The sequence below is a fragment of the Saccopteryx leptura genome, chromosome 2, assembly GCF_036850995.1.
Source record: "Saccopteryx leptura isolate mSacLep1 chromosome 2, mSacLep1_pri_phased_curated, whole genome shotgun sequence".
Classification (NCBI taxonomy): Eukaryota; Metazoa; Chordata; class Mammalia; order Chiroptera; family Emballonuridae; genus Saccopteryx; species Saccopteryx leptura.
The window spans coordinates 273200562-273342028 of NC_089504.1; the positions used below are offsets into that span (position 1 = coordinate 273200562).

The 141467-nt window shown below is 49.1% G+C and overlaps 4 protein-coding genes across 6 annotated transcripts in view; 1 reads left to right on the top strand and 3 right to left on the bottom strand.

The window, feature by feature from the left end:
• Window positions 1-2157, bottom strand: part of HSD11B1 (hydroxysteroid 11-beta dehydrogenase 1) — a 22992-nt gene extending 20835 nt beyond the window's left edge. The window contains exons 1-3 of the mRNA XM_066361832.1: window positions 1916-2157; window positions 1003-1133; window positions 135-246 (exon numbers count right to left, since the gene is read on the bottom strand). Coding sequence (XP_066217929.1) covers window positions 135-246; window positions 1003-1133; window positions 1916-2003 — 331 coding nt within the window. The 5' untranslated portion in view covers window positions 2004-2157. The remainder of the gene's footprint in view (window positions 1-134; window positions 247-1002; window positions 1134-1915) is intronic.
• Window positions 2158-24502: 22345 nt separating this feature from the next.
• On the bottom strand, window positions 24503-25600 carry G0S2 (G0/G1 switch 2). The gene is made up of 2 exons (XM_066366063.1): window positions 25445-25600; window positions 24503-25308 (listed from the first exon to the last, which is right to left on the bottom strand). Exon 2 carries the CDS (start codon window positions 25259-25261, stop codon window positions 24950-24952), a length of 312 nt encoding a protein of 103 aa, XP_066222160.1. The 5' UTR covers window positions 25262-25308; window positions 25445-25600; the 3' UTR covers window positions 24503-24949.
• Window positions 25601-39485: 13885 nt separating this feature from the next.
• Window positions 39486-81439, top strand: LAMB3 (laminin subunit beta 3). Of its 2 annotated transcripts, none has more exons than XM_066361833.1 (24): window positions 39486-39760; window positions 44337-44783; window positions 46143-46206; window positions 46962-47116; window positions 57771-57885; window positions 58386-58459; window positions 60525-60716; window positions 62320-62383; window positions 62715-62911; window positions 64720-64840; window positions 65537-65725; window positions 66954-67109; window positions 67471-67667; window positions 67982-68093; window positions 68841-69219; window positions 70391-70551; window positions 70667-70887; window positions 71157-71354; window positions 71685-71829; window positions 75593-75800; window positions 76176-76317; window positions 76686-76862; window positions 78084-78237; window positions 80917-81439. In XM_066361833.1, exons 3-24 carry the CDS (start codon window positions 46179-46181, stop codon window positions 81051-81053), a joined length of 3522 nt encoding a protein of 1173 aa, XP_066217930.1. In that variant the 5' UTR covers window positions 39486-39760; window positions 44337-44783; window positions 46143-46178; the 3' UTR covers window positions 81054-81439. The 2 variants fall into 2 exon arrangements, with proteins under 2 accessions (XP_066217930.1, XP_066217931.1); XM_066361834.1 differs by lacking the exon at window positions 39486-39760 and adding an exon at window positions 43976-43996.
• An 897-nt stretch (window positions 81440-82336) lies between these two features.
• CAMK1G (calcium/calmodulin dependent protein kinase IG) lies at window positions 82337-112523 on the bottom strand. Of its 2 annotated transcripts, XM_066361835.1 has the most exons (14): window positions 112471-112512; window positions 109498-109617; window positions 101747-101867; window positions 96921-97049; window positions 93482-93556; window positions 90792-90930; window positions 90054-90177; window positions 88657-88732; window positions 87266-87378; window positions 86425-86503; window positions 84691-84778; window positions 84036-84460; window positions 83357-83483; window positions 82337-83185 (listed from the first exon to the last, which is right to left on the bottom strand). In XM_066361835.1, the coding sequence occupies exons 2-13, from the start codon at window positions 109532-109534 to the stop codon at window positions 83393-83395; spliced, it is 1497 nt and encodes a 498-aa protein (XP_066217932.1). In that variant the 5' UTR covers window positions 109535-109617; window positions 112471-112512; the 3' UTR covers window positions 82337-83185; window positions 83357-83392. The 2 variants fall into 2 exon arrangements, with proteins under 2 accessions (XP_066217932.1, XP_066217933.1); XM_066361836.1 differs by lacking the exon at window positions 109498-109617 and having other exon boundaries at window positions 112471-112523.
• Window positions 112524-141467: the final 28944 nt, after the last annotated feature.

Genomic DNA, 141467 nt, shown 5'->3' on the forward strand with positions numbered 1-141467 from the left:
TAAGAGAAACCATCTGGGGTTGATACCTTTGCTTTCCCCCTCCCCTCTTCCTTCCCAAAGCTCCTCAGCAAAGTCCCATTGAGCGAAGACCCATGGAGCAAGTCCCGAAGAGGAGAGAGGAGAAGCAGCCTCACCCATGATCTTTCCAGCTTCGACAACGAATTGCTCTGCGAAGGTCATGTTCTCCATGGTGCCAGCAATGTAGTGGGCTGAGGCTGCTCCATACTCCAGGCAGTGGGATACTATCTGCAAGGGCACAGTGACCTGGGTGGCATCATTGGCAGCAGACCTTTGGGGGCAGTCTCTGAAGTAATGGGGATTTATATGAGAAGTTGCTCACAGTACTGGTTTGATTAGAAATGGTGGTGGGTTTATGTATATGAGTGTGAATTTAGTGTACATGTGTGTTTGTGTGTGTTGCTAAATGTAGCCTGACACAATCTTTCTCCTCTGTGTGAAATATTTTCCGGAAGTACTTCAGGTAGGGTCTAAATGGATAACTCATCACGGTGCTTAGGTTCAAGTCCATGGTATGCATGTGTGAGTTTCCGGGAATTGGTATTTCTGAATGATGTTAGTTTCTGTGTGGGGACCCTTTGGTTTGTGAACATTTTTATATCCTTGTGTTTATGAGTCTGAGCATATGCAAGGTGATGTGCCTGAGAATTTACATAGATATAAGAATATGAATTCATGTGTAGGTCTTAGAATTTTTGTATCTGAGCACGTATCTATATATCAGTGACTTTGTAACTGTGTATGCACAGGCAGGTCTTTGTGTCTATATATATGTAATGGGAATGAATGCTGAAATGCATATTTTCATATTATTGTGGGTGTTTGGGTGTTAGAGCCTCTGTGTGTGAGCATAAACCTGTAAGTTTGTGTGTGTGTGTGTGTGCGTCTGCGTATGGATGTGCCAGGCTCTTTGTGTTGGCTCCTATATGTAAGAATACATCTGGCTGTGTACGTATAGACATGTTTGTGGGCAAAGACCCTCACCTTCTTTAAATCTTCTTCTGACCTTGCTGTCACCATCACATGGGCTCCCATCTTTGCCAGATGATAGGCCATCTCTTTTCCAATCCCCTTGCTGGCACCTGTGACAATCACTTTTTTTCCTTGGAGCATCTCTGGGAAACCCAAAAGGAAGTGAGGAGCATACCCAACATGACAGCAACAGCCCTCCTCCTGCTCTGGATGTGGGCAGCCTTATCTCAGTGTCTTCACATTATAAATGCAATTCATCTCAAACTGCATAAATCAGTGGAGGGAAGTTCAAGTCTCTCATAAATATGCTCTGAAATGGGGGTTTGGCTTGTTGCTCAAAACTAAGCCTTCCTATGGTCTTTCCTTAAAACAAAACAAGCCCCCCCCCAGCCTAAAAAACAACTCCATAGACAGAGGTTTCAGCTGGAACACTAGAGTTGCAGAAGTCTCTGGACTCATCTAGTTTTGCTCAATTGAAATAAAATGCAAAACATTATCAAAACACATAACGCTCACAGAGATTCCAGGGATTTCCCTCACTTCTATTTAGTCATCAACTCCAGACCACTTTCTTGCCTCTCATTCATCCGTCTCTCCATGGAGCCCACCTATCCGGCTGAGCTGGGAATTTTGGAATTACCTTCACTTTTGTAGGGGATCTAAAATTGCTGTTCATTAAGGTTGTCAAATACAACATGTACTATTTCACAATCATTTGGCTACATCATTACTCTTCCTCACACTCCTATTACCCAGAGCCTGTGGCTGGAGGGCACAGAAATACTCTGCCACCTCAGGGTCCTTGTTGTTTTGTAACTTTGTGGATCAGGAAATCATCATGATTTTCAGACACTCCCGCCACCCCTGTTTCTTTTTTAAAAAAATCTTTTCCTCCAAAATTAGACATCGTTACATTGGTACTTACCTGGTCTGAATTCCTCATTTGCAGAATAATAGTAGCAGGCCAAGAAGACCCCAAGAATGGGGAGGAGATAGTTTTTCATAAAAGCCATCAGACAGGGAGCTGGCACGAAGAGCCCTGTAGGACACACAGAGAGGACCTACACAACCTTCTACAACCTCCTAGGCAAGTAGCAATGTCCGAATTGTGACATCAAGGATGGGAGGCTGGAGTAATCTCAAGCAGTGTTAGCCAATTTCCCTGTAAGAGCAGCAATTGGCTAGGGAGGGATCCTATTTGTCTAGGTAGCCTGGTACTGGTAGATTTCACAGTTAACACTATTTATTCCTTTTCACTGAGCAAGAAGAGATTTACAGATGACCAAACTCATGACTGTACAGGACTGGATTTCTGGGCATCACTATCCTGAGCTCATTTTCTTTTTAACAGCATTTATACCAGGAACCAACAGCTTTACAAAAGTGTTTGTCAAAGAGAGAGAGAAAGCATGTGTGAGGCTTCTGGGAAATGTGAGTAATAGCAAAGAGAGCCAAATTCAAGCCATATCTCAGCCCCACCTTCTAGTCACAAACAATTTAAAATATATAATAGCACAAAACAAAAGTAAGCTAAGAAAATATGTGCATGCTTGAAAAATAAGATAGCAGACAAGCCCAGTAAACCCCACAGTCAGGTTCAATGAACTTGTATTACAACATCAAAGGGAATGCAAGCCAGCCAGAGCCCAGATGGGAAGAAACCCAAGACTGGTTGAAGACTCTCAGGAAAGTGCAACGAATGTACAGATATTACTTCAATAGCAAAACAGAAGAAATAATGAGTGCAAAAGAAAAAAGACACAAAGCTATTAAACTGGGTCTTATAAATGTTATAGAGAAACTAGAATCATGGAGAAGTTGCTAGAAGAGGCCCTGGCTGGATAGCTCGGTTGGTTAGAATTTTGTCCCAAAGCACAAAGGTTGCTGGTTCAATCCCCGGTCAGGGCACATACAGGAACAGATTGATTTTTTTTGTCTTTCTAAAATCAATTAAAAAAAGAAGAAGAAAAAGAAGTTGCTAGAAGAGGAGACCTAGTGCAGGAGAAAAAGCACCAGCACCACTGAAGCACCGCTGGCCTGCAAAGTCCACATCCAGCTAAAACGGATCTGGTAACAATAACAGGGCCATAGAAGAGAAAACCCCAGTCATTTAGAATTTAAAGCAGAAATATAGAAATAGCCACCTTGGTATGTCTGTAGTAAGAATTCATTAAGGAACAATACTCAAAGAATGAATTTAAGATATATTATTGTTAATTTTTTCAACTAAAAACCAACTAACCAAACCACAAAAATTACTCTATCAAAGAGCAAATTGAGAAATCTGCAAGTTACCAACAGAGCCGAGAAGACCATTTTAAATATGATGATGAGAATGGGTACCAGAGCTTTGGAGGAGGAATATGGGTTAAGGGTAGGGATTGGGGGATTCTAACAAAATTAAGACAAATCGAGTTATGATATGACCTCAAGTTCAGTATCTGAAAATACGTATTGAATTATCACTTCAGAGTGAGGAAAAAAAAAAGTAAGACCCAGAGGAGATAAAAAAAATTGTCAATACAGACCCGCAGCTATGAATTTCACTTTCAGAAGACAATGGAGATTTGAAAACAGTTGAGGACTGGATAGAGCTCAAGGTCCATGGAGGACAAAATAGAGAAAAAATCAAGTTCAAGTAGTGGCCCTGGCCAGTTGGCTCAATGGGTAGAGCATTGACTCGGCTACCAGATGTCCCAGGTTCCATCTCTGGTCAGGACACAATGAGAAGCGACCATCTGCTTCTCACCCCCTCCCTCTCTCCCTTTTCTTTCTCTCCCCCTATCGCAGCCAGTGGCTTGATTGGTTTGAGCATCAGCCCTAGGCACTGAGGATAGCTCAGTTGGTCCAAGTGTCAGCCTCAGGCACTGAAGATAGCTCTGTTGATTTGAGCATCGGCCCAAGATGGGGGTTGCTGGGTAGATCTTGGTCAGGGCGCATGCGAGAGTCTGTCTCATTATCTCCCCTTCTCTCACTTAAAGAAGAAAAAAAAAAGAAAGTTCAAGTGGAAAATTATACTACATACTGTCAGAACTGCAAAAGATAAATATATAGTTTTATAAATGACTTTATGCTAACAAGATATGTTACAGAATACCCCATTTTCATCTCTAGAGGAAAGAAAATTTGTTTTATTTTCTTAACACTATACTATTAAAGATAATATTATAGGAAACAAAACATTTCTTGAGAATACGACATGGCTGAAATGATAGAAAGATGGACAGACTAGGGAAATTTACTGTCTGTCAAAAAAGAAAAAAAATTAAAGTCCATTACAAAAAAACATTGTTTAAAGAAATAAAAAATAACAACACGTAAGATAAACAGCAAGGTGATAGAAATGCATTAACTACTGTTGATTATCTGAATTAAGAAATAAAGTCCAACGTTGTACTGCCTCAAAAGACATTTAAACAGACATTAAAACATAGGTACACATATACACGCACACACACAAATCAATAATTTGATGACCTAAAAGCTATATGCTAGTAAATAAGGACATAAAGAAAGCATCTAACAAAGCAAAATTCACGGAATTAAGTGGAATAATTTTGAGTCAATAAAAAGCATTAATGAGAAATGAGGACACTTTATAAGGGTATGTTGTTTTCGTAGTTCTCAAAATTTTTAGCCTCAGGCTCCCTTTACAATCTTAAAATTATTGAGGATCTCAAAGAATTTTGCATATGTAGGTTTTTGTTATTGATATGCTATATTAGAAATTAAGGCCGAGAATTTTTTTAAACTCAAGAATACATAAGCATTCCTGTAAGTATCCTGTGTGCCCCTGAAAAACTCACAAAAGAACAGTAGGGAAAAAGTCAAATAATGTCTTAGTATAATTATGAAAATAGTTTTTACCTTTTAAGTCCCCAGAAGGGTCTCAGGGGCTCAGGATTACCCATTTTGGCCATATTATGTAATAAACACGGATCCACTGTATGCCCATATTTGTATGCCTGGTTGTTTCATTTGCTTGTGAACTGGAGGGTATGGTCTACGTCAGGGGTCCCCAAACTAGGGACCGCGGGCTGCATGCGGCCCCCTGAGGCCATTTATCCGGCCCCCTGCCGCACTTCCGGAAGGGGCACCTCTTTCATTGGTGGTCAGTGAAAGGAGCATAGTTCCCATTGAAATACTGGTCAGTTTGTTGATTTAAATTTACTTGTTCTTTATTTTAAATATTGGACTTGTTCCTGTTTTGTTTTTTTACTTTAAAATAAGATATGTGCAGTGTGCATAGGGATTTGTTCATAGTTTTTTTTATAGTCCGGCCCTCCAACGGTCTGAGGGACAGTGAACTGGCCCCCTGTGTAAAAAGTTTGGGGACCCCTGGTCTACATCTTTGTCATCTCTGCCTCTGTCCATCGCCCTCTAGCCTAGCTTCAAAGTAGCCATTCAGTGAACCTTGGCTGCCTGAGTGTTTCTAAGGTTTTGCAGCAACCAGATGATGGCTGCTTTCCTGGAGCCGGATTTAAAAGCAAGGAAATCGCTGGGATTCAGTGTTCTGGTCAGAACCGATCAACCTCACTCCCTAATCCTCTTCTAGAAGGTCTCAAACAATTAAAAAAAATACAAAAGAAAATACAACCATTTCACCTAGCACTTCTTTCAAGTCAAATTTTCCCCAATCAAGTCAAGTTCCTGTCATTGCCACAGAAACGAAGCCAGCTGTTTGCTCCACTCCTCCGTGTGGGCCCCCCGTAAAAATTAACTTATTGAGGGTAACTGGTTACTAACATTATATACATCTCTGTACCCTATTGTGTGCTCACCACTGGAAGTCTAATTTCTTTCCATTATCGTGTATTTGAGCCTTATTACTCACTTCTCTTGTCTCGAATTTTCCCCTCTGAGAACCGCCAGTTAGAATGCCCATCATCAGAAAGATAAATGACAAGTGTTGGAGAAGGAAAAGTGCAGAAAAAGGACCCTCAAGCACTGCTAGTGGGAATGTAAATTAGTGCAGCCTTAAACAGTATGGAGGCTCCTTAAAAAATTGAGAGTAGAGCGACCGTATGACCCAGTACCCCCTCTTCTGCGCGCCACCTCTCCTTTGTGATGCATCGATCATCTGCCTGTAGAGTAGGCTTTCCATGAAATACCATGAGCACAACCTCGCAGTTTGTGCTCAGAAACCTAGAGAGTAGGTGCCCTCAGCTGGAGGTGCACATCAGAGCCAGACGACTAAAAGGGGTCAAGAGACAGCAACAAGGTGAGGAGACCACAGGGTTTGACTGGGAAAGTGGCTCTGAGGGATGGGCCAGAGCTGAGAGGACTAATAGGAGAGTGAACGTGTGAGAAGGAGCGGCAAGAGGGAAATTGGTATAAATTTGGCATAAAATATGGATCCTGAGAGGAACACCTGTCTTCCTTCCCTCTCTCCCTCCCTCCTTCCCTCCCTCCTTCCCTCCCTCCCTTCCTTTTTTTCCTTCCTTCCTTTTTTTCTGTTTTATGGGATAGGAGGGGAGATAGTGAGGCAGACTCCTGCATGTACCCCACCGGAATCCACCCGGCAACCCCATCTAGGACTGATGCTCGAGTACCGAGCTATTTTTCGTACCTGAGGCTGACGTGCTTGGACCAACGGAGCTATCCTCAGCACCTGGGGCCCTACTTGAATTAAATGAGCCAAGTAGCTGTGGGAGGGAAAGAGAGAGAAGGGTGGGTGGAGAAGCAGATGGTTGCTTCTTCTGTGTTCCCTGACCAGGAATCGAAACTGGAACATCTGCCTGCTGGGCCAACGCTCTATCCATTGAACCACCAGCCAGGGCCACACCTGTCATTTCTGAGGCCACAGCAGCTGTAGCACTTTTCAGGACTATTTGTTAGCTTTGCTAAGAAAGTGGCCTCTTCTTTTTTTAAATGAATCTTGCCAGATGAACAATGGGCAGACCCCAGAGTAAAAGGTGGGTGACCCCTCTTTGCTAGGAGGTCCTGCCTTCCCTGCGAAAATTACACCCACACATTGAGACAGGAAAGGATCTTGCATAAAATACTCTTCTTCTCTTCGCCCTTCCCAGCCCAATCCAGTTACTCAGGTCTGACTTTTTAGGAATTTGTAAATCTGTGCCATGGCCACCAAAACCTGTTCTCAGCTGTGTAAACACCTATCGTTTCTTCTAATAACATGGATTCTTTCTCCCTTGTCCCCTCCTCCTTTTCTTCCCTCTCCTCTGGGGAAGAAGTTCTCATTTGTCACCCCTTCTGCATGACCCTACTCCTAATGGACAGATTTACTCATATTTCCTAACTAATGGAACCTTAGATGGCGAAAATCGAACCAGAGATGGGATGATTGTCCTGTCCCCACCTGTCATATATAGTCTGCGGTGGGGAGCTATTTGCCTGGGAGAGCTAGGAGCCTCTTGGGATAGAACAAATACCCTAACAAGGCACGAAGCTACCCTGCTCCTCAGTGGGGGCGGAGCAGAGGCAGCTCCCAGCATGTCCTGCGGTTTTCCAGGTTTTCATCTGGCCTCACCCTGATGGACTTGCATCAGAGCATGGAGGAGAGCGCAGAGCCCGCCCACTATAACAGGAATTCACTGGCTGGAACTTGGACGAACCATTAGTAGCGTGGAGCAGAGGGCGAGCGCACCCGGCTGAGAGCGCTGACTCCAGCAAAGCCCGCACAGCTCTGCCATCCAGTGTGGTATCTTGGGTTCTGCCCAGCTTTGAGGAAGCACAGCAAGGTGGCTCAGCAGCCTCAGCTTGGTGCGTCCCTTAGGGTTCAAGTGACTTCAGCACGAAAGCGGAGCCACTTCCCTTGGGTGGGAAGTAGGGCTGCCAGATTTAGCAGATAGAAATACAGGACCCCCAGGTAAATCGGAATTGCAGGTAAACATGAATACAGTTTTAGGATATATGTAATCTCAACTGGTACCTGGAATATACTTATACTAAAACAAGTATTCATTATCTGTTTGAAATTTAGGTTTAACTGGGTAGCTTATGGTTTACCTGACAGTCCCAGAAGTGGCACAGAGTTTTGGGAACCCTGGGAAAGTGCTCCTGAGGTGTGACAAAACATCCTTGACCATGGCTCCTTCCCCACAGTGGAGCTGAGCAGCCTGGCCACAGACAGCCACCAAAAGGACTCTGGGCAGGAAAGCAGGGAAAGGCTACACGCTACGCACATGCCCGAGTGGAGATTTCATCTATTAACATTTATTTCATACTTACTGTGAGTCAGGGACTATGAATGGAAAAACAAACAAAATGCTCTCCAACCCTTGTGGGTTTTTTTCAGTTTACAGGCTATAAATGGAAAAAGTCCTAATAGCCCAGGGCTTAGTTTAAGACTAAACTCTTCCCCACACCCTTTTTAAGACTAAGCTCTTCCCCACACCCTTTTTAAGACTAAGCTCTTCCCCACATCCTTTTAAGACTAAACTCTTTCCCAGACCCTTGGCTGTTGTGTGGTGGGGGGTGGTGTACTCTTATGAGGATTCCCGTTTATACCTTAGATATGTGACTTTGTATTAGAAACTTCCTTGCTTTACAAATGGATTTGTTCTCTGCACTATATAATAAGCTGGCTGGGGGTTTTGGCCCTTTTTTCCTGCATGACATCAGCCTACAGGAGGCCTTCTGATCCCATCCTTTTTCTTTCTGTACTTACTTCTTAATCTGCCACTGCTCTCCCTCAGGATCTGGACAATTATGAGTCGCGCTGGTTCACGGCAAACCCCTAGAAGATGACAGACAGGGAAACAAATGGGATGTATAAAGTGTTAGCAGTGCAATGGTGGATGTCTCTGTGGGGGCGTAATGAAGGAAACAGCCCACCGCACGCGGGGATGGGCAAGCAGGAAAGACTTCAGGGGCGAGTTTAACCTGCTGTATTGAGCAAGAGCAGGGCTCCAGGCAAATGAGGAAGGATAAGAGGTTAGGTTCCAGGATTGTGTTGGGGAGAGGGAAGGGTTGGTTTCTAGAACATTCCATGCAGAGGAAGCCATGTGGGAAGATGGCAGGAGGAGTGAAAGAGAATGGCCTATTTGGGAAACGGTGAAGACTTCCATTTGGTAGGATCACTGAATTTTAAGAAGTGGGGTTCCATGGTGAGAAGTGAGCCAGGAGAAGTGAGCAGGGACCACATCTCTGAGGACCTTGAATATCCACTGCTGAAGTAGTAGGTCGGCCATTACTTCCAGTCACGGAGCCTCTGCACCCTGTGGTCTCCTCGTCCCCTCCCAGAACTCTGTCGGCTCGCTGGCCTTTCATAGGCCCTCACTGCCTTACGTGGAACATTCCGGATGCCCTGCATGCCTCAGGCTCACCGGCCCAGCCCTATTCCCCCCACCAACACTTCCCTCTCCCTGAGGGCCATGCTGGCAGTGGCCTTGTCCCCTGGGGCTCGTGGCCTCCTGGAGCTATGCCCAGCAATGTTAGTGGGCTCTCCCAAACCCAGTTTCAATTTTCTACCATGTCTTCCACTTTTTGGTTCTCTTTACACTTTCCGGACTTCTCAGGGGCCCTTGCTCACCCTGCCTCTGTCCTTGCCCCAAAGAATCTTCTTCCCTAGGATTCTGTCCATTGATCTTTTCTGGGCTTTCTGCTGATTTCTCTGATTGCTTCTTTATAGGCTCATCTTCCCTTTCAGATGGTGTGAATGTTGGCATTGGCCTTGATTCTGTCCTCTCTCTGTCTTCTCTAGGGTTTCCCCTGGCTCTGATGGCTTCTCCAATCACTGTCTTGATGTTGATGAGTCTGAAAAATACCTCCTGTGAAACATTGTCTCCTAAGCTTCAGGTAGCATCACCCATTTACTCAACCTCTCCTTTACTTTTTTTTTTTTTTTTTTTTTTAAGTGAGAGGAGGGGAGATAGAGAGCAGAATTCTACATGTGCCCTGACCGGGATCCACCTGGCAATCCCTGTCTGGGGCCGATGCTTGAATCCACCAAGCTATCTTCAGTGCTTGAGGCCGATGCTTGAACGAGTTGAGCCACTGGCGGAGAGAGGGGAAGAGAGAGAGAAGGGGGAAAGGAGGGGAGGAGAATCAGGTGGTCTCTTCTCATGTGTGCCCTGACTGGGGATCAAACTCAGGATGTCCGCCCACTGGGCTGCTTCTCTATCCATTGAGCCAACCAGCCAGGGTCAATTACTTCTTTCTAAAGCCTCCTAAACACTTCAAACTCAACATGCAGAAACTGACCTGCTTAATTTTTAAGGGCTTTTTTTGCAGTATAGTTTATATAACAGAAAATTATCTCATGGTTACTGTACAATTCAATGATTTTAAATTTGCAGTGTTGGAAAACCATCACCAAAATCCAGTTTTAGAACATTTCTGTCACCCCCAAAAGATGCCCTTACCCATTTGCAATTGTGCTCTGTTTCCATCCCAAGCTTCAGGCAACCAATCATCTACTTTTTGTCTTTCATATTAGTGAAATAGTATTTTATGTCATCTTTTGTGTCTGGCTTCTTTGTCTTTAGAATAATGTTTTGACGTTTATCCATACTGTAGCATGTATCAGTGCTTTATTCCTTTTTATTGCCAAATCATACTGCATGGCTATACCACATTTTGTTTATCTATTCACCAATTCAACAACATTTGGAATTTTCTACTTTTTGGCGATTGTAAATTGTGCTGCTATAAACATTGGTATGAAAATCTTTGTCTAGACATCGTTTTATTTTTCTTGGGTATGTATCAGTAGTGCATTGCTGAGTTGTATGGTAAATTTATATTTAACTTTTAAAGAAACTGCTGAACTGTTCTCTAGTGACCTTGTTATTTTTATTCATCATCTAGTGGCCTCTATTTCAGATGGCGAGTTCTGAAGGAGCTAATGCTGGATGCCATGGTTTGAAGAGTGAGGGTGCATAAGGCAGTGATGTTCAGTGTGGGCTCAGAGGGAATATTTCTGAGGAGCTTGAGAGGTATGTGGATCTGAAGGAGGGTTTTGATCTTTAGTATAGCAATGAGTTTTCTTTTTTCTTAATTAAAAAAACTTTTTTAGTGAGAGAAGGACAGACAGAGAGGGACTTCTGCATGCGCCCCACCCAAGAGCCACTCTGCAAACTCACTAGGGGGCGATGCTCTGTCCATCTGGAGCATTGCTCCATTGCAGCCAGAGCCATGTTTTAGTGCCTGAGGTGGAGGCCACAAAACCACCCTCAGTGCCCTGGAGCCAACTGCTTGAACCAATAGAGCCATGGCTGTGGGATGGGGAGAGAAAGAGAGAGAGAGAAGGGGGAAGGGTGGAGAAGCAGATGGTTGCTTCTCCTGTGTGCCCAGACTGGGAATCAAACCTGGGACATCCACACACTGGGTTGACACTCTACCACTGAGCCAACTGGCCAGGGTGAGTTAAGTTTTCATTCAAATGTTTTTGAGCATTTGTTTTCCCATGCCAGACACCAAGCCAGGCTGAGTGTATTTTCAGCAGGTGGGAAGGTCCCAAGAGTCCTCAGACAGAACCACTGGAGGGGCATGATTTGTGTGGTCTGGTGATAATGGCCCAAGGCTCTGGAGAAAGAGGAGAGAGGAAGTGAAGTAAAGGTAGATATGGAACCCTTATCTTCTGCATCTAAATCCAGTGAGCTCTTTAGTCTAACGTGCTTCCTTTCTTTGACTTTTGGAAGGCGGGAGGTTTGTCTTCCCATCCGTCCATCTCTACAGGATGAGGGTAGGGAAGAAGCGGTGTGCAATAGAACTAGTTGATGTCTCCTTGTCCTCAGTCTTGACTGCAGTATGCACCTCTCATTCTCATTTCTGCTTCGTCAGGCATCCTCCTGATTTTACATGTTCACACCTGTAAGTCACCTGTAAGTCCATCCCATGTTGGTTGAATTTTCCATTTTCTGTCTGATGGGAGGTGTCATGAAGTTTGAGGACGTCGAAACAGCCTAGAAAAATGACCTAATTAGGAATGGAAGAAGAATGGTCTGGGTTTAGGATGCTAAAAGTTTTAACAGGCTTCTGCCAGCAGAGGGAGCCCCAGGGTTGGGAGAGTAAGCTCAGACTGCAAGGGTTAAAAATGATCAGGATGGGGGTTCTATTTCTGGCAATGTTTTCAGCATTCCAGTGGGATTTAAGAGTTAAATTCAGATAAAAGAGATTAGAGGAGAGAAGAAGGGAGAAAGACTCACAACACATGAACATATACACAGAAATAGTTACACTCACTCAAATCACACAGAACCTCTTTCCTCACCCCTCCCTAGGCACACTCACAATTTCTGCTCTAGTCCATTGGTTCCTAAACCTTGCTGTGCCACTGAACCATCTGAAGGAGGTAAGGGCAGATTCCCAGATCCCACCAAGGCCCACTGAATCAGAACCATCAAGGATGGGACCCAGGAATCTGTACTTTTACAAAACTCCCTAGGTGATTGTGAAGTAAATTGTGAACCGGCTGGTGAACTACTCTAAATAGGTATGTAGTTCTTTAACTATAGCTTGTTGAAGACTTAATTTAATGGCTCCTAGCCTCAACATGTTGACTGGTAGATTGAATGTAATTTATAGGAATCCATCATTATGATTGAACCATTCTCTCTTTCTCTTTTTTGTAAAATAATTTTTATATTTATCAATATAACACATGAGGAGGATTTAAAAAGTCACCTGGTACAAAACACTTGATTATCATAAGTCCTTTTGCCTCTTTTTTCCATGCCCTGGCCTCTTTTCAGGGTGCTGTGGGCTCTATTTCATCCAATTCTTCTTCAGTGGCTCTCTATTGTTCTTAGAATAAAGTCCAAACTCACTCCTTTAGCTTTACAAATTCATTAGTTTTAAAATCCTTTCCCAGAAACGTCCCACCACCCCTACCCACATTCCTTCTTCCTCTTTTTTTTTTTTTTTTTTCATTTTTCTGAAGCTGGAAACAGGGAGAGACAGACAGACTCCCGCATGCGCCCGACCGGGATCCACCCGGCACGCCCACCAGGGGCGATGCTCTGCCCATCAGGGGTCGATGCTCTGCCCATCCTGGGCATCGCCATGTTGCGACCAGAGCCACTCTAGCGCCTGAGGCAGAGGCCACAGAGCCATCCCCAGCGCCCGGGCCATCTTTGCTCCAATGGAGCCTTGGCTGCGGGAGGGGAAGAGAGAGACAGAGAGGAAAGTGCGGCGGAGGGGTGGAGAAGCAAATGGGCGCTTCTCCTGTGTGCCCTGGCCGGGAATCGAACCCAGGTCCTCCGCACGCTAGGCCGACGCTCTACCGCTGAGCCAACCAGCCAGGGCCTTCTTCCTCTTTTTTAAATATAAGAGTTAACTACATATTTTTATCTTATTTATTTATTTATTTTTGTATTTTTCTGAAGTGAGAAGCAGGTAGGCAAAGAGACAGATTCCTGTATGTGCTCAACTGGGATCCACCCAGCATGCCCACTAGGAGGCAATGCTCTGTCCATCTGGGGCATTGCTCTGTTGCAACCAGAGCCATTGTAGTACCTGAGGCAGAGGTCATGGAGCCATCCTCAGCCCCCTGGCCAACTTTGCTCCAGTGGAGCATTGGCTTCAGGAGGAGAAGAGAGCAATAGAGAGAAAAGAGAGGGGGAAAGGTGGAAAAGCAGATGGACGGTTCTCTTGTTTGCCCTGACTGGGAATTGAACCTGGGATTTCCACATGCTGAGCCGATACTCTACTGAGCCAACCAGCCAGGGCCAGCCACATGTTTTTATTTTTTTAAAACAATATGCTTTTTGCCGGACCAGGCGGTGGCGCAGTGGATGGAGCATCGGACTGGGATGCGGAGGACCCAGATTCAAGACCCCGAGGTCGGCAGCTTGAGCGTGGGCTCATCTGGTTTGAGCAAAGCTCACCAGCTTGGACCCAAGGTCACTGGCTCGAGCAAGGGGTTACTCGGTCTGCTGTAGCCCCATGGTCAAGGCACATATGAGAAAACAATCAATGAACAACTAAGGTGTTGCAATGAAAAAACGATGATTGATGTTTCTCATCTCTCTCCATTCCTGTCTGTCTGTCCCTATCTATCCCTCTCTCTGTCTCTGTAAAAAACAAACAAACCCCCAAAAAACTCCAAAACAAAAAAAAATATGCTTTTGCTGCTATTTGTTGATTTCTTAATTTTAGAAATTATTTACTGATTTTCTTCTAAGAAATAAAAATATTTTTCTGTTTTGATAACACACATAGACACTTTTATCCTTTCTTCTAGATTCCTAATACCATTATTTCATCATTTTAATTAAAGCGATAGTATTTATATCATTATGACTGATTACAGCTCAGCAAAGTAATGTATTGTGATTGCATTTCTTTTCTTCTATTCTCCCCACCCTCTCTGCCAGTATTTATGATCTTGTTTTTGTTTGCTTGCTTAGTTGTTCATGTTCTCCAAAGCCTCGGACAAGCGCTAGAAAAATAAATTGCTAAAATTAATTGGGTAATCTGTTTTTGTTTTTCCTTGGGGATATCCCTCTTGGAGCCCCCCAACCTCTGGTTGGAATCTGTACTAGGAGCTGGACAGGCTGATAGCTGGGAGGTCCCTTTGCCATTCACGTGGGAACTCCAACTTCTCTCTTTCTTGGTTGACTTGTCATAAATGGTAAGGAGAGTTTTTGAGACCTTGGATGCAGGACTGCTATTTTACATTTAACATTTTTACGTGGGCATCAATCCATTTGATCATGGCCACATAAACTCTAGGGTGGCAGCTCTGCCTGCTTGTCCTTATTTTACCCTCTCCTTGATTCATGATTAGGCTGGGTAAGGATTTCTAGATTGGAGATTATTTTCTCATGGAATTGGAAGGCATTGCTATATTGCCTTTCAGTTTCCAGCTTCCAGTGTTGATCCTGAGAAGTCCAGCTGCTGCTGGAAAACTGACCCTTGTTTTGTGAACTGGTTTTCTTTTTTCTTGAACTTTTGGGATCCTTTTATTGCTGGGGCTCTAGGGTTCTAACATTTATAATGATGTACTTTGGGGAGAGTTGTTCTCATTTATTATAAATGTGTTGAGCACCCACTGGGTCCTTTCCATAGGGAAACTTTGGAGAAATTATTTGTTTAGTTAACATATTTCCTTCCATTTTCTCTGTGCTCTCTTTTTGGAATTCGTGTTAGAAGATGTCAGAGCTCCTGGATGGATCTTCTAAGTTTCCTATTGTTTTGACCTATTATTTATTTCTTTTCCATTTTGGCATGCTTTCTGAGAGATTTTATGAATTTTATCTTCCAGTGCTTCATTTTAATTTTTAAATTTTTAGTTGTATTTTTATTTTAAAAAAAAAAGCTTTTTGTTATTCCCTACTACTTTTAAAAACATTGGTTTCCTGGTCTTCTTTCATGGAGGCACTGTCTTCCCTTATTTCAAGGGTATTTTTTTTTTTTTTTTTTTTTGTATTTTTCTGAAGCTGGAAACGGGGAGAGACAGTCAGACAGACTCCCGCGTGCGCCCGACCGGGATCCACCCTGCACGCCCACCAGGGGCGATGCTCTGCCCACCAGGGGGCGATGCTCTGCCCCTCCGGGGCGTCGCTCTTTTGCGACCAGAACCACTCTAGCGCCTGGGGCAGAGGCTAAGGAGCCATCCCCAGTGCCCGGGCCATCTTTGCTCCAATGGAGCCTTGGCTGCGGGAGGGGAAGAGAGAGACAGAGAGGAAGAAGGGGGGGGGGTGGAGAAGCAAATGGGCGCTTCTCCTATGTGCCCTGGCCAGGAATCAAACCCGGGTCCCCCACACGCCAGGCCAACACTCTACCGCTGAGCCAACCAGCCAGGGCCTTCAAGGGTAATTTTGATGTTTGTCATGGCTGTTGTTAATTAACCATTTCTTCTCTCTCTTTATTATTTTAGAGTTTCCATCTTCAATGTCAGAGGCTTTCATTCCATGATTGATGATCCTTGGAGTTCATTCCTTGGCTGTTGGAAGCTTCACGTGAGAAGGGAAGGCTCGTTAACTGTTGGGCTCTACTGCAGGATAACCCAGAGGGTCCTGGACAGTTTTATTGGGTGACCCCAAATACCAGTGCCTGTAGGTTTTTTTCTTTCTTTTCATTGGATACTTTCTACACAGAGGAATCCTTAGTGTTTCTGCCTAGTGTGGGCTGGAGTAGGGTGAATAGAGAGGGATATAAGTTGAGCTTTTGATGTTCTGGGAGCTGAGCCCGGATAAGGGTCTGGGGAATCTCATCTTTCAGGATGGAGTCTTTCCCTATTCTGTTTCTAGCTTAGTGCCTAAGCCCCGCCCCCCTCTGCTGAGCCTGCTGCCTTTTTGACCAGTTTCTCCAGAAAATAGACTTACCTCCTTCAGTCGAAGGGCAAGAGAAGGGGTCTGAAGTGTTTCCTATTTTTGGCCCTTCTGTCCCTCTATGTTCTGAGATCCTGATGCCCTTATTACCCCTGAGAGTTTTCTGGACTCTGTGGCTTCTTGTTAGCTTCCTGTCACGGGGACTTGGGGGCTTCCTTTAGCAATCTCCAGTTTGCTAAGTCACGTATCCCTCATCTACTTATGTTCTAGCTTCCAAAAGAATGTTGACATCTCTCATCTGATGTTGTCTCCATTCCAGTTCTCTTTGACCATGTGGTTTTTAGCATGTAAATTCTTCTACCGTGATAAGTGCGTTTGTAAGAAATCAGAAATTAATATGTCTTTTTCAACTCCCATGTTTTATCCTAGATAGTTCTCTCAAGTAGATTATTGGGCTTGAAATGAGGTGAAGCTTGTAATAGTGACATCTTCTATTCCACCACCCTTCCAGCTACTTAAGAGTCAAGAGTGTAGAAATTAGACTTTTTATTAAATCATTTTAATGGAAGGAAAGAAGGAAAAATATTTTATTTGGTCATTCATCTAGTTTTTCCAAACATTTATTGAGCTCTAATAAATAATCCAAACTGTGCAAGATGCCAAGAATATAAAAGCTGAGTGATATTTCATATCTTCCTTCAAGGAGGTTGTAGTTAAACATAAGAAAGGTAGGCAAGTAAATGAAGTCACTATAGCTAATAATATACTATAATATGGGTATGCAGAGATGCTACCGGAGTACAGAGCAGGCCATCCACATCAGCCCAGAGTGGGGGAAAGGATTCTGGAAGGAGGAAGCCCTGGAGTTAAGTTTTTTGTTTTTTGTTTTTGTTTTTTACAGAAACAGAGAGAGAGTCAGAGAGAGGGATAGATAGGGACAGACAGATAGGAATGGAGAGAGATGAGAAGCATCAATCATCAGTTTTTTGTTCGACACCTTAGTTGTTCATTGATTGCTTTCTCATATGTGCCTTGACCATGGGCCTTCAGCAGACTGAGTAATCCCTTGCTTGAGCCAGCGACCTTGGGTCCAAGCTGGTGAGCTTTGCTCAAATCAGATGAGCCCGCACTCAAGCTGGCGACCTTGGGGTCTTGAACCTGGGTTCTCTGCATCCCCATCCGACGCACTACCCACTGCGCCACTGCCTGGTCAGGCCCTGGAGTTAAGTTTTTTTTTTTAATTTATTTTTATTTTTTTATTTTATTTTTCTGAAGCTGGAAACGGGAGAGACAGACAGACTCCCGCATGCGCCCGACCGGGATCCACCCGGCATGCCCACCAGGGGCGATGCTCTGCCCACCAGGGGGCGATGCTCTGCCCCTCCGGGGCGTCGCTCTGCCGCGACCAGAGCCACTCCAGCACCTGGGGCAGAGGCCAAGGAGCCATCCCTAGTGCCCGGGCCATCTTTGCTCCAATGGAGCCTTGGCTGCGGGAGGGGAAGAGAGAGACAGAGAGGAAGGAGGGGGTGGGGGTAGAGAAGCAAATGGGCACTTCTCCTATGTGCCCTGGCCGGGAATCGAACCCGGGTCCCCCGCATGCCAGGTCGACGCTCTACCGCTGAGCCAACCGGCCAGGGCCCTGGAGTTAAGTTTTGATGGATAAGTACAAGTTATGGAGAAGAAGTTGGGGGAAAGGTATTCTAAGCAGAGGGAGCTTCATGTGTTCAGACAAGGGGTCTAGCAATAGTATGACATGTCAGAGGAACCTCATGTAGATTGAAATGCCTGGAGCAAAGGTCCACACTGGGGAGTGGCCTGAGTAAGAGTGTAATGGTTACTGAACTATAAGTATCCACCTGAGTCCAGAGTGTGATCTTGGGTCTACCAATGAAAGGTGTGGAAGTAATAATATGCTATTCCCTCTGTGAATTTGAGCAAATTAAAAAAGTATTATCTGTAAAATGGAGATATCAGGAGGTTATATAAAGAGATGAGATATGTAAAGTGCTAGGTTAATGGTAAGAATGTAAAATATTCTAGTTGTTTTATGACAAACCTGCCTTGAACCCTTCTTCTGTAGTCTCTAGTCCCCTGACAATTATAAAAACAGATTCTGGAAAATCTTAACTGTTAAGCAAATCTTTTCCTTCTTTCTATTTTGGCCAGGCAAGGATTACTTGAGCAACTTTTAATGGAATACTTTATTTAATCAGCAGATGTAATATTTATGAGTTCTCGGGTGTCTGGAGCACCTTCCTGTAAAGTTTTAGTGGTGTTTTTGAAAGACCCCTGTGGGGGACCAGGAGAACCGAGCTCCAGTCTCCCTCCACCACTGATATATGTGACCCTGGGCAAGGCCCTTCCCTTGCCTGCGCTTTAATTATCTCACCTGGCAAATAAGAGGAATTCAATTAGATTGACTTCCAGTTTTGAAATTGGTTGCAGGGAGCTTTTAGCTGTACTGAAATCAATCTATAGAGCAACCTTGGATTTGGGGGTTTTATTTTCATATCACGCTAAAGAGGGAAGGAAAGACAGTTCCTTTTAAATCTTGGCAAGCAAGCAGAAGTGAGACTCTCTGTGCCTCCCCCACCCCCCTTCAGCTTCTGACTTTCATTTACTCACACAAAACCCAAAGAGAAATACTGGCACTAAAAAACCCACTTCAAGCGTGTCCCTTTGAATTGTTAAGCTCTGTTGGAAAAGTTGAGGGAGCAGGATTCTTAACAGCCAACTGTTGTGAAAACACATCACCATCCTCTATAGACGCTTTCCAAAGCATGAGTCTAGCTATTTTAATCCTGCCAGGACTGGACCAGTAAACCGCAACCTTCTGGATGATATTGTTATTGATGGCAAGTGAGGGTTCTGGTAAATGATCAGGGCGGGGAATGGCATTTCCTGTTCCTGTCAGGGTTTCTCTAACTGACACACAAGAAGTGCTTTTCAATTCTTTGTGAACAGGCCTTTTTAGAGCTTAGGTCAGTATCCTGAGCAGCCAGGTGGGATGGGGATTAAGGGACAGGTGAAGAGCACATGAAGAATTTTGATTGACAACTTTAGGCCTCCCTGGGTCCATTGAACAAGACTTCTTGAAATAAAACGAGCCTTTCTCAAAGTTCCAGATGTCAATATTAATAATATATAAACTGACCGATGATTGGATGTAAAATGCATCTATCAGCACTTTTAACAAGTCCCAGTATACCACCTGATGTTTGTACTCTGTCATTGGGTTAAAGCCAATTTTAAAAAATGCTTACAACCTGTAATCTTTTTTATGATTTCAAAAAAAGTGCGTACACTTTTAAAAACTATTTTTGCCACTTTTTAATTCCAACTTAACTTTCTGTCCCCAAACGGCCGGAATGCTCAGTGCCAGTAACAGACGTCTGGTTCCATCTGTGACTTACATCTTCCCTCCTACACACTTCATAACTCATTGGGCATTTCTGTTCTTTTTCTTTGACAAGCATTTGACATTGAAATCTCTCCTCAGCTCAGCCTTCTAGTTTATCCTAATAGATGCATTATTTCAGTACTTTTTTTTAAAGTATCTATGATAAACTAGGTCCCGACACAATGGTAATGCTATAATATATGAGATTTTAAAAAGACTTACCTTGAGGAGTCAACCAAATTCTTCTTCTTTTAATGGAGCTACTTTCCCCCTTTGCTTCTTTTCTTCCTCTCCTTCCTCCTCTGCCTTCCCTTCTGTTTCATCCCCTCTTCCTCTGTGGTTTCCCACTCTTTGGGGAGGGGCAGGACTTCCTGCTCAGAATTTGGTTGGTTTCTGGGAGGAGTCAGAAGATCTGATTCAGGACTGGGACCAGCTGGTCTGCCATCTGATACAAAAAGGTGAAATCTGGGCCAAGAAAGAAAGCCTTATGCTGGGTCCAAGGTTACAGCCAGGAGCCACTGGGAGAGAAGCCCCAAAAGGAAGCCAGAGTGGGCCAATCCTGGGTCGCAGGCATCAGGGTTCCCCAAAAGACAGAGGACCTCCTGAGGCAGCTCAGTATGAATGATTGGAAGTGGTCCTGGTTGCCCTGGAGACATATCCATTACTATTGTTAGCTCTAAACAAGCCATAGGAGCACTAGGCAGAACCTCTGTCTCACCTTTAGCCAGAACTTATCTCAGATTCCTGGCTTTGCCTCAAAGAGAAGTATTAACAGGAACAGGTAATGCCATTCCCCACCTCCACCATTTACCAGAACTGGGTTGGGGCATATTTTCCCTCCCTATGAGGAGAGACTCAAATGATCCAATGCTCTCTGTGAGGTTTGTGTATCTACACATCTCTGAGGTATAACGTCCTTAAGCAATAATCTATGTGATTTACAAACAATTATGTAATCCCATCAATAGGAGTGTGGATGGTGGAGGGGAGACAGGAGGCTACAATAGGATCCAGGTGGGGTAGAGGCTCCATAAGTAGAGATAACAATACCAGCCCGATCTACACCAATTAATGATGGAGCATCATACCCAATTTAGAGGAATGGTCAATGATGTGTCAGCAAAAAGGCCACTTTCTTAATCCATTTATGTATTCCTTATGCAACAAGTGTTTAATGAACACCTACTCCATGCCAGGCACTGGGCTAGGAGTATGGGTTAGAGTGGTGAGCCAAACCAGACATAGCTCTGCCCTGATGGAAGCTGTAATTGGTATGGTTCCACACCAGCCTCTCTGAGGCTTGGAGACATCAGTTTAGAGGAAGGACTGAAATTGCTTAGTGCTAATGTCTCCTTTGGAGCAGAATCATTGGAGAGGTTTTAGATAATCATCTTTCTATTTCTTAGCCAAAAAGGGATATTGGTTATTCCAATGATCCTTCTGCTTATAATATCGACAAGTATACTTATCTGTAGACTCCCAGTTCTTAGAGGATAGAAGACTTTTAGTCTTGTTTTTTTTTTCAGGAGACAGTTGTTTTATGTAGAGATTTCCAGCTTAGTTACTTTCTGAGGCTCTCTGAAGATGTCTACCCACATGTTGAATATTTTCTAAGCTGCTCATTTTGGATTTCAATTAAGTTTTTCTTATTTAACCTCCTAACTCATAGTTGGGGCCATTAGAAGAAAAAGAAATAAATAACAACAAGACAAGTCTCCTTTACTTCAACTATTAAGTCTATTCCAGAATACTCTTTGAAAGTTTCCTGAAATCTATTTTTATTTTTATTTAGTTTATACTTTTGAATCTTTGTCCAATGTATCTTTAGTTTAGACCAAAGTTGGTTTTTCCAGATGATAGTTCTTAAAATTAGTTTGTAATCCACTTTGGTTCTGGCAGGTGGATGTTGGTACTTCCGCCTACTCCAGCGCCATCTTGTCTTCCTCTGCCCCCTCTTCCCCATTGAGAACCATTGCTCTAATGTCCTAATTGGTTGATTGAATAATCAAGTATTTATTAAGAACCTACTATTTGCCTAGGACTTGCTAATTTCTATGAACACTAAAGAGGAAGATGTCCTTGACCTCAAGAATATTATATACTATGAGAGATAGACCAGATCCATAATACAACTGAAGAAAACGTTCATTACTAAATGATCCAGTATGAAACCCATATTGTATTACCTGTAAGAATTCAGAAGATGAGAAGATCAACGAGAACAGAGAAGATTTCAATAGCTCAGACTTACTTGGGTTGGGTGTTTTGAACATGTATAAGCATGAGGCATAACATTTTAAACTAAAAATACATAAGCACTTTTTGTACATTTAGGAAAATTTGTAAAAACATATATTTTGTTATACATAGGCAAACAAGAAATAGGCATTATCTTCTAAATAAAAATTTGGAGTACATGTTTTAAATTTTTTTAACTTATTCATTTAAGAGAGGGGGGAGAGAAAGACAGACAGACAGAGAAGGGGGAGGAGCAGGAAGCATCAACTCCCATATGTGCTTTGACTAGGCAAGCCAGAGACTTCAAACCGGCTGACCACAGCATTTCAGGTCGACGCTTTATCCACTGTGCCACCACAGGTCAGGCCTGGAGTACACGATTTGATATATTGTTCGGCAACAGGAAGAATATTTGTAGAATGTAAAGTTGGTTTCAGAAGCTGTGGAGATTGCCTGACCAGGCGGTGGCGCAGTGGATAGAGCGTTGGACTGGGATGTGGAAAGACCCAGGTTTGAGACCCCGAGGTCGCCAGCTTGAGTGAGGGCTCATCTGGCTTGAGCAAAAAGCTCACCAGCTTGGACCTAAGGTCACTGGCTCAAGCAAGGGATTACTCAGTCTGCTGAAGGCCTGCGGTCAAGACACATATGAGAAAGCAATCAATGAACAACTAAGGTGTTGCAACGAAAAACTGATGATTGATGGTTCTCATCTGTCCCTGTTCCTGTCTGTCTGTCCCTATCTGACTCTCTCTCTCTCTCTCTGTCCCTGTAAAAAAAAAAAAAAAAAGACGTGGAGATTGTGGGTTGGAGGACATTCAGGTGGGAAGAGTAATGTGAGCAAAGATACAAAACTCCAGAAAGAAGGTACTAGGGTTTACTCTGGGCAGCCTGAGAAGTCAAGTGAAAGGGCTAGGACAGCAGCAGATTGCAGACACACAGAGGCACGGAAGTTAGTCTGAGATACTTCTGGAGTGGAGGAGTAGCAGGATGAAAGGTATTGCAGGGCCCTGGCTAGTTGGCTCAGTGGTAGAGCATTGACCTGGTGTGTAAAAGTCCTGGATTTAATTCCCAGTCAGGGTACACAAGAGAGGTCACCATCTGCTTATCCCTATACCCGCTCCGCTTCCCCCTTCGCTCTCCTCTCTCTCTCTCTCTCTCTCTCTCTCTCTCTCTCTCGCTCTCTCTGCCCCCCCCCCCCTGCAGTCATGGCTCGATTGGTTTGAGCATATCAGCTTGTCAGCTCTGGGTTCTGAGGATGGCTTCCCTCCACCTCAGGTGCTAAAAATAGCTCCATTTGGAGCATGGACCCAAATGGGCAGAGCTTTGGCCCAGATGGGGGTTGCTGGGTGGATCTCGGTTGGGGTGCATGTCTCTGTATCTCTCCTACTCTCACTTAGAAAAGAAAGAAAGAAAGAAAGGTATTGAAGAACAGAGTCTGGCAGTGGGTTGGTTTGGGGCAAATGTCCTGGGGGGTGGTTTGAGCTGTTGAGAGCTGGAACATGGTGGTGGCTACATGGGAGGAGGAATGATTAACATAATAAGAGAGGCATTTGGGAAAACCAACTGGAAGAATAAGATTGGGTGAAGTTCTCAGATTTTTTTTTTGGTATTTAAGATGAGGCTCTATGTCTTAATATAGCACTGAGCTTTGCAATTTGGAAACGGAGAACAGCGGTGCCACTGATATTCTTCTCTTCCTTTAAATATATCTCTTTCCCCTTGATTAATCTCATGCCGTTCTGATTGTCCTTTTACTTGGGAGTGATAAGGATGCATTTCAGAGAGAGATGACATTTGATCAGGGCCAGGAACCCTGGGTAGGATATGAGCTGGCAGAAATATACAAAATGGAGCGGTGTGTGGTAGGGATTGGTGGTCCTGAGAGAATCTGATTAGAAGCAATGACAGGAGCCATTGCTGTCTGGCAAAAACTCCTAGCTACTGATGACAAGAGCCCATGCCCTTACCTACCTCTTTAAAAGCCAAAATTTTCATTGTTCAAATTTTTCTTTGCTGAGCCCTAAAGAGACACTGAATTAGTTATTGCCATACAAGCTCTGTCCCTGGAGGCAGAGGACTCAGGTTTGTGACAACCGGTCTCTTCTCCTTCTAACCTAGAGCTTCTCTTACTGTGATTTGAGTTCATAAAGAGGAAGGCTAGGTCGAACTGGACATGCATTTAGGGGTTCTTGGAAGCTTTGCCTTCTCTCTTGTCCTACTGGGGAAAGGGGCTGGTTTTCTCTATCCCCCTCTCCCCTCCCTTCACCTCTCTCCCTCTCCCTCTTTCTTTTGCTAAAATACAGTTGGGAAGAAAGAGGTATCAGCCATGGGAGCCTCTGGTGCACAGGTGTGAAATGAGAAATGGATTTTCTGCCCTAGAACTGATCACTATCTCCCATTCATGTACTGTAGCATAGAAGTTGATTTATCTTCTGATCTTAAAATGCTAAGTCTGGTAGGACTTATCGAAGTTTCTTCCCACCTCTAACGTGAAACAAAAGCAAATCCTCAACAGACATCTAAACCCGAAATATGAATATCAGAGTCCCTGGCAGTGGGGAAAGTGTTGCCTGTCCTGCAGGAAGCTGCTCTCTCCTGTGCTCACTAAGGTGTGAACCCCTCTACCAGTATGCCCACCCCCCTCTGTGCCCGCCCACCTCAGGGAACCATTCCGCGCAGGAATCAGAGACTGAGATATAGTACAAAATGTTTTTAATTTCAAAATGCAAAATGGTGGTCATTGTAAAAATATTATTATTAATAATAGTACCAATAATATATATAAAAAGCATTTATTTCTCCTCCTTCTGCCCTAGTGCAAAATGGTAGATGCACGCAGCTCAGATACTGTGTTGGACATGACATCCTTCTGCACTGCTGCACAGCAGCAAAACTCATCCCAGTCTCCTTTGGGTAGATCTGTGAGCGCGTTCGGTTCCAGAAGTCAGTGGCTTCTCCGAAGTAACTCCGAACAGCACAGGCCTCCTGCTCTCTCCTAGAGTCAGTCTCAGTCTCAGTCTCAGTCTCAGTCTCAGTCTCATTCTCTGTCTCAGTCTCAATCTCAGTCTTAGTCTCTGCCTCGCTCTTTTTCTCTCTTGCTCTCTCTTTCTCCTCTCCCCCGCCCTCTGCCGACCTCCCGGTCCTAGGAGGCGTGCTGCCGGTTGGCGAGGGCCCGGCTGCAGAGCATGGCCTCAGGTTGCTTGTCCTTCTCCAGCAGGGCCTGTGTCTGAAGGGCCTGGCGCTCCCGGGCGGCCCGCAGCTCGGCCACGGCGTCCTCCTCGTCCCGCAGGCGGCTGGCGGCCGTGAAGGGGGCGCACACCGTCTCCACCAGGCCGAGCATGGCGCCGAACAGGGCCAGCACGCCGCCCAGCACGTACAGCTTCACCAGCTTGCGGCTGGGCTTCTGCGCCACCATCTCCCTGACCAGGGGGATCAGCTCCTGCACCGTCTCCATCCCGGCTCTGGGCTCTGGGCTCTCGGGGCTCTCGGGGCTGGCGGGACCTGCGGGCGGAGCGGGCAGGAAGGGGCACCGTTAGTCACTGCGGAGTGGTCCAGCCCCCCAGCACCTGTGCTCCGGCGCCGTACCCCAGCCCCGCAGGAGGGGTCCCCCCGACCATCCCATCCCCGCCGGGCTCACCTGCACCGCGTAGTGAGCTCCTAGGAGGCAGAGCGAGCTGGAGGCAGCGGGAGCGTCCGTCGGTCCAGCCGGCTCCGCGTTCTCTCCTGGGCCGCCGCGGCTCTTCAGGTGGAGACTCCGCAGCTGACACCTTGCCCGCGTCCCGCGGCCGCTTATATCTTTTCTCCTAGACCCGCCTCCAGGGCTCCCTGGGTTGGGGCCAGCCGGCGAGCCGAGAGGGTGGGGGCGGGGGATGGGGGCGGGGGATGGGGGCGGGGGGTGAGGGAAGAAAGGGGGGAGGAGGAAAGGGGAAGAGGGGGTGGAGCGGACAGGGTCGCGGTGGGAGAGGCGGCGACGGCCACGGCCACGGCCACGAGCTGTGCACGCTGGGGCGGTGTGAGCGGGTGCCCAGGTGGCGGAGACCGCGCCAGGGTGCAGGGGGAGGGGAGGTCTGGACGTGGAAGGCCCTGCTCTGGGTGCGAGTCAGAGTGAGAACCGAACCCACAGAGATATCTATACAAATGCGACACAACTCAGTCTTGGCAGTGGGGTGGGTGCATGGCTTCTCTCGGTCGGGGCAGCCTGAGAAGGACCCCTAATAGGGACAGCTGGGGTTATACGGAAAAATGATTCTTTTATTCAGAAGGGTTGTCATCTTCCCACAGGTGTGGGATGTTAAAGGGAGAAGGCAAGGGGGAGGGGTCGAGTAAAGAACAGGACTTGTCTCCAGACTCTGCATGAGGCCGTGTGTGCTTACACCATTTCTTTCTGGCCTGACTGGTTCTATGCGCAGGTGTTTGCATTGTCAGGGTCACCTAAGCTATTCACTGAGCGTGCCCTGTTATGCACAGGTGCGTGTGTGTGATGTCAGTCTCCGTGCCTGCAGGTGCTTGTGTACATGCTTCTGTTTATCAGGGAACTGCCATTAAATCCAAGTCGTCCCCTTTCCCACTTGAGCAGTGAAGTTGGGGGTGGGAAGGAGGAGAAGATGGAAGAGGGGCTGTTGGTAAAAGCTTGTCTGCTGGTCTGGAATGTAAATATTTCATGCGGTCCTCAAAAATTATTTGCCACTTCCCTGGATCTGGGGGTACAGCAGCACTGTGCCAGCTCAGCTTGTCATAGAACAGTTTAGGGGCAGGAGAGTGAGAGTGGAGAGTTTGGGTAAGAAGGTAAAGAATGGAGATTACTCTTAGAAGGTGAAGATAGTAGAATTGATTGTGACTAGGATTTAACAACATTGCCATGAGTGTGTGTGTGTGTGTGTGTGTGTGTGTGTGTATGTGTGCAGGTGGTTCTGATTTAGCTTTGGTTCTCCATCTACCAGAGTTAGCAAGTCTGGAAAAAGAGAACCAGATAGGCCAAAGGGCTTTAAACAAGGAAAGGGAGAGGGCAGGGGGAGGAAGGGGGAAATCAGACTGGCCAGAAACTTGCAAAGGTCAGTGATGCAATCTTGCAACAGCCTGTCACAATCATTCGGGCTGAGCCCTGTGGGGAAGGATAGGGAGAGAAGTCTGAAATTTTTTATAGTAATCTTTCTTTGGAGGTCTGAGGCAATTTCCCAGACAATTCAGTTAAAAAAAAAAGGCAACAGTAACAACTACTGTTTGCCTAGGCTATTCATAATTCAGGCCAGGGAATAGGATTGGTTGGTGCAGATTTGGCAAGGTTACCTAAATAGCTTATTTAACATTCTACATTTTTGTCTGTACATAGCAGTCAAGGTGACTAGGGACCAAATAGGGATTGGATTAATTCTAAAGGATTGGGTCTCCTGCTTAGTATTCTGTTAAACTTGTCAGGCAGGAAAATTCCATAACAAAGAACCAAGCAGAGATTTATATCAGTCTTGGCACGTTCTTAGAATCTTATAATTTTGGAGAAATCTCTAATAATTGGTAGAAATGATTTGTGAGCCTTCCCAAGATCTGTGAGTGTTGCAAACATTATGGCTTTGGAAGGACATTTTTCAAGCACATTAATTTCAGGACTTTTACCTGGTTTCTGCTCTGAGTCAGCCCAGCTTCAAACCCCCAAATCTGAAATTAATGTGTCAATAAGCATTTCCAGTATTTCTGCAACTCAAAGACGCAAACTACCTGTGTTTCAAGGTCAGTAGGCTGTAATGTGTCTGGGGTTCCCCTTTCTTGTGATTTGTAGTGGTAGAGCACATCACCGCCTCGGATGAGTTCCCTTCTTTTCCTCTTTGATCATCTGACTTTGACTCCCAGGCCCCACCAGCTTGCTGGCCAGGGTGAGGCAGAGAGGGCAGCAAGTGACATGGATTGGGGTTGCCCATGGAGTTGGTGTTCCTGGTTTAGGTGGTCGCTGGGGCTGAGTGGGAGAGGAGGGGAACAGAAGGCTGAGGAATCCAGGATCACCTCCTACCTATGTGTTTCTGACACCGCTCTTCTGTCTGGGTGGGGAAGGAGAACCCAGTCTGCAGGGTCGGGGATTAGGTAGGGCTTGGGAAACTAAGCCCATGCTTTAAAGCACGGATATCACTTTAGAGCTATAAAGCTTTGTGTTGCATCATACAGGTCAGTGAGGGGTTATAGCTATGAAGGTCTGCCCAGTCTTGATGACCAACCTTTCCTTTTTGCCCAGGACTGAGAGATATCCCCAAGATGTATGACTTATAATGCTATAACTGGGACAGTTTCAGGAGGGCTGAAGAGTTTGTCAACCTATTCTTGAGGCCACCCCAGTATTGAATTCTTGCCATTCCAAACATTAAAGTACCCAGAGCCATCTGCAGAGGAAACAATAAAAAGGGGTGACATGTGGTCCAAGAAGGGAGTACAGAAGAAGATAGAACTGTTCCTACAACTGTGTCTTGGAGGTTGAAGAAGCAAGGACAGAGGTTGTTTGTGTATAAACCACAATTATTACTAGTATTATTTTCTTAACCAGCTGCTCACTGCCTACTAAAGTCCTTACCCCTCCTGGGGTTCCTTCCACAAGGCTTAGGGAGGGGATCATCCCAGGAGACATGATAAAACTAGTTGTATATCTTACACTCCAGCATTTTTCAGTCCTTGAATTACTTTCATTTCATGTGAATTTGTTTTGGAGAAAAGGTTTCTTATCACTCAAATATCAATAGATGATTATTCTATCTATTCAATACATACCTCAATTTTATCTTCCTCTGGTCTTGTACATGAGCATTCGAGAATCTAGACATTTCTGTGTGGTTATCGTGCTTTTATCACAAGCTTGACACACTGAAAACAAGATTCCCCACATTCTCCGTACTCTTACAAACGGTCACCTTCTCCATGTCTCTATTGCTAGCAGTGGCATCTTCACTTTACCTGTTCTCTGGGATTGAAGTATGGTGGCATTTTCTTGGAGAGGCCTCCCCGACCAATTCACCCTACCATTCTCGACCCAATGCCCTGTTGTGTTTTTCTCAATAGCACTTAGACCCAACTTTATATTGATATAATTGTTGGTTTGCTTTTTGTCTTCTTTTCCATGTCCTTTGGAGAATAAGTTTCTTGAGGGCCTGGACTTTGTTTAATCCTTCCCTGTGTCCCCAGGGTCAAGTATACTCCTTAGTACATAGTAAGTACTTAATAGTAACCATGGGGTTAATGAATGTCATCCTCACTGGACCATGAAGCCTGGTGGGGGAGGGACCATGGTTATTAAGTTTGCATACAGAAAGACTTTTAGTGAATGTTCAAAGATGCATTCAGGATTTCTTTGGGGGGGGGGCAGGGTTTTTTTTGTTGTTTTTCCTCTTCCGTCTAATCCATGTCAAACACTACCACCAAATAAAGCTTCATAAATTACATTTTTATTCTTAATTGTCTGTTTAAATCCTGGGGTGATTTTTTGCTCACATGCTGAATTCCTGGATTCTGCATGTTGAATTCGCTTGACTACTCTTCTTGGAATCCAGGACCTCTATGATCTGACCTTCCTGACTCATCTAACTTTATCCTTCATTCTGCTCCGACAAGACCCTTTGCTCCACAGGTGGGTTTTCATTGTTGCTGGCTCACCTTTGCTCGTTCTCTTCTTCCTCCATGAGATACTGCTCTGTCTATTCTGTCGACCTTCCTTCAGTCCATATGCTCCAAGAAGCCACCACCGCCTGTGCCAGCACACCCTGACTACTCTTTCTGTGAATTTCAGTTGCCTTCTTGGCTTGTGCTGCACAGGTTTGCACTGCACTGTGGACTGTCCTACAGCTTACCATTGTTTCCTATGGGCTTGCCCTATTTCTGTGGAAGACCAGCTCTTTGGACCTTTCATGGTGCTAACACATAATAGGGGCCCAGTCTGTAGTTACACAGACCTGAAAGTCAGTACTGGAATAGAGACTGCAAAATGATCAGTTAAGCTCTCTTGGGAGGTTATTTTGGGCACAGTGGCTTGTCCTTGGGGTTATGATTGCCCAAGACCTGGCAGCTGGCTTCATTCCCTCCACTCTGGCTTCCTCACCTTTCACTTGCACTCCCAGCTTAGTATCTGATGTGGCAGCGATTGGCTCACTGTCGGGCACCCCTCCAACCTGCTCCTGGGACACCAGGGCCTTGTTAAATCAACTGTGAGGAACTGACCCTTCATAGTCATTTAGCATTTGTCCCCCATGGCTTCTGGCCATACGGAGCCACTGGCTGCCAGTGCATGCAGGACGTGCTGGGAGCCTCGGGTAGCCATGGACACCCTGCTGCCCACATTCCGCTTCTGAATCGCAGTACTGTACTTAACTGATTGCAGTTTGCATGAGGGACTTCCCTTGAACTCAAAGCCTAGCTGGACAGGAGGGTACAGGGATCTGGAGTCAAACAGACTTGGATTTGTTTAAGTCTTGGCTTCTCTTACTAGGGTCTGACCTTGGAAAAGGGACAACTCTAGCCTCCGTTTCCCTATCTGTAAAGTGAGAATGATGATAGCACCTATGAAATGGGGAGTGGTGAGGACCGAATGAGCTGGAGCACTACAAAGGGCTTAGTGGTCTGGCAAAGATGAAGCAATCAGTATATGCTATTGATTCAATTATTATTCTGTTATTACTCAGTTGTCTTTACCTTCTGCTCCATGTCAGTGGTTCCCATGGTCCTTTATCCCAGCCTAGGACAATCACATTCCCTTGGTGACATATAGCCAGGAATAAGAAGTCCATGAACATTTGTTACAGCTAGCCATATATTCGATACTGTGTTTATAGTTATAGAAAGCAGAATACAAAGTTGTTCTTGTCCTAAAGTAGCTTGTATTCAAGTAGAGGACACAGACATTAAATAGGTATTATATTATAGTAGGATAAGCACAATAATGAAAATATGTACCAGGTAACCAAATAGAATAGAATGAGAAATATATTGATTCAATCTGGAAAGGAGGTAGTCAGAGTAGGCGTAAGAGTGGATGATGACTGAGCAGCTTAGGGTATTAAAGGGTGGGTAGTGTTTCCGAGGTAACTGTGGGATAGAGTGGAGGTTCAGGGTTGGGAGGCCTGAAGTGAGAAAGGACTGCATATGAAAAGGGGAGGATGCATGAGAAAGCATTGCATGGTTCAGGAGAAGTTAGCAAGATTGGCTGCTGTTACAGAATAAAGGACGGGTTTTGGGAAATGGCAGGAAATGAGGCAGTGTTAGGCAGGAGCCAGATATAGAACAGTTATGTAAATGATCAACTGCATATGCCATACCTAGGAACAGTTGGTGAGGGTGGTGGGAATGGAAAATACATGGCAGTGGGTAAAAGAGTGAGTGGTTGATGAAGAAATTGATGCAGTGGTCGTAGACAACTAATAGAAATAGTTTTAGTTATGAAGAGGAGCAAAGAATCACGCAACAGCTGGATAGTGATTTGGGGTCATGGGCTAGACTTTTTAAGATATTAGAGTATGTTTGTATGCTGATGGAGTACTATAATAAAGAAGGAGAAAATAATTATTCAGGGAACAGGAAGGAGTAGGAAGTTTACTCCCAATCCAACATCTATATCCTACTTCCTCCTTGCTAAAGATTCCATGTTTTTCAAGTATTCAGGGCAGTTGTTTTCTCCCCAGCTCAGAGATTAGCCTCAACCAGTGGCTCTCAAACTTTAGCATGCACCAGAATTACCTTGAGGACTCTTTATGACGATGACAGCTAGTCCGGCTGGGACTATCTGATTCAATAGGTTTGGGGTGGAGCTCAAGAATCTGCATTTCTCATAAGTTCTCAGATGATGTTGCTACTGCTATTCCCAGGGACAACCTTTGATGTTGTCTAAGCATGATGGTAATCCTTTCCTTCATAAGTAGTCTTAGGGAGGGGCATTCAGCCCAGTTCTGGCCAATGAGAGGAAGTCGCTGCTGGGATTCTAGGTAAAGTTTCTTTGGCAATAAAAGAGAAAGAACAGCCTCTCTCCTTTCACTGGATGTTGTTGTATTGAATGCAATGGCTGGAACTCTAGCAACTATCTTGGAACCATAATGTGAGCTCAATTATAACAAGTCTCCATGCTGGAGATACAGGATGAGGGAGAGGAAATAAACTTGGGTTCTTGCTGGAGCTACACAACTGAATCCCAAAAGTACAGTTTGACTCCTGGCTTTTCTATCCGCAAGTCCAGCCATGATGGATGGACTGGGAAGCACAGCCTTGGAAGTCAGCTGATCAGGAATGTTCTCAGGTTTCAATTCTTAGGGGAAAAATATTTCTTTTTCTGGCTGATTTTCTGTCTGTGTTGTCTTCAGAGGGAGTTATGGGGTCATACTCATGGCACCATATTCTTCAAACACTTTTTGTTAGGTTTTCCCTTGCCCCCAGGACCCATACTAATAAATCAGTATCTGTCGTTTGAGCACTTACTATATGCAAACACTGGGTTATGCATTAGGGGATAAAAACAGTGAGCAAGAATTGTCCCTGTCCTCAAGGAGTTTGCAATCCAGGTTTAGGGACAAATCACAAAAGAACTAAAAGGTGAATAACTTTTATGTCAATTTGAGACAGAAGGGGTTTACAAAATGAAACAGACCTGATTGCTAACAGAATTGTAATGGTAAGGTCTGCTGCTGGAGTTTGGGAAGAAGTGACAGAAAATAGCAGTGAAGCCATCACTGATCCAGGAATCTGAAATAAGTCTTGGGTTTAGGATTTATTTATTTATTTATTTTTATTTTTTTGGTATTTTTCTGAAGCTGGAAACGGGGAGAGACAGTCAGACAGACTCCCGCATGCGCCTGACGGGGATCCACCCGGCATGCCCACCAGGGGCGACGCTCTGCCCACCAGGGGGCGATGCTCTGCTCCTCCGGGGTGTCGCTCTGCCACGACCAGAGCCACTCTAGCGCCTGGGGCAGAGGCCAAGGAGCCATCCCCAGCGCCCGGGCCATCTTTGCTCCAATGGAGCCTCGGCTGCGGGAGGGGAAGAGAGAGACAGAGAGGAAGGAGGGGGGGGAGGGTGGAGAAGCAAATGGGCGCTTCTCCTATGTGCCCTGGCCGGTAATCGAACCCGGGTCCCCCGCACGCCAGGCCGACGCTCTACCGCTGAGCCAACCGGCCAGGGCCGGGTTTAGGATTTAGCCAAGGACACAAGAAGTGGAGCGGGCAGTGCATACAGAGTGGATGACTGAAGCCCAGATATGGTTAAGAGAATGGCCTAACTGGGTCAGAGCACTTGAGTGGAGGAGGCTGTGTGAGGTAGGGTCAGGAATGCAGGTTTTTCAGCAGGGCCTTGAGGGCCTGGCTGTGGACTCTGGACTTCGGTCTGCAGTTAATGGAGTGTGTACAGGTCAGAGTGCATTCTGAATACAATGTAGCAAGTGGAGCAGTAGGCCAAAGCTAACAAGACAAAGGTAATAGGTAAAGGTGCAAAGGCTTTTTACGCCTGTGCCTGCGTATGTGTGTGCGTGTGCATACCCGCCTTCAGAATAGCCCCAATTCAAGATGGGTGACCTGTTTCAGCAGCATCTGACTGGGAAAAAGGCAGAGGTGTTACTGTATCTGTGAGCTCGATATGGGTTTGTGGTGTGATTTGGCTGGGAAGGGCCTCCTGTCATCAGTCTGTGGCAGTGGGGGCAGAGTCTCCAGAACCAACGTCCTACTGGTGTGCTGTTTGTGCTGTTTTCTTCCCGAGTCCACAAAGAGGACTGCTTCACTCACACGGGCCAGCCTTCCCACGGGAGCGTCTTGACTTCTTTCCCCCATGAGAGCTTTATCCTCACGTGCTGTTTCCATCCAGGATGTTTTGTTTTATTTATTTTTTAATCGAGAGAGAGAGAGAAAGAGAGAGAGAGAGAGAGAGAGACTGACAGAAAGGGAGAGAGGTGAGAAGCATCAACTCATAGTTGCGGCACCTTAGTTGTTCACTGATTGCTTCTCATATGTGCTTTGATGAGGGTAGGGGCTCCAGCCGAGCCAGTGACCCCTTGCTTAAGCCAGTGACCTTGGGCTCAAGCGAGTGACCATGAGATCATGTCTATGATGATCCCACGCTCAAGCTGGCGACCTCTGGGTTTTGCACCTGGGTCCTCAGCATCCCAGGCTGACACTCTATCCACCACGCTACCACCTGGTCAGGCCATGCAGGTTTTTCTTGGACTCAGCACCAGCTCCACTTCCTCAGATCATTGGGCATCCTCACACAGAGCTGACTGAGCCATTAGAGGGTACAGTCCCAGAAGTTGTCTGTGAGGAAAAAAAGTATCTATCAATGCACAACCAGGGGACCAAGCATTTGTCTGGGACTGCAGGGTGTCCTGGGACGTGGAACTTTTGGAGCTTAAATGAGGAGAGTCCTGGCAAACTAGAATGGCCGGCCACCCTACAACCTGCTGGAATCATCTCTTTGAAGATGTGCCCTGGCCCGCGGTGGTTTTCTCTTAGAGACTGGGGTGGCGCACGTCTCACAGATACTTACCCTCTGGGTGGAACTTGCAGAGGTCTCATTATCTGTGTTTCTAAAGTTTTCCAGGGGGACAATCTTGTGATGTTTTAGATTTTGAAAATCTTAACCATTCACCATGGCTGTCTTTCTTACTGGTTTTATTTTTGAGGTCACATTCTACCGATTATGCTGTTGTGAGATTTCCTTTAATTCTGGGAGGCCAAATGCTGTAGTGGAAAGAGCACGGACTTTGGAAGCTTACAGATCTGCTGTGGGGTTCTGGTTTCACCGGATGCTAGCTGTGGTAGACAATGCTATGTGTTCACTATGTCCTACTTCACCTTCCTCTTCTGGACACACAGGAAGGTGCAAGCCGTTCTGACAGTAAGCAGAGTGATGCTGTCACTTCAGCGCGAAGCATGGGATAACTGGGGAGAGTTCCTTCGTGTCCTCTAACCTTGCAGCTGTGACCTTCAGGCCGTGTGTCCCGGCTGTGTAGCTAGAAGGTGGCAGAAGTCCCTGAGTGACTGTGTAGAACAGAGGACCTCTCACCTCACCGCTATCTTGCGTCTTCCTTTATGTGAGCAACAAATAACGTTTATTGTGTTAGGTGCTGAGATTTTTGTGGTTAATTTATTAATGCAGCATAGCCTAATTAGACTAAAACACTACTTCTGTGTCTTTATCACCTCAGGCTGCTATATCAGAAAACACCATAGATGGGTAGCTTAAACAACAGGCGTTTATTTCTCATGGTTCTGGAGGCTGGAAATCTAAGATCAACATGCTGGGTTCCTGGTGGGAGCCTGCTGCCTGGCTTTCTTTTTGCTTGTCCTCCGGTGTTTCTTCTTCTTCTTAGGGCACTGGGCCCATTATGGGGACTTCACCTACATGACCTTGTCTAAACCTAATTATTGTCCAAGTCCCTCTCCTAATACCATTACACTGGGGTTTCAACAAGTGAATTTTGAGAGGCATCATATTCAATCCATAACACTCTGTAACCTGTACAGCCTACTTCATGCATGAAGAGACTGTAGATACAGTGTTTAGAATGGTGCCTCATACATAGCAAGAGCTGGAAAACTATTTTATTTCCTCTGTCCTTTCAGGGCAATACATAACTATTTAGTTGTGGAGTAGAAATTAAACAAAGGAGTAAATACAACCTGCAATGCCCAGGGAAGGATACATGTAGTCTCCAGATGATGGAGGGATTAGGCCCAGCTCTGAGATGCTTGTTCAGCTCTTGGTCCTTTACTTGGAATGATCTTTGATAAAGGGACCCAGGCCCAGAGGACGTAACCATGATGTCAGGCATCCAGACACCAGGACACCTGTGTTCACTTCTTAGCATCATATTTTAGGAAGATTATTGACAGATGCGTGAATTTTTAGAGGAAGATGACCAGGTTAGAAAAAGTCTGGAAGTCATGGAATAGATGAACAACAGATTACAAGTAAGGTTGCCAGAACTTTACTTGTAATACAAGAAGTCTAGAAAAATTAGACTAGCAGATAAATAGTGAATAGTATTTTCATATAAATATGCTGCATGCAATATTTTGGGTCTGCTTATACTAACAGGTATTCTTTGTTTATCTGAGATTCAAATTTCACTGGAATCCTTATATTTTATTTGTCAATCCTAGTTACAAGGACCTATGTCTCTTGTTGGAGACAGTGCACACCTGAGATAGAGCTGGAATCTCCTGTTTATGACCACAAATGCGTATTTACTCTTGACCACAATGAGCTGATGGATGTACAAATTTCTGAGTGAGCAATGGGAAAGGTCAGAATTAGGTGACATGATCCTGGGACATTTGCCATAGGAGAGGCAAATTTGGGTGAGGATAAACCTTTTTAGCTCTCCTCAATTCCTCTTTTCTCTCAAAAATATAGGTTAGAGAGAACTGACTCTGTTCCTTCTTTTTGGTTTGCCCTACGACCTACACGCTGGAAGAAAAGGTGCTGGCAGTTCCTTTGACGTTTTCTGCCCTGCCTCAGACCAGTGTGTACATTTATTGAGAAAGTGTGCTAAGTGCTGTCTTGACAAAAGAAAGCTCACAGCCCCAAGAAGCAATCCTGGATTCTTAAAGAAGGGGACACCATATCTTACAAAATCTATAAAGATAGATTTGAAAACTTGTAGTAAATTCTCAGGCAGTCTGTGGGAGTAGTGGAGGGAACATTAATGACTTGTAGGTGGACAAAAATCATTCTCCTCCCTGAAACTTTCTACTTTATTCATAGTGATTATTCTAGTAAAATATGCTCATTCTAGAAGATGAAAGCATACAGACAAAGATAAAGAGGTGGGAAATATTAACATTGTGGGGATTTTCTCCCTGTCTTCTGAGTGTTTTTTCAGAGTTATGCAGATCTCTTGCACATTTGTTTTCTTATATCTACCCCCCCCCAGTTAAATATATCTCATAAACATTTCCTCAGGTTATTAAAGCCTCTTTATCAGTATTTTAGATCAGAAGGGAGTCAGTTTTGAATGATGTTTTAAGGGGGAGGATTTAGATTAGATTAGGATTTATCACCCTTGTCTGGTAGGATTTTTTTTTTTTTTTTACAGAGACAGAGAGTGAGTCAGAGAGAGGGATAGACAGGGACAGACAGACAGGAACGGAGAGAGATGAGAAGCATCAATCATTAGTTTTTCATTGCGCGTTGCAACACCTTAGTTGTTTGTTCATTGATTGCTTTCTCATATGTGCCTTGACCACGGGCCTTCAGCAGACCAAGTAACCCCTTGCTGGAGCCAGCGATCTTGGGTTCAAGCTGGTGGGCTTTTTGCTCAAACCAGATGAGCCTGCGCTCAAGCTGGCGACCTCGAGGTCTCGAACCTGGGTCCTCTGCATCTCAGTCTGACGCTCTATCCACTGCGCCACCGCCTGGTCAGGCTCTGGTAGGATATTGACTAGACTTTGAACTGTGTAAGCAGAGGCCCAGGAAAAGAAAGGGCCTTTTCTCAATAGTCCTTGGACTTGATGGACAACTGCCCCAAACTAAATAACAAGCCTGCTGCCCAGACCAGCTCTATCTTAATCAGGTGTTAGATTCTGGTTTTACTAACCAATGCCATGTTTACTCTTGAGGCCATAAAACACTGTTATGCTTGTCCTCCGTTTGTAAACAAACCCTGCCCTTACCCTCTATCCTTCCCTGTTCAGAAAGGCCAGAAGCATCACCCTTTTTGGGGAGCTCAGCTCAGTTTGGCTCCTGGGGAGTTTGCAGCCCTTCGGGAATGGAGTGGGACGCACCAGGCACAGGTTCTCAGGGTGGGACCTGGGGCCTCCTGGGGGCGGGGAGCGGCAGGGGAGCAGCCTCGCCCGCCCCGCACTGCTTCATAAGTGAGCTATAAAACATCTGTGTGAGGGTGATACTTGCTTTTTGTTACTAACGGTTGTAAAGACTGCTAATCACAGCCCCAAACACCTGCATGTGATGTACACGTGGGACAAACGCCCAGCAGAGAACACACACCTCTCCAGGCACTTTGCTGAGGGTTATTCGTGCATTGTTTCCTTTCATCATTATAAAGACCCATGAGGTAGATTGTTAACTATTTCCATTGGAGGCAAGTCGCTTGGGTTGTCCAAAGTCACACCTGGTGAGTACAAAACCAGACTTGAACCTTCACCTCTCACACTCTAAAGCAGTGGTTCTCAAACTTTTTGAAGTCGGAGTTCATTTAAAGTCCTACAAATAACTGTGGGCACACTTTATATAAATTTCTGAGAAATATGTTATAATAATTAAGTCAAATATTAAAGAAAAAAAAATAAAGTCCAAGCGTGCTTTTATGGTAATTAAATGAAATACATATGACAAAATTAAATTTATTCTGACATTAAAAAGCATTTTTATGTTACATTTTTTGAGTTACGCTTTTTAGAATTCGTAAAAAAGAGGGGTTAAAAAATAAAAAAACGACAAAAATGTCATCTTTTTATATATATAGATACATTCTTAGTAAGATTTAGTAAATTTGGCAGGTCCCAGTGCAAATGTGTTAAGTTTTTTTTATTCTTGTGTTTATGAGAAACATGAGCCTGATGTGTCCTAGCGATTTTTTCAATGTTTGGGCATATATTTGAAAGGCAAACTCTCATTTCCTCATCAATACATTGAAGAATTCCTCTCTTTTTACTCTTAATTGTGTAAGGGTAGAAAATCCTAATTCACATAAATAGGATGTTGAAAATTGTAGTAAAATGTTCAAAGTTTTTTAGATATTGCCACATATTCTTTTATAGAAATCTAAAAGGCTTTTGGAGACAATTCCTTATGTTTAATCATCAATCCAAAACCCCCACCATACATATCATTTTAGCTTTACACCTAACAAAGGATAGAAGAAACTTGCCTCCAGTCTTTCCGGGGAACATGGGGGGTAGTGTAAACAATTCAGCACCACAGCTTAATAGCCTTTTGCAACCTAATCAGGCAAGTGAGGTGGGGGGTTGGGCAGACTGTCAGCTTACAGCCAATTCCCCACACCTCTGTCCCCCAAAAATCTAAACTCCAAACACCCTGCTAGTTTTTTGGTCCCCAACAGGCACATATTTCTCTGGAATACCATAGGGCGCACCTGGAAATCTTCTAGGGTGCACCAGTGCGCCCTGGCGCACACTTTGAGAACCACTGCTCTAAAGTCTAGGCTTTTAACTGCTGTCCTAAACCCAGCCCCTGAGAACAGCATCCTGGAGATGGATGGAGCTTCGGAGGAGCTTGAAAAACCTACTGAATGTCCCTGCTCCTCTGCAAGCCAGTTAAATCCCGGGGTCAGGCCTGGCCTAAGGATATGATTTTATGAGTTCTGTAAGTAATTGTGAGGGGCAGTCTGGGTTGAGAACCAGGAGAATTCAACACTTTTATTTATGAATGACGAGACTGAGGCCTAGGGAGGGGCCTGCCAAGTTTATGCTTCTATAGAGTAGAGGAGTTGAAGCTAGGTCTCGGATTTAAGAGAAGCTGAAGTTCAAACAGACCCCATGTGGCACCGGCACTGCAGGGACTCGCTGACCAAGGTTACAAGGTTGGACTTGGGTCCCAAGAACCTAATTCCCGGAGGGCACTGGCTGGACAGTAGGGCACTTGCTGGGGGTGGAGGGGGGTGTGGTCACGAGCTGGCCTATCTGCCAGAGGAAGGTAGGGCAGTGACAGGGGGCAGAAATGCCAAGATATTCCTCCCTCTTCTCTGGGAAAGCAGCCAGCCATGAGCCAGCATCTCACTCCTCTAGGCTGCAGGCGGTGCCAGGCTGTGCCCCTTGGGGTGGGGGGTAGGACATTTGGGAGTGTGTCCTGGGAGAGAGAAGAGAAGGAGCTCAGGCCTCTGCAAGGTGACCCAAAAGACTGACCTCAGGGGAGGGGATCTCCCTTCCTGGGGCGAGGAGGAAGTTGTGTCATCCCGCCATCGTGTGTGATGTCGTCAGCTCACCGTGAGGTTTGTCCGGTTACCTTCTCTGGAATTTGACTTCTTCTCAGGTGCTAACATCCTCACTCAGAGTAGCTTCCTGTTGGTACGAGGGGCAAAGCCTGCTGGAAGGTTCCAGAGTCTCTGCGATGAGGGAGGTAGAGGCCAACAGGGAGATCGTCGGTATGGAAAACAGACAAAATGTGATGTTTGTTCTAGATGTTTCTACAATGTCTCCCCAGGAGCCCTCAGTCAGCATCAGTGCTCCAAAAATCAGAGCAAGGGCTCAACGAGACATTTTTAGATACTGGGTCTTGATTAGATTTGGGAAACATGAATTTCACAGTCTGGTAGTCTATGACCAAGGATTCCCAAAGATACAGTTAGGGAGTTTAGGCTATTTTAGGCTTTAAATTAGAGTTAATATGAATGCCAAAGCAAACTGGTCTGGGTTCAAATGACCACTTCCTAGCTGGGACCAAGTTATTGAAAACGTGCCTCATTTTCTCCATCTGTAAAGGAAAGATAATTAAATGTCTACCCACATAGGGATGTAGTGGGTGTTAAGTGAATTGATATATACAAAGGGCTTAGCACAGTGCCTGGCTTCCTGGAAGCACTCGGTGAAATGTTAGCTGTAGTTAATTTAGGCTGACTGCCCGAATCCTCTCAGGCCGTGTCCGCTGGGCAGACATTGAGGTTGGGTAGGTGAGATTAAGGGAGAGAGAAGGGTATGGAATAGTCACCGCCGGCAGGCCACCAGACCCCTCTGCTTACTGCTGGCCTCTGCCGGAGGCTGGTCCTGGCTCCTCAATAGCATACCAGACACGCTTTCTCTCTCTGGTCCTTGGGGAGACTCACAGGAGAGTGACTGATGGTCCGAGGGCCATGCCAGCTTGAGTCACATGGCAAACCCCAAGGCCGCTCCTGGAGCTCATCCCCTCCCGCAGACAGGGATCAATCAGCCCTGACTCACTGTATGCAGGGGAAACCTGAGCTTTACTCACCTGGCGCTCCTCCCTCCAGCACCTGAGTGTCAGCATTCACAGCCTGGGCCGGGCTCTCTTCTCCTTACGGCTTTTCTCCTTTCCTTCCTCCTTTTCCTCTTTCCTTGCTCCTTATCCTTTGACCTCTCATTGATCAGATCTTGGCTGGCCTCGCTGACAGTCTGGACAGTTTACGTCTGACGGTGGATGATGGAGACAAGCTTCCAGTGCCACTCCCGTACCCTGTCCCGTCCGAGACACCGCCAGGAACGACTGATACGCAGGCAGAGAAGGAGCCTGCCTATATCACCATGGTGACATTTTTGTAATCTAAGGGTAGCTGCCTCAAAACAAGCCCCCCCCCCCAGCTGACTGATGTATGAATTACTACTGTTAGCCCTGCCGGTACCCTCTGAGGGTGTAACTACACCTACAAGGGTATGGAGACTCAGTACCCTATATCAGTGATTTACACTTCATTGCAACTCCACTCATTCCACAAATAGCGAGCATCTAATCAGTGCTAGGCACTATTTTAGGCAGTTGCAATATAGTACTGAACAAAATGGACAAAAATCTGCCTTCTTGGACATTTCATTCTGGTGGAGGGAGACAGAGAGAAAACATGGTAAGTAGGTAAGCTACCGTATTCCCCATGTATAAGACATACCTTAATTTGGAGGCCTGAAATTTGAAAAAATAAAAAAAACATAGTACATAAAGTTATTGAACTCAAGTTTTATTCATTATAAAATTCATACAACTTCTCATCACTGTCAAAACTCCCATCCATTAGCTTGTCGTCATCTGTGTCTGATGACGAATCACTGTCTTCAACACTGAGTGCAAAAACAAGCATTGAAACAGCAGGAAATGCAAGTAAAATAGTCTACATTCAACCACTGTATAAGATGCTCCCAGCTTTTAGACCCAAATTTTTTGAAAAAAGGTGTGTCTTATACATGGGGAAATACGGTATATAGTTAGAAAGAGGTAAGTGTTGCAAAAAAAAAAAAAAAAAAAGAAAAGAAAGAAAAGCCGAAACCCCTCATCTTACCTACTATTAATGTAGGTGGGGTTGGATGTGTTGGGGTGTGGGGGACAGGGATGGGGCTAGGAGCTTGGTTGTCATTTTATTGTATTTTATTATTTTTATTTTTCAGTCGCAGATGGCATTTAATATTATATCACTTTCAGATGTATGGTATAGTGGTTAGACATTTACATAACTTACCAAATTTCATACCCACTTGACTTTGTTGTCATTTTAAAGAGGATGGTTGGAGTGGGCTATCCTCTGTAAAATGACACAGAGAAGGTTGAATTGAACAAAGACCTTACCGTGGTGAGAGAGTTAGCTTTGCCCACATGGGCAGCAGAGGGGTCGCCCCGGTGGAGAGAGCTGCTGGGGCAGCACCCTCAGACTGACGCAGCTGGATGATTCAGAAGCACAGCAAGGAGGCCCTGTGGCTGGCATGAGAGGAGACAAGGGGGTGGTGGTGCTTGTGTAGAGAAGTAATGGGGGCTGTATCATGCGGAGCCTCTATAATGGCTTTGGCTTTGATGCTGACCGCAATGGGCCACTGGTACAGGGTTCTGGGCAGGGGCGGCCATGACCTGCTGTGTCGGGACTGGACTGCAGACCAGTTGGGAGGCTCTTGCAGAAGTCTGGGGGAGAGAGGCTCAGGCCAGGAGGGTAGAAGAGGTCCTGGTTGCCTTTGGAAGGGGAGCCAGCAGAACTGCCTGATTGGTTGACGTGGGGGTGAGAGTCAGGAGTGGAGGATGACCTGGCTAGCCACTTTCCTGAGGGGGTAGGTTCAAATGAGCCAAGGCTGGGGGTGGGTGCTGAGGACGGAGGGCTCCCTCCCAAGCAGGGCAGTGGGAGGCAGGGAGAGAGGGAAGGGTACACAGAAGGAGGCTGTGGGGTTGGAGCTACTCCCCTGCCTGCCCTTGGCCCAGGCTGGGGCCAAACTCAGCCTCTGGCTCTATTTTAGGCTCTTATGTCTAAACAAATTGGGTTCTGAAGTTCAAAGCTCGTGCCTCGGGCAATGCAGTCCTTCTACTAGATCAGCTAAGGGAGTGTGCTCAGTGTTCCTAAGGAGTGAGGCCGACAGGCTGCCCTGGGTTCTGCAGAAATAACGTCCTGCACTTGGCAGGAACCTGGAGGGGGTCCAAACAGAATTGCCACTTTCCTCCTGTGAAGCCAAACCACTCCCTAAACTTGCCCCAACCTGTGATGTCTGAAACACTAAAGGCTTATTTACCAGAGCTCCTGCCTCCTAAGGGGGAGGGGGGGTGGGGGTGAAGGGGGATTTAAAGGTGAGGATCAGCGATTGCAACACCTGCTCTTGTGCTGAGTTAACTATTAATGAGTTGTTTGTCTGTCACATCCTCTTTCCTGGTGGTGGGCAGAAGATGCGCAGCTTCAGGAGGGGGAAACTCCTTGGAGGCCTTGAGTTTAGGCAGCTGAAGAGTAGAGAACAAGAGATCAGACCTGTAGCTTCAAAACCCCAGGAGTGTCAGCAGTGACCATTCTCGGGGGAACTTGATGAGGTTCTCTGTGTTCCTGTGGCCCAGCAGGCCCACGAAGGGAAGCTGCTTCTACTGCCTCGGGCCTGCTGAGATTTCACGGGAATGCTTATAGGGGTCAAGACACTAACAATGATTGGAATTCCCATTGTGCATCTAAACAACTTATTGCCCATTTGCTAATTACAGTATTTCTCTTGCCCATTGAAGTTTCTTGGACTAAATTAGAAACTGAGGGTCAATACCCAGCTGAATCTACAAAATAGTACATTTTTTCCCTCAGGGGTTCTCACACCGATTTCTTGGACTTAACCCTCCTATTGCAGAGAGAACTTCCTGCTTAGGACAGACGGGCAGCCCAGAATGGCTAGTTAAGAATCTCCTTTAAATAGAAACTTTGAGGCAATGCTGTTCCCAAACAGTGCCAGTGCAGGCTCTCCGGGGCCGAGCGATGTACTGGGTGAAGCTTCCAGCTCTCTCTAAAGCTCTGACCCTAACCTGGGGAAACGGTGTCCTCTGAGACCAGCCTCTCTATCTGGCCTGTTACTGTCATTTACTCTCAGCCCAGGGCCCGGAGCCAGGAGCCAGGAGCCAGCCCAGGGTCCCACAAAGGAATATGTGTCCCCAGGCCTGGCAAGGGGCCAGGGCAAGTTGGTCCAGTTATGCTTCAGCCTTGCCTTCTACCGCTTGTGGTCAGGTCTGTTTTCTGGCCCTCCAGGCGGGCATTCCTGCCCAGTGAGGGAGAGGCTAGGACACCAGCCCTCTTCCTAAGCTGGGGGCAGTGACTCACAGGTAGTTACCTGTCCTAGGGCTCCCTGCCAACCCCGGGAAGAGACCGGAGGGGAGGAATTTAGAGTTTATTCCTGCTTATTCCTCTTAAGCCTTCCTTGAGTGATTTGGGCCTTGACCCCTTCCTGATGAGCTGTAGCCTTTTAAGGCTCCTTCAGATGCCCCAAGGAGCGGGGATTTTCCACTGTTTTTGTCTTCTTTGGGGAAGGGGAGGACCTGGTGCTTTCCAGGGTCCTGGATGTTTTTGGGTCTTCTCACCCTCCAGCCCGGTGATGGGTCTGGGGTTTTAACAGCCTATATACAAGCCCTGACCTCTGTGTCCTCTGCTTGGTCTTTTGTGCAGGTGATCCAGGACACAAGAGGAAGCTGACCCCTACGAGCTTTGAGAAAACACCAAGTTCAGTGCCTATCACAGATGCCAGTGCCTCCGAATCCTGATCTGGAAAAACCGCAAATATTTGCCTGGTGCTTTCAGTTAGCACTGCTGGTCCCCCTCCCCCCCTGAGGTACCCACAGGCAGGTGGGCACTGCCAGGCTTGCTGCGAGGCCCCTGGGACCGACCCACTTGCCCAGTCCTGTCCTGGGGCTGTGTCAGTGCAGTGACGGCAGATGGGCGTGCCAGCCAACAGATTCCTGAGACCCGCCCTGCAGTGGGCTACGCCCAGCCAGGGAGTCTCCAGAGGTGAGGCCGTTGTTTAAAAACTGCCAGCCAGGAGCGGAGACCCCCCACATTCAAGGGGTGTTCTCAGAGAGGAGATCTGGAGAAAGAACAGTGGCAGCAGGAAGCCAGGTATGTTATCTGCCTTCACCTGCCTGGTGGGGCAGGGCGGGGAGCAGGGCTGTAGGCTGGGTGTCCGGGGCCTGCTCGCAGGGCCCATTCTTCCTCTTCCTGCGAGCTCACCTGAACGAGCCACCTGCAAAGGCGAGATTAAGTGCCTGCCTCTGTTTGAATTGCTTCCTCATATCTGATAAGTGTTTCAGCGTCTCAGAAGAAAGCAAGTTCAGATCGGGGCTGAGCACGAAGAGAAGTGAGAAGCGTGGGCTGGCGGGCCAGAGCCCTTCCAAGACCACGCGGAGTGCCTTGTTCTGGGGGTGAGGGGCGGAGACAGCACTGGCAATGAACCAGAGGATGGGTCTTCCTCTTGGGCCAGGATTAGCTGTGTGCCCTCAGGGCACCTGCCTCCTCTCTAGGTCCTTGATGCTTCTGGGAACTGATTGGAAGGAATGATTTCAGAGAATTCGGATGTATCATTTAAAGCTGCCAGGATAGCCCCAGTTCCCTCTCTGGCCCTGCCTTGCCCACTTCCGTCCCCTGACCCCAGCCAAAGGACCTGTGGCTGTCACTGGGGGCAGAGCCAGCACCCAGGCCTAGGCAGAGGTGGCGCTGCCTGAGCAGGTGCCTGCCTCTCGGACCCTCTGGGACCGTTAGAGTGTCCATCAGCACCCCGCTGTGCAGCCTCCCAGTCCCACCCTCCCTGCACAGCCCCGGCCCACCATCAGAGACATTTTGGGTTGTTTCTGGTTCAGATAAAATCCTCACTCCATTTTAAAAAGCTGCCAGGCTTCCCCATCACATTCCTGCTACCTGCTTAGTCCAGCGGTGTGGCTACCACAGCCTTACCCTCGAGATGGCCCTCGGTGGTATTAGAGATGGTGCCAATGGCAGGGGAGGGCTCGTTTCCAGACCTTCAGCCACATTGACCCAGTCACCTTTGGACCTGTGGGCTAGACCAAGCCCTGAGAAAGGTTGGCCTTCTTTCTTGGGCACTGACAAGGCCTCAGACCTCTGTGTGGCTCCTCTCCTGCAAAGGGCCCAGCTGCTTCTAGCTCTCCAGGTTGTCCTTACGACTGTTTGGGTAAGGGCAACCCATCCTCTTCCCTTCTGTTGCAGAGGAGGAAGCTGAAGTCTGGGAGGGGATGACATTTTCCAGGGCACCCTGTGAGTGACATTCCTGGTGGGACAGGAGTCCAGAGCTCTGGCATTTTTTAAGCTTTTGGCTTCAAATGCATCTGCTGCTCAGAGTTGTATTGTCCTAGGTCAAGAGCCTAGATAAAGACTTCAGAAAAATCATGAGTCCAGTAACAGAAAAGGGGCCAGTGTGCCCCGGTGGTTGGCACTGTTTTACCCAGGCTGCTTTGGTCTGCCCAGGTGAGGTCCTCTCTGGGATCACCCCATTGGCTGAAGATGAGGCCACTCCTTCTTCTGTGTTTTTGTAAGTATTTCTTCCCATCCTTCCAGGAGCTAACATAGAGGAGGGTGGTGAAAGCTATGGGTAGGAGGGCAGTTAACCAAAGTGTGTGCATTACCTGTCAGGCTTTAGTCCTAGGGTTTGAAACACTTGTCTACTGGGGACACCATGAGGTTTGTCTGCTCCTTCAGGCCTTTGGAGAAGATGAGTTCTGCCTCTCCTGAGGAGCTCGCAGGTGTCTTCCTGTTCCCACCCGAGTACCCTGCACAGTCTGTTCCCCCACCCCCCTCACTCTCAAGCTGGGTCCAGACCCATCAGGTCTTGAGTTCTTGATGTTCCAGAAAATTGTCATGGGGTACTCACAAAATCTGGGTCATCTTTGCAGCTAAAGGAGCAGAAAGAATTCAGGTATCTCCCAATGTTCCACAGTGGCCAGCAGCCAGCCCTCCTCAGGGCTGTTGACAGAGGTCACGCTGCAGGTGAGGAGACTTGTGGACCTTGTCCAGGTGGCCAAGCGTGCATCTGAAGCTTGATTCTAAAAGCCACATATGGAAGCCACATTTTAGGATCATCAGTGGATATTGGTTGCCAGTGTTTTTTCCTCCTTTTCTTTTTAACCTCATAGCCTCAGGATTACAATAATTACCGTCACCAGCGAGTGTGAGCAGGAGGAGGGGGAGCGTCTAGTCTTGTCTCTTGTCTGCTTCCCTGAGGGATGCTGGGGCGGCTGTCTAGACCGTCTTCTCTTTGGGCTGAACCCCGGCACCCTGTGATTTCAGTCTTGCCCAGCCTCCTGAGTGCTCAGCAAGCCTGCTCGCGGGGGGCCTGCTATCCGCCTGCTGGGGACCTGCTCATTGGGAGGACCCGGTTTCTCCGAGCTTCATCCACCTGTGGACTGAGCAGACCCGAGACCTACTGCACCCAGTATGGCGAGGTAGGCCCTAGCTCCACGGCCCCCAGGGCTGGAGGGAGGCTGGGCGGTGCAGGACGGGGAGCCTGCCATTGTTCACTAAACACTTAGCGCGTACTTGGTGTGGGCCCAGCCCCGGGCACCTGGGGAGGGGGTTGGGGTGCAAAAAAGTGTAAGGCTGGGTGAGAGCAAATGTACTCAGAAGCAGCTGAATTGCTCTTTTCTTGCTTCTGCTCCATAAAACTGGAGCCTTTTCTCAGCCCTTGGGCATGGGTAGGGCAGTCATTTAAGTCTTGGGGACAGGCAGTCACATGAATGTCAATCCTTATATGTGGAGTCGATGCGCCATCACTGGTGGACAACAGACAAGGCTGGTGGAGCACAGGCGCTGGGACATGTACGCTGGCAGTGTCTTGCCAGGGGGTGAACTGAGCGGAACCATGGACATGGTCACTCTATTACCATCACCTCTCTGGCCAGCACTGGGGTCTGGGTGTCAACAGGGCTAGCAGGAGAATATATGGTTGTAGGCTGGAGTTTTACACTCTTCAGTTATTATACATGAAGATCCCACTTTCTTACCTCTCAGCCTCCTTGGTCCACGTGTTTTAGCACCAAAGTGGGAAACAGTCAAACTGTTCTTAAAGGACATAGGCCAGCGAAATAAATGGGGAAGTGACTTGAGGTTAGCTCAGAGGTTCAGGAACTTGGTTCATACGTAAGAAAGTGAGCTGGGTGAACCAGGAACTCCGACGTCATTAACATTGCCTACATAGGCGGCTGATTTGTCCAAAGAGCTGTTGTGAGTGTTTTTCTAGATTTCTCCCACTGCACTGCCTCTGGAGCTTTTTTGGTAGAAACTTTGTTTCCTTTTCCCATCCACAAGTTTGGGGTCTTTCTTCGCTCCTCGTGTTCACCAAGGTCAGAATCATTCAGTGTTTTCTTGTCTCATCGCTGCTTATCTCATCGGACCCACTTTTCTGTCCCCAGAATAAAGATTTGGAGGAAAGAATGGGTGAGGGGGTGGTTTGCTTTGCAGCCTTTGGGGAAAAGAAATAGCGAGACAGAGAGAGCAAGGGAGTAAGTGAGAGAGATTGATTGTAATGAAGGAGACAGGCTATCTGTGGTTTCCTCTTTCCAGACTGCCCTTGGTGGTGATGTGTCAGGACCGTGGTGATGTATGTGATACCGTCTCTGGGCCTCCCTGTCCTTGCAGTCCCCAGTGTTCTTTTGGCAACTTTTAGTTACAGACGGACCTGAGCTGTGGCTTTGGAGGTGCTGAGCAGAGACTGCTGTGGTTTCTGCATCTCACCCACTTGGATATGTGAAACCCAGTTGACAGTGTTGGGTAAGATGGCCAGCATCAGGGGAGTTGTCCCTGTGGGCCCAGATTACTTCACAAGCATCAGGGGACCTGGCAGTATTGAGCTTCCTGGGCAATAGAGTGAGTGTAGCTGCCCCTACCCACACACTCTCAAAATCCTCGGCCACTGAGCCATGTCTAACAACTTCAGGCAGACCTCTGACTCCGTTCCTTAGGCTGACCTGCCTTCTGGGGGAGGAAGCTAGGAGGCATCAGAGGCCCCTGTGCTGGTCCACCCCTCCGCCTGCCTGGGCAGCCTCTCTCCCTCTAGGCCTGGGCCTCTGGGCTTCACCCTGACCAGTCCCTGCCTCTCTCAGATGTCCCAGGGAGCCAACTGACATCCTTGCTTTTAAGTCACCCCCCAAGAGCAGAACAGGGTGCTTGCAAAAGAGCAGTCTAGACCTCTGCAACCCTGGGGATGGATAAATCTCAGCTATTTTGGGACTCTGAAAGTTGAGAAGCCTTGGCTCTTTTTTTTCTTTTTCTGTAAGGGCGAGTGAATTCAGGGACCCTCTTGGGAAGAGCGGAAGACAGGGCATCTTGAGTGCAGGGTGTCACCCAGGTCTGCCACTTGTTCGTGGCATGGTCAGATGTTACGCCTCTCTGAGTTTCCATTTCCTCTTCCGTGAGTGAGTGTTAGATGAAAAGGTCTTCAGGTCGCTCCTTGCTCCAACTTTCCTTGCGAAGGAGCTGACTTCTGAGACCCACCCAGCTTCTCTCCTCCTGCCCGCTTCTCTGTCTCGTCTGATTTCACTTTCCTTCTCCCTTGCCTGACTAACCTAGAGCTGTGGAGGCCGGCAGTGAACGCACACTCTAATGGCACAGACACACCCTTTGTGCCGATGTGCCCTGAGCCCTCATGGTGTAGTGGGGGCTGGGTGATAAAAATTAGGAAGCCAGTTTTAATTCAGCTGAGTTCCAATTTCTGAAACTTATTAAATATTATTAGTATTATTAAATATTATAAATATTATAATATTATTAAATATTATATCAGCTATAATTTATTAAACACATATTAGGCATCCAAGACATCATACTAAGAGTTTTATATAAATTATTTCAGTTAATTTCCACAATACTCCAGGAAGTGGCTCTTGTTATCCCCATGAGCTACTGGGAGGGTGTGTGTTGGGACCCCAAACGTCTGATGGAGACATGTAGGTGTTGAATTTTCTGAGCAGTTAGAGGTGGGAGGCTGTACTGGCCAGCCCCAGCTGGAAATGGTGGTGGGTGCTACGGAGCTGCACTGCCAGTGCTGCCCCTCCCCCCTCCCTTCCCCTCGCTACAGCCCCACCCCCATTTACACTCCTCCTCAAGCCAGAGCCTCTGGTTAGTGCCTCTGTTCTATTTCCGTACAAGGGTGACATTGCGAGCCTTGAGCTCATTACAAGATCTCCCAGCACCTGCTCTCTGCCTACTGATGTGGCATGTATGCAAGTACCATGGGAATTGATGCCCATGGACATTTCTGAATGCTCGCACCCCACCCCCAGTCCGAGGGGGCCTCAGTGTGATGGCAGTTGCAGGAGCTGTTGGGACCCCTTGCAGTTCCAAAACTGTCTGTCCCAGCTCCCAATCTCAGAGTGTGTCTCCTTTTTTATGGGCCATCTTAGCCTGTTGACACATTACCTCCTCTGCCAATTCTATCGAGTGGCTAAATCCTGTTGGCCTGGAGAGCTAGCTTTGGTGGCTTTGGGGTCCATATTGCAACCCCTTCCAATGGGCACAGGACTTGGCCGGCTCTGCCTTGTGTACTCCTCCACCTGCTTTGATGCCTGCTTACCTTGACTTCCCATCGGCTGTCTGGGCTAGGGCCCAGGCAGTGTTTTACCTAAATGGCCTGAGGCTGCAGTCCTATGCTGACCCCTTGTTCTCTTTCTTCTATCTTCTAGATAAGCTCTGGGTAACCTCACTGCACCATTGTCCCCTAAAGCTCAAGCATGAATGAAATGTGATGTGTCCCCACCCTTGTTCTCTTCTTTGCTTTCCCTGCACCTCAGTTCCTCATTTGAAAAATGGGAGTAATGCCAGCAACCACTTCAATATGTTGTTGTGAGGGCCGTGTGAAAGAATGAGCCACATGACCACTGACATGATGTCTTGAAGATGCTAGAGGTTTCATCCCCTTTCCTACCCACCTCCGGGACCTGCACCTGCACACAGAGACCCCCCATCACACCCCCCATCTGTGAATCACACTTCTGAGCATTTCTTTCCTGATCAGGATACATACTGGTGTAGTGGCTGAAATCAACCCATCCATGGGCCACCCCACTGTTGGCCTCCAAGGTGACCACTGAGCTGATCCACAGTGGGCTGTTGAAGACTCTGGAGCCAGTCATGGCTAGCGAAGTCTCTGAACTAGGGGTAAAGACTCCAGTCCTGGTCCTGGTCCTGACACTCGGCATAGAAATGGGAGAGGCCATGGCTTCTCTCTAGGCCAGGGATCCCCAAACTACGGCCCCCTGAGGCCATTTATCCGGCCCCCGCCACACTTCCGGAAAGAGCACCTCTTTCATTGGTGGTCAGTGAGAGGAGCATAGTTCCCATTGAAATACTGGTCAGTTTGTTGATTTAAATTTACTTGTTCTTTATTTTAAATATTGTATTTGTTCCCATTTTGTTTTTTTACTTTAAAATAAGATATGTGCAGTGTGCATAGTGATTTGTTCATAGTTTTTTTTTTAGTCCGGCCCTCCAATGGTCTGAGGGACAGTGAACTGGCCCCCTGTGTAAAAAGTTTGGGGACCCCTGCTCTAGACCACCATTCCTCATTTATGAAATAAAAGGGTTGGGCTAGTCATCCTTTACAGCTCCTTGGAGATGGCTGGGCTGTGTGCCACCCTGAGGGTCTGAGCCGTCTTTCTCAGGTGGGTGCTGGCAGGGACCAAGCCACGCCCTTCTGTCACCTCTGGGCTGGGGCGTGCTCCTCGGGAGCCAGGGGGTGCACCTGGGAGCTTTCGAGCCCTGTATCTGCTCCTGACTGTGTTTCCTCCAGTGCTGTGTCTGTTCCCCCAAATGCTGTATTTATCCCCCACTCCTGCCCTAGGTGGGGGGAGACTTAATTATCCAGCTGCCTTAATAACAGTCTTACCTACTGCATCTCTCAGGTGAATTAGCTGTGTAAGCCAAACTCTGTCATTTCTGTATCTCAGAAGCAAGCTGAGGAGCAGTAGCCAATTCCTGTCTCCCCCACCCCCAACGCACACACACAACGTACACATCCCAACAACCACTCTCTTTCTTTAATGATCATCTGTTTTCTTGACCTTGGACATGGCCGATGTGCCCAAGGTCTCTGCCCAAAGCAGAGACATAGTCATGTAGGTCCCGAGGTCCCCATTGTCCTTGCTCTCAGAGCACTTTGAGACCATCTCTGACCAAGCTGTCTGCTCTCCCAGCAGCCCTCAGTAGGTCTGAAGTTCTCAAAGCTCTTACCTCTGGGGACTCCCTCTTTTGGACAAAGCATTGTTGAGTTTCTTGTTTAAAATGGACACACCCTTGGGAATGCCTGACCTGTGGTGGCACAGTGGATAAAGCGTCAACCTGGAAACGCTGAGGTTGCCGGTTCAAAACCCTGGGCTTGCCTGGTCAAGGCACATATGGGAGTTGATGCTTTCTGCTCCTCCCTCCTTCTCTCTCTCTCTCTCTCTTTCCCCTCTCTATAATGAATAAATAAAATCTTTAAAAAAAACCCATATCAATCTGTTATCAACTGTTTATATCTCAGCAAGGGTTTGCTTCTGAGAAAATGAGCTGTGACTTCTGCAAAGGATTCCAAGAGGGAGAGACCCAGGATGAGTAAGGTTTGAGGCGATGGAGGAAAACGGAAAAGGACATCAAGGAAAAGAGTTGCTTTCCAAGGGAGACAAAACGTGTGTTGGTAGAATGTGAGATTTTTGGGTCCCAGTTGTTTGGGCTGAGGAGCATGGCTTGTGGAGTGCAAAGGAGAGATGAGAGGAGAAGGGGGTGATGGGAAGGCCTGGACACAAACCTGGGTGGCCTCGCAGGTTTGCTGGCCTGACCTTTCACCCCATTGCTCCTAGAAGTTTCTGGGCAATCTGTTACAGCCCTACCTTGCTTTCTTTTGTTATCAGGGACTGTCGGAACCATTGTCGCTGGTAAAGCCTGCGGAGTCCAGGCATACGAATCAACTTCTGCTCTCAGGGCTAGGGGAACACCTCTTTCTCTAGGGGTCTGAGCTGGAGTTGAGGCTGCCCTACCAGGGACAGAAGAGAAAGAGTATCTGGATGACCAATTTTAGTCCTTGCAATTTCCATGGTTGCCAAGTAACCACTGTGTCCCTTGAGTGAGAACAGGACAAGAAGGTTTGGGCAGACATCCTGGAGCAGATATCCTACTTCCTGTCTTCTTAGCTCTATGGGCTTGGACACCTTTCTTAACTTCTCTGAGACTTGCTTTCCTAGTCTGTGAAATGAGGCTACCCACCATTTAATGTAATATACCTACCTCAGAGATTTTGGAAGGATGAAATATGGTAACACAGGTACGGTGCTCAGGAGAGAGCCCGGTACAGCGTAATTTCCGAATGTGTGGTATACATCGTCTCTATGATCAGCTTCAGAAAGTGACCTTTCTGAATTTAGTTTGGATGGGGATACAGGTGGTGTCGAATTAAGGCTTTGGTCAAGATGTACCTCATAGCATTGGGGCACTTCTCTCACCCAGCACCCTAGCAGGCCCCAACTTTTGACCTTTGCCAATCATTTTCATTAGCATAGAGATGGTGAGGCTTGTGGATCTCAGTTGGGTCTAATGGAAGCCTTGCTAACTAAGGGCCTTAACAGCCCTTTCTTTCCCTGCTCACTTTTCTGGGAAAAGTGTTTTCTCCAGTATGGCGCTGGCCAGTGGCTTATATTTTTCTTGCTCCCTTTGCATTCTTGTTTGGAGTGTCTAACTTCTGAGTTGATAAGCTGGATGAAATAGGGGAGAATTCTAATAGCATATTAGAGCAAGAAGCAGCTTCATTATCTCACTCCACCCCTGCATTTTACCAGTGAGGAAGCCAAAGTGGAGAGAATGTCTTTTCTTGCAGAGCACTGGATTTTTTTAGTCCTGGCTGTCTTTTTTTTTTTTTTCCCTGGCTGCTAGCCACGACCCTGACTGTAGCTCCTTACATAGACACAGGTGGCCTGTGGCCTGCTCATGGGAGGGGGCTGGGCCATGTATAACCAGAGCCTGTTTGCTGTCCCCCCCTCCCAGAATTAGCTCTGTGCTCTGCAAAGATGCAGAGCTCTGATTTGCATTGCTTTCCTTTCTCCTCCCCTCCCACTGCGCTTCAGGCTCCTGCTGGCTCTTGCTCTCTCCTTTGCCCCCCATGAGCTCTCTGGGGTGGGGGGTTGTCTTCTGGCCAAATTGAGCTGAGCTTTCTGAAGGCTCCCAGATAAGGGAAGAGGCTCAGCCTTCCCAGATGGAGAGCAAGCAGGAGCCAAGTTGGCTGGAGGCCTGGCAGACTGGACTGATAGCAACCCTGCCTCTCTGAGGTAGCACAGCCAGGGAGCGCTGGCCAGGTGACCCCGGAGAGGGGGCAGCTGCAGCTGAGAGCACCCATCAGCCGGGAAGATAGAGGCACGTGGCACACACGGGGGACGAGCCTCTCACTGAGAATCACACACACACACACACACATACATACACACATACTCTTATATACATACTACATAGAGGCATGGAAGAATGCAATAGGGAAACTGAAGCTCAAAGGGAGAGAAGAAATTAGCAGCTTCTGTTCATGTGGGCTTCACCATCAGCTGGTCTATTTCAGTCACCACCCCGCTAGCTAGTTGACAAGCAGAGCTACTTAAAATACCTGTCCCAAGCCCGCTGGCTTGGCCTGTCTCTAAGGATTGAGATAAATCCCTCCTTTAGCCATGTTACTATGATAAGCAGCACATAGTTTTAGGTGTACGAGGCCATCCGATCCCTCCATCAGCGCCTGTGCATGTGGAAGGAAGGTGGTCTGGGCACCCCCAGACTGTGAAGACTGGGGGAGGAGGCAGGATGATAAGCCCGTATCGAACCCCCAGGACATTTTTAGCTTGTTTTATTTTACAATAATGTCTACTTCCCTGAATACAACAGTTAGTATATATTCAGAGCATGAAAGTTTTAAATTATTTTAAAAAATTACAAAGACGGAGGAAAAGCTACCTATTATCCCATTACCCAGAGACATTAGGTTACACTGCATGCAGATGCTATTTCTATAAGTCAAATGGCTGAATAGCATTTTTTATTTCTTTTAAAAAATATGTATTTTTGCGATCATAATGTAAATACAAGTTTATGCCCAACTTTTATTTTCATAAAACATTATAATGTCAGCATTTTCCCCATATTTCTCTAAGCAGTAGTTTTAATTGTTACATTATATTTCATCATTTAAGAATGTCAAGGGCATTTCCAAAGTCTCAGGTTGAGCTGTTCTAGCTCCTGTGTCCCATGGCCCAAGGGAAGAAAGAGCCTTGTTTTTGGCACTCTCTTGGGCAAGGGACAGGCTGGGATCAGCTCCCAACAGAGCTGGGGAGACAGCTCTGGTGCAGGGCCACCGGAAGACAGCTGGCTCTCGTCTCTCTGTGAGACGTGTGCTGAGTGCAGGCCGAGGACGGGGAGTGGAAAAGTTTGCCCTGAGAGGCCGGGCAGAGTGGGGAGAAGGGCATGCGCTCTGCCAGGGGCCAAATCGAGTTCTGGAGGAGAGTCAGATTCCAGCAGGCGGCGTCTCTGGCCCAGGAAAGATTATTTTAATGCTCACGCATTTATTTCAGCCACTGACAGATCTGCAGTCTCTGTGTTAACTGAGCTGGGTCAACCTGAGAGGCTGGCTTTCTTCCCAGGTGCTTTATCTGCCTTAGTCTTCCCCTGACCCCCAAGTCAGCTTCAGGGTCAGAGAAAGCCTTTGGGTGAGATGAAAATTGTCCCCCTCAACCATGCTTTACATGATGTCTGTGTACCCAGCTGGTTTCTAGTGGAAATGAGAGAATGACAGAAAGGGAGGAAGGGAGGGAGAGAGAGAGAAAAATAAAAAGGAGGAGCTGGAGGGAAGTGTCCTTTTCTGGTTCTGGTGCTGACACTGCTTATCAGTCAATAGGAAAGTCATGTAACCTCTCTGAGTCTCAGCATTCCCATATGTAAAATGGGAATTGTGCTACTTACCATATAGAGATGTTGTGAGGCTTAAATAAGCTATTGTATGGAGATTCCTAATATAGAACCTGGCACACGGTATAAGAAGGAAGTGTTTAGTCATAACGTTAATGAAAATGTTGGCACTATGAGCGTTTACTAGTCACTCAACAAGATTTATTGAGGTCCTACTATGTGCCAGGTACTTTTCTAAGCACTGGTAATACAGTAGTAAAGGAAAGTAACTTCTACCTTCGTGGAGTACCCACCCATCTACCAGGGGAGGAAGACAATAAACAAACACTATAAGCAAATCACTAGACAACAAATGCACAGTACGCCAGGTGGCAATGAGTACTATGAAGAAACTGTGGCAGGAAAGGAATAGACAGGGGCAGTGAGGGGCACAGGCAGTGAGTGCTGTTTTATGCAGGGCACGTGTGCCAGCCATTACTGGAGCATTAAACATCCAAAAATTATTGTTTAGAAGAGCACTTTTGGACCTGGTGAGGACGGTTCCAAGCACCGGGCTGGTGACAATGCTCTTACTTTGCAGATTGGAGATGAGAGCTGGAAAGGGGTGGGGAGAAGAGGCTCAGAGGACCCGGGCACCTGGCACCCCTCTGCGTCCACTGCTCCCAGCTCTGTCTACTGTGCGGGGGAAAGAGGGTGTCCGGCAAGGAGTATTTATAACAAAGTCGCAGTTTGCCATGTTAATTAACACGATCCCTTTGGGGCTGCGCTGTCAGGTTAATCAGTTCAGCAGACACCAGCTTATTAGCTTATCACCTTCCCTGAGCAGGGCAGAGGGTCAGGAGCTGGAATGCCTCAGAGAAGGGGGCTTAGGGGAAAGCAGACTCATGGGCTGTGTGGTGGTACTGTTGTTTCTACCCAGAAGGACCAGCAGGTCAGGGAGCTTCTTGTCTAGTCTTGCTTCTACTTGTATGTAAATTCAGAGCCCTCTGAATGCTGTTCTTTACTCTGGGTGCAAGATTTGGAAACATGGTTACTTAGAGAAAGCAGTTTTATGTGTGTTGCAGAGAACAGCTGGGACAAGGCTATGCTGTCTCTGTGGGGTGTGTGCGTGTGCACGTGTATGTATACACATGCGCAGGAATGAAAGAACAGGGGCCATATTCTCTGCTCACGTTCTTTTCCTTAGTGATGTCTGCCTGCCTGTGGAGCCCACGGCTCCCAGCTCTGCCTCCTGTCTCATCCAGCGCATAGGCAGGTTTGGGAAGGTGTGGCTTTGGGGACCTCCCCTGTGAAACTGCTTCCTTCTCAGCTGCCCACTTTGGCCCACATCTTCATGGGGGAGAGCCATTGTCTTCAGCCCCAGGGCTGCATGCTTTCCTGGCCTTGGTATTGCCTATGATCTTACAGAGTCCTGTTTGGTTGGGGACCCCAGGTTCTCTCCTGTGGACAGGGAATGCCAGACCTGGAAAAGAGCCTCGAGTCCTGGCTACCAGTGTTGGAAGTCCTTAGAGATGTTCTGAATGTTACCAGGATGTTGGCTCCGTGATGGCAGGGTCTTTGTGTTGTTCACTGTTATAACCCCAGAGGCCAGAGCAGGGTCTAACACACAGTACATGCTAAAACTTAAATATTTGTTGAATGATTAAATGACTTTTCCAACTTCTACTCAATTCACAGAGGACAAAACTGGGCTCAGAAAGTGAGCTGACAGAGCTAGGACTGGACCCCCCAAATTCCCTCATCCTGTTTGGCTGTCCCCTCTTCTTGATCTCCAGAAATGCAATTTTCCCTAGTCTGCCATGACCGAGTGAGATGAGATATAAAACTGCAGCCTGCATTTAGCACATGATAGATAGTAAATTAATGTGTTTTTTTTTCTTGGCACCATTTTTAAGTTTCTCTCCAAGGCAATGTCGTGAACCAAAGCTTCTTCTACGACCCCATACCTCTTTCCAATCCTAACATCTATTAATTATTCACTTAGCTATGTCTTAGGAGGGACACAAAGGAATTAAACTAAGAGATGACCACTATCCTTGTTTTAAGAGGTTAATCCTTTCAAGTGTATTAAGGAAATCAATGAATCCCTATGGGGAGGATTTCCCTGGAGGGAATAATCTGGGTTTTCAGGATACAAGGGGAAAATTCTATCTGGACCCCTCCCCTGAGTGCGCTGTCTCCCTGCCCCCACAGTGGCAGATGAAATGCTGCAAGTGCGACTCCAGGTTGCCTCACAATTACAACAGTCACCGAGTGGAGAATGTCGCTTCATCTTCAGGCCCCACGCGTTGGTGGCAGTCACAGAATGGTAAAGGCCTGCCATCTATAGGGGACCAAACCTGTGGAGGCTCCCACAGGTGGGGGTGGCTGGAGGGTGCCTGGGAACTCTTTGGGCATCTCAGGCATTTCTTAGGGCTCTGGGACTTGGTGATTGACAGGCAGAACCTTCTGCTTCCAGATTTAAGGTCTTTTAGTTGTTGTAGGTATTTCACCCCACTGGCCCACAGTAAGCTTGTTGAATGAATTGAGCTGTGGGAACAGGTCTGTGTTGAACAGACAAGTTGAAACCCATTTAAAGTATCAGGAGCCTCAAGTTGCGGTAGGCAGGGAGTCTGGCCGAAAACAGACAGGATCTTGAATAGATGATATAGGGAAAAACATGCTGGTGCTGTTCCTTCCCGAGAGGGAAATTGGAGAGTCAAGGTTAGAGAGTGTCTGGCTTCCTAGGGCTGGTGTAGTCCAGAGCCTTCTTCGGGTTGGGAAGGTAGAAATTCTCTGGTCTAAAGTTCCTACCTTTTGTCCTTCCAGATGTGAACCCTGTCTCTCTGCAGCTGGACCTGGACAAGAGATTCCAGCTTCAAGACATCATGATCGATTTTAAGGTGTGCTTCCTGGGGATGGCAGTGGATAAGCGAGGGGGACCCTGGGCCATGTGGGCCAACTCATGGGGAGCACAGAGTTCTTGTCTGCCTGGGCTGGGGTGATGACACCACGTGCTGAGTGGGCCTCCCTTTACCAGGCTGACACGTACCCTGACCCTGTATCAGGGTGACGGCAGAGGCCCCACACCAGGGAGAACAGGGGCAACTCCAGACTCCTGTGCTCTGGTCATATATCCACTTGCTCTCTCTGCCTCCCCCACCCTTACCACGTCTAAGTAGTTCAGCTCTGCCAAGTACCAGTTCTGAGGGGCCTGTTACATATTACACAGCTCTGTACTCCTGCTGCACTCTTTTTTTTTTTTTTTTTTTTTTTTTTACAGAGACAGAGAGAGAGTCAGAGAGAGGGATAAATAGGGTCAGACAGGAACAGAGAGAGATGAGAAGCATCAATCATTAGTTTTTCGTTGCGATACCTTAGTTGTTCATTGATTGCTTTTTCATATGTGCCTTGACCATGGACTTCAGCAGATGGAGTAACCCCTTGCTGGAGCCAGTGACCTGGGGCTCAAGCTGGTGAGCCTTGCTCAAACCAGATGAGCCTAAACTGGCGACCTCGGGGTTTCGAACCTAGGTCCTCTGCATCCCAGTCTGATGCTTTATCCACTGCGCCACCGCCTGGTCAGGCAGCACTCTGTTTTAATAAGCTTGCTGATGAGATTGAGTTTAACAAACAGTCAAGGGCTGGCCCATCTATCCACACGAAGAAGTGCTTTTGGAGCAGGCCTTCTGGTGAGCTAACTAGTCATTCAGAGCCACCATGTCTCAGAGGACTTCTGGGTTCTGCCCTTAGACTAGCCTTCGGAGATACTCCTTTTAGAGGGAACATTTTTATTCATTTGTGACAGGTCATTTTTTTTTGTTTCAGAGAAGATTTGATTTTACACTTCTAGAGAAATAGTTAAATATTTAAGGATCAAGGTTGGTTATTAAGATTAGATGATTAGGAAGGGTGATACCCCTTTCAGGAGTTCAACTGAACTGTGAATAAAAAGCAATAGAACCTAATTTCTTGTATTTGCGAGGAAATTAGCTCAGGGCTCTTCAGGCCGAGAAAAGGTCAAAAGTATTTTGAGAAATGCCAGGATCACTGAGTAAATGCCCTACCTTAATTCTGAAGAGTAACATTCATTTGAATGGATACCATTAATTTCATTGTTTTATTATCACTCACCCATTCATGTATATGTCTACTCTTGCTGCAGACATATAACACACACTGATTATATGTTAGGTTTGGTGCCAGGTGTCAGGGATAAAAGATAAATAAAACTAAACCACTTTCCTCAAGTTACATTAGATCTGCAGGGAAGACAACAACCCAGCAGAGAGAGAGTATGATGTGTGCTGTGGTATTGCCAAGAGGTTCTGGGGAGCATGGGACGGGGGCATCTAGCTTGTTGTGTTAGCTGGGGGAGGGTCAGGGAATGCACCCAGGGGGAGACCAATCTTCCTAGATCAGTAATAGCCAGCTGAGGGGCTCTGTTCACCCTGGGCCCAGAGAAGAGTAAAGCACAAATACCAGAAGACAAGAGGCAAGAAGGGACATAATTGGAGAGGGGACAGGCGAATGGACAGAGCATCTGGAGGGGAAAATAGATGTTGGCCGTGAGAGGCAAGGATGTGGAAGGCTGCAAACTGCTGAGAGACGAGTTTTCAGATATAAATGGGGAGGGGGAAGCAGACCAAAGACTCACCCATTCATTGAACAAATGTGGACCTGGCACTTACTATGGGCTGGATGTTGGAGGCACAACTGTGAACAAGACAGACAAAGGGTTCTCAACCAACGGCTATTTGGCAGTTTCTGGAAATATTTTTGGTTGTCATGACTGTAAGTGTGCTATTGATTTCTAGTGAGTGGAGGCCAGGGATGCTGCCAACCATCCTACAATGACCAGGACAGCAGCCATCAGCACATCTTTAGGAGCCTGTTTCTGTGATTGTGTCCCCAAGGTGCTTCCCTCCCCTCAGTCATGTAGGCCACACCTTGTCTGTGCCTCTGCAGGAGCCCATGCCCAGGGCCTTGCTGATTGAGCGCTCCTCGGACTTTGGTAAGACCTGGCATGTGTACCAGTACCTGGCTGCCGACTGCACGTCTGCCTTCCCCCGCGTTCGCCAGGGCCAGCCTCAGAGCTGGCAGGATGTTCGGTGCCAGCCTTTGCCCCAGAGGCCTAATGGGCGCCTAGATGGGGGCAGGGTAAGTATAAGGGACCCCAAAAATGCAGTCATAGAGGATTCTCTGACATCTCATTGCTCATACCTTAACCCAGACACCTTATTTATTTATTTATTATTTTTTATTAAGTGAGAGGGGGGCGATAGTGAGGCCGACTCCTGCATGTGACCTGACCAGGATCCACCTGGCAACCCTATCTGGGGCTGATGCTCGAGCACTGAGCTATTTGTAGTGCTTGAGACTGATGTGCTTGGACCAACCAAGCTATCCTCAGCACCTGGGGCCACATTCGGACCAATCAAGCCACTGGCTGCAGGAGAGGAAAAGGGGGAGAGAAGCAGATGGTTACTTCTGTGTGCCCTGACTGGGAATCAAACCTGGGACATCCATATGCTGGGCTGACACTCTATCCACTGAGCCATTGGCCAGGACCTTACCCAGGCTCTTGAGAAGAGATGGGAACACCTCCAGGCAGGGCTCCTTGATGTCTTTCTTGAGTTCTCCACCCTCAAAACACCTGCAGCTTGTCTTCTTTGCTGCCCAGGGAAGGTATCTCAGACATGTGTGGGGTGTACCACATGGCCCAACCCCGCTCTCGACATAGCCTCCTCCCATGTGGCTTGCTTGCTTGTCCCCACAGTGTAGAGGGTGCCAGGACTTTGAGATGGCAACTTAGAGACAAATGTGCAAATTGCTCAAATTTAATTTAATCTCTGATTTCACCTTGGTCGTGTTTAACACAAGAATGAACATTTCCATTGAATTCATTCATCCAGCCCCATCCTTGCCCTTCAGAATATTCAGATATAAGCCATAGCTCCAGGTCACCTAAACTTAAACACGGAGCTAGAAGTGAGAACCTGCCTCTAGAAACAGCTCAGAATGCCTCTCCCAGAATCCTGCCACCTGGGGTCTAAGTCTTTCATTTTTCTGGCCCAGGCTCAGGGGAGCCCTCCAAGCTGCTCTGGTCTGCACCACCTGCTTAGAGGGTCGCTGACCTTGTGGACAGCAAACCTGTTTCCTTCGCTGTCACAGCTGTTCCTCGGTTATAGTTGCATCCAGAACTATGGTGACCACATTCTCCAGACTCCAGATCACAATACAGGCCTTTCCTCTGATTTGTGAAGGGTTGCTGGGAATGAAAAGGAATATGAGATGAAGTTACATACAAGAAATGTTTTTTTATTAAAAAGCATATTTAAAATTGAGGTCTAGGGGGTGGTGGTCACCACATCTATGTATCCCTAAATGAGTCCTTTCATTTAGGTTTTGAAAAATTAGTATTCCCTAAACCTTTATATGTATGTTATATATCTTACCATAATTTCTGACCCAAGGAAATCAGGAAAGTCTTGGGACTGTTATATTTCCAGTGGAGAGGAGGACACACACACACACACACACACACACACACACACGCACTCACACATTTGTTTAGGGCCTGGTAATCACCTTGCTCCCTGAGGACAGTAGACAAGCCTCCCAGCCATGGTGGTCTCAGTTCCAGGTTAGCAGGACCGCAGTGTAATCTGAGGAGGGCGGGCCACTGAAGGGACAGGAGACTTATTCTGAGCTGGGGGACACATTGTACCTCCTCCTCAGTGCCTCCCTCTTTTCTCTGTAGGTCCAACTTAACCTTATGGATTTAGCCTCTAGGATTCCAGCAACTCAAAGTCAAAAAATTCAAGGTCAGTCTGGCTACCCCTCAAGTCTGAGGGACTGTCGGCAGAGGACGAAACAGGGTTGGAACCCGGGTCATGGAACGTTCCTAGTCTTTTACATTTCTGACAACATGGCTGGGTTGAACACTTGCCCCACTTACCCTGAGCCCTGAGTTGGGGGGCTGTGTGCCTTTTCTGTCATGGAGGGTTGAGGCTGGGGAAGATGGCCCCCAGAATAACGGTATAATCAGAATTCCTTTCCTTAGCCACTCTGCTCTTGGACACTCTATTTGCCTCTAAGTTCCTGTCTTTATTGTCTTTTCCCAACCCCCTTCCTCCCTGTGTTTGCCCCTCTCAGAGCTGGGGCAGATCACAAACTTGAGAGTCAACTTCACCAGGCTGGCCCTTGTGCCCCAGAGGGGCTACTACCCACCCAGCGCCTACTACGCAGTGTCCCAGCTGCGTCTGCAGGGGAGCTGCTTCTGCCACGGCCACGCTGACCGCTGCGCCCCCGAGCCCGGAGCCCCTGCCGGCGGCCCCTCCACCACTGTGAAGGTGACAGTACAGGGTGGGGGGGACAGAGCGGGAGGGGCAAGACCAGAGCAACTAAGGACACCTGTGAGGCTCCCAAAAGCAGGTGTGCACTAAATTCAAGCTGTGAGTATTTAATATTTTAGCATTGCTGAAAAAAGTGTAAGTGGTAATCATTTCAAAGATCAGAGTTTTGAAGCCCTTCCTTAGACCTGCACTATGCTATTTCCAGGTATGCGTAAGCCCATGCGTGGATGCGAGGAGAGCTTAGGCGATGCTCTCAGCTCTGGCTACACACGATGATTTCCTGGAAAGCTCAACATATTGCCCAGACCTTTGTTTTTTTAAAGCTTTGAGATGATTCTAACATACTGCCAGGGTTGAGAGCGCCTAGTTTGGGGATTCTGAGGTCCCATCCAGTGGTGAGAGGTGGGGTGTGGTGAGAGAACAGAGTCTAACACAGATGCTCATATGCCCAGACCAGCTGGGTCAGTCAGATGCGTCAGCAACGGGGGTGAGAGGCAGGCTGCAGCCAGTCAGGCCACCCTGGGGATTTGGCTGTGAAACCACACTTGAGAACCACTAGTAGAGAACCCTGGGTCAAGAAGAGAAAACTCATTTCCCTGTTCTAGGGCTTCAGTCCTGTTAACATAGGGTAACGTGCTATTTGCCCTGTCCATAGAAGGGTACCAGAAATCATGTGTCATGACCTGAAAGGAAAACACGGGTGAAAGGAACATCGCTCAGCTTTATTATTTTCATTTCTGAGCAGCCAACTCTGACCCTGGGCTGCAGAGGAGGCCAGAGGGAGACCGGCTCTGGTAACAGAACATGGGATCTATTGTATTAGGGCCCAGAGACAAAGGACCAGCGCACAGGCTTGCTGATGTGCAGAACACACTGTTCTGTGGGCTGGGACAGAGGCAGAGGGCGTGCCCAGCCCCCGAGATTCTCAAATCTGGCTGCACGAGGGAATCACCACTTTAAAAAGTACTGATGCCTGGCCCTTGTCCCCGAGAGTCTAACCAAATCGGACCTGTTGGTGTTTTTAAAAAAGCTTCCCAATATGATTCTGAAGCACATTCAGGGTTGAAACCCATGAAACTAGAGGGAGCAGGAGGCCTGAGAAGGACGTGCCATTGGAGCCAGCGGGATCTTGTTGGTGGCTAGGGAGAGCAAGGTATTGCAGGCAGAAAGAAAATCAGTAAAAGCCGAATGGAGAGGAAAGCTGGGCTCGTGGAGGGGCTGCTGGGAAGCTCAGACAGGCTGTGCTGGCAGGAGGGAGTGGGAGAGGAGAATGGGACAAACATGAGGTCCGTGAATAACAGGCTGAGGGAGTGGGGCTTAATTTGGAAGACAATTAGCGCACAATAGCTATTCTATTTTTATACCTTAATGAGTCTAGTAACAATTCATCATGCAGTCTATTAGCCAAACAACCTCATCATAGATTGTTAGAATAGAAATCTCTAGAGGGCCCACAAGCTTCTAGAATCACTGTTTACTAGCAAGGGTGTCTGAGTACTTTTCGGGCGCTGCTTTGGACTGGACATCATGAGGGTGTCCAAGTGCAAGGAAGGAGTATATAAAAGCCCACCTAGAGGAGCAGCGCATGCGCACACACACAGGCACGCGCACAGGCACAGGCACGCGCACAGGCACAGGCACAGGCACAGGCACAAGCAGGGTCACGGGAGTTGAGTGAAGGCTGGAGTAGCTGGGGTCTGAGCCGGACCCTGAGCGGTGGGGGAGAGGGTCTGCAGAGAGGGGGCAGGTCCATCCTGGGCCGTTCCATGATCATCATTCCTGATGACTGGTGGCCCCTCCCCTAGGTCCACGACGTCTGTGTCTGCCAGCACAACACCGCGGGCCCCAACTGTGAACGCTGTGCGCCCTTCTACAACAATCGGCCCTGGAGACCCGCGGATGACCAGGACGCCCACGAATGCCGAAGTATGACCGAGTGGGGGTGCTCAGTGACCTCTACTGGGACACAGGGAGAATGTGTTCTTTATTATTTAAGTTGAACCTTGATTGCACCCTGCAATTTAAGCTCTTCTTGCTCTGTGGGGTTGGAGGGAGTATTTGGGTTGTAGCTTCCCCCCTCCTTCTGCTCAGCTAGCCCTGGAGAGACCAAGGCTTGGTCTATGCTTTTGTGCTACATGACTTCTTCCAGAGCCTTTCTCTTCTTCACGTGCCTTATCCTGTGTTGGACGTATCTGGTTTCCTACTTTAACTGTCCCCTAGAGTCAGGGCCTTTCTCTGCATAAATGAGGAGACAGAGTCCCCAGCCCAGAGAGAGGCAGTGACCCGGGAGGAGATCCATGGTAGCAAATGCAGGAGGGGTGGGATGGACCATTCAAAGAACTTTCTCTTTGGTTCAACATGGACATTATTTTTAGGGTTAGTCCGCACACTCTGAGTCAGAAGGCCTGAATTCTCACTCCATTCTGCTTTTTTTTTTTTTTTTTTACTGGCAGTATAACCTTAAATAAATTATACAAGTCTCCTCAGGCCTCGGTTTCCCCATTTCCCAGACCTGAGCATATTGCAGAGTTACAAGAGATGCTAATGAGTAGTAGGGGATGTGCTTTGTAGACGGCAAAGGTGCTGCTGGTCCAATGTCAGCCCTGCGAACTCCTTTTTCAGGATGTGACTGCAACGGTCACTCGGAGACATGTCACTTCGACCCAGCTGTCTTTGCCACCAGCCAGGGGGCACATGGAGGGGTGTGCGACAACTGCCGGGACCACACGGAGGGCAAGAACTGCGAGCGGTGCCAGCTTCATTATTTCCGGAACCGGCGCCCTGGTGCTCCCATTCAGGAGACCTGTATCCGTGAGTAGGGACTCCCCGGGGCACCGTCTGTCCATTTCTCCCTGTCTGTTCTAGATACAAGAGAGCACACGTCTCTGAGCACAGGTCCTTGTACATGGATACAAGCTTGAAGACGCGGTTTTGTGTCAGGACTTGTGGGCCATTGTTAGCTGTGCACTTCTAAGCAAATCTCCTGGGCCACTAATCAAGCAATCGGTCAATCATCCTAGAATCCTTATTTTGGGCATAGGAAGAAAACAGTAGATAAGATACAGTTCCCGCTGTCGAGGCACAAACACTGTTGGTAATATGATCCATACACACATGGAAAAGAGGGCGGGGCGCTTTGTCTGTATATATTGAGGTTACATGCTGTCATGGCTTGCTCAATATTTTTCTATTTTTCCTAAACATTGAGAACTCCTCCATGGCAGGGATTATATCTTGTATCCTCAGGCCCTAACACAACGACAAGCAAACAGTTGGTGCTCAAAGAAGGTTTATTGAATAAAGAATGAATGCAGTGTTATGGGCTACCCAGAGTGACCTACTAGATGCACCAGGTCCAGTGGCTCACACAGGAGAGAGCCCCCTGGACGGAAACCACCTGATGCAGGCGGGGCCAATCAGCGAAGACTTTCCAGAACAAGAGAGGCTGTGGTTGAAAGGCAGGGAAGAGGTCTGAGTGCGGTGGCTTCCCGAGAAAGCTGGGTCATCAAAAATTTGTTTATATTATTTGTTTAAGGAAAGAGTGAGAAAAGCCTGAGTTTGACTTCTGTTTCCAGAACTTTCTTGCAGTGTGACCTGAATACATTCCTTACCATCTCTGAGCCTCAGTTTCCTCATCTGTATAATAAGGATAATTATCTCCCCTTTTTGAGGTTGTCATGAAGATTACCAGAGATAACATGTAAGAGTGCCCAGCTCAGTGCTTGGTACACAGTAGTTGTTCAGTAAATAATGAGAATAGAACTTGTATAGTCCTTACCATGTGCCAAGCCCCGTGCCCTGTTCTATCTACTCATTTATTCCCCATAAGAAGCCAGTGAGGGCTGTAGAATCATCCCCATTTTACAGATGAGAAAACTGAGGTACAGAGGGATTAAGTAACTTGACTAAGGTTGTAAGGCTGTAAGCCAGTAAGTGCTGGAACAAAAATTTTAGCCAGGAAGTCTGGCTTTTGCAATGTGCTCCTAACTCTCTGCCTTTCTTCTTTATTTCTACTGCGGTGGCTGCTTTTGTCTCTCAGCCTGCGAGTGTGACCCGGATGGGGCAGTGCCAGGGGTTCCCTGCGACGCAGTGACAGGGCAGTGTGTGTGCAAGGAGCATGTGCAAGGGGAGCGCTGTGACCTGTGCAAGCCAGGATTTACAGGACTCACCTACACCAACCCGCAGGGCTGCCACCGTGAGTAGGGGGCCAGCCTGGCATGACGTGGGGCAGGCTGCATGGAGCTACCAGACACACTGCTTGCCCTGCACACTGTGCTGTGCGCCAGCTGTTGTGCCATTGCCTTCCAGCAGAGGGCAGCACAGGCCCAGTTTGGAAGGTGGGGCTGAGTGAGTCAGCCAGTGGGAGGCAGGGCAGGCTGCCAAGCCCACAGGTGCTGAAACTGGTGGGAAGCTCTGTGGCCTTATGAGTCAGCCAGATTATCTGGAGGGATTGGCCTTGCCTGGTTCTCCCAGGCTGGGACCCTCCTGGTGCTGGTTCTCTGGGGGTAAATTTCTGATGAGCTGTCCCCCAAGCTCAGCAGCCCTCCCTCTTGCAGGCTGTGACTGCAGCGCCCTGGGGTCCCGACAGGACATGCCCTGTGATGAGGAGAGCGGGCGCTGCCTGTGTCTGCCCCATGTGGTGGGCCCCAAGTGTGACCAGTGTGCTCCCTACCACTGGAAGCTGGCCAGCGGCCGGGGCTGCGAGCCGTGTGCCTGTGACCCAAACAACTCCCTCAGCCCCCAGTGCAACCAAGTACGTGGTGGGGGTGGCCCTGTGGGCCCCTGAACAGGAGGGTGGGCTGCCCACCAGCTTGTCCATCTCTCCTCCATGCTGCCCTCTGGAGCCCTTTCCAGAGTCAGGCTGGGCTGCTTCTGTCCCCAACTGCTTTGGGAAGGCCCCCCAATGTCCCTCCTGTGGCTCGTGGCTTTGGCCATGCACATTTGCCACCCCTTCTCTGGGGCCATCCTGTGCTTTGGCTTAAGAGCTTGTTTCTGAGTGGAAGTCTTGGTTTGGGAGGTTCTCTGAGGCTGGGGCTTGAGGGAGGCCCCCTCACGGCTCTCTCACAGTTCACAGGGCAGTGCCCCTGTCGGGACGGGTTCGATGGCCTGACCTGCAACGCTGCAGCCCTCCGTCAGTGTCCTGACCAGACCTATGGAGACGCGGCCATGGGGTGCAGAGGTACGTCCCCGCTGAGTGAGGGGACACAGAGGGAGGCCGTGGCAGGATGAGCACTTGGGGGGGCGCACGATGGGGCGCATGGTCTGTGGTGTGGGAGGACAGCCTCTGCACTGCGTGTGGCGTGGGGCCCTGTGGCCCCGTGGGCGCGCACACTCTGCACTGCTCCAGCCCTGGGTTAGTGACGTCCCCAATGACGGGAGGGGTGCTTTGCTCCCCACTTCCCTAAGGAAGCACTTTCCAGAGCCATGTCCAAGGCTGCGGAGGGAGGGGAGGGCATCTCTTCCTTCTGCATAGATGGGGAAAGTGAGTCCTGAGGGGAAAGGTGTAATGTCCCCAGAAAGTCAGTTTGACAAGTAGCCACAAGGGCAGACAGACCGGTCTGCTCTGCTTGGCCTTACTGACTTGCGGCAAGTCACTCCCCTTCCGCAGGCCCCAGTCTCCTCCCCTGGGGGAGAGGCACGCTGTCCCTGACCTCTCTGTGCCTCAGTTGCCTCATCTGTGAAAATGAGCACGCAGAGTTGGCTCACTGTCGTGGAGTGGTTGTGCGGGTCAGAGCCGCGTGCGTACGGTGGGCGGGAGGGCGGCCCTGGCGCGGAGCAGAAGCTGAGACGGCGCCTGTTTCCACGGCTGCCCTCACACGGCTTCATCCTGGCCCCGCGAGTCCACGCTTCTGAGTCAGACAGACCCCGAGGGCAGGCCTCCTCTTCAGACTCTCCCTGACCGCAGCCTCCTTCCTCCTCCCCACAGCCTGCGACTGTGACTTCCGGGGAACCCAAGGCCCAGGCTGCGACCAGGCCTCAGGCCGCTGCCTCTGCCGCCCTGGCTTGACCGGGTCCCGCTGTGACCAGTGCCAGCGAGGCTACTGTGACCGCTACCCGCTGTGCACGGCCTGCCATCCTTGCTTCCAGAGCTACGACGGCGACCTCCAGGCGCAGGCCCTCCACCTCCGCAGCCTCCGCAATGCCACCGCCGCCCTGTGGCCCGGGCCAGGCCCGGAGGACCCTGGCCTGGCCTCCCGGATCCAGGATGCCAAGAGGAAGGTTGAGCAGATCCAAGCAATTCTTGGCAGCACCCCAGCCACAGAGCGGGAGGTGGCCCAGGTGGCCAATGCCATATTTTCTATCAGGTAACCTCTTCCCTTGTCAATCACTTAGAAGAATTATGCCATGAGGGCTCACACAAGGGTCGCCCAGTCTTCACATTGGTAGAGCCCTTTGCAGCTTACAAAGCGTGTTCATGCACTCTCTCTCTTTTAACTGTCACAACCGTCCTGCGTGGTGGGTGTGGCGGGTGTTAGTACTTCCACTTTCAGATGAAGAAACAGGCTCAGAGAGATGACGTGACAGAGCCATGTGGCCACGGAGGGGACTCTGAGGACCAGCTGGAGCCTGAGCCCCGTGTTCTTTCAAGTGCTGGGCACTCTCTGGGAGGGAACGTCAGCTCCGAATTAGTCACCTGGCGGAGGGCATCCAACAGGCAGGGGCTCCAAAAATAACTCGTATTTGCCTTTGGAAAGGGAGCCATCCCACCCACACCTCCCTCCTACCAGCAGAGGTATCTTCTCAGTGAGATTTGGTTCTGGAAGCTTCTTTCATTAGTTTCTTTCCCCCGAGCCCTCACTGACTATCAGTGCCCAGAGACATCCAGGTGTGTGGGTGACCCAGTCTCACAGTTGAGCAGTGAGCTCACAGACATTTGGTTCAGTTGAGCAGTGAGCTCACAGACATTTGGTCGGCTAGAAATGCAGGCCCGGGAGGGCGTTCCACAGGGGTGTGGGGGGCACTGGTCCGTGCCTGGAGGTGGGGAAGGCGGGGCTTGGAGAGAGGCGGATCTCTGGCTGTGAGCCCAGGCAGGGACCCCCTTCGGGTGGACACAGCCAGCAGGCAGCAGTGTGGGAGCTCTGTGGGCAGGTGTGAACTACAGAAGATAGAAGGGGGTCTCGGGCACCTTGGCGGTACAGGTGGTGGCTCGGGTCAGCCTGTAGGGAGCCCAGGAGGAGGGTCAGAGGTGCTCCTCACGGAAGGCAGCTGTGGGCAGGTGGAGCATCCGGAGCGTCAGGTCCCACAAGTCAAGGACAGAGATTTTCCTGGGTCTGCTTGCAGATGGAGGGAGGTCAGGCTGGCCCTGGCAGCCTTGGCCCAGCAGAAGCTCCTTTAGCCTGTGGTGTCTTCATCCTGTGGCCTTTGCTAAAGGCCTCTCTGCTTTTCCTGGCCTGGTAGCATTCTCTCTAGGGGCGGGCTGGTTCTGGGCAGTCGGCCCCCTCCTATATGTTAGCAGAAGCTCTTCTCCCATCTCAGGAGGACCCTTCAGGACCTGCAGCCCACTCTGCCCCTAGAAGAGGAGACCTTGTCCCTCCCAGGAGACCTGGAGAATCTGGACAGAAGCTTCAATCGTCTCCTCATTATGTATCAGAATAAGAGGGAGCAGTTTGAAAAGATGAGCAGCGCTGACCCTTCAGGTAAGGAGTGGGACCCAGACAGCGTGTGCATCCCCGTACCACGCACACCCTCTTGCTCCTCCACCTCCGGACCTCTGGGTCCGGGGTCACTCAGTCTCCCTCTCTCTTTTCCCAGGAGCCTTCCAGATGCTGACCACAGCCTACCAGCGGTCATCTCAGGCCGCCCGGCAGGTCTCTGACAGCTCCCGTCGGCTGCTGCACATCAGGGACAGCCGCAGAGAGGCAGAGAGGCTGGAGCAGCATGTGGGAGGGGGAGGGGGAGCCGGTGGCCCCCAGCTCGCAGCCCTGAAGCTGGAAATGGCTTCCTTGCCTGATCTGACACCCACCATCAATAAGGTGAGTCATGGCACAGAGCCCCACCTCCTGGAGCCCCTTGCCCCAGCTTGTCGCACACCAGCTACTTGTTCACATTTCCTGTGAGGGCATGAGCCTACTCCACTCCCCCACCCTTCCTGACCTTTGGCCCGTCACGGTGTACTTAGTGGTTGCCAAGGAAACAAGTTTCTGGCACCCAGTTGCCATGGAGATGTCTGGTTATTTGTGTGGGATGGGAGTGGTTGTTGAAGAGCCTTGGGTACCCTCTTTGACTGCCCCTCTCTGCACAGCTCTGTGGGGGCTCCAGGCAGACAGCCTGTATCCCTGGAGCATGCCCTGGTGAACTCTGTCCCCGAGACAACGGCACAGCCTGTGGCTCCCACTGCAGAGGCGCCTTCCCCAAGGCCGGTGGGGCCTTCCGGACAGCAGGGCAGGTGGCCGAGCAGCTCCGGGGCTTCAATGCCCAGCTCCAGCAGACCAGACAGATGGTAGGTGAGGCCAAGGTGAGGTGGGCACTCATAGGAGGGGGCAGAGGGGACAGAGCCCTGGGGAAATCATTTCCCATTTTGCAGCCAGGAAAGGTAGGCCCAGAGATGTCGGCTGATTTGCCCCAGGCCACACAGCGAATGGGAAGTAGACTTTGGCACCACTGTTTTGGACTTCTATTTTATCTGATTCTACATCATTTTTATCTGGGACCAGGCTGGGTTAGTTACAGATGATTCCCAGATAGATCTTGTGCAGCTGGTAGACACCTGGGAGGTGCTGGGACGCTCTCCCGGGGTTTTGGTGATGGCTGACCTACAGCGCGTGTGCAGATCAGAGCCGCCGAGGAGGCCGCCTCGCAGGTGCAGTCAGATGCTCAGCGCCTGGAGACCCAGGTGAGCAGCAGCCGCTCCCAGATGCAGGAGGACGTCAGGCGTACGCGCCTCCTCATCCAGCAGGTCCGGGACTTCCTCTCAGGTGAGCCCTCCCCTCGGCTGTCTCCACTCCTGCTGTCCCGGCGGGACAGCCAGCTGCCTCCGTCCCTCGGCTCCATGCCTCCTGGGCCAGGCCCACCTGGCCGGCTGCGGTGGCCTGCTCTCCCATCTCCCCTCCTGCTTCCGCAGGTCCATTCTCAACAAAGCAGCCTAACACATCTTTGAAAAATGTGCCTGTGGGATCACATCCCACTTGTCTTGAAAATCCCTCACTGGCTCCCCCTTGCTCTTGGAATAAACTCCCAACTTCTTACTGTGGCCTCTGCTCACCTCCTGGCTCTGTGACCTTGTGTCTTCCTGCTTTGCTCACTGACCGTCCTTGAACGAGCCAGGCTTGTGCTGTCTCGAGACTTGCACTTTTTCTGTCTCTGCCGGAAACACTGTCTCCAAGGCTGCTGATTCCTGTCCTCCAAGTCTCAGCTTCAATATCATCTCCTGGGGGCCCTTTTGTGACCATCCTGTGTGGTCCACACCCTCCTCCTCCATTCCTCTTTGGCAGCTGACCTTCATCACACTGCTCCTGGCCTGTGGCCTAGGACAAATTCTGTTGTCCAGGAGTGTATTGTCTCCCCACTAGACCGTAAGCTCCAAGAGGGCAGGCCTGGCTGTCTGCTCTCTGTGTCACCGGCGCCTAGCATAAGGCCACACATCCAGCATTGGTTGAATGAGTAAATAAACCAGATCCCCTTCAGTGCCACCCTGAAGTGCCCTGGACAGGACTCAGGAACCCGGGCCACTTTGGGCAAGCTGCTTTTCTCTGTGCCTCATTTTTTTTGCTTCTGCAAACTGGAATGGTAGTACCTCACAAGTTTATTCTGGGGATTGAGTAACTGATGTAAAGTGTGTTTTGAAAAATTAAAGGTGCCTTAGAAATATGAGTTGATATTATTAGATTTCTAGTCCCTGCCAGGGGATTTGCTTGGCCAGGAGCCTAGTTAACAGGAGCTGCGGGCTTGATGTAATGACAGAGGGTTTTCTTGCTACTACTGAGTGCCTTTGCTCCAAACAGGCCAGAGCCCCTCCTGAGTGTTGATAAAAAGGCAGGAAGGGCCCACTGAGGTCCGCTGGCTTTTCTGAGGCCATGCTGAAGCTACCCTCCTGGTCAGCCCCAGGATAAGGGATGGGGCAGAGAGCTATCTGGGGACGCAGGGGAATGGAGCCCGGCAAACATGGACAGAGGGGCAGTGCAGTCTGGGGCTCAGACTCAGACATAAGGAAGCCTTCCCCTGGGTTAAGACAAGTGAGGCTTAAAAGCCACCCACCCTTGGCCCTGGCCGGTTGGCTCAGCGGTAGAGCGTCGGCCTGGCGTGCGGGGGACCCGGGTTCGATGCCCGGCCAGGGCACATAGGAGAAGCGCCCATTTGCTTCTCCACCCCCCACCCCCCTCCTTCCTCTCTGTCTCTCTCTTCCCCTCCCGCAGCCAAGGCTCCATTGGAGCAAAGATGGCCCGGGCGCTGGGGATGGTTCCTTGGCCTCTGCCCCAGGCGCTAGAGTGGCTCTGGTCGCGGCAGAGCGACGCCCTGGAGGGGCAGAGCATCGCCCCCTGGTGGGCAGAGCATCGCCCCTGGTGGGCCTGCTGGGTGGATCCCGGTCGGGCGCATGTGGGAGTCTGTCTGACTGTCTCTCCCCATTTCCAGCTTCAGAAAAATACAAAAATAAATAAATAAATAAATAAAAATAAAAGCCACCCACCCTGCCAGGGTGTGGCATATCTCTCCTTGGGGTGCAGGGCTCCCAGGAACAGCAGGGAGTCACCGTGCTGTGAGACCCCTTTTGTTGTCTCAGTTATACTTGTGTCTTAGGCCAAGTCCTATCACAGAGCCGGGGGCAGAGAGAAGGAGGGACCCAGTCTCCATGGCATGGTCTAGTCTGCAGCGTCCTGGTGCAGGATGTTAGCTGCACCAGGTGGCGTGGATACTAGCTGCTGGCACCCAGGATCACAGTGTGGGGGGAGGCCTGCAGAGGAAGGGCAGTTATCTTTCCTAGATCTTCAGATGGAATCGACCAAGCACCAGTACAGGTTTCCTGAGGGCTGACTGAGCGCCATGCACCATTCTAAGTGCTTCGCGTATGTTTTATTATTACATCCTGACTGCTGCCACTTTGCAGATGAGGACGGTAGGCACAGGGAGGGGGGCGACCTGCCTCAGGGCATCTAGCTTGGAGGGAGTGCGGGCAGGACTCATCTTCCTCTGCAGGTCACACTCTAGATTATTGCACTATGAGATGGACGCGTGTGTGCATGTGCACACATACAACACACAACTCACAACACACGGGTGTGTGTCGAGCCCACCCTGAGACTCGGAAGCCCGTGAAACTGAGCGAGCTAAGACCCAGCCCTCGGCACAGCCGAAGTGATGCTGGGTCCTGGAAGGCTGAGCCGGATGAGTGGGCTCGGTGCGGGCCTTTCTGGGGAGGTGCCTAGAAGGCCTGGTTTGGGGAGTGGGGCTCCAGGTTAGATGAGAGGGTGCTGGTCTTGTGGAGAGGTCCTTGTGAAAGCTCATAGTTGGGATATAAGCTTACTTCATTAAAGCCAGACACAGTCATATGGGACTCCTGCTGTGTGCTGCTTAGGTTACTCAGCAGGGATGCAGACATGAAGGAGGCGTGGCTTCCACCTTCCAGGCATGTCCTTCCATCCAACAGGGGCGGGGGCTGGGACCTGTCAGGCAGCCGGGGAGTTAACCCTCTGACTGCGGAGTAAGGCTGGGCTCAGCCCCCCCCCCCCCAGGCCCCAGAGAAGTCCAGGTCCCACGGTAAACCATCTAGGTGGGTGGGTACCCCCTTCCCTATAGACCGGTGCAGTCTGTAGATGTGAACAGGGAGGAGATGCCATCTCTGTCCTTGTGAGCTTACTTTCTGCCCCAGAGATGGTTTGTCAAACTCCCTCTATTTCGTTGTTGCATTTCATCCTTCAGCATGAGGACGGTTAGTCCCATTTCACAGATTGGGAAACAGAGCTCAGAGGGGCCACTGGACTTGGCCAGGTTGCTTAGCGAGGCCTGGGTGTGGGGCCCTTTCAGTCATTCATCACTGCACAAACGCGGAGTGCTTCCAAGTGTGGGCACTGTGCCAGGGGCCGGGGGCAGAGCTGTGGACAGAGCCCAGACCCTGCCCTTGTGGAACTCACATTCCCGCAGGACAACGGACAGGAAACAGATAATGAGATAAGGGTTGGCATGTGGGGTGATAAGCGCCGGAGAAAGATGAGCAGAGAAGGATGATAGGAGTCTTGGTGTGAGGTGGAGGCTGTGATCTTAGACCAGATGGTCTGGGTCGGCCTCTCTGAGAAGGTGACATTGAGTAAAGACCTGACCATCTTTATCTGCCTTTGCAACAATGAGCACTCTGGCCTGAGGAGCAGCATATGGGAGGGGGCTTATTGCCAAGGGAGCGGCTCCAGGCCCTGGCCGCCCTCCCTGTGGAGGGACGGATCACGCTTGTGCTCCCGGCATTGTTCAGGACCAGCTGTCTGGCATCGCCTCCTTCTCCCCAGCCCGCAGTTTCCTGTGTCACTGGCACTTAGTTGCCACAGCTGTGCCGACAATCATCCTCCGGGCAGCATTCCGGAAATCCTCAGCAAATGGGCCCCTGGGTGTGCCTGCGAGGGGCGGCACGGCCTCGGGGCTCCAGGCAGAGATGCCGCGGTGCTGCTCCCCAAGGGTGCCGCTGAGCCCGGAGAGGCCCCCCACCTTTGGGGAGGTGGCTGGGCACCCGCAGTCTGATGGACGGCCTTCTTCTAGACCCTGACACCGACGCGGCCACCATCCAGGAGGTCAGTGAGGCTGTCCTGGCCCTGTGGCTGCCCACGGACTCTGCCACGATCCTGCGGAAGATGAACGAGATCCAGGCCATTGCAGCCAGGCTCCCCAATGTGGACCTGGTGCTGTCGCAGACCAAGCAGGACATTGCCCGGGCTCGCCGGCTCCAGGCGGAGGCCGAGCAGGCCAGGTACTGAGCAGGCTCAGTGTTTTGCTCCCCGATCTGTTGCTAGAAGTGAGAAGCTGTCCACATCAGAAGGGTCAGGGGTCTGGGAGACAAGATGGGGCACTCACTGAGGTGGAGGATGGTGAAGCGATACACAGCGCTCGGGTGACCCTTGCATTCTGCTTTGGAAAGCAAGCCCACAGGGTGTCTCCAACATAACACACACAGTCATCATGTCTGTGGGCGGGGTCCTCACGTGGAAAAGCTCCCCAGTTAATACTCCCCTTGCCTTGGCTGGTTGGCTGGGAGGGACAGCCTCTTGGGCTGGCGAGAGCGTTGAGTCTCACAGGTCTACACGCCCCGTGGGCGCGTTCTCTCCCTCTCCCCTGTTGGCCATAGGAGCCGCGCGCACGCGGTGGAGGGCCAGGTGGAGGACGTGGTGGGGAACCTGCGGCAGGGCTCCGTGGCGCTGCAGGAAGCCCAGGACACCATGCAGGGCACCGGCCGCTCCCTTCGGCTTATCCAGGAGAGGGTTGTGGAGGTGACGTGTTATGGCTTCCTTCCCTCGTTTTGGGAATGAACAGAGACTCTGGCACAAGGCGAGAGGATGCCAGAAAGTGAAATGGATGGAAACTGAGCCGGGGCCCTAAAGAAGGAGGGTTACAGCCTTGAACCTGGCTTTTGAGCCTTCGGTTCTCTGGTCTCGTGGCCAGGGGCAGAAAGGAGCGGGGGTACAGTGAGCGGGAGAAGGGGGAGGCCCGGGGCCAGGGACAGACGGGGGACCGGCAGGAGCCGTGGTGATGCTCCAGTTGGAGAAAGCTGTAGCTGCCCGATGCCTTGGAGACAAAAGGGATCAGGACCGCTGCCTCTGAGACCCGCCCCAGACCCAGGTCTCCCTTCCTCACACAGGTGCAGCAGGTCCTGGGGCCAGCGGAAAGACTGGTGACAGGCATGATGGAGCAGCTGGGTGACTTCCGAGCTCGGATGGAGGCGCTCCGCCGCCAGGCTGAGCAGCAGCGGGCGCAGGCGGCCCAGGCTCAGCAGCTCGCGGAGGGCGCCAGCGGGCGGGCACTGAGTGCCCAGGAGGTACGGAGAGGTCCCGGCCAGCCTGAGGGAGCATGGCAGTGGGGGCTCCGGAGCAGGAGAGGACACAGTATAGCTGTATACCTGTGTACTTCATAGGGCTGTATGTTCCAAAGCAAGTGGAATGACAGTTATTCTAGAATAACCAGAGGGGGCTTCAGGATTCACTGAAGTCTGGCCAGACATCCAAATTCTACTTCTGGCTGGCCCGGCTGTAGCTGATTGAGAGATGTTGGAAACAATCTAGTCTAGCCCTGGCCAGTGGCTCAGCGGTAGAGCGTCGGCCTAGCGTGCGGGAGACCTGGGTTCAATTCCCGACCAGGGCACACAGGAGAAGCGCCCATTTGCTTCTCCACCCCTCCACTGTGCTTTCCTCTCTGTCTCTCTCTTCCCCTCCCGCAGCCAAGGCTCCATTGGAGCAAAGATGGCCCGGGCGCTGGGGATGGCTCTGTGGCCTCTGCCCCAGGCGCTAGAGTGGCTCTGGTCACAACATGGCGACGCCCAGGATGGGCAGAGCATCGCCCCCTGGTGGGCAGAGCGTCGCCCCATGGTGGGCGTGCCGGGTGGATCCCGGTCGGGCGCATGCGGGAGTCTGTCTGACTGTCTCTCCCTGTTTCCAGCTTCAGAAAAATGAAAAAAAAAAAACAAAAAACAAAAACAAACAAAAAAAAAGAAACAATCTAGTCTAGTCCTTCTCCTTTTACAACTCACGTGCTGACTTTGTCCAAAGCAAAGCTCTTCTACAAAGCGGGTGTCTTGACTCCTAATCCAGAGCTTGTCCCTGTCATGGCTGCCCAGTCCAGACAGACACTCTTGACTTAGCCTAACCTGAGAGCCCCATCACTGTCAGAATTAGACCAGAGAGAAGACCGAAGAGCCATTCTCCATGTCTCCAGTGCCCCAGGAAGGTTAGCACTTACAGTCCTGGTACAATGGCCATACTGCCAAGTATACTGTTAAGTGACAACTGTGTGCCTGACACTGTGCTGGAGGTGAGTGGGAAATGACAAGAACTACAGATGAAGAGATGGACATGAGGAAGAAGTTTAGGTTACAGTTTGTGACCTAAGTTTTTTTTAATAGGCAAAACCAATCCACTAGGGATGTTAGGAGGGACCTCATCCCTCAGTGTCGATTTGCTGACATCAAGTGCTCTAGCCAAAGGTCTTTAGGACTTTGGATGAGGATGATGATCGTGACAGAGACTGTTGTGCCTTTTTTCAGGGGTTTGAGAGAATGAAGCAAAAATATGCTGAGCTGAAGACCCGGCTGGGCCAGAGCCCCATGCTGGGGGAGCAGGGCAGCCGGGTCCTGAGCGTCAGGACAGAGGCAGAGGAGCTGTTCGGGGAGACCGTGGAGATGATGGACAGGATGAGAGGTGAGGGAGTGGTTCGGGCGTCTTGGAGGCTGGTCCCCACCCAGGGCTTCCAGGCTCAGTCTCGCTGGAGCTAGCCTTGCGGCAGGAGCGAGGCCGGTTGTGAGTTCCTGAGCTCCTCGTGAGTATGGGGCACAACGAGGGGGCTCTGGGGAATGCACAGATGCTCACAAGACGTGGCCTGTTTTCAAGAAGCTTGCAATCCTGATTGGTCAGTTTTCCTACTGTTTGCAAAATGCATGACTCTGTATTTGACAGTCTAAGGGGGTCTGTGACAGGAGCCCTAATAGTAAGAGGTCTGGGGGTTCAGAGACTAATCAATGTCAGAGAGAAATATTCAATGAAGGAGATGTTCAGAGAAGGTAAGATTAGACGTGGGCCAGAAGGATGTGTAGACCTGGGAGAGGCTGTGAAGAAGGGGACAGACTCCCAGACAGGCTGTGTGGGAAGGACGAGGCCTGTTCTAAGGATGGGGCAGTAGCACCCAGCAGGAGAGGTGCTGACGAGGATCAGATGGCATGGAGAGAAGCTGCTGGGGTCAGCGTGGCTGGGTCTCTGAGCCGGGCCTCCATGCTGGGACGGGAGGGAGACTCAGCCCCGGAGGCAGTCGGGAACCAGCAAGGGTTTCGGATATGGCAGAGGCTTAATGAGAGGAGCTTTTGAAAGGGTTCCGAGTGTCTCAGAAAGGGGAACAGGGGTTTCTGGGAATCAGGCTCAGTCTCTATGATGTGAAGATGATGGGGTCAGTGCCCTGGCGTGCCAGTGAATGCTTCCGAGCTTCTCTGGATTTCAGAGAAACAGACACAGGTCTGTCTGGCTAACCAGATGGATACCATGGAGACAGTTGTGCTGTTGAGTCAACAGTGAGCAGAGCTGAGGCGGTGGCCAGCCAGACCTGAGGGTGAGGTGAGAAAAACTGACCTGGATGGAGCCTAGGAGTTGGATCCATTGGTGCCAGTCTTGTCCATTGATTTATATGAAGATAAAGAATATACTTATCAAATCTGTGTACAACAGATGGTACACGAGATAAGAGAACCAGTATTCTAAGGCCGCCTCAGAAGTCTAAAAGGATGGGTTGAAACACTATGAAATTAAACAAAGAGAAAATTTATCTTCCACTCTGGCCTCATTTGGGCTTAAACTCACAAATACATCTCAGGAGAGGCTTGGCTCCTTGGTGGCTAATGTGGCGAAAACACTTTATAAGCAGAAAGCGATCAACGAAGGTGACTTGCTGCTCACCTGAAAATGACTCAAAAATTTCAAATAACTGCAAACTTGATATAAGTCAGCAGTGTCTTGTTACTGTCAAAGGGTCAATAACGATAAAGTAGCCAAAAGAAGGGAGTAGTGGCTCAGGGATGATATTAAAAATACAATGTGGAACAAAAGTTGGTTTATGGTTGTTCATATGGAAAATCATACAATAACTAATAAATAATAATATAAGAACAAACTTGTGTTTCTCACACAACTGTAGACCTCCTTTTGCCCCACCTTGTATTTAGAAAAGGATGTATCATGCACTTTCCAACCAGAGAAAGCTCAGTTTGTAGCATTGGGACAGCCATTTACCTGCCTGCAGAAATTTACCTTTAATTGCAAGATTATGGGGACGATCATGTATAGGGGTCCCTAAAGGTGAGGGACTGGGAACAGAACAGCAGTTGTTAAAATGTCAGTATTTTATCAACCCATAGGTCCATATGGGTGCCCACTGGCTGAGTGTCAGCCCAGTACCACCTCTGCTGATAGGATCTCACCTGGGGGGTCGTGTTCAGTGGTGGCTGCCACACCAAACATCAGGGGGAGCGTGACCAGGGTTGGGAGGTAGGGAAGGGCTAAGTGATCACATCAAATAAGCAATGGATAAAGGAATTAGGGGTTAATCTGGAGAAGATGAGCCTCAGACATTTGAAGAACTGCAATGTGGGAGGCAGACCAAATATACTCCTATATCCCCGGGGGATAAACCTGGGACTAGTGAGTATAAGAAGTGGTCAGATTCTGGCTTAATGAGAAGACTTTTAACAACTAGAGCTGACTAAAGTTGGTGCCTTGTGAGGCAGTGCACTCCGTACCTCTTCCTGGAAAAGAGAAGAGAGCTGGGTCCCTGCTCTCATGACTGTGGTAGAGGGGTCTCCTGCCTAGCGTGACAGGAGGGACAGGCTGGACCAGGCCACTCTGGAGTCCTTCAGATCCTTCACTCACAGTCCGGTGATGGTATGCAGGATGGACCAGAAGGGGACAATTAGATTTATCTGGAGTGGCATATTGGGGAGGGAAGTTGGGGAGGAGTTTTGGCCACACAGCTGCTCTTCAGCATGGTGCCTACTTGGGATCATTGGTGGAATGGCAGCTGCCCAGGCCCAAGAGGGGCGGGTTGCTAATCTTAGTGCCAGTGGCCTCTCCTGTTAGTCTGGGACAGCTGAAGGAGCCTAGGGCAGAGGCGAAAGGTCGGGGTCCTGGGATAACGGGCATGAGGGCTTCCTGGATCTGGCCTCCGCCATGTTTGTCTCTCTAATCGTGGGAGAGGGCTGCCTGCAAGGAGGCTTCCCCAGAGGCGATTCCTCTCGCAGGTGCTGCCTCCAGTGGGTGGGAAGAGGAGGAAGGGTTGGGAGTCTTTGGGGGATGTCTCACCAACCCCACCTCCTCTCCTGCTCTTCCACTTGCCCTCAGACATGGAATTGGAGCTGCTACAAGGGAGCCAGGCCATCATGCTCCGCTCGGCAGACTTGACGGGGCTGGAGAAGCACGTGGAGCAGATCCGAGACCACATCAACGAGCGGGTGCTCTACTACGCCACCTGCAAATGACCTCCAGCTGCCAGCACCCTCCACATCTGTCCTCTTTGCTTTGGGGGGCAGGCTGGTTCGGGATGCTTTCCAGTTCCTTTTATGCAGCCAAAAGCACCGCTTGGACCACCCCTGGTGTGCAGCTATCAGGATTACTCTGGGCCGCAGCTGAGCCTGAGCTGATTGGACAGCTGCATTGGGGGACAGAAATGGCAGTGGCAAGCCATGCCATCATGACCAGCAGCTCTCAAGGGGAGAGAGCTTGGCTGGGCAGTGTCCTCACTCTTGGCTCTCCATTGAGGCTGAATTCTGGATCAACACACAAACTTAACCCAAATGATGTACAAGGGAAAAATCCCAATAAAAATCTTTGGGAAGGAGCCTGGAGGTTCAAAGAGGGAAAATAATCTTGTCCCACTAAGTAAACCTTTATGACGTGTTTCTGTCTAGCAAGGCCCGATGGTGTGGGAAGCACAGGCCGCCCTGCTCTGCACAGTCCAGCTTGCTTGCCACCTGCACTTAGGGAGACGGGACCCTTTGTCCTGGGACATGATGGATTCCACCCTTGAAAGACCAGTGGAGCCGTTTCACCTTTGAACAATGGTCTAGTTTCACATTTACAGATGAGGAGCTAGGAATCCTGAGAAGGCAAGCAACGTGTCTAAATTCATACGGCTTGAGAAGCAGAACTAGAATCAGAACCTGTGTGTTTTGGGATCTCAAGAGAAGTTGTAAAGGATGTGTATGTATGTGTATGTGCGCGCATGTTGTGTGTGTGTGTGTGTGTGTATGGGCGGTGGATATGGAAATGGCGTGAGCATTTGTGTGCTGCATAGCCCCGGCACTGTGCTAGACATTTATCTACATGAACATGTTGATCTTTATTAATTATATTATTTAGTAACACTGTGCTGGACACATGATGCAGGTGACGCTGTTGTTCTCATCTGCATTAGGAAACCAAGGTGGCACCAGGGGTAACATAAACTCTCCCAAGGTCACAGATGTGGCAGGGCAGGGCTGAGCCTCAACTTCATGCTCATCTAACAATGGTCATTAGGAGAATGGGCCCTGGAGCTGGAGCACCTGGGCTCCAAAGGGTCGTGGTGAGGAGTGAGTGGGTCAGTCCGTGTAACTCCTGCCTAGCGGCCTGGGCACTGTGTGCTCTCCCACGCTCGCTAGGATCTACCTGGCCTGGGCTCTCCGTGCACGTTCCGCTCCATGCACACTCACAAGTCCCTGAGCTGCTTCTGACGTTGAGAAGAACCAACTGAAGCCTCATAGAGAAAAATATGTCCATTTTATTGAGCACAACACTGAGCATGAAGCTGGAGTGGGGTCGAGTGGCAAGAAAACCGGGGAGGGAAGAGAACGACGCGCCTGACTTTCAGAGAGAGAAAGAGGAGCTGAGGCAGGATTAAAATTATTGGCTGAAACGAGAACAGTCAACGTCCGGTGTTTACTTAGTCGGGTGTGCGCTTGGAGGGCCTCTGGCCAGGATACTGGCCCCTTACCGCGCTTCATCCTGGACTTCTCCCTTTCGGAGGGTGTGGCGCTGCCTCTGAGTTGGGACAGGGAGGGCGTGGCTCAGAGGGGTCCAGGGTAGGCTGGCGGGGTCTTGGCACAGTTGGAAGCTAATCCTGGAGTCAAGGATTTTGATTTGGAGAGCTCACAGGCAGGCCGCAGAATTGCCGGTCATTCATGCGGATGGGCAGGCGGCTGCATCTACGAGCCCATTCTGGCCGGGAGGAAGGAGGCCTGAGAGGCAGGAGTGAGTGGACACTGAGCAGGAGGTCTGGGTGGATGCTCCTTATGGCTTTGCTCTGAGGGTGACACAGCCTGGCCAGCCCGGTAAGCTTTTACAATAAACAGCACAGACCTGGGCAAGAGTTATGTACGCACACTGCACAGAGGCCGGCACACAGGGTGTGGGCGCGGGGCCGCAGGTCAGGGAGACCTGGGAGTCGGCGGTGCCACCCCTCCTGCCCATAGCTTCAGCAGGGCTGCGGCGCCGGGAGGCTCACGCCCGGGCCTTCCGCGAGGCTGCTTCTGACCAGAAACTTCCTGCCAGGCCTCGCTCCGCATGCTCTCCTTTCTCCTGCTGTGGGGTAGAGCCCAGGTTCAGCAGGGCAGAGAAGAGCTGAGCATCTCTCCTGCAGAGAAAAGGGGAACAGGGTGGGTGGGTGTCACCTCTGGCACCCCTCAGACCCTATCATTCAGCCTCCGAGATGGGGCTTTCCTTCTGGGACAGAACCCACCCCCCACCCCCCCCCACCCCCCCGCCAAAGGTTCCACCTTGGCCCTCCCGCCTCTAGTCCCCTCACCTGAAAATTGCAGTGACACAGTGTGGCCTCCAGGGATCACATAATGAGACAGACTCCAGTGGGCCCTGCCCGGCAGTGGGCGCTGCCGCTGGCTTTGACTGGCACCATGACCTCAGATTTGAAGTTCCTGGGAAGGAAATGAAGCAGCAGGTGTGACGTATTTGAGGCAGGAAGAAGAGCTGAGATCATTCTCTGTGCCTGTGGCGTCCTCTCAGCCCATCCTTTCTGAGGTTCAGAAAGTACAAGCACTTGCAGAAAAGACAAGACAACCAAATCCCCTTCCTCCCCGCAAAACCCCGAGGCCCTGGAACCACAAGAAATCTAAGGCTCACCATTCACATGTACCCAGTTTTCTGCAGGCATTTATAATGCCTGTGGCTTCACTAAACTTTTATAACACCTCTGTGAGGCAGGCTAAGAAGGTAAATATAATTCAATAAACCCATCTTACAGATGAGCAAAATAGAAGCAGAGACATCGACTGATGTGTCTATGGCCACACAGCTAGTGGGTGGTGAGGACATTTTCCTTGACCCCCTGATACAGAACTCTTCCCATCCTATGGAGCGGCCTCGAGTGGGAGAGATGCTTTGGTCAATGTATTCTCGCTTGTTGCCTGAGTTCTTTCAGACCCACGCTGAGCAGGGCTAAGCCTCTGTATTTGGGTGCAAATACATACTGTTTTTTGTTGCCTTTTTTGAGGAGTGTGGGCTCGGAACAGTAGGAGGACTTCCCTTTGCTCCCGATGCTCAGGCAGCTGGAGCAGCAGCCACAGGGCCCGACGCCCAGGGGGCCCTGCTGCATGGGCACCAGGCTGCTGCTGATGCGGAGGGAGCCATTGACCAGGCAGTTGAGGGACCTGCCGCCAGGGGCAGTGGGCCGGGGGCCGTGCGGGCAGGGCAGCCGGGTCAGGACGGGGAGTGCTACGCTCTGGTTCAGCACAGGGGCTTCGGTGATGGTGAGCTCGGGGGAGCTGGGTCGGGAAGCTTCTGAGGCTTTGGCGACAGGAGGCCTGTTCTCCAGCTCTGGGCGGGTGCCCGGGCTGTGCAGGTTCATGTGCAGCTTCCTCATGTGGTGCACCACGGCTGCTGCGTTGAAGGCTTGCTGAGGGGACACAAGACTAGCCTTGGCCATCCTTCTTCCCAGAGGGCCATGGGCTCAAGGTTTCCCTCTGCCCGGTGGCCTCTTGAAACCAATTTGCCCACTGCCTTCAAAGAGGGTCCAGGGAGCACCGTGCTGGGAAGCCCCAAGGAAAGCCCCTGCCCCAGACCCCGCCCCAGCCCAGCCTCCAGGGGCCCAGAACCGCCTGGTGCTTCCTGCAGAGGAAAACTTACCCTCCACTTGCTCTTGGCAAAGTTTTTCTGGATCTGAAGGCTGACTGATGGGTAGATGTCCCGGTGGAGGGCTGTGTTTCCGTTAATCCTGTGGATGCAGGGGGAACACCTGGATAGTGGGGGGCTATGGGAACTCAGCCAGGGTTGGGCATGGGACTGTCCAGGTTAAGCCAAATGGAGTGCCCAAGGAGAAAGAGGACCCACAGTAGGAAAGGCTGGAATCAGAATTCTGTCCCCCCAGGAAGGTCATCAGGGATCTATGCTTTGACAAAACCAAAACCTTGCTTTAGAGCAGGACCGGCAAACTGTGGTGTACAGGCCAAATCTACCTATTGCCTGCTTTTGTAAATAAGATCTTACTGGGACTCAGACACGCCCATTCACTCAGGCGTGGGCTATGGGTTCTTCCGTGCTACCAAGGCAGGTTGACTAGCTGCCACAGAGATGGTGTGGTCAGCAAAGCCTAAAATATTTACTATCTGCCTTTTTTATGAAAATAGTTTACCAACCCCAGTGTCAGAGGTGACTTGGGTTGTCACCATTCATTGGCTCAAAACTTTGCTGAGAACTCCTCCTGAAGCCTTCCTCGGTGAAGACACCCAATTTGGCTGCCCTTTCCTTGTCCCCTAGCCCCTCATTGACTCATCTCTAAGTGGTCCTCAGACATTTGCCATGTGCACAGCTCTTACTAGGTACTAGGGATGCAGAGAAGTAACCGACGTGGTCCTGATCACTCGGGGCTTGTAGAGTCGGTGTGGGGCCTGGCTGCGGAGTAACTCGTGCTGCTGTGTCATTGATAACGAGTGTCAGGAAGGTCTGCCTGGACTGTGGGAGCCAAGGCTTCCGGGAAGATCAGACACTATTCTGGATCTTAAAGGATGCTTTGTGCAGGGCAAGAGGCAGGACATTCCTGGTAGAATGGTAGAAATGGAATAGTCCAAGGTGTAAGGAAAGAGACTGGCATACGGGTGGGGGAAGGCAGGGACAGAGTACGGCTCTTGGGCATTGCTGGAACAGAGCAGGTATATTGGGAATCCTGGGAAACAAGGTTGGAGGTCAGGCCAGATGAGGGGAAACCTGGAAAGACAAAGCATTCTGGGCTTGCTGTTGTAGGAAATAGGGAGCCATTGTAAATTCTTGAGCAGGGGTGTGGCAAGAAAAAAGGAAGTGTTTCAAGCCTTTATTTCCCTCCTTTATAAATTGTGATTGTTCTCCAGTCACCTCACCTGGAATAGGGTTTGACCCCAGAGTAGAAGAAAATAATACTTTTAAGGACAGGGCAGAGTTGCCGACACCTGGGTGCCTCTAGACCAGTGGTTTTCAACCTGTGGGTCGCGACCCTGGCGGGGGTCGAACGACCAAAACACAGGGGTCGCCTAAAGCCATCGGAAAATACCTCCGCTGGGGTCACGACCCACAGGTTGAGAACCGCTGCTCTAGAGTAACTATATAGTATCACGTATTTCACTCCGGTGCCGATGATAGCACCTAGCAGCCTCTGCCTTCTGCACATGACCAGATGACCCAGCTGCCACCCTTGGGTCAGAACCCACTTAATTAAATGCTGTTTGCATTTCTAGCAGGAACTGATGAACACTTCTGTGCTCCTTGGGTGCCACAGCTGTAAACAGCTTCAGGCAAACAGACTCCAGGGAGACATACCATGTGAACAGGTCAGCGTGATATTTGGGGAGTCGCTGTTTAGGGCTGGAACCCACCCCATTCTTCACTCACCAGGGGTGCCTCAGGGCCTTCTCACAGGAGTACCGCTCATTCGGGTCTTTCTCCAGCAAGTGGCAAATAAAATCCTTGGCTAAGAGGAGCAATCAAAGACACAGCAGCTAAGGACCATATTTCATGACTGATGGAAATTCACTTCCGGGCTGGTGGGTGGCAGTGAATGCATCTTTTAGCTAATCTTCCAAAGAGGCAATTTTAAGAGTCTTAAAAAGAAAAAAAAAATCCAAACCACCTAACAAGAACCCGCCATAAAGCACCAAAAGGAGGCTCTACTCAGCCTCACCCACAGAGCACATACATTCTCGTCACGAGGCACCAGCGTGCCTGCATGCCACGCGGGCGTGCATTTGCACCGCCCAGGGGCCAGCACCCACACATGGGCACACATGTGAGTGCTGGCTTTTTCTAGCTCTGATCTCTATGGAACAGACCCTACGACATGCACAGATTGCCTTCCCACACACAGAGGCGTAGTGTGGCCTCGGTCTTGGTGTGTAAAAGGCAAACTTGGCCTTGGTTTTGCCACTCCTGCTGGAAGACTGCCCTCTGCCTGGCTCTGCCCACCTGGCCCCTCATCTGAACTACCTCCTCTTCTTCTATCAGGCAGACTGGGGTTCTGTCTCCAGGAAAACAAAAAGCATGGACCTTAGATGTGAATAATTTATCCGGCCTTTGAACCAGATGATGATTTCTCCACCCTCTGTGGCAGCCTGTTTTCTGAAAGATTCCTCAGGGACTTTCAAGAGCCAGGACTGTCATCCTTTGTTAAGCTCTTTTCTCTTGGCAGCCTCCACCTTGAGCCCGATATTTTGTCCTTCACAGTCACTGGCCTTACCTGACTCAGAAATGTCATCCCAGAATGGAGACTCAAACTCATAGTAGCCCTCCTTGATCTTCTCAAAAAGCTTAGACTCAGTTTCTTCATAGAAAGGAGGATACCCACACAGCCTGCAAGGGAACAGGAAAGGCCATGCTGCCTAATGACACCTTCGTCCTGGGGCTGCCTCTCCCCTCTGCCCAGTCTCCCCCGGGCACACGGGCAGGCACCAAGGGTCCCCATCAGCGGGACGGGGACCTGCCTCTGATTCAGGAACAGTGCAGGACCCATCGAGTGTGTACGCAGGAGCCAAAGCTTGGAACAGGCAGCCCCACAAGCCCCTTTGGACATTATTCCCCCAAACCCTCGCCCTTTCTTTCTTTCTTTCTTTCTTTCTTTCTTTCTTTCTTTCTTTCTTTCTTTCTTTCTTTCTTTCTTTCTTTCTTTCTGAGTTTAAAGATTTTATTTATTCATTATAGAGAGGGGAGGAGGGGGAGCAGGAAGCATCAACTCCCATATGTGCCTTGACCAGGCAAGCCCAGGGTTTTGAACCGGCGACCTCAGCATTTCCAGGTCGATGCTTTATCCACTGTGCCACCACAGGTCAGGCCCCTCGCCATTTCTTCCTGCACTGCTGACTCTTAACTGATGTATAAAATATCTTTAAGAAGGATGGTAGAATGGTCACTTGAGCGTAAGTTTCATAAGGGATTTTTTTAAGGTTGTTTTGCTCTTTATTATTTAGTACCTAAACCAGTGATTGGCACGGGATAGGCAGTCAATGAATATTTGTTGTGTGAATGTATGAATGAGAGTGGGTATTTGATATAAGCTGAGGAAATAGAGAACTGAATCTGCATGAAGTGATAAATAACTGACAGAAGATTATTTTTCTAACAGTGAGGTTTGCTGCAGGTGAGGAAGGGTGGAGAGGTGAGCAGGTTTGGAAAGGGGAGCCCGAGGGGCACTGACCAGGTTCATCCGGGCCCCAGTGTTGGGCCTTGGGCTGACATCACCAGGAGAAAAACCCGAGATGTCAACATTGTGCCCACTTGGCTTCCGAGCCTCGCCTGGCCTCTCCCCTTTCCACCTCTCCTTCTGCAGAGCGGGACCCAGCACGTGCAGCACGAGGGGGTGGGGGTGCAGGAAGCTGGACCCCGCGTGGCTGAACAGTGGGTTCTCACTGAGCTCTGCTTCTCTAACCTGGTGGAAGTGAGGACGGGTGGAGCTGTGTGCATGAGTGTGTGTGTGTGTGCACATACGTGCCTGTGTATGTGCGCGCACACAAGTGTATGTGTACATGCTTTGGCAGTGGATGCCACTTGAGGAGCTGGGATGGAGGAAGAGAGAAGAAGGGTGCACATGTTCTGAGGTTTCCCAGGAACTGAGCAATGACAGCTTCTACTCACAGTATGTAGGTGATGACGCCAATGGACCAGCAATCCACAGCCTTGCTGTAGGGTTTCTGGGCCAACACTTCCGGAGCTGCAAACCAAAGGCAGAGTCAGGGCTGCGGCCAGACGAGAGGGCCGTGGGCTGGGGGCTGAGGGCCAGGAAGAGGCCTAAAGAAGAGGACTTGCAGAAACCCTGAGATGGCGTTGCTTCTGTGACCTGAAAACGCCCCTAGGGCAGGGACTGTGCCTTTCCCATCGACTGAATCTTCCATCAGACTAGAAGGTGCCCATGACGGGGCCTGTGACTCCCTGATCAGACTGGAGAGCCCCAGGGCTATGTCTCGCCCATCAGACTGAGTACCCTCTGAAGGCAGGGCCTGTATCTCCTCACTCAGATGGGAGATCCCCAGGCTAGAGGCTATGTGTTTACCTTCAGATACGGAAATCTACAAGTTAGGGACTGTCTCTTTCCCACTAGGCCAGGATCTTCCTAAAGGTAGGTACGGAGTCTCCCCTGTAAAGTGAGGAACTCCCAGGGGGCAGGCTGTGCTACCTTCCGAGGGCAGGGCTTAGTCTGCCAGGTCAGATCGTGAGCTCCATGAGGGAATAAGTCATGCCTTCCGCTGATTGGGAACTCCGGGGCAGTGGATTTGTTGCAAACACAGGGCTTTGTGCCCAGTGGGACTAAATACTTAATGGTAAGTGACTGATCTCTCTTTTAGGGAGAGAGCTGATCCCTCTATTGAGTCAGGGTTCTACTTTGCACCATCCCGGAGAGGACTGGCTGAGAGGGAAGGGGCAGGACTGGATGCTGTGAGTCTCGGCTTTCTCCTCCCCAGATCTCAGGAATGCTCTCACCTGAGACCTTGTCTGCTCTTATTTTTGGAAGGGCTCTGGAAGCCTCCTGTTGAGATAGGAGGCCCCACCTCTGCCAGTTTCCATGAGTGTGTATTTGGAGGTCCACATCTGGGTTTCTTAGTTCAAACTCGGCTCTATGCCTCCAGGATACCAGTGATTGGGAGGGCTGAGGTTTCCTTGTGAGTGGGAAAAGGAAAAGGGCCGGTGGTCAACCACTCAGCAGTCTAATGGCGTCTGGGCCAATGGCGTTTGAGCTCTTTCCCTTCCCCTCATCCAGCTGGCCAGACAAAGGCAGGAAGTCTGTCTATAAAAATGAGAATCAAAGCACAGGCCAGAGCTGTGAGAAGGGCTCTGGGGTAGGCTGTCTTTAAGATGTAGGATTTGGGAGCAGTAGGGGTAGTGTCAGTGATTGACAGATTGAGGCCCTGAACCTCAGAAGTGAATGCTCTACTTGGCTCATCCCTGAAATTGAACCCTGCCTTCTCAGGACTGTGAATAACAGCCATGGGGAAATGTAGCCAGCTGGTCAACCTCCCTCCTGCTCTCAGACTCACCAACGTAGCCTGGGGTCCCACAGGCAGTGGACATGACACCGCTCTGTTCCATCTTGGACAGACCAAAATCTGTGATCATGATCTTAGAATTCTCCTCAGGGGTGAGGTACAGGAGGTTTTCAGGCTGCGGGAGAAGAGAAATGTCATATAGTGTAGGATAAAATCATCTGACACACACATCTCTCTCCTCCCCGCTGACATATCATGTCTCAGGAAGAGGCACCATGGGCTCCTGACTTCAAAGGCAGGCTCATCTCTCCCTCATTCCTGCCTCCTGCATCATCCTATCTGTACCTGCATCCTATTCTGTATTTTGCTATGACCTTGACTTTGCTTAGCTTTATTAACTTTAATGTTTGAGTCTTTCCCTCCCCTCATTCCCAACTACTGTAAGATTATTTTTTTGAAGGCATTAACCCTTGGTTAACTGTTTCTGACCTCTCTAAATTCTGGTATGTGCCTGGTGCAATGCTGACTCTCAAGAAGTACTTGTTACATTTGAGTTTGACTGTGGTTGGGTCCAAGAAACCTGGAGATTATCTTGGTATCCAAATAGGGTAAGGCCTAATGAAAAGTTCAGGAAAAGGCTAGGTACAAATTAACAATGGTTGTTCATTTATCCAAGATTTGTTCAATCTAAGGGCAGGAAGGGCCGTAGGAGTGAGCTAGTCCAGCCCTCTCATTCGCAGAGCTCTGACTGCCCAGAGCCCCTCCCCCACGAGGGCTCTGCCCTGGCACCTTTAAGTCTCTGTGGACGATGCCATTCTCATGGAGGTATTTCACGGCTGACAAGACCTGCTGGATCACCAGGCTGGCATCCTTCTCTGTGTAGACACCCCGTTCCAGGATCCGGTCAAAGAGCTCCCCACCAGAAACACTGTGGGCACAGGGGCAAAGGCAGGAATCCAGCTCTCATTTCAGGTCAAGGTTTGCTTTGTGGCCATAGGGACACAGCGGCAGAACAGACAGGTACCCCTGGACTGTGCCTGGAGGACTAGTCACTCCAGTGTCAGAATACCTCCTTCAGGTGTCTGGAATGATATCACTAGTTTTTCCTTTGGGCCAACCATGGACCTCTCCCTGGAAAAGTTCTTTAAATTTCACAGGAAGCCAGTAATTCCTTTCTGTGGACACATTTCTTTTTTCTTTTCTTTTCTTTCTTTCTTTCTTTCTTTCTTTCTTTCTTTCTTTCTTTCTTTCTTTCTTTCTTTCTTTCTTTCTTTCTTTCTTTTTTACAGAGACAAAGAGAGAGAGAGAGAGAGAGAGAGAGAGAGAGAGTGTCAGAGAGAGGGATAGATAGGGACAGACAGACAAAAACAAAGAGAGATGAGAAGCATCAATTATCAGTTTTTTGTTGCAACACCTTAGTTGTTCATTGATTGCTTTCTCATATGTGCCTTGACCGTGGGCCTTCAGCTGACCGAATAACCCCTTGCTCAAGCCAGTGACCTTGGGTTCAAGCTGGTAAGCTTTGCTCAAACCAGATGAGCCCGCACTCAAGCTGGCGACCTCGGGGTCTCAAACCTGGGTCCTCCGCATCCCAGTCCAATGCTCTATCCACTGCGCCACTGCCCGGTCAGGCTGGACACATTTCTTATCTGTCTTCCCTCCTGTCTAGGACACAGGAAAGAAGGAACGATGAGAGGGAGACATGAAACTGAAACAGGCAAAGAGAAGGTACAGATGAGAATTCTGCATGTATGTTGGGATTCTTTCCTTATTTTGTAAAATTGTACCACTTAGAGGTGAAATTGTGGGGTAGAGCTGTAGCGGTAGTTTAAGGCTCACATGGTATGGTATCTTAGGATTTTGGGGAGCTTTAAGATCAAGTCTGACCTCTGTCTTTTGAATACTACACTGTTTTTGCCAAGTTTTCTTGTAAGTACTAACACATATCAGTGGCAGTGAACTCATGACCTCCTAAGACAGATTGTTTTATCTTTTGTCATCTTAATATTGCTATCTACATGATGAAACCCAACTCCCTGTAGTTTCTACCAGCAGACACCAATCCCACCGTTGTTTTTCTCCCACACATAACAAAAATAACATTCTTTCCTATGAATTTTTTCAAGTATGTACAGACTGTGAAATGCTCTTCTGAGGCCTTCTCTGGGGTGAACATCCCAGGCTACTCAATGGTGAGCCAGGGTCTCCAATCTCCTTCCCACGGTCCTGTGATGTGGGATGTGGATATGCATACCATGCAGGACTAAGGGTGTAGAACTATTCCTTTTGTTTCTGTCCTGAAGCTCTAGGCTCTGCTATAGGAGTGGGAGACCCATCAGAAAGATGTTCTTTGTCCACACTATCATTTCCAGACTCGGAGCCTCCTGGGTCCTGGACTTGGTGCTCTAGGAGGTTTGGTGGTTCTGCAGTGACTTCTGACTCTTCTCACCTTCTTGCCTCCCCTTAGCCATCTGAATGACTGTGTGTTCATCCCGTTGAACTGGCTTCATTAGGTACTACAAGGCCTCTGCTCACTTGTTAGTGATGCTTTGCCTCCCACCTCAACCTTACTGCTTGCCACCCTATTCACTGGGCCTCAGGCGAGCCCAGGGGTTAACAGGCTACTGAGGCCAGAGTAAGCTCATGAAAGTTTCTGAGGACTAGCCTGTCAAAAATATTGTGTCCAGCTATACTGAGATGGCAGAGTGGTGTGTGTGTGTGTGTGTGTGTGTGTGTGTGTGTGTGAGAGAGAGAGAGAGAGAGAGAGAGAGAGAGAGAGAGAGAGAGGGGTACTTTATAAATAGAGTGTCTCTGAGCACAGTGCCGAGTCCTCGGGAGCACTGACCAACCCTACAGAGTCACTCTCAGACACAACTCTTATTGGGATATGACAATGATGGGGAGACCTCTAATGAGGCAACATTTCATCGTACACATGGACACACAATCACAGCCTGTTTTTAACTTTAGGTAACTCCCTTTTGAGAAAATCTTTCTTTATATTGAATTACAATCTATCTGTAGCTTCTAGTCCTATAGGAATTTTACCCTGGAGTGATGATAAACATTTCCAGTTTGATGAACATAACTGGTCAAAAGGGACTCCAGCCAGGGGTGGGTTCTGGAGGCCCCTGCTGGCCAGGCATTGCCCTTTCAGCTGTAGGGTTGTGGGGAGGGGCTGGGACAGGGGGATGGATGGTTTGGGGTCACAGCCACTTGCTGACTGGTAGGAAATATTCCAACAACTTAAAAAATCAACTCAACAATCAACCCTAGTTTTATCCCTTGGCCCACAGAGAACATGGCTGTATCCAGAGGCATATGGATTCTAGAAGGACCCTGGGCATTTCAAATCCTCTTGAACTAATTTTTGATTTTGTCTTTTAAGCATCATCCTTCCCTCACCACCACCCAGCCTCCTCTTGGCCTCCGAGGCCCCATGGGACGGCTGTGTAGGGCGTGGGTCCCCTTTCACTCACAGCTGCATGACCAGGTAGTAGTGAGTGGTGCTCTCATAGATGTCCTCCAAGGTCACAATGTTTTCATGCTTGATCCTGGGGGGAAGCAAGGGTCACAGTGAAAGGCATGTGATTTAGGTCCTCCAGACAAAGAATGCAGAGGCAGCCCCCTGGACTCTTACTTCTGTTAGAGACTTGTGACGGCAACGTTTAAGAAGAGAGGGTCCTCGGGGCGTCTGCCTAGTACGTGGGCAGTCGCAAAGAAATTACAGAGACAAGGTTCCCAGAGTGGTGTTCAGTCCATATTTTTGAACAGATAATTGATCATCTTGCCTTCAGGGAAATGATGAAACAAACATTTCATCATTAATTTAGTCATCTCTTTCAACTTTATCAAAAGAGAAAGTTAAAAGACCCGAGGAAGGTTACGGGAGCATTGGCCACGAGGCTCATCTACAACATGGGTAATCAGGTTTCTTTCAGAAACATGGCAGGAAGAAGCTACTACAACAGGAGGGACTTAGGTTAGCGAGGCCTCCTCGTGGGTAACCATGGAGGACACGTTGCAAAATAACTGTTCCGGGGTATCGTGAGGAAGCAGATGGTCATTTGGGGGCTCAGCTCTATGGGATGCCTTTGATCAGCGATTCTCAATCAGGGCTCCTTTGTCCTTCAGGGGACATTTGACGATATTTAGAGACTTTTTTTTTTTTTTTTTTGTATTTTTCTGAAGCTGGAAACGGGGAGAGACAGTCAGACAGACTCCCGCATGCGTCTGACCGGGATCCACCCGGCACGCCCACCAGAGGCCATGCTCTGCCCACCAGGGGGCGATGCTCTGCCCCTCCAGGGCGTCGCTCTGCCGCGACCAGAGCCACTCTAGCGCCTGGGGCAGAGGCCAAGGAGCCATCCCCAGCACCCGGGCCATCTTTGCTCCAATGGAGCCTTGGCTGCGGGAGGGGAAGAGAGAGACAGAGAGGAAGGAGGGGGTGGGGTGGAGAAGCAAATGGGCACTTCTCCTATGTGCCCTGGCCGGGAATCGAACCCGGGTCCCCGCACGCCAGGCCGACGCTCTACCGCTGAGCCAACCGGCCAGGGCCATTTAGAGACATTTTTGATTCTCATGACTGAGGCAGGGCAGATGCTACAGGCAGTTAGTTGGTAGAGGCAGGAATGCTGCTAAACATCTTACAGTGCATAGGACAGCCCCAACAACATAGAATTATCTGCTCTAAAATGTCAGTAGTCCCAAGGTTGAGAACCCTGCCCTACATGACCTTTGTCTGGGATTACTCAGAGGCTGAGGCAAGCAGGATAATCATGTTAGCTGATAGGATTGGCTTTCCAAACAGCAATTCTATGCATGGCTGTCCAGCAGGAAGATTTCTAGGAAGTTTTACTCATGTTGTGTAACACAGAGAGGTTAAGGACTGAGCCTCTAAGTCAGTTGGGTCTGAGTTCGAATCTAGCTCAGGCATTCATCAGTTGGGTAACTTTGGCTGGCTTAACTCAAACCTTCCAAGCCTCACTTTCCTTGTCTCCAAAGTACATCTCTCTCATAGGGTTATATCTGTATTAGAAGCAAAAAGCATGCCAAATACTTAATACAGTGCCTGGGGAATAGTGAACACATAATTAATAATACCTATCATCTTTAAGACAGTTCTAAAAATATAGACCCCATGCAGTGGTGACCTGATGGATTCAATTATCCATATGAGCTGACAAAGCTAACATTAATTTGTTGATGATTCACTCACTGAACAAATGTTTATTGGGCTATTTATTTATCCGTACTGTTAGGGACTGATGATATAATGCAATAATAAGGAGGACCACCACTGTCCTTGCTTTCAATGAGTCTGGAGTATCTCGGCTTTAATCTCCCTGGAGCTGAGACCTATAGCTAACATCCTACCAGACACCCTCCTGTAGAGATAGGTGGATACTTAATCTTCAGTGTGCTCCAATCAATTTCTTTCTATTTTCTCTAAGCGGACATATCCTTTTTGTTTTCTCTCCCAAGTGATGATATTACCGTCCACTTAATCACTCAGTCTGAGTCATTTTTAATGCTTTTCTCTTTACCGTCCTACCAGCCAATCCCAAACCCAATCACTTCTCTCTCTGCAATTCCTCCTAACCCCGGTCTTCTTGCCATGACGTGATCCTGCCGCTTCTTTGCTTGCATCCTCATCTCTTGCCTAGGTTACTGAGAAAATCTTGGTCTCCCATCCTCCATGCTGGCATCCCCCAATCCATCCTTCACCATGCTTGTGAGGGAGAGCTCTAAAATAGAAATCTGATTATGTCAATCATCGAATCCTTTGATGACTTTTCTTTGCCCACAGAATAAAGCCAACAGTCTTTATCGCGACAGCCAAGACCCTTTAGAATCAGGTCCCACTTGGCCACTTTCTTTTCATTTCCTGTCCCTTGACAGTGCTCACTCTGAGTTCAGGGGCTTCCAATACTAACTCTTTCCTCACCATGCTTGCAGCTCCATGATTCTATATTAAAGCATACACTATTCCTGGTCTGAACTCCTTTTTTGCCTTGCCCTTCCCGTCTCCACAAAATTCTACTCATCCGTCAAAGGTTCTTCTTCTTTGAAAATATACCTAATGATCCATAACTCATAAAAAAAACACAGGTAAGCAAAGTGAATCCCTGTCTCCTTCAAACTCTGTCCTCTGCTGATGTGGCTCCCATCTCATGAGAACAGAGTTTGTTATGAGTACCTCTGTCCCTACCCAGAAAGTGTGAGCTCCTGAGTGTAAGGAATTTTGTTGGCTTCAGTCTTGTGGTCCTGATGCCTACTATACTTTTGGCACACCAAAGGAGAGCCACAAGGGTTTGTCATATGCATCCTGCTGGAAACATTATGATTGGCTAGTGTAGCCTCCATGGTGATGCTTGGGGTGCTAACCTTACATTTGATTTGGAGCAAATTGAGGTTGATTTCCAAGTCTTAGGCTGCTTTCTTAATTATCAATTCTTCCTGGGGATAGCCCTCAATTGATTTTCGTTCCTTTGAGATAATTACCCTCTTGTCTATGTGCACAAATCAGCTCAGCTATCTGTTGGTTCACTAGATAATTTGCGAAAAAAAAAAATTCAGCCAAGACAGCTGTCTAGCTAAACTTAGTTGATTAATCAAACTGACCCATTAGCTAACTCGAAGGGAGCAATGCCTTTTGGTGTGAAAATCCAGCCCCAGTCCTTCTTGAAGGTAGTTTATGAAGGAAATGTTGTGATCCCTCAGCTGTACTCGACCAACCCTACGCAGAGGCGGATTTAACGGCGGGCGCACAGGGTGCACGCCCTGGGCCCCGACTTCTGAAGGGCCCTGCAAAACCCCAACTTTACACTTTTTTCTAATGTAAGGGGCCCAATATTTTCTTTGGCGCCCGGGGCCTCAACTGACCTTAATCTGCCTCCGACCCTAAGACCCACGCACCTTTTCAACACCGCGATCTCATTCTCCAGGCTGCTGTCCCGGAAGGCTGGAGACTTCTTGATGCACTTCAGGGCGTAGAGCTTCCCAGTCACCCTTTGCTTCACCAGGAAAACTTCTGAAAAAGCCCCTCTGAGTAGAAGACACCAGGAGGCAACAATGAGTCCCGGGGGGAGAACATTGCTGGAGTCAAAACCGAAGGGTCAATAAGGCAAAGATGTGGCTAGTAACTCATTCCATTGTCCTCGTGGGCACCCGATGAGCAGAACCTATCTGACACGCCATTGTGTCCTTTCTTGTGTCCATTCATCACGTGAGAAAGAAAAGATTTTCCTACAGACTTAGGAACTAGGAGGTGCTATTTCCTGGATCTATCATTTGGGAAGGACTCCCAGAGACTCTGCTATGGAGAGATTCCTTCTCTTGGCAAATCCATTAAAGAAAGGTCACTGCAGACAGAGTCAAATTACTTTTCTTCCCCCCAAATGCCACCGTGTGGCACACCAGAGTGGCAGTTGGAGGTAGCACCTGGGGACAGGACTCAGACACAGTGAGTGAGAAGAGACCCCTGTATGTGCCATAGATGGTAATAATCACCCTGAACCAATGACCAGAGGTAAGAGAGGAGTGCTGAGTGTCTCCTCATTCAGCAGCATCTGGAGGAGTGGAGGACAGAGCCCAGCAGCTCAGGGCAGGAGTCTGAAGACAGAAGGGATGGAACCCAATAGAGACGCAGTGTGGGATTCCAAATCCCAGGCTTCTTGGTTTGAAGGGGGGCATCAGAACAGCAGTTAGCTAGCAGTAGGTGCTGGAGCCGGACTGCCCGTGTTAGAATCCCAGCTTTTTGGGTGACAAGACAGTTAACTTCTATTTACCCAGTTTCTTTATCTGAAAAGTGTGACTATCAACAGTATCTGATTCACGTGGTTGTTTACAAGATTAAATAAGTTAACAAAAGTGCTTAAAAGTATTCCTGACATCTATTAAACCACATGTATTAGATACTATATTTATTATTGTTATCTGAATACCATTAGGGAGAAGTTCCAGTAGGAGATAAAGTTTCAGTGAGGAAACAGCTGAATCATGCTCTCCCTGCCAGGTGGGTGTTCCGAAATGAAGGCCCGCCAGCAGTCAACTTGGTGAAAGGACTTTGAGAATCCTCATCAGAAAATACTTGGTGTTTCCTGTGTCTGAGTTTCCTGTTTCCCCCAGCTGCACTGGGAACTGAGTGAATCAGAGCCTTCAGAGCTTGTCCACTCATTCACTCACTCATTCCTTTAATCAAGACCTATTGAGCACTTGCTGAGTCTTAGGCACTGCAGATAAAGGGATACGTTTCTGCACCTGAGGTGCCTGTAGACTGGTGAAGAACACAGACAAGCAAGCAATTAATATGTGAGAAATGTTACCAGACATTCAGCAAATACTTGTTGTGCTGACAGAACCTCTGTGTCAGGCTCTAGGATCAGTTTGAGTCTAGCTTAGACTCTAGCGAGAGAGACAGACACACTCAGAGAAGCAGGAGGTACTATGAGATCAAGGGCAACGGACACTTAAGACACGACCTCTGCTATGGTTGGGCAGGCTGTGCCGGCGCGATTCCGGCACTGCCATTCACCTTGGAGCCACTGTATATTTTCATCTGGTAATTACTGCATTTCCCCTCAGCAGACAGCAGGCTAGAGAAAAGGGTGATTTTTTCCCTAATGTGTACAGAGTGACCATTGGGATAGCTGAGGAGGACATAACTCATGGCTGTCTGACTTAAGAACACCCTGAACTCAGTTTAAAGGAATGAATGAGAGTCCAGTGGGCTGGGTGGGGGGGGGGGGGGCACGGACTTGAAAGTGATGTTTCAGGTGGGGCTGGGGGAAGAAGCATGAGAAAAAGCATGGAGATGCGGAACAGCAGGTAGCGCGGAGACGCCACTGTTCTCATCTATAAACGGAGAGTTGAACCACTGGCCTTTGCGATTCCTTCCAGCTGTGACATTTTACAATCTACCCTGAGTTCTTCTCTCACCTTTACCTCTACAATCACACAGGAACGATCCCCTCATTTCAAAGCTGTCGCTCACTCTGAGTCCTCTTGTGGAATGAGATTAAATTAAGGTCTTCCTGGGGTGCCCTTTACATCGGGTGTGTGTCAGTGGCACCTGTTGTGGCAATCTGAAATGATTCTGCCCCAGGCTGTGGGGGGAGGGGCAGGGACAAAGGAGAGGGATGAGAAGACTTAATTGTGCCATCTGTCAGATTGGGGAGCAGGGAGCCAGTTTTGAGCAATCAAGGTTGTTTGGGTCAGAAGGCAAGCGGGGTAGAGCCTTCAGAGCCAGGAGTCCTGGCTTGAATAGAACTCAGTTTTCATTTCCTGCTCTGAATAGCTCTCTCCGCTCTTGCAGGGAGCCTGGGTGGTACCGAGGTCAGGGCCGGGACCATGGAGAAAAATCTCTTCCTGGGCAGTGAAAGGCGGAGGCCTGGGTGACATACCTCCAACTATGGACTGGCTTTACCCAGTGTCCCTATGCTGTCCTAGGGCCCTAGAATTGTGGGTGGTGTCTGGGAAGATTTAGCAATAGCTTACCCTCTCGGGTGGGTTGTTGCAGAGGAGCTGAGAGCTAAAAAGACGAGGACTTGGCCATGGGGTTCTGGTGCATCCTGAATGGGGGAGTCTGCCCTGCCCACTGCTCCCCCTCAGCTGCACTGTGGGGCCGCCTGTCCCCCTCCTGAGCACCTAACTCCACCTCCTCAGCCCTAACTGCAGCAACAGTGACTTGACCCTGTCTTGTCCTCTCGGTTCTGCCAAATCAGTCGGGGCTGGCTATGTTAGAGCCGCCAGGAGCACTTGAAATACAGGTACAGCCTGACCAGGCGGTGGCGTAGTAGACAGAGCGTCAGACTGGGATGTGGAGGACCCAGGTTCGAGACCCCGAGGTTGTCAGCTTGAGCGTGGGCTCATCTGGTTTGAGCAAAGCTCACCAGCTTGAGCCCAAGGTCGCTGGCTTGAGCAAAGGGGTCACTCAGTCTGCTGTTGTTCCATGATCAAGGCACGTTTGAGAAAGCAATCAATGAACAACTAAAGCGCCACAATAAAAAATTGATGATTGATGCTTCTCATCTCTCTCCTTTCCTGTCTATCTGTCCCTATCTATCCCTCTCTCTGACTCTCTCTCTGTCTCTGTAAAAAAAATAAAAAAAAATACAGATACAGATTCCTGGCTGCTGAGTCTCAGCTTCCCAAATCCCAGTTTAGCAAGCCTGGGGCAGGGAATCTGAATTTTTCAAAAACAAAATAATAGGAAGTTATTATTATTTTTGAGTGTGAAAATGATGTGGATACAGAAGACAATGCCTTTATTCTTAGGAGAGGCAGGCAGAAGGATGCAGAAGCCATGTGTGATGATGCTTGCAACTAGTTTACAAATCAGTTAGCGAGTGTGCATGCATGCGTGTGTGTGTGTGTGTGTGTGTGTGTAAAACAAATGTGGCGAAGTGTTAACAATTGCTGCATTTAGGAGGTGGGTGTGTCGGTGGTCACTGTACTATTATTTCACCTCTTATTTACGTAAACATTTTCACAGTTAGAGGGCGAGCTGCCCAGGTGGCACGGCCGTCCCCTGGGTTTCGGAGCTGCTGTGGCAGATTTGCTGAGCTCCGTGATGGCCCCGTGTATCCGTCTCTGACAGTCCCACAGCACGAGTCTAAGTAGACGGTGAACGGGCTTCTGTCAAGCCAGGCTTCCTTCTCCCTCCTTCTCTTGATTTTTGGGCTGCTTAGCAAACTGTTTCATGATTCACTCATGAGTCCTGTTCCTCTCCCTTTTGCCAAAAAACCCCTCTCTAGCCACCCCCGTCTTGGCAAAGGCCCTTGATGGAGGGCCAGTGCTCTGAGGACGGGACCGCTGCCGGGATCCTGCGTGCACCGAGCCCGACCCCTGCCTGGGCAGGGGGGTCCAGAGGCCTCCTCTGCTGAGCCTGGTTCCTCTCCGTCCACAGCAGGGGTGGCCACCTCTCTGCCTGAGGTCACTGCCCCTTAGCCAAGACAGAGGGAGCTAAACTTAGCTCGAGCTGGCCAAAGGGAGAGCTTGCTTAACTGGACAACCCGCTCACTGCCCCTCATTCCCCAGGCCCCGGCCCAATTAGCCCAGACTAATTAGCTGACCAGCTGGGGTTCTGAGGCACTGGGAGCCGGTGGCTCAGTGGCTCAGAGGTGGTGCCAGCCAGCGTTGGAGGCGGTGCCCTCCCACAGGAGAGGCGGGACTCAGTGGGGAGCTCCCCGCACCTGCGCCTGGCGGGAGGTGGGGGTGTGTGTGCTGCAGTGGAATTTGATTTTCCAGCACAGCCTTTAGCCATGGGGCAGAGATGGTGGTGGGTAGGAGCTGATCCAGCTCTGGGCCACCTTCAAAGCTCGTTTCCTTCCATCTATAGTCGACGGTGGGGTTGACCTTTCACTGTCCGGTGAGGAGGCCCCCGAAAGTTCTAGGGTCACTGCCTCTCCAGAAGTGCTCATTAAGTCTCTTCCCTCCAACCAGGACAAGAACGCACAGCTGTGGAGAGGGGGAGGTAGGCGGGGCCTGGCGTGGGTCAGGAGGTGGAAGCCCGGGAAGAGTTGGTGTTCCCTGAGGCTGCAGGGTATGGAAATGACTCCTGTGTGTACTCCCCTAAAGCAGCGTCCCCTACTCTCCCCCATGAAGCCCTGCTCCACCTCCTTAGGTCCCTAGGCGCGCCAAGACAACGTCCCAATTTACTGGTCTCTGCTGGCCGGAAACAACTCCTTCCCCACCCCACCCCCACCCAGGCGACCCAGCCCCACACCGCTCCCGGCACTCACGAGCCCAGCACTTCCATGAAGATGAAGGTTTTGCGGATGTTGGTGGTCTGCTTCTTCCAGGTGCTGCAGTCATCCTCTTCCTTTCGACCCATCGCCTCCAGAGTTGAAGTTTCCGGGGACGCTTTGTTTAAGGAAGGGAAGAAAGGGTCTGTCAGCGGATTTCTCAGGTAGGATGAGATAAGGTGCAAAAAGAATTGAACAACTAGGATGAAGAGTACAACCTGGCTAACTGGCAAAGATGAGACTATTCTCTCCACTTGCTATGTAAATTACCGCAACAAATTTATTGAGTTCCCACCTCATGCCCATTGTGCCTGCCACGCTCAAGGAGTTCAGAGGCTCTTCTGCAGTGGAGACTCTACTTTGCATATATGCAGTTAAGGGCAATAACATACATGGATAGATTAACATGGGATTATCCATCCTGAGGGGACCTGCTGAGCTGAGCCATTTCCCATGTTACCAGGTGATACCCCGGGTGTTTATTCACATTGCAGGGTCAGTCCAACTTCCTTTCCTATCACCCCAGCTCTGCCCCTGCCCCAGTGCCAGCCGTCCTACTCCCATCTCTCTCTCACCTGTTCCAGATTAAATGAACGGATGCTAGACGAATGAGCATGTGTTCCTCTGTAACTCCTTCCACACATAGCACAGTGCTGGGAAAATAGTTATTCATTAAAATCTGACCCGACTCATGTCCTAGCTTTAATATCAGAGCTCTGAAGTTACCATATTCAGTGGTCAACACCTATGATATGCCAGGTGCTGGATATGTCCTGATGGACAGCACAGATGATGTCCCTGCCTCCCTGGGGAGTGAGGAGGCAGGAGGCTAGGTAGAGGGCAGAAACCTACAAAAGAGAGATGACAGTGGCTTGGACCATGGTGGCAGGGAAGGAGAGAAGTGGGTGGACCCGGGATATGTTCTGGAGGTCCAATGTTCTGTGATACTCGGTGATGTGTCTATGGTGGGGTGGGAGGAGTCTAGACTGACTCATGCTTCCGGTAGAAACATCCCGGGGTGATGGTGCCCTTTCTGAAGTCACAATTACTAGAGACAAGCATGTTCTTGGAGTGTGACTGGGTGGGTTGGAAGGATTCTGTTCCTTTAGGCACTCTGGCCAGCTACCCGAGTATAGCTGGATGGAGGGGTGCTGAGTTTCTGGGGGTGGTGGGTGAGACACATTTCTGCCAGCACCCTTCTCCCACAGACTTCTTGGACTTGACAGAGAAGGAGGAAAGTGTGTCTAACGGCTGTATGTCTTAGGTAATACCCCCCCTTACCCATTAAAAAAAAAAGCCAATATAATCCATGGGGTCTTATAATAGATTTAGAACAAAGAGAAAGTTTGTGCCTCCACAGTGTAGCATTAGGTAAAGGGCAGAGGTTAGGAGGTCAGACTGAGTTTAAATCTATCTATGCTAGTTACTAAATTGCCTTAAACAGATTGATAACTTTTGAGTCCATTAATTCATCTTCTGGTTCTGGTGAAGAGTAAACAGAAATGGTGTTTGGAGAGACTTAGCATATTGTATCATTCATATTAAACAGTTGTAACAGAGATAATATTTGGGGGATATTAAGTTGATGTTTTCTCATTCTTGGTGGTGCCCATCTGGAGGACTCATGTCATAAAATAATTTCTATAATATAGAAGGAAACCTCTTCTGCCATTAAGACGTCACTGTGAGGCTTAGACCCTGGGAATAAGAAGGATATGACACAAGTGAAGTCCTTTGCCAGAGAGGACAGGCATGGAAAGACTGATACTTTTGGCCCGAGAGGGTCCTGGGGACAAGATGCGGAGACAAATGGTGTAGTTGTCAGAAGCACACATCTTTGCTAACACCCATCCAGGAATAGATAGGGGGCTACCCAGGCCCCTGTTGGTGGGAGGATATAAGCCTAGGGGGTTCTCTGGCTGCAGCCACATCTAAGAGGGCAGAAAGTAATGATGGGGCAGGCCCAGAGGGACTGCTGAGCGATGGCATTGCATGACTGTGGAAGTTCCCCGGGGCCTGTGTGGGGCTGCAGCAGCTTGTACTAGCTCCTGACAGCTGACTGCACATGTTTCTTTTTGGATCCATGTTTAGTGGCCTCATGTTGTTAGTGTGAAATGGGGCATGGTGGGAGTATTTACACCATGGCAACAGACAAATGCTACAACCAAGGCTTCTCCTCTCTCTTCCCCCTACCGTCCGATAACCAGATGTTAAACATTTATCAGCACCCCTCTACCTCTACCCACGGCCCTGGTGAGGGCATATATTGCTGCTAGAGGGAATGTCACCTGGGGTCTAGAAAGAGATGATGACAATCAGGGAGTCTCAGGTGGAAGTAAATGGCTGGGCTGAGGCCTTCTGTGGAGGGTGTCAGCATGACATTCCACAGGCCAGATGGAGCCAGTCACACCTCAGAGGTCACCAGTCAGCTTCTTTTGAGATCCCAGACAATTGGGATTCCAGGTCCCTGGTAAGTCCCTTCTCTCCTGTACTAAAACCAGGTCACCACATACAATGCCACCTGGAGCTAGAACAGGAGCAGGAAACGCCCTTTCGAGGCTGTGTTCTCCTGAAAGACACTTTATAAAGCGCTAAATGAGACTCTTTATTAAATCTGGGATGTTATAATGAACAAGTTTAAATGCAAAGTTTCCCATTGCTGCCTAGCAGGGTGAGATCCTATAGGAAATAAAGGATCTCTTGTTTTCTTTGCACATTTTAGTATAGTGTGTACATTTGCAACCTAGCTGTTTGATTCTGAAACACACATTCCATACAGCCAAGTGTGGATCTGGTGGCTTGTGCTGTAACTCCAGGCGCATGTGTTGGTTGGCTCCCTTTTGACAGAGTGGCATCCCAGAGGGACCACGGCACTAGCCAGGGAAGCACGCGTCCTGGCCTTTGAGGACACAGTCTACAAGGTGGAGACAAACGGACCCTGACTGGCAGAGACTGCTGGAGGAAGATGAAATATTACAATAGAGGGCTATCTTTAGCCAGATACCGTGCTGCAGATTCTTAGCCCCAAATCTAGCAGCTTCCACTTATCAGAGTGGTTGGCACCTGGGCTTGGACCAAATGCTTCCTTACTGTGTAGACATATGGTAGCTGAAAAGTCTTGAAGAATGTGGGGTGAAGCGGTGGGCGTTAAAAGGAACCAAATCAATGGGGTCAGTTTGTGTCCCTTCTCTGTCTCTCCTCTTCCACAGAACAGAGCTGCCTACGCTGCTGTTCCAGGTAGGTAGCCAATCCAAGGCCTTCTTTCCAGCTCTGGCCTTCAGCTGGGCATTCATTACTCCCCCTTGTGGAGCCCCCGTGGAATGACAGCTTGCTCGCTCTCCAGGAGGCATCACCACCTCATTAGCAGATCTGTACTCACTGTTCCTTCTTTCCCATCTCTCTTAAATAGCTTAAAAACATAGTATTCTTAGCCTAAGTGAGGCTATAAGAAAACATCTTTCCCGCCCACCCCTCCTCCCATACACTCAATCCTAACAATTCAGTTCCATCTTCAGAGCTACATGGAGAAGTCGGGGGGCCAGATCTGAACCCCTGCTTGATTCCCACCCCTGCTCCACCTCAGAGAAACCTCAGGGCCCTTTCAGAGGAAAAGAAACACATTCTGAGAAGGCTGAAGCTGCAGTATGCCCTCACTTGTTTCCAAAATACTCCCACCTCTCTCTGTTTCTGGTAATAATTTCTACTGGGCTTCAAAACTTCTCTGTAGAGAAGCAGCCCCCGTAGACTTCTCTGGGATTAGAGCTGACCCCCACGCACAGCGCAGGAGACACATGGGTGCTTGCATTTGGGGAGGGGTCTGGTCCCTCCTCAACAGGGCCAGACCCTCAAGAATATTCTGGGGAAAAAAATATTCTGCAAAATAGCTCCTGGCAAAGGAAATGACCTCGTTACATGGCACTATCTTTGAGTTGTGGAGGTAACACTCCTTCATTAAGCATGCATTTATTGAGTACCTCCTGTATACCCACTGGACCAAATACAGACATTTTTATGATGAGGCTGCCCTGGAAAGTGCTTACAATCAAGTGGGAAAGACGAAACAGAGGTAGATAAATAAGTACCTAAGAACACAGACCAGTTGATGGGAGTTGGCAAATGAATGAGCTCATTGGGTCAGGGTCAAGAAGGTTCAGAGGTCGACTATAGGTTGATTGTTTACGTGTGGGTTTCCCTTTCCCTCACCAGAATGTGAGAGCTTAAAGGGCAGGGGCCAAGCGTTCCTCATCTCGGACTCTCTAGTGCCTGGTACTGAGGCTGGGACATACTGAGGGTCCAGCCCGTATTTGGGAATGAGGAGAATGAGTGATGGAGTCCTGGGAGGACGGATGGAGGGTGAGTGGATCAGGGATTGCTTTGCAGAGGAGTTGGACTTAAGATGGGTATCAAAGGGTGGGGGGATGTGGTCTTGATATGGCTCTTGAGAGCAACAGCAAGGAGCCCAGCACCCTGGGAAGGGTGGGCTGTAGGACCTCCTCTCTGAAGCTTTCACTGTGAACAGAAGTATCACTTCTTTGCCATCACTGTCACTTCTGGGACAGACAATACAGGGCCTGGGGTGGGCTCTAGGTCCAGTTCTTGGTCCCCAGAACTTCCCTAGGACACTTGAAGAAGCCTTCCCTGACCATTCAATCTAGACTCATCACCCCTTAGTCTATAATGTGAGCTTGAGCCCGCCTTCCATCACATATCTGATAATCTGAAATTCTCTTGTGTGTTTGTTTGAGGTCATATTCTCACTAACCAGTGACTCCTTATGGACCAAGACCTAGTCCAGCCCTGTCTCCCTGGGGCCTAGCTCAGCGCCTGGCTCCTGCTAGTGCTCAGTGGTATTTTTTGGACCGTCTTCCTGATCTCTTGGAGGGAAATTTCACAGCTGGGAGAAGACTATGGAGGGAAAAGTTCTTCCTGGAGGGTGGGACACACAGCCTTGGGGTGGGCATAGCCCTGAGTGCAGCCCTCTCTGAGCTGGGACCAGGCCATGTGGTCCCTGCCCGTCTGGCCTGACTTTATGAGGTGCTGGTGAGAGAATTTGGGCCGAGAGCCCAGAAGCAGGTGCCCTTCATGCTTCTGCCTTGGGCCGTCCCTGTCTTTCAGTCCTTCCCAGGCTCCCTATGATGACAGGAGCAGAGTCGCACCGGACAGAACTGTACAAATGAGGTCTCTCTTTAGTGGCCTCCTCCTCCTCATCACCATACCCAGAAGGTGCCAGCCACCTCATGACCCCCCACTGCCCTAGGCCCTCCCTGTAACCTCCTTATCAAACGTTTCCTATTTTGAGTCACAATCACTTATGATTCTGCACTAAAGGCGCTAATTAAATCCATCAGCTGGCTAATTGCTTAAGAGTGTCAGCCCTCCTGACAAGATGTCCCAAAGTCTTGGGAACAGCAGGTTTTAATTCAGACAGAGGCATTCAGCTCAACTCAATGCAATATGCTCCCCAAACCCACAGCCCTGCTCCTAAACTGGACACTGACAGCCAGGGAGATGGGGCCAGGGAAGGAGGGAATCTGTGAACATCGCCTCTGCAGCCTGCAGGCCCGGGGGCTGGCTGTCAGCTCCACCTAAGGGGAGAGCAGCCTGCCTTCCCCATGCTGCGCGGGCCGGTGAGCAGACCTCAGAGCCTTCCCGGGGGACCAGGGCGGCTGTCTCACTCACCTCTGAGGAATCGGGCCACCCTACGACTGCCTTGTGCTTCCATAGGTTTTCATTTCTTTGGAGCCTGACACGGAAAGGCCTGTGGGTCTTGGGAAGGAGGTTATCAATCGGATCATCTGTCATAAGAATTTGCTCTTGGCCTGCAGGCTGGGGCACAGGAGCTGGGCAGTATGTAAATCTCCTGGTTATAAAGGGGCTGAAAGGCTATAGTCGGGCGTTTCCATGCCTGGGCCCCACCGTTCATGGACTTGGGCCCATACTGGACTTTCTGTCATGCTCTGGATTGAGAGGCACACAAGAAAGAACTCAGGTTCTGGCTCCACTCCTGGCTGGGCAGCGGAGAGCTATGCAGCCCCAGGCAGGGCACCATACATCTCTGGGCTCCCAGCTCTCTCCTCGGTGAAAAGAAGAGATTGGACTAGATTGTTTTTCCTGAAGTTTATTTGTTTGTTTGTTTGTTTGTAGTGCAAGAGAGAGAGAGATAGGAAAGAAGGGAAAGAGATGAGAAGCATCGATTTGTAATTGTGGCAATTTAGTTGTTCACTGATTGCTTTCTCATATGTGCCTTGATTGGGGGGAGGGCTCCAGCTGAGCCAATGATGCCTTGCTCAAGCCAGCGACCTTTGGGCTCAAGCCAGTGACCATGGAGTCACGTCTATGATCCCACACTTGAACTGGTAACCTCATGCTCAAGCCAGTGAGCCCACGCTCAAGCTGGATGAAACTGTGCTCAAGCCAGCAACCTCAAGTTTCAAATCTGGGATCCCAGGCCGACGCTCTTTTTTTTTTTTTTTTTTTCTGAAGTTGGAAACGGAGAGGCAGTCAGACAGACTCCCGTATGCGCGCAACCGGGATCCACCCAGCATGCCCACCAGGGGGCAATGCTCAGCCCATCTGGGGCGTCGCTCTGCCGCAACCAGAGCCATTCTAGTGCCTGAGGCAGAGGTCACAGAGCCATCCTCAGCGCCCGGGCCAACTTGACTCCAATGGAGCCTTGGCTGTGGGAGGGGAAGAGAGAGACAGAAAGGAAGGAGAGGGGGAGGGGTGGAGAAACAGATGGGCACTTCTCCTGTGTGCCCTGGCCGGGAATCGAACCTGGGACTCCCGCACACCAGGCCGACGCTCTACCACTGAGCCAACCGGCCAGGGCCTAGGCAGACACTCTTATCAGCTGCACCACCACCTGGTCAGGCTCCCTAAAGTTTGTTTTTTTTGAATTTTAGTTCCAGGAGAATATGAACAAAGTAGATTTGCTGCCCATTAGCAGGTGTCCTTAATGATCCACAGTAGCTTATTAAAGGTTCTGGGGACTATTAAAGACACCTGCTTAATGGTATTTAACCTGGCATTTCCCAAAGACTATGAAACTCTCTTATTTTGTAACACCTACTGCTACCTAGAAGAATCTAGGATTGCTCAGAGCTCACTTTGAGAAACGGGGACTAGGCCATCTCCGATGTTCTGTGCTTCTCCATTTTTTGAGCAGGATATGAATTTTCCAGCAGCCTGCTGCCACCACTCACAGTCCTGCTCTCCTCACGAAGTCACAGGCACGCGGCTGGGGCTGTGTGTGCTGTCAGAACCAGGTTCTGATTCAAGGGCTACAACTCTAGTGGCTGGTCGGCTGTCCAGAGCCCGGCCCTGCATGCTACTAGAGCCTCCTGGAGACTTCCGGCTGGAAAGAACTTCTAAGGAACATGGAGTCCATCCCCAGCCCTCCCACTTGTCCTGCGTCTCAGAGGCCAACTCTGCTTGCCAGTTTCTGTTCATAAAATCACTGAGGAAGGACATTTCTCAATTGCCTCTGCAGTTTATTTCAGGCTCAGATCCGCATTTACGTTTAACCAGATGCCCCCTGCTGCAGTGACAAGCCAGAATTTACATGTCGCTGATGGTTTATTGTGTGCCGCTCACCTAGGAAATGAGGATCATTCTCTAGGGTTTCATTTGGTGCCTGAGAGGTCAACACCCAGGAGTCACTGGAGAGAGCAGGGGGTGCTACTTACTCTTAATGGGTTTCTAACCACAGTGAGCCTCAGTTTCCTCATTTGCTGAATGGGAATACTGACCTCTATTGCTCAGCATTCCTGTGGAAGTCCAGTACATCAGTGGGCATGAAAGCTCTCTGCAACCTCTAATGAGCTGTGCAGGGGGCCCAGCCTACAGGCACAGGAATTAAACACCAAGCACTGGGGAGAGAGAGGGAAACCTGACTTAAATAGGGGTGAGCGCAGGACAGGAGACGTGACGGCTGTTTTCGCAGCTGGTCGCGGCTCCCACACACCTCTGCCTGTCACAGCGTGAGCCTCTTTCCTTGCTGTGATTCCGAAGTGTGTCAAGACATATACATTTTCATACAGCACGGCCCAGAAATGCAAACCAACTACCTCATCTGGTGCTCAACTAAGGAAACAGAGATCTGTTGCAATATTGTAGGAAACACCGCTGGTGTTGGTTTTTCTCTCACGGGCTCATCGCCACCCCAGGCCCTTTTCTAAGGAGTTTTGAAGGGTATTACTTCTGTGTGTCTGCAACCCGCTCGCTGCCTTTGAGCTGAACTCCCATGCAATAGGTGCCTCCTTTGAACAGGTGTGGAGCTAATTCCTATAGAGCACCCCAGCCAGACATTCTACTGAGCCTCCCGGAAGGTGGACGCACGATCTCCACTGGGGGAGGGGGCGCAGGGGGCAGCACAGGGTGGCTCAGGGTGGCTGTGGCAAGAAGCTCTGCGTGACCAGCCTTCCGTCCCAGGACACTGGACACCAGGTTTGACAATCATCCTAGCCCTGGCAGGCCTCTGACCCCCACGGACTGGCTGACGGGCGTTCATTTTGGCAGCCGCCCCGGCCCCTCCTCCGGCCCCGCCCCTGCCCCCGCCCGGTTGTCGTGGACAGTGGCGTGCCTGCAGTTGTAGCGCCCCACACAGCCGCTTCGCACTTAGCCGCCCCACCTCCCTCATTCATCCTGCAGCTCATTCACTCCGCGGGCTCCGCAGGCTGCGGCTGGGCCCCATCCCTCGCAGCCACTCGTTGACAATTTATTTATGGCTCTGTGCGTGCGTAAGTCGGGGAGACAGGGCCAGGGAGGCATGCTCCTCTTAGGATTCTGTTCAGTCCCGGCCGGCCTGCCCAGGGCTGATCGCCTGGGTGGGGCACCGTGCTAGGCACCTCACCTGCATCATCATCTATCTCTTTTACAGCCTCACTGCTTGCTGCCTTTCAAAATGAACCCCATTTTATAGTGGGCGTCCTGAGGAGTAGACATGTTAAGCGAAATGCCCCAAAGCAAGCAGATGGTAAATACAGCCAACGGCAGCCTTCTAGTCCCCCTACCACGTAACCTGTTGCCTCTTTCCTCACCCTTAGGATGCTTTCTGGCAATTGCCAAACCTGACTGCACCCCCTCCCCTGCCCAAACACATGGTTCGGCGGATGGAGGAAAGCCTGCATCCTGGGAGCACTGAGATTTCTCAGCATTGAGGCTGGGGCCTGAGACATCTACTGCCCTAGCCTAGGCTCTCCCTGATCCAGCCCAAACCTTTTCTCACTCTAACCTGGGGCTTCTGTCCCAAAGTTTTACCCCCTCTTTCTAAAGAGCGCTCTTAACACACCCCTCCCCGCCCACCCCCTCCCACACACACATATGGTAGCTATTTGGAGTATCAGGAAAGGTCACTGATTATGTGACTGGGTTCAAACGCTACTGTCATCAAGTGGATACTGCCAGTACCCAGCTTTGCAACCCCAGGCAAACCGTTTAACCTTTTTGCGTCTCAGTGGTCTCATCTAGATTAGAGGAGAAATACTACTTGATTCAAGAGCCTGGTGGACTTTTCCTAAAGATGATTAAGAAAAAGCACATTATCCACTGTGAGGTGTAGTCCCCATATCCGGTATTACTAAGCACTTTGTGGTCTCACTTCTTGGGTCTCGCTGTTGCCCCTGGTTAAGCTTGGATCAGTAGGGCTGCCAGGGGCCAGGCTCTGTCTCCAGCCTCTGGTCTGGGAAAAGATCATCTCCTTACCCCAAACGGAACCCGCTTCACTCTCTTGACCCTTCTCAGCGATTTTCCTCATGATCAATTTATCTGGCTCCAGAGCGAGCAGCCGGCCAGCCACGCATGCAACCAGAGCAGCCAGACCCGCAAGCCCTGCCAGCGCCTCTGGGAGCCTCAGGGTTAAGGTCTGTGCGTCAAAGTTACGTGGAGAGAAGGGGCCAGCGTGGCTGGCGGTGGTGTTGGTGAATCCAGACCTTTTAGCATCTTTACCTGAGAACTGAGCTAGGGAAGTTTAAAAGCTATGGAGCTGGATGCACCCCTGGGGAAGGTGAAGGAGTGATTTTGTGACCGACAGAGATCCCTCCTGCTCTTGGTGGCTGAGTTCTCCATCCTAATGTAGCCAGGGACATGGAGCTGGAACCTGTCCCTGGACCCTGCCAGGTGGCTGAGGCTGGTTCACCTTCCATGGGGTTGCAGAGCCACAGGCTGTTTACAAACCTCTTCTTTGCCCACTGGCTGTCCTAATCTTCACCACAACCCAGATGGATAGGCAGACCGGGCATTGCCCCATGTGACAGATGGGGTCAGAGAGGTTAAGAGATGAAGGCTGAGGAGGAGGTAGGGGTGCAGCATGCGAGGGGGGGTCCTGACACCCTGCAGATGGCCCAGCTGTCCCAGGCACGGAGCCCCGAGGAGGACTGTCCCTGGAATCAGCCTGCAGGAGGCATTGCAGGAGGGCCACAGAAATGTGGCTCCCCTTTTCCTGCCCAGAAGTCCAAGAGGTTCCCACTCAAGCCGACCCCAAAGTGATGGCCAGATGGCTCCCAATGGCGGTCCCACCTGAACCCCCATTGAGACTTATTTTCCAAGGCAGCTACAACTTACCCTTGACAACACAAGAATCAGGCAAAACTGGGACTGAGGCTGAAATAAACACCCAAGTTGCTCACAAAAGTGGCTCTTCAACCCCACTGTCTAGGAGCCACCTGCCTCCCACTAAGCAAGGGAACCTCCTAAAATCAAGAAAAGAAACAGGTTCACCTTACCCAGGGACTCAGAAAGAATTGGTGCTCCTGGTGCTCCCACTCCAGCTCCTACAGGTCTGTGAGGATTAGCTGCTCCAGCGCTTTAACAATAAACTGAATTAAAGGGGAGGAATGCAGGGGTTTTCTTTCCCAGGACCGTAACCAGGCAGCCTTAAAGGGGAGGAAAAGTAGCTAGGTGGCTGGTGTCTCTCCTTCCTTTCCTCTGCTCCACTGTCCCTCCCTCCCAGCAGCATTTAGTCTGATCCAGAAAAATGCTTTTGCAAAGGGGCCCTTTGATGCTGCGTGTGTGTGTGTATGCGTGCGTGCATGTAATTGTGTTTGTGTTGATGGGTGGAAAGAGAGAGGAAAAATAAAAAGCAAAACAAAACATCAGATTAGAGCTTTCCATTTCCCTGAATGGGGTGACAACAGAAAATCCAAGAAGCTTTCTAGGTCTTCCTGCCTCAGTTTCCCTCTTAACCACTCGGTGGCTGGGGTGTGTTGTCTAAAAACACCTACCTGAGCAGTAGGGCTTCTACCCTGAATAATGTAGAGACTGAACAGCCCTCAGTATCTGGCTTGATGTCTCTCACAGAGAAGTCATTGGATGTCCCACAGGGGGACCCTATGTCGAATGGTTTCACCCAGTAAATCTGATGTTTCCTCTCCCCTGTTTGTAGAAGCACAGCATTCTGATCCCCAAACCTACCATCTTCTCAGTCCTAACTGATTAGACCGTAGGAGGCCACATCCCTCCTTGGAAACTCGGTCCCCTCTGGTCCCTCACACTCATCTCCTCGTCCTGCCCTTGACCTTCAGTGTAGCTTCCTTGAACCTCTTCTGCCTTCTTGCTTCTGATTCCCTACATTCCCCTTAATCTTAACACCCACTCATGGGATCTTCACGGGAATTTCCCAAATCAACACCCCCGTCTGGGTTGTCTACCTTAACCTCAACGTCCACGTGTCCTCTGCTGTCCGTGCCTCCTTCAAAGCCCTCTCCTCGGGTTCTTCCCAGCCAGGCTAGGGGACTTTCGTCTTCCTGAACACTCGCTTTCCTGGGCATGCTGTCTCTCTTACTGCCTTACAGATCTAGTCAGCTGCGAGGCACTTCCAATTGCCCTTTGAAGTAGAATTGTGCTTTTTCATTTTACATCACTTATGTGTTTTTTGAACAAATACATTCATATGGGTCAGACCTTGGAACTATATTAAAAGGCATGCACTGGGGTGTCTCACCCTCTCCACGCCCCACCCACCCCTCCCCTTCCCCTGCCCTCATGTATCTCTCCAGTATTTGTTTATGTAGATACAAGCAAATGATTATATATGTATTATATATTTCTTACACAAAAGGTGGTAACTAAATGCTGCCTTTTTAATATTTCATCTCTATAATATTAATTCAGGCCATCATCCTCTCTGAGGTACTATTGTAACAAATTAGGCTCTAATTGGTCTGCAGGTAAGGTGATCTATGGGGACAGTGAAGAGTGGCTCTGGAAAGGGGCTTTAGATTGGACTCCTGTATCATCCATTGACTGCCTGGGTGACTTTGAACAAGTGGCTTAAGCTCCCTGTGCCTCAGTTTTTTCATCTGTAAAACGAGATAATTTCTGAACTTATTTCCTACACTTGTAGGGTGGAATGGGACAGAATGCTTTTGCTTAAAACAGTGACTGGCACATGGCAAGTAATCAATGAATGTGTGCTAACATTGCATTATCTCCAACTTTTATTCTTTATTTTTATTTTTTTGTATTTTTCTGAAGTTGGAAATGGGAGGCAGTCAGACAGACTCCCGCATGCGCCCGACTGGGATCCACCCGGCGTGCCCACCTGGGGCATTGCTCTGTTGCAACCAGGGCCATTCTAGCGCCTGAGGCAGAGGCTATAGAGCCATCCTCAGTGCCTGGGCCAACTTTGCTTCAATGGAGCCTTGGCTGCGGGAGGAGAAGAGAGAGACAGAGAGGAAGGAGAGGGGGAGAGGTGGAGAAGCAGATGGGTGCTTCTCCTGTTTCCCTGGCCGGGAATTGAACCCAGGACTCCTGCACGCCAGGCTGATGCTCTACCACTTCCAACTTTTATTCTTGCTAGGATTATCCCCACAGAACACATTGCTGCCACCTCGGAAAGATCTATCCCCTATTGAATAAAATGTGCACACCTAAGCTCATCATTGAAGGCATTCTCAGATCTGGCTTCGAACTCTGCTTCCCTGAGTCTCTGCGTCCACTCAGCTGACACTTCAGTCACAGCACATGAGACACTGATTTCTTTTTTTTTCTTTTTTTTATTTTTTAAAAGACTTTATTCAATTTTCAGAGAGGAGAGAGAGAGAGAGAGAGAGAGCGAGAAAGAGGGAGGAGCAGGAGGCATCAACTCCCATATGTGCCTTGACCAGTCAAGCCCAGGGTTTTGAACCGGCGACCTCAGTGTCCCAGGTTGACACTTTATCCCATTGCGCCACCACAGGTCAGGCGAGACACTGATTTCTAACATGTCACTTATTTCCAAAGTTCCTAACCTTTGGTTATGCTGACCTACCTATATAGACTGCTCGTTTCTTCGTCTCTCCCCATGGAAATGTTATTGATTTTAAAAATCTACATCAAATAGCATCTTGTCCATAAACTTCTACTGCCAAGCAGACAAATCACTCAATTCCATGCTCTGTAATGTTCCCTGGTCCAAGTTTGAATCAGGCAGGGAACTAACTGCCTATCAACACCAGCTCACTAGAATCCTCCTTCCTCCATCCTCTTCCCTCCATCCACCTGCACACTGCTGGCCCTGGCGAGCCACAGAGCCAGGAGTGAACTCTCAGCTGTGGAAACAGAACTGAGTCCTGCCGATGTCAGGTGACATAAGAAAAAGCCTTGCTTCTGTATGCTGAGCCCAGAAGGCAGGTATCCTGGCAAATACTGACCAGGCCACACGTCAGACATCAGAGGCCAAGTAGGGGCAGAAGATTCACTGCACAGGTGACCAGAGAACTGAAGGGGCATTTGGGAATGCTTCCCAAGGAGGTGGAAGAGAGCTTTGGAACATGGTAACACACATATGTGCCTGCATAGATGCACACCCATGCCTGCAACTTCGGTTCCGAGTCTTTTAGTGACTTTATCTTTACATTTTCCCCAATCCGCCATTCAACCAAATAGTTAGTTATTAAACATCAACTCTGTGCCCATTAGACAAGATAAGGCTAAAATTCAGAAAACCATCAGAGGTCCCTCAATAGCTAAGTAGGGTGCTGGTAACTCATGTTGGTACCAGAGATGAGCCCTGAGAATCAGACTGCTGTGAGCTGGAGACATCAGAAACGTGTTCACGGAAGACGGTCATGGAAGCCAGCCTGGGCCTTCAGGATGAGTAGGCTGATTTGGGAGGTGTGGTGGGTGGCGTGGGATTAGGAAAAACACGGAGGTTGGAACCCACACGATGCTTGCTGGAAGTGACAAGATGGCCCTGCAATGTGGGGGAGGGGGCGGGAGAGTGAGGCTGGCCGGGCAGGGTGTCTGAGCGGGCAGCAGGGAGCGCTGGACTTGGCCACAACATCAGGGGACAGTCACTCACGGTAGGTTACTAAGCAAGGGTGTTTGTGGGAAACCCACGTGTGCCTGGAGCTAGGAGATGGAGTTTGCCATGACTGAGAGCTTGGGGACGAGGGCCTGAACTCAGCGGGTAGCACGAGTGGAGAGAAGGGATGCCGATGCCCCTCAGGGAGCATCCTTCTCTCACCTCAGATGACGGGTGGGTGGAGCGTCCCCCGCTGTCTGGTCCACAGGTGGTGCTGGCAAAGGGAGCTGCGGCCAGGTGTCCTCGCAGGCGCCCCCCTCCGCTGCTGCCAGGAAATACACCAACTCAGGGGTCCTTGAGGGTTTGATATAAGAAAAAGGGAGGTGTGCTCACAAAGACAGAGCAGTTCTTTCTCACCTCACATTGGTCTGCATTATCTTTTATATTTAATTAGATTTTGAGATCGAGCTTTTTAGATAGCTAAATGACAACTAGACAATGAGGAGCCACGGTGAAAAAGGGAAGGGAATCGATCTTTGTTCGTTCATGCATGCATCAACGAATGGTTATTAAGCTCCTACCCTGTCCTAGGTTCTGGACATACAGTAATAAACAAGATAGGCACAATCTTGTCCTAATGAGTCTTATGTTTTAGCAGTAAAGTCAGATTTTAAACAAACATAGATAATTATAATTGTGATAAGTGCTATGGACAGTTTAGGGCATTATGAAAGTACATGTTACAGGAACCTTACCTAGCTCTGAGGAAGTAACTTTTAAAGATTTTATTTATTGATTTTTAGAGAGAGAGAAAGAGAGAGAGAGAGAGATGGGGGTGGAGCAGGAAGTTGCTTCTCACATGGGCCTTGACTGGGTGAGCCCAGAGCTTTGAACCTGCAACCTCAGCAGTCCAGGTAGATGCTTTATCACTGTGTCACCACAGGTAAGGCAGGAAGTGATATATATATATATATATTTTTTTTTTTTGCAATTTTGGTGAGAGGAGGGGAAATAGTGAGGCAGACTCCTGCATGCACCCTGGGATCCACCTGGCAACTCCCATCTGGGGTCAGTGCTCGAGTACTGAGCTATCTTTAGCACCTAAGACTGATGATCAGACCAACTGAGCCATCCTCAGTGCCTGGGGCTACACTTGAGCAAATTGAGCTATTGGCTGGGGAGGGAAAGAGGAAGAGAAGGGGGATAGGGAAGGGGGGAGAAGCAGATATTCACTTCTCCTGTGTGCCCTGACCTGGAATTGAACCCAGGATGTCCATACACTGGGCTGATGCTCTATCCATTGAGGCACTGACCAGGGCCAGGAAGTGACTTTTAAACAGGAATTAGAAAGAGAAAAAATTACGTAAAGGAAAAGTCAGAGAAACAAAAGAACAGTATGTGCAAAGGCCCTGGGGTTCAAAGGAGTCACCCCTATTGGGGATACAGAGAGAAGTCCATTGTGGCTGGGAAGTGGGAACAGGAGGGAGAGAAGCCCCAAATGCAACTGGTGAAGCAGGAAAGGAACAAATTGTGCACAGCCTTGAAAGGATGACAGGACAGATAATGAATGGGAGAAGGGGCCACCAGAGAACAAATAACACTTATTTCATAACACATTCCAATTTGGAGTTGGATAACAGGATGGAGTAGGCACAGGATGATGGTGGGAGGGAGGGAATCAAAATTAAGGGGCAATAGAGACAGGCTGGTACACAGGCATGAATCAGTGTAAGACTTGCTACTTTAGTATTTATTTGTTTTAAAAATAAGACACGAGATTTCTAGTACTTCCAGGAATAGACCCTGCTATGTCTCGGTGTGCATTGTTCCTGCAGCCTGCGATGTGCTCATCTTTTTATTTGAGCCGTACCTGTAAACAGTCTCCTCCCCTGAGCACCTGTTCCTGGGTTCACCGGCAAATGGATGACCCTCTCTGTCCTCCCAAAGCCTGTCTCTGCAATGGTGTCCACCCTGTTCCACTGGGGTGGAAATTGGTCTGATACATGTCAGGACTGCCCAGTGGTAATAAGCTCTCTAAGGGTAGAAACCATGCTCCTATTACCTCGATACTACTATCTCACCTGGCAGAGAGTATTCCACAAATATCTACAAAATCAAAGGGCTGAATCAAACCTAAAAGAAGAGCTCTCTGGTGTGTCCTGAGTTTGACACTATTGATGGCAGAAGGAGGCAGAGTTCAGTGCATTAGTGATGGGTTCACCATGGGCTGCCCTCTATGCATATGCAGAATCCAGAAGAAAATGTAACACCACATGTCTCCTGATTTGTGTGCATCTTGCAATTTCTTTACAGTCTGCAGACAGTTGGATGTTAGGCGAGACATTCATCCGGGATCTCTGGCTGCTTCCCCATGACCTCAACCTCCTAGGGAGGAAGACAGCCCATTCCAGCTGGACCTTCTCTGCCTTCTGTTTCCTGTGGCTCCTTTCACCCTATGCATCTTTTCCTCAGATCTTTCTGCCCTCTCCCTCTGCCGACGTTCAGCATATAGTCGGCTATCTCTAGCCCTCCCCGGGTGGGGTTGGGATAGGATTGGATCTTGCAGGTAAGATGTCTACGGGGATCAGTTTCACCTGACTCCCCTCTCACATGTTTGCTGTGTGTCCATGTGTTAAAAGAATCTCTCACCTCTGTTGCATGAGTCACATTCCCAAATGAGCCCCGCCTGGGAAGGTGCCATGTTCCAGGAAGCAGTGGGAGGCAGGATAAAGCCCACCACTGTGGACTTGGGAGTTCTGGGTGGTGAGCCAGTCAGTTTGGATGTGGCGACTTGCTCTGGTTCTCAGCAGAGGCTGCGGCACCTTTCTCCTCCGTGTCTGTCATTATCTGCAAATACCTCTGTATCGACTGACAGCTGGAGGGATCAGTCATGACTCTCCAAGGTCACCAGTGTGTGACCTTGAAACATCACAAGAAGCAAATTCAAGGGAAGTGAGTGGTCAGTCATGAGTATCTCCTCATTCAAAATGTTTTCAAGGTTATTCCAAAGTACCTGATCGTCAAATTCTATTTTAATCTTTTTTAATTTACTTCTTCCTAACACTCCAGGGAATAGACAAACAATGAAGAGAATGGCCAATAAAGAATAATTATAATGGTGAGAATTTCCTTGAAGCAGACAGCCCACCTCACCATGTCCAAACAGGCCTCAGAGTCAGGCCAAACTGGGGCTTAGGGGCGCTAGCATTTGTCCCCACAGCGTCTTTATTAGCTGAGCAACCTGGGATGAGTCGAAAACACAAGGCTCTTTCTGGTTTTATGTGTCAAATTGGGCTAACGGTGTCAGCCTGCCTCTCAAGTCTACTGTCGGGGTCAAATGAAACGTGAAAAGTCATGCCGCGCGTCCACCTGCAGGTCCTCTGTGCACGGACAGTTATAAAGCTGCAGGATTGCTTTTGGCTCCTCCAGAGAGATGGGACCTCAAGGCTCCTTCGCTCCCAAGAGTGAGCTGCCACTGCCCCCTAGTGGCAGCGTTCTGCCCAGACTCGCTGCCTTTCTCCACCCCTCTGGCTGATCTCCTTCCTGGCAGGACTGTTTTCTGACCAACCCTTCTTCAGAAAGACTTGCCTCAGAGTCTCTCATATTCCTGATATGGGTGGAAACTCCTGCTTCTATTCTATAATATGATAAAAAACAAGTATTTGTCAGGTTACTATTGGAGGGGAGCATTATGCCAGACATTGAGGTGACGCTCCTTCCCTCCTCCCTTCCCTCCCCTGCTCCCCAGCTGCTTAGGATGGGGAGGTCTCAGAGCAGTCACCCCCACGATGTCAACCTTCTGGAAATTTTCCAGGGATGATTCCTGAGCCCCCTGCCCTCTGTGGAAAGGACCTCATGGGGCCACAGGGACTTTCTCTGCAACTCTTCTCTGTCCCCACGGCGTCCGGCACAGTGAAGGCATGGAGGAGGCATTCTGGAAGGATTCCTCTACTGAAGAATTTGAGTGCTGAGTGAATAGCTGACCTTCAGGCCTGTCTCTCCCCAGACAGACCCTGAAATGCTGTAATATGCATTCTCCTCTTTGAGAGTTATAGTGAAGAAGCTGAGAGTCCGACGCAAGAGGAGATTTTAGATTGAACTGGGAGCCCTGTGACTAGTGGTGTGATCCTAGGCAATTTCCTCCCCGTTTCTGAGCCTCTCTCCAGCATAAATCGGGCACAAAGGAACACATTTCCCAACAAGAGGGTCGTAAGAATTAAATGAGATAATGGTTGGAAAGTGCTTGGAAAATGATACACACGCAGGAAGAGGACCCTGTGGGGACATGACTCAGTTTAAGACACTGCAGCGACCATAAAGAGAAAGGCAGCTCAGGAGAGCTGGGCGAGGGTGACAGATGGGGCCCTGGAAGGGGCAGTGTCAGCACCAGGGTGTGCGCATGCGCGTGCGTGCGTGCACGCCTGTGAACCAGATGTTTGAGACGAGGATTTCCCTGTATGGTGAAGTCTCAGTTTAAGGTTGGGGTAACTGTTGCTTCCAGGATGAGGAGTGGTCCTGAGCCCCTGAACACTCAGGTACCCGCGGAAGCCTAAGGTACGTCCCCATTCTGGACTGACTCACAAGCAGGGGCAGCAGAAGACGAAACCTTTCCTTATAATGATGGGTTTGGGAGGGTGATGACCAGGACTCTTGAACAACTGTAATGCCTAGGGCTTGGGAGCTGGTCAGCATTCTGGGGCACACCCACCCCTGGGAAAGTAGCAATAGGAAAACCTTTCTCTTAGGGGTCCTCTCCCTCCCCACCTTCCGAGGGCAAGCAAGCCCCTCCTCCCTCCCCTGCCCCTTTCTCCCTGCCCCCTTCTGGGCCTTCAGGAGGAGGAGGAGGGCTCAGGAAGCTGCTGGCAGCATCACCACCGAAATGTTCTCTTCTGCTTTGTTCCTGAGCCGGAACGTCTAAATAATAGAACTGTGGTAAGTAGAAATCAGCAGAAATAATTCACTCCTGAGAAAGGAAACAATTGCTTGATTTAGACACCAGATCTCTCGTCTCACTGTTCCCAATGCTGCAATCCGAATCTGACCTTCAGAGAGGGATTGAAAGAACCTTGGGGAAGGAGAGAAGGCAGGCAGACGCCTCCAGGATGAGGTCCATGGACAGAGAACAGTGCCGGCCCCCTCTGTGTGGGGCCTTGGAACAGGCACATGCGCTCCAAGCCCAAGGCCAGTTCCTGCACTTCTCACGGGAGGCAAGGCTTCCTCAGGCGGCTGGGGAGCGGGCTGGCATTGACCTCAGTGTTATGGATGGTTTTGATCTCAACTTTCAGCATTTCTACATGTCCACCCTGCCCCCCACAACAGGTGGGAGGGAGCAGAGAGAAAATAGTCTGCCCCTGCTTTCCAGATCCTTGGGGAAAGCAACCGAACTAAAGAGTTACAAAGAGGACACGGACGATCTTCTTGCAGCGGTGGCAAGACCAGCGTACTTGGTAGCACTAGAAAATGCTGGCCTGATCTGGGGCTCTAGAGGACCCGACTGACAGGGTCGTGCTTGGGGACCCGGCCTGCAGGATGAGGTGTGACAGAGAGAAGGGAAGGAGGCAGGCCTTCTGTTCTTCTCCTGGACTAGAACATAGCAGATTCCAGGGACACAGGGGAGGGAGGCACCAGAGGCAGTCCCTGTTCCTCTTATAACCCAGGACACTGTGAAAGTACTGGCCTTCCAAGCAAGTCATTTTGGACATTTTTCTGTAAGATGAGTTTGCTAAGAATGGAAGGATTGGGACTGAGGTTGCTCAGTATCGAAGAGGGCGGTGATGGGGAGTAACTGGTATGTCCAGCAAACCCTCACATCCCGAAGCTCCCATGAGAGGTAAGGGCACATCACAAGTGTGCAGAGAATGGCGGTAGGAATCCTGGAGGAAGAGGAGGAGGAGGAGGAGGATTCTGAGATGCTGATGCCGCATGCCTTTGCATGGGGGCCCTCTGCCTGGGCTGTGCTCCCCTCTTCTGCTTAGAGGACAACTAACTGTGCTTCAAGACCAGCTCACACCTTCTCTCCTCATAAGAACCCCCGTGACGTCAAGACTACATTATTCTTCCCATTCTATAGATCAGTGGTCCCCAACCCCCGGGCTACAGAGAAAGAATAAATAACTTACATTATTTCCATTTTATTTATATTTAAGTCTGAACGATGTTTTATTTTTAAAAAATGACCAGATTCCCTCTGTTACATCTGTCTAAGACTCATGCTGGACGCTTGTCTCGGTCATGTGATACATTTATCTGTCCCACCCTAAAGGCCAGTCTGTGAAAATATTTTCTGACATTAAACCGGTCCGTGGCCCAAAAAAGGTTGGGGACCACTGCTATAGATGAAGCAACTGAGGCTCGGATCAAGAATGAAAACCTCTTCTATGAGGTAAGAATCCGTAAAGGGGTGTTAGGCCCTGAACTGCCTTTATTCTCAGACTTTCCCAGCTCACTTTCTGGTTGTTTTCATGTTGTCTAAACACCACCCACAGGCATGTTTTTCATATCTGAGCTCCAAACCACCCTCCTCAAGTCATGAATTTAAACCAGAAAAAAACAATGCACTCTCTGCACCGCTGTTAGCAATACCTTACTCAGTCTTTTGTTATATTAGAAATGTTCAATTATTAAACTATTTCACACAATTTCGAGACCTTAGAATAGATATTAAGTACTTAGAGTATATAGGCTAGAAATTTATTAATTCCTTCAACAAATATAAATTGGGGTTCAGGAAGGCAACCTGGCAGGCAGCATGGGGGCGGGGGAGACTGAGTGGGAGATGTCAGGGTGAGACACCAGGCTTGGGGTGGGGGGAGCAGAGGTGAGGAGGTGCCCGTGTCTCAGAGGGAAAGGGCATGGGGGAGATTTTACTACAGGGCTCCCAGCGCAAGAATCCAGACTGGAAATGGAGTTCAGGGACCTGGCCATAGGGTAGAGCAGTGGCCCTGAGGAAGGCTGGATGCTGGGTCTTATGGACATTGAATAGAAGGGCCGTCTGGGCTCCTTAATGGAAGACAGTCCTGGTGGCCACTGCTGGGATGGGGCTGAGTCTGCAGCTGGAGTCTTAATTACAGCCAGAGGACTGAGGGTGCCATGAGCCAACTTGTCAACAAGCCAGACTCCCAGACCAATGGTTTGCCTTCTTTTCTTCAAAAAATGAACACAGGCATAGCTATCCAGCCTTCCAGCCCGGAGCAGGGCAGCACTAACACAGCTGGTGGGATCTCAGGGGAATGGGCCTTGTGCCACTATTAGATGTTAGTATTTTGTGCACAAAATTTGGATGTGAAACTTGCAGAGACACAGATGCACAATCCATGCATGTACTACCTGTTCATGTGTTCCACAGAGCTCACTTCTAGTTGGTTAGAGTGACATCCCACTATGCCAAGGCTGCTTGTTCTATCCCTGGTCAGGGCACATACAATGAATACATAAATAAGTGGAACAACAAATACCTCTCTCTCTCTCTCTCAATAAAATTTTTTTAAAAAGGAGAAAGTAAAAAGGCAATGGTGTTCTGTGGCTTTCCTCTTCCCATAGAGAGTATCACAGTTTGCTGCTCCAGGACCAGGATCCTGGGGAATTCTGGTTGTAAATCTATGACTTGAGGAGGGTGGTTTGGAGCTCAGATATAAAAAACATGCCTGTGGGTGGTGTTTAGACAACATGAAAACAACCAGAAAGTGAGCTGGGAAAGTCTGAGAATAAAGGCAGTTCAGGGCCTAACACCCCTTTACCGATTCTTACCTCATAGAAGAGATTTTCATTCTTGATCCGAGCCTCAGTTGCTTCATCTATAGCAGTGGTCCCCAACCTTTTTTGGGCCACGGACCGGTTTAATGTCAGAAAATATTTTCACAGACCGGCCTTTAGGGTGGGACAGATAAATGTATCACGTGACCGAGACAAGCATCCAGCATGAGTCTTAGACGGATGTAACAGAGGGAATCTGGTCATTTTTAAAAAATAAAACATCGTTCAGACTTAAATATAAATAAAATGGAAATAATGTAAGTTATTTATTCTTTCTCTGTGGACCGGTACCAAATGGCCCACGGACCAGTACCAGTCCACAGCCTGGGGGTTGGGGTCCACTGATCTATAGAATGGGAAGAATAATGTAGTCTTGATGTCACGGAGGTTCTTATGAGCACAGTGGGTAGCTCCTGTGGGTCTGCCAGCGCTCCTTACACTTTCTGGACACCCCCCCACGCCCTTTCTGCGGGGGTTGTCACGTGGATCTAATGAAAGCCTATGTCTACATAGAACCAACCCCTGGCACAGTTGATGGTCAAGTGGCGAGTTCAAGTCAAATCAATTTAGTTCTCTGCCAAATGAACTTCAAATTTATAAAAAAAAAATTTCCTTCGTTTTCTGGCATTTTTGAACTTTGGAATTGTATATAATAGGTTGTGGAACTGTAGATAGTTGAGTCTAGGTATATTTAGATTAAGCATGTCTATTTTCTCTATTATAGTGTGAATTTCTGAAGGGTACTGAGGCACACTCCCCAGGGGTCCTACAGCTCCCCAAGTTCAGCACATGTAAAACTGTGCCCGAGAGAGAAATGAGAACTGTGTGTGAGGGACGATGAAGGGGCCGCGGTGAAGGACAGCTACGGAGCTGGACATGACGTTCTTCCCACGCCTGTTCTTCCACCTATATCCCGTGTCACCCACTTAGTCATCCACCTGGGAAGCCTGAGTCACTTGTGACCCGCCTCCCCATTCACCTTCCACAGCCAGTAAATCCCAGTCTTGCTGATTTAGTTTCCTTAATTTTTTCTTAATTAATCCTTTTTTTTTTCTTTTTCTTTTTTTTTTTTTACAGAGAGAGAGAGAGAGAGAGAGAGAGAGAGAGAGAGAGGGATAGACAGACAGGAACGGAGAGATGAGAAGCATCAATCATTAGTTTTTTGTTGCGCATTGTGACACCTTAGTTGTTCATTGATTGCTTTCTCATATGTGCCTTGACTGCAGGCCTTCAGCAGACCGAGTAACCCCTTGCTCGAGCCAGTGACCTTGAGTCCAAGCTGGTGAGCTTTTTGCTCAAACCAGATGAGCCTGCACTCAAGCGGTGACCTCAGGGTCTCGAACCTGGGTCCTCAGGATCCCAGTCTGACATTCTATCCACTGCACCACCGCCTGGTCAGGCTCTTAATTAATTCTTAAATTTGCCCCTTCTCCATTTCTTTATGGCTTGACTTCATGCTTTTTCTTGCCTGGATTATAGTAAAAGCTCCGAACTGAGCTTATTTCCTATAGTTGTGTCCCCCCCCCATTCCCATTCTTCACTGGCCCTGATGGCCCGTTGACCCATAAGGCAAAGCTGAGCATGCATGCTTGTTCAATCTGCCTGTGGCCGCCAGAGGCTGCAGGAGCGAATCTACGCTGTCTGGCTGCAGGACCTTGCTGTGTCATGCTTCACGGGCTTTATCCTGTTCATGCTCTCCTTTCGCCTGTATTATTTTCACCTACAAAACCCACCTCAAACTTCAGCTAACCCCCCAGTGCCTCCGAATGTGATATTTGGAAATAGGGCAATTGCATATGTCATTAGTTGAAGTGAGGTCATTAGGAAGGGGTCTAACCTGATATGAGTGGTGTCCTTATAAAAGTGGGGGAATTTGGAGGCAGATATCCCCATAGGGAGAACCATATGAGATAAAGGGGAGATCAGGGTGATGTTTCTATAAGCCAAGGGATGCTGAAGAGTGCCGCACACCAGCAGAACCAAGGAGGGAGGCATGGGACAGGTTCTCTCCCTCAGTGCTCCCAGAAGGAGCCGACTCTTGATTTGGACACGGAGCCTCCAGGACTGTGAGACAACACATTTCTGTTGTCTAAGCCACCCAGTTTGTGACACTTTGTTACAGCAGCTCTAGCAAACTAATACACTCCATAGGGATGGTCGCTGACTCTGGGGGTAGGGTCCTCGCACAGTTGGGCAGGCTGCAGTGAGGATGGGTCAGGGGCAGCCTGCCTCCCCCACACACGGCTGGCACCAGACCTCTGAAGATCCTGAGTCTGCCTTCGCTGCCCCCTCAGGACGTGGATTTGCTAACAGTGTCAAATCCTCAATTCCCATTTTTTCATTCTCAGTCTGGAGGCAGAGCCCAGGGGGGCTGTGCTCCAGAGCTGTGTAGGCAGCATGCTCTACATGTCTGAATTGGCTGAGGAGTGAGCTGTTTTTGCCTGTTTTTCAAAGCACAGCTCCCACTGCAGGTCCATCTGACAGGTACTCTTGCAGGAAAGAACAGATATGTTTCCCTACCCCCACCCCCCCGAGACTTAGCCGAAAAGAATCACTTGAGTCACTACTCAGTGGAACTGTGCTTGGTAATTAATGCTCAGCACACTGCCGAACAGGTTGGAGACTCTTTACAGTACAGACCTTCGGTGCAGAATCACTTCTCTGAGCACTCAGTGAATTCCCAGTCATCTTGTCTTCTCAGCTGGATTCTCAGGCTGCAGACGTGGGGTTGAGCTGTCAGCAGAAACTGTGACTGTTGAATGTGTGTGTGTGTGTGTGTGTGTGCGCGCGCGCGCAGGAGAGAATGCGACACACAGAAAGATGAAATAACTGACCGTCTATCCCTGAGAGCTGTCTAAAGAAAACAGCTAGTATTTTCAGATGGCTCTGAACACCATAGGTTTCAAAATCGCTGCCAAGGAGATTTTGAACTTTTATTAAGAAAAAAAACACAAGAAATAGGAGCATTGTAAACCCCAGGGAAGAAAGCTGACATTTTGAGGCCAAAGATTGGCTCCCTTTGATGCACTAACGAGGACATTTGTGTTAAACAGATCCCTCTTGAGTTTGGAACTTTCTCCCAGAGATGTCATGGAGTGACCAGAGCCGCGACGCTGAAGCTCCTGGTTCACCAGCGCCCTCTACTGTCCATTCTTGGCTCAGCCAGAGGCCCTGTAAACAAACTCATCCGATCCAGAGTGTCCAGGTAGCATTTTCCTTCCCTCTTCCAGCTATAATTTTTACTGCCTCCTGCTTTCCCAATTTCTTGTGGAGTGGGCGTCTTTGGTACGACAGAAAAAAAAGGCACAGTTTGTATTACCATAACACATTGAAGTTTTGAGAGCACATCACTGTCAGTGGGAGAACACCTTATTGTTCCTATAGATGATGCATCCCGAGGGACTGCTTTAGTCACTGCTCAGTGGGACTGTACCTCAGAAACACAAAGACATAAAGCCTCTTCCTGTGATATTGTTAAGTGAGAGCCTGCCACTAACCCAGCAAGATAGAGGGAGAGATGTTCAGATCTCGGGGTGGGAAAAATGTAGCAGCTTGAAGTGTTTTTCCCGGACAGAGTAGGGCCAAGGGGAGGAGGTGGAGGAACAGGAGGGAAGTGAGAGCATGGAGATTTCTGGGCCTTCTTTATAGGAGGACGTGTATGATACAGGAAGCAATCCTAGGAGAACAATCGAGAAATGTCATGTCCCATCCTCCTGATCACTCACCCATTACTAGGAAGAGTGTGTTCTTTGGGGGAGGCAGACACTACCTGCATGGCCTTCTAGCTTTGTGGGGCTGCAGGAATTCCTTAAAGACACTCCATTGGAACTGGAGCCCTTTTCAACCTACCTGGCTGAACCAACTCCTTTGTATATATATTATCAGTAGAGCTACTTATATGAGGATGCTATCTCTGTAGCACTGTTTATAGGTAGGTTATTTAAATTTGGACTATTCGCTTATCCAGAAAGTAGGCCTTCCCACTATAGTCTCCTCTACTCTTAAAAAAACTGTCACCTGCACAGTAATGGAGAATGGTTAAAACAGGGACTCCAGTGTTAGACTGGCTGGGTTACAATCCCAGCTGTCTCCCTAGCTGTGTGACCTGGGAGAGACAGCCACACTTTGCACCATTTATAAAATGAGGATGTAAACGGTACTCATCACATAGGATTGTTGTGAGGGCTGATTTAATACACAAAGAGCACTAGGAACAGTTCCTGACACATAGTAAACACTCAGTAGTCATCATCATCATCTTTACTCCATGACCAAACATTTAACAGGCCAAAAGTATGTCCCTGCTAACCATCATTCCATTTTGATTGATTGCACCTGTTCTTGAGAGTGAGAAGAGATAAGCTTGGGTATAATTGACAGTACGGGTGCTCAACACCGTCCATCCACCTCTTCTTCGGAGGACATAGCAGATGTCTCCCTGGAACACGGGCAGGGCATGTGAGTGGTTCTGGTAAACGAAATGGGAGTGGGTGTGATCTGTGTCATCACTTCTGGGCTAGGACAGTTAAAAACCCAAACCTGACACTTAATTTCTTTTCCTTTGTCAACCGAGGAGGTCAGATATTCCAGAGGCTGTAGCTCTAAGATGGTGGGGCACCTGCTGGCTTGGGTCCTCCAGTACCAGGGCTGACTCTTACCCACATGAGACATGGATATGGTGTGAATTCCCTGAGGCCAAGGGGCTATTACCATAGCACAGCCTGGCCCAGTGGTTCTCAGTCAGGTCTGCTTACTTAAGAACTTGTTAGAAATGCAAATTCTCAAGTTCTGCTCCACACACTATGAATCAAAGACAGACGGTAAGGCCTGCAACCTGGGTTTAATAACTCCTCCAGCTGATGCTGACGCAGGTCAAGTTTGAGAACCACCTACCCCAAATAGAACAGGTGACCCGGGCACAGGGGAGGTCCTGCTCTCTTGGCTGCCAGTTACACAGGGACCTTACCCCATTGGTGGCCACTGTTTGATGATCCATTGTGCTTGGCCCCTTCCCACTGGTAGTGATATGTAAGCACCAGCTGCCTAAGAATAACTTCAAACATATCAAGGCCCAGGGTATTTATCTGAAGTCAACAACCACCTGCACAAGGTTCATTGTTGATTTTTTTTTTTTTGTATTTTTCTGAAGCTGGAAACAGGGAGGCAGTCAGACAGACTCCCGCATGCACCTGACCGGGATCCACCCGGCACGCCCACCAGGGGGCGATGCTCTGCCCGTCCAGGACGTTGCTCTGTTGTGACCAGAGCCACTCTAGCACCTGAGGCAGAGGCCATGGAGCCATCCCCAGCACCCGGGCCATCTTTGCTCCAATGGAGCCTCGGCTGCAGGAGGGGAAGAGAGAGTCAGAGAGGAAGGAGAGGGGGAGGGGTGGAGAAGCAGATGGGCGCTTCTCCTGTGTGCCCTGGCTGGGAATCGAACCCGGGACTTCTGCATGCCAGGCCGATGCTCTACCACTGAGCCAACCGGCCAGGGCCTCATTGTTGCTTTAAGAGGATGAATGCTCCCTAGTTCTTTTCAGGTGTGTCTGAACCACCAGGTTTAGGTTTATTGCATGTTTTTTCCCGCTCTGCTTTATGCCAGATGTCGGGAGTCGATCAACAACTGCTGGTTGACGCAGTCACAGCAACGAAGAAGAGGTGCAGCGACACTTTCCCCCTAACTTTTGGGTCTATTTGATTTTTCTTCCCCCCTTTTTCTGGGTGTGTGTTTGTGCTATCACTTACGGCACAGGGTTAATAGTTGCAGATTCGCAGTAATTTCTCTGGAAATGAGACAGAGGGTGTGAATTCCACAGAAAAGCCTATAAATCCCCTTGCTTAGGCCCATAGACATAGAAGACTGGCTATGATATCCCCCAAAAGGGGCTAGTTCTGTAGGAAAATTTCCTCCTAAAAATCATATTAGAAAAAAATAGATTGTGACTTATGAATAGGTAGGAAACTGAGGCTAAAACACAAAAGCACCTTTTGGCTTTTACCCAATCTATTGCTTTACCCCCCTAGCCTTTCATATTATAGAAGAATAGAAAAACTCTCTGTTCCTCTTACATACCTAACCTTCAGGTAGTGGAACGTTCTGAGAAAAATACATAGTTAGAACTTAACTAGTAGATGAAAATAGTAGACAAACATAATTTTACTAGACAATAGGCCACTAAGTAAAACAGAATCAATAGGGACCTTTTAGAAGCTTGCGCTGATATTGTTGTTGCTGCTCTCAAGTTATTGTGTAACTGTACTTAGAATGGCTTACCACCTGATTCATAGCTTAAAGAAATGTACTAACCATTTCCTGGAATATTTATCCATATCAAAGCAAAAACAACTATTAATCAATGTATTCTGCATACCATGTGATTATAATTTAGTGTACAAAAATAAAGCTATACTAGCCATTGGCACAGATGCCTGCCTGGCAGATGAGCTAAAGAATTCAGCTCTCTCACTCATTTCGTGCTGACACCGTCCATTCCTGTGGGACCCCTGGATTCCTCCCGGCACGGGACCCCGGCAGCCAGGGAAGGAAGAGTCTGATCCCCATTTTACAGAGAAGGAAAGCGAGGTTCTGAGTGGTCAAGTCATTTACCCATGGCACGATAACATTGCTTTGCACTGTGCACAGCCCTGGCCCTGCGTCTAACCCCAGCAGACGCTCAGTAAATGGCTGTAGAAATGTGAAGATAGAGACATTGGCTGGCCTCACATATTGCTTAATTGCCAGAGCTTAATTGGGTTTTAGTCCTCATGCCCACCGTTGTGCCTGAGTGAGTCCCACCAACACTAAGCAGGGGCCTCAGCAAAGGGTAGACACAGGACAGCCAAAGCCAAGGGCTGGATGGGAACAATCTGACCAACCCGTTCTGAGCCCTCTACCAGGCAGGGCTGTCCTGAGGAAATGAGGGCTCATGGCCAGCAGAGGGCAGTATTGCTCTAACAATTACCTTATGGCATGAAGGATGCTTGCTCACACCTGCTTTGGCAACAGTGATGGGACTGACCAAGGCCGAAGGGTCTAGTCCATTGAAAGAACAAAAATAAGAACAAAGATGGACCCCTATACGTCAACCACCTATATTAGACAATTAGCATTTCCTGTATAATTCTTTCAACCTTTCTCTCTGAAAAATTTCATATTAAATTGCCAGACAAAGAAAGAATAAAGCCCTAGTGTCACCTTAGCCCTAGTGGGTGGCTTACCTGCCTGGACCAGTTGAGTAACCCCTGGAGTCAGTGACTTCAATCTTCATCAGTCTCAGTGGATGGCGATGAGTTAGCAGGGCCGCGCCTGGTGGCTAAGGTGTGGAATGCGCAGCAGATCCCTTCCCTGAAGAATATATAGTATGGGAAATACAAACCTTCAGAAGCAGAACTTAGAAGAGAAAGGCAGGAGAACACTGAAATCATGTCCTTGCAGCCATAGCATAAACGTGGGTTTGAACCTCTGACTCAAACTTTGGCCAGAGGCTCTAAAGTTCTTTAGACTTCATCATCAGCTTTCTATTAATAGAAGGTAGGCCCTGGCCGGTTGGCTCAGCGGTAGAACGTCGGCCTGGCGTGCGGGGGACCCAGGTTCGATTCCTGGCCAGGGCACATAGGAGAAGCGCCCATTTGCTTCTCTACCCCCCTCCCTCCTTCCTCTCTGTCTCTCTCTTCCCCTCCTGCAGCCAAGGCTCCATTGGAGCAAAGATGGCCCGGGCGCTGGGGATGGCTCCTTGGCCTCTGCCCCAGGCGCTAGAGTGGCTCTGGTCGAGGCAGAGCGACGCCCCGGAGGGGCAGAGCATCTCCCCCTGGTGGGCAGAGCGTCGCCCCTGGTGGGCGTGCCGGGTGGATCCCGGTCGGGCGCATGCGGGAGTCTGTCTGACTGTCTCTCCCTGTTTCCAGCTTCAGAAAAATACAAAAAAAAAAAAATGTTTTTTTAAAAAAATAAAAGGTAGCTCTTCCATGTTTCCAAACACCCTGCAGGGTTTTCCAATGTAGCACCATCCATATACCTGAGAGGAAAAAGGAGAGATTCCAATGTTTGGCTATGAGAGTACACTGAGCTCGTTCGAGAGTTCCCAGATCACCCCCCCCCCCCACCCCCACCCCTGGTGTTACCATAGCAGGGCTTAACCAGGCTCTAAAACAGCCTGGCTCCATGTCCCCAGGCACTAACAGCCTGAGAAGGAAGCTGTTTCCTACTGCTGAGCTGCCAGAAGGAGCCAGGAGGCACCACTGGGAACTGGGTGTTGGGGGGTGAGAGGCACCATTAGCAACCGTGGCTACATCGGCATTAGGAGATTAATGAGCCTTTTTGAATAATGAATGTAGCTACAGCCAACTGTTGGCAATTAGTTAGAGCAAAGCCATGCTGTGCTTCGGATCTGTCAGTTGGACCCCCAAAGGAGCAGACAGCAGGAAGGGCTAGAACCAAAAGGAAGAGTTGAAATTCTACCTTCCCGCTCCTAGGTCAGCGCTCCAGTCTGTAAGGACCCTGCGCTAAGCCTTCCATAACCATGCCAATCTGATCTCACTGAGAGACAAATAAGAAGTCGTCTTGCCTACCTACCGTCCTGCTTCCACTTAGCACCACAAAGCAGCATTTCTCAAAGTTTATAGGTCTGCGTGTAAGTCATCCAGGTCACCTGGGCTCCTGGGAACCCCGCTCCCAGGTGACTGCTGATACTTTTGATCCAGGGACTGTACTTTGAGTGTCAAGGCCCACAGCAGAAAGAGAGGGGAGGGGCAGATTTATTTCATTACATAGAGACCTTAGTGTTTACACTTCATTCATCATTTATGTGTTCCTTCCTTCATTCAACACTGTCTACCTTGAGCTAGGCAGCTGGATTCACATGTATTGACATACAGATGGGAAGAAATAGCCTAGAGTAAGCAGAGAGATTCCCTGGGGCTAGGAGGAGGTGATGGGGGCGCAGGGCTGGGTCGCAGCAGCCTGGGTTGCGCTGGGCTGTCTGTGTGTCTCCTCCCTTTGAGAACGCCCTTCAGAAGTGGCAATGACTGCAGCTCAGGCCAAGGCTAGCAGCAGGAGAGAGAAGTAACACTCACACACATCATCTTCTCTTTAAGGGAGAAAATGCATCTTAAAAGCAGCAGGAGCTAATTTGCTCTTCTCTAATCAATCACCCAGTCAGAAAACAAAATCACGCCACAGTGAACCTGGGACAGCTGAGAGGAGAGGGGCCCCTGCAGAGAGAATATTTTTCTTTTAATGGGTTTAAAATAAAATGAACCTTGAGGACATATGGCATGTGTGTGCGTGCGTGTGTGTGTGTGTGTGTGTGTGTGTGTGTATGTGTGTGTATGTGTGTGTGTTTGACTAGGTCAGGACTAAAGTGATGCCAATCTTTTCCCGGCTTCTCCTTGTCATCCTGCCTCTTTAAAACTATTTTTTATTGAATTTAGTGGGGTGATACTGGTTAATAAAATTGTATAGATTTCAGGTGTATAATTCTATCATATGTCATCTGTATATTGTACGGTGTGTTCACCACCCCAGTTCAAGTCTCCCTCCACCACCATTGATCCCCCTTTACCCTGTCCCACCTCCTTGCACCTCCCTCCCCCACCTCCTTGCACCCCCCCTCCCACCTCCTTGCACCCCCCCTCCCACCTCCTTGCACCCCCCTCTCCCACCTCCTTGCACCCCCCTCCCACCTCCTTGCACCCCCCTCTCCCACCTCCTTGCACCCCCCCTCCCACCTCCTTGCACCCCCTCCCACCTCCTTGCACCCCCCTCTCCCACCTCCTTGCACCCCCCTCCCCCCTCCTTGCACCCCCCTCCCACCTCCTTGCACCCCCCTCTCCCACCTCCTTGCACCCCCCTCTCCCACCTCCTTGCACCCCCCCTCCCACCTCCTTGCACCCCCCTCTCCCACCTCCTTGCACCCCCCTCCCACCTCCTTGCACCCCCCTCTCCCACCTCCTTGCACCCCCCCTCTCCCACCTCCTTGCACCCCCCCCTCCCACCTCCTTGCACCCCCCCTCCCACCTCCTTGCACCCCCCTCTCCCACCTCCTTGCACCCCCTCTCTCACCTCCTTGCATCCCCCTCTCCCACCTCCTTGCACCCCCCTCTCCCACCTCCTTGCACCCCCCCCCCACCTCCTTGCACCCCCCCTCCCACCTCCTTGCACCCCCCTCTCCCACCTCCTTGCACCCCCTCTCTCACCTCCTTGCATCCACCTCTCCCACCTCCTTGCAACCCCCTCTCCCACCTCCTTGCACCCCCTCTCTCACCTCCTTGCATCCACCTCTCCCACCTCCTTGCACCACCCTCTCCCACCTCCTTGCATCCCCCTCTCCCACCTCCTTGCATCTCCCTCTCCCACCTCCTTGCATCCACCTCTCCCACCTCCTTGCACCACCCTCTCCCACCTCCTTGCACCCCCTCTCCCACCTCCTTGCATCCCCCTCTCCCACCTCCTTGCACCCCCCTCTCCCACCTCCTTGCATCCCCCTCTCCCACCTCCTTGCATCTCCCTCTCCCACATCCTTGCACCCCCCCTCCCACCTCCTTGCACCCCCCTCTCCCTCCAAAATCACCGTACTGTTGCCTGCCTTTCCCCCCTTCATTTCTTCGTCTTCTTCATGTATAAGTGATGCTAATCTTTCCCAGTCTCTCCTGCCATCCTGACTCTTTTTTGAAGAATATTTGGGCAGCAGAAAATGATAACTTCAGTTAAGACTTCCCTATACTCCTCCCTCTGGAAAAGGTACCCCGGAAGCACAGAGCTTCCATGCACCTCTGCCTGCAGCTCATCACCGGATAGCTTCTGGTCTCTTATGAGCCTCAGTTTTCTTCTCTGTAAAATGGGGAGATTCACTCTCCTTCCTCTGCCCACGTTGCTGGAGGGAGGAAGAGTGGGGCATTGCCATGGCTGGTGTGAAATAAACTCCAGGAGAACCTGGTGCTCTGGCTCTTTGTACCTGGGTCTTGGGCTTGGGACGAGAATGACCCAAGCTAGCCTTAGTGGTCGCGCTGGGGAAAAGTACCCTCTGTTGGCAGCTGCCCCATCTCACTGCTCGGAGGGGAGCCCCCTACCATCTCCTTTCCCCAACTGCTGCCTTTCCTCCCTGTCTTTTCCTTCTCTTTCTCGCCCTTATCTCTTGTACTCTCTCCCTTACTCATATGTCTAGAATAGCCATATTTTTCAAATTAAAAATTGGGACATAGCCTGACAGTGGGCCAGAGTATTTGAAATCTGAACATTTATGGGTGTTCTGGAATGTATGATCATTCTAAATGCCCTTATTGATGCCTCTTTCTTTGCCCAACTGCTGCTTTGGACTATAACTACATGGCCATAAGAATCCAGTTTGGGTCGACATGATGTCAAATATCCAGATGTTTAGAAAAGTCCAGATGGTAGATTTAATTTTAGTAGTTTTGCTTATTCTGAATGCTTGGTGCCCTGTGGACACAATTCAGTAAAAACAAATAGATGAGAAAATAAAGATAACCTCTACAACCCAAGCTGGGAGTTTTTAGCATCTTGTCTTCAAAATAACTGGTAGACAGACTTGGATTTTTCTTTCTGCTGGCTTGCTTCGGTGGTATGGTATGCAGACTTCATGTAAGGGGCCTCTGACCACACTCTCTAGGAACCCTCCTAGGAAAGAGACTCTGCCAATGACAGAAGAGCCTGAGGAAGAAACACCATGGCTTGGCTTTCTGGAGCCAAGGGGTCTGTGTAATAGAGTGGAGTCCCTTATCCAGATCCTCATCATCTATTCACCCATCCACATGCATGCTGCTCATCCACCTGCCTACTCACCCAGCCACCCATATACTTACCCAAATGCCCATCCATCATCCATCCATCCATCTATCCATCCATCCATCTGTCCATCCATCCATCATTCATCCATCTATCATCCATCCATCTGTCCATCCATCCATCATCCGTCCATCCATCCATCATCCATCCATCCATCTGTCCATCCATCCATCATCTGTCCATCCATCCATCATCCATCCTTCCATCCATCCATCCATCCATCCTTCCTCACCTACCCACCTGCTTTTCCTTCTTTCCTTCCTTCCTTCCTTTTTTCCTTCTTTCCTTCCTTCTTTTTTCCTTCCTTCCTTCCTTCCTTCCTTCCTTCCTTCCTTCCTTCCTTCCTTCCTTCCTTCCTTCTTCCTTCTTTCCCTCTTTCCTTCCTTCCCTCCTTCTTCCTTCCTTCTTTCCTTCCTGCCTACCTATTTACCTCCTTCAAAATTTATGTGTTTGGTATGTGCCCAACACTGTTCCAGATAGCAGTCGTCTGCTAGGACTCACAGTTTGTTGGGTGTGACAGGTGTGTAGCAGCTGTTAAACACAGTTGTAGAACATACACAGGTACACTTCTTCCCCAGACCCATCTCTGGATATTCCCACTGCTTCCTCCTGGCCTTACAGCCCCCCAGCCCCAGAGTGGGGACAATGTCTCCACGATTTCATAGAACCCTAGAGAAAGGCTGCTCCCTTGTTGATCCCCTTCCCAACAAGTATGAGTGGCTGGGAGAAGGAGTGATTTTTGATTTACACATAAAAGTTTGAATAACGTCTTTTTCTTTCCTTTCCCTCCAGCACTCAGCTTCATGTTTCTGCACAGGACAACAGCCCTCCTGTCGGGGAAAGCAGCGGACCTCTGATGAAGGGGACATTTCTTCCCTCAGAGTGTCCTGCTCTCGTATCAGCACCCCCAATGGGACAGATGGACAGGAGGCAGAACCACTCATTTATCTGAGTTCTGGCTGGTGTCTGGCCTGGAGGGAGAGTATCAAGAGTAGAGAAGGCTTGTGGTGTTTGGAGCTTAATTAAACATGTTTGCAAAATCCAGACCTGGTTAGCTGGAAAGGCACCATGAGACAGAGGCTGGTACTGCATTGTAAGATTAATAAACCACCTGACCTGTGGGGGTGCAGTGGATAAAGCATTGACCTGGAATGCTGAGGTTGCTGGTTTGAAACCCCAGGCCTGCCTGGTCAAGGCGCATATGGGAATTGATGCTTCCTGCCCCCCCCTACTTCTCTCTCTCTCTCCCCCTACCCTCTCTAAAATGAATTTAAAAGTAAAAAAAAGATAAATAAACCAATTAAATAAAGATGGCAGTGGCCTGGCAGTGTCATTGGGGCAGGAGGCGAGTTTGACAGCTGCTCTTTTCTGATTATTGCCACAAATTTTAGAAGAAAAGACAGCCTGGACTCCCCTCGTTCCACAAGAGTATATTAATATATACCCCAGGCTGTTGTCCTGTCTGAATGCTCACGCTGCTGGTCAAGTCTGAGATCAGAAGTCATGCTTAGCCAACTTGAAAAGAAGAAAACAAAACCGAGTTCTTCCCCTCTGATCCTTAAAAGAAAGAAAAGGGAAGCACCGGTATGAGCCCGCTGGCTTCTCTCCGAGATGCACCATTCTTGGGCGCAGCAGCTGGGTGGGGCGGGGCAACCGGGGAGTCGCAGCAGGCGAACCCACAGGAGGCTGCGCTGCAGCCCCGCCTCCCGCTGGTCTAGCTCCTGTCCCTTTATCGGAGTTAGGAGCTCCTCCACAGCTCCAGCTCTCTCAGAAGCAAATCTCTGTTTGTATTTTTGTATATGTCATATTAGGTTTAAATGACCCTAGTCCACCTCCTACCCCGCACACCATTGCCTGGGGCTTAATTAGTAAAAACAGGCCCTTTTGCAAAGTCCAGTGAAGACCCTTCCTTTCTGAGCAACGAAACAATTACCCTATTCAGGGAGTGGCAGTGAAGAGTGAGCCCCACATGTCTGCCTGCTCAAGACTTGCAGGCATGTCCCTCCAGTCTGCTCCCAGGCCAGGGCCCACGACCCCCTGCCCATGAGGAAGACTGTGGACAGACAGGTCCCCCGCCTGGTAGCACGTGTTAGTTAGGAGCCCTCACTTTCAGTGGGACCCGAAAGCTCGAAAGAGTGTGTTGAGGGCTCCCACCCTGGCTCAGCTGTGCGAGCGCTGGGTGCTCGGGGGCCCTGGTGCCGCGCCCGCTGCCCTGGCTTAGTCTTCACAGCTGTCACAGGTGCTCTGCTCAGGAGCCTGGAGGACGCCTATGTGAGGGGCAAGACTATGGACATTTTAACGGCTGCGTTTGTAAAAAAAAAAAAAAGGGGGTGGGGTGGGGTAAGAGATAGTAATTATATAATTATAATGAAATAATCATTGTAATAAACCAATTCTGTCCACTTTTTAAGTTGGCAAAAAAGCAAGGCGAGTAACATACTTGGAGAGTTCCAGATAAATATGATTTTCCCCCTATATTATAGTTATTAGGCAGTGCCCCAACTCCTTTCTGGAACAAATGAGACATGGATGAATCACATGGACGTGAGACTCAGTAATTTCCATCGTGCCAAGGGGGTTTAAACTCTGTGAGGTTCATTTTCACTGGGCATGACACTTGAAGTCAAAGTGCAGACTGGGTGTCATGATCAGGCTTCCCACCTACTGTCTGTTTTACTTTGAAAGAGGTGATTTGATTTCATTTTTCTCATCTGTAAAGTGGAGATGACTCTAATTCCTACCTCATAGGATCATTGTAAGGACTGGTAAATATCACTCATGTACAGTTTTCAGCTCAGGGTCTGGTGCATATGAAATGCTCAGTGTGATCATCAGAACCATATACAGTCCCCTTAATTATTCATATTAATCAATGAGATTATGTATATAAAGCATCCGGCATCTGGCACAGTATCTGGTGTACGGCAGATGTTCAGTAAGAAAGGTCCCGCCTCCTCTCCATCCTAAATGCAATGATCTGGTCCATGCATTAAAAATCCTGGGCGGACTGAGTTTCCCACTGAAGGGAAAGGCTGTATGACACAGAGTGGAAACAACCGGAAAAGGACCCATGCTTTTGAAAACGCCGGTCCACAAGGTCGCTGCTTTCTCCAGGAGAAAGAAATGCTCTTAAGGAATAAAACGGGAGGAACGGGATAGAAAATCACGATTGCACGGGGAGTCCAAGCTGGCCTCAGCTGCCAGGACACGCTCATCCCAGGCTCCAAGGCGGTACCTTCAGTTTTGATCATGTGTCCTGAAAATCTATGTAGCAATTCAAACAGCCTTATGTTAACCTCTACAATTTTCTCCCAAAGTTGAAATCATTCCAGGGATATCATTTCAGGGCATTATAAATATTGACTCTAAAATGACATCATTATCACTTATTAAATGCAGTCAGTGGAACCTAAACATCATAGTGATTTGATATCCATCAGTATCCATTTAAAAAGCATGTGAACTCAAACTGTTTCTTTAACATTGGAACATTGTATTTCATTCTCTAATCTTCTTAAACTCATCTTTCTTGAATTTTATTCTAATGTGGTATATTTTTATGCTGGCTAATCTTTTATTGATCACCAAGTATGCATTTCTGAAAAAAATATTAGGTAGATAATCAGAAATTAAAATTCTTTAACATTTTAAATTGTAGTAAAAAAAAACACCACATAACATAAAATCTGCCATCTTAACCATTTTTAAGTGCACAGTTCAGTAGTGTTAAGTATATACACATTGTTGTGTATAGTCAGAAGTTTTAATGTTAAAATTTTCCATAAAGTTTTAAGTGTTAAAATTACATCTTAAATGAGTGGCCATTATAATTATCACCAGTGTAATCAAAATAACGTAACTATAACAATTTTTTTCCATACTAAATTAAGTAGTAAAAATAATTGATATTGTATTTCTTAATGAGATTAACCTGATTCCCCAAATTAGATAATAAATATTACTTATTGCTAGAATGAGAAAGGGGACAGTATCAATCTTGTTTTTTTTAAATGTATTTGTTTTGTTTTTATAGGTGTGAACACTGACAAATCTTGTTTAAACTGATAAGTTGATAGGAACAGATGTTTTATTATAACTTCATTAATTATTTGAACTTTCTTGACTTAAATGCTCCAATTTACACAGTGACCATCATCTGAAAATATCTGTCTTTCAATTTTGTTGAAGAGGTAAAGACTCCCTAAGGAATTTGTTACTTATCGTTAGAACCACACACTCTCTCAGTTTCTGGTCATCTCCAAAGAACTTTTTTCCAAAATCTATTCAATGACTATTAATTACAGCTGTTATTTTTTTTTCACCTTTTATAGCCCAATGTATTAAGAGAAGGCTGAAAAATTAAAATGCTGTTAATTTCAACCCACTTTCCCAAACCAGTTTTAAAACATGAAATGCTTTTATTTTATTACATGCTTATGTATCTTTTTTTGTCAGAACCCTAGAGCCCAGATTTAGCTTATTCATTTTATGGAAAATGCCTTGCGTAAGATCTATTTAGCAAAGCTTGTCTTCCTTGTCAAACCAGTCTGCACATCAGACTTACTTTCTCTAAGATAAAGTAGACTTAAATTTCTAATTCAAATCAACATTACCATGTATGTTTTGAGGAAGATTATGAAAACCACCATAAGAAGGGTTACTTCTTTTTTTTTTTTTTTTTTTTTCTGAAGCTGGAAACGGGGAGAGACAGTCAGACAGACTCCCGCATGCGCCCGACCGGGATCCACCCGGCATGCCCACCAGGGGCGACGCTCTGCCCACCAGGGGGCGATGCTCTGCCCCTCTGGGGCGTCGCTCTGCCGCGACCAGAGCCACTCTAGCGCCTGGGGCAGAGGCCAAGGAGCCATCCCCAGCGCCCGGGCCATGTTTGCTCCAATGGAGCCTTGGCTGCGGGAGGGGAAGAGAGAGACAGAGAGGAAGGGGGGGGGATGGAGAAGCAAATGGGCGCTTCTCCTATGTGCCCTGGCCGGGAATCGAACCCGGGTCCCCCGCACGCCAGGCCGATGCTCTACCGCTGAGCCAACCGGCCAGGGCCAGAAGGGTTACTTCTAATTTGTAAAAATGATTACTAAAAGCAGTCAAGATTAAAATAAGAAAGGTTATAATATAATTAAATCTATTTTATAAAAAGTTATAAAAACAAGAATAATATAAGCTGTTTCATAATTCAATGTTATATTGCTGTCAAAATCGTAAATTATTTACAAAAAAAACCCCCCACAATACATGGCATGGTATTTTTCTTTTTCTTTTTAGCAAATATGTGTGCAAGTGTACACTCTACTTTGGAGTTAGCTTTTGGGAGTAATTAAATAGGAATCTTATATAAAAACAGAAATAATTCCTTTAATTTCATTAGACATTGAAATAAATTCTCCAACACATTCAATGAAGGGGAAAGGTATATATAGTATAATCTATCCTTGAACAACATGAATTTGAACTGAACAGTTCTACTTTGACATAGATTTAAAAAAATAAATACCTGTACTATTTTTGATCTGTGGTTGGGAGTCTGTGGAGTGGAGGGCCGACTGTATGTATTGATCTATGTCATTTTATATGTACTGAGGACTTGAGCATTTGTAGATTTTGGTACTTATGGGGGTTCCTAGACCCAATCCTCTATGGATACCCCGGGATTACTAAGGTTTTGAGAACTCAAAAATTATTCACTGATTTTCAACTGTGTGAAGTGGGTTGCCCCTAAATCCTACGTTGTTCGAGGGTCAACTGTATTGCTAAAAATTAAATCATATGACAGTTAGTGTTTAATTTTTCTATGCATAAGGGGTGTACGAGGGAAAATTTTTGAACATTTTATAAGATGAAATAGTCTCAGGATTGATTGTAATTGGAATACATATCTCAGTATATTATTTAATAAAATAGATTTTAACTACCTATTGAATAATGCACACTGC

Bases quoted from the DNA above. Each gene is read 5' to 3' on its own strand.
- G0S2 (XM_066366063.1), bottom strand. From the start codon at position 25,261: ATGGAGACGGTGCAGGAGCTGATCCCCCTGGTCAGGGAGATGGTGGCG.
- LAMB3 (XM_066361833.1), top strand. From the start codon at position 46,179: ATGAGGCCACTCCTTCTTCTGTGTTTTT. The intron at 70,888-71,156 runs GTGAGTCATGGC...CTCTCTGCACAG, and splicing joins TGACACCCACCATCAATAAG to CTCTGTGGGGGCTCCAGGCA. The intron at 78,238-80,916 runs GTGAGGGAGTGG...ACTTGCCCTCAG, and splicing joins GATGATGGACAGGATGAGAG to ACATGGAATTGGAGCTGCTA.
- CAMK1G (XM_066361835.1), bottom strand. From the start codon at position 109,534: ATGTACTGGACTTCCACAGGAATGCTGAGCAATAGAG. The intron at 97,050-101,746 runs GTGAGTGCCGGG...TCTTCTACTCAG, and splicing joins TTCATGGAAGTGCTGGGCTC to AGGGGCTTTTTCAGAAGTTT. The intron at 90,931-93,481 runs GTGAGTGAAAGG...CTGTGCCCACAG, and splicing joins TACTACCTGGTCATGCAGCT to TGTTTCTGGTGGGGAGCTCT.